At 38.7% G+C, this 144,179-nt stretch overlaps 1 protein-coding gene and 2 long non-coding RNA genes across 3 annotated transcripts; all 3 read right to left on the minus strand.

The window, feature by feature from the left end:
• Positions 1-9,651: 9,651 nt before the first annotated feature.
• Positions 9,652-31,186, minus strand: LOC144381727 (uncharacterized). The gene is made up of 3 exons (XR_013447501.1): positions 31,097-31,186; positions 13,649-13,766; positions 9,652-10,165 (listed from the first exon to the last, which is right to left on the minus strand). It is a non-coding gene; the product is annotated as an uncharacterized LOC144381727 (long non-coding RNA).
• An 8,991-nt stretch (positions 31,187-40,177) lies between these two features.
• Positions 40,178-44,385, minus strand: FABP5 (fatty acid binding protein 5). Its single transcript, XM_036100818.2, has 4 exons — positions 44,223-44,385; positions 41,465-41,637; positions 40,992-41,093; positions 40,178-40,428 (listed from the first exon to the last, which is right to left on the minus strand). Exons 1-4 carry the CDS (start codon positions 44,299-44,301, stop codon positions 40,375-40,377), a joined length of 408 nt encoding a protein of 135 aa, XP_035956711.1. The 5' UTR covers positions 44,302-44,385; the 3' UTR covers positions 40,178-40,374.
• A 566-nt stretch (positions 44,386-44,951) lies between these two features.
• Positions 44,952-60,616, minus strand: LOC118541226 (uncharacterized). Its single transcript, XR_013447819.1, has 3 exons — positions 60,261-60,616; positions 46,704-46,797; positions 44,952-45,344 (listed from the first exon to the last, which is right to left on the minus strand). It is a non-coding gene; the product is annotated as an uncharacterized LOC118541226 (long non-coding RNA).
• Positions 60,617-144,179: the final 83,563 nt, after the last annotated feature.

Consider the following 144,179-nt stretch of genomic DNA (forward strand, 5'->3'; position numbering starts at 1 on the left):
TTAAGGCTTCTATGAGTCAACATTACATTTATGAGATTTATCCAGAGTACAGCAATGTTTCCTTCATTACTGTGTATTATTCCATTGTATAAATCTACCACAATCGATTTATTCATTCAACTCTTTTTTTTTTAAGATTTTATCTATTTGCTAGAGAGAGAGAGAGTATAGGCAAGAGAGAGTGAGCGAGAGAACAAGCAGGGGGAGCGGCAGGCAGAGGGAGAAGCAGGCTCCCTGCTGAGCAAGGAGCCCGATGCAGGACTCGATCCCAGGACCCTGGGATCATGACCTCAGCTAAAGGCAGCCGCTTAACTGACTGAGCCACCCAGGTGTCCATATTCATTCAACTCTTTACAGAAGTTTGAAATGTTTCTAGTATGAGGCAGTCACAAGTGACATTATTTTGAACATTTTTTATATCTTTTGGTGTACATATGCATTTCTGTTGGATATTTGCTTGGGAAAGTAATTGCTGGGTCATAGAGTATGAATATGTTCAAATTTTGTAGATACAAAACAATTTTCCCAAAGAGGTGGGGATCACCAGCAATGGTCTGCATCTTTGTCAACACTTGGCATTATAAGTTATTTTAAATTCTAGATATTCTGGTGGGGTTTACTGTTATTTCCTTGTAGTTTTAATTTGCATTTCCTTGATTTTAACACAAAAAAGAAAAATTACAACATTTTTCATGATTTACACTCAGGGATATGTAGAGAGAGAAACTGTATCCCAAAATAGCTCAAAACATTACGACCTTGTCCTCAAGATTCAAGGTTGAATCTGTATGTGTGTAGGAGACCAAGTATATGACTGAGGAGTTCTTCAAACAGGGGCCACCCAGAATTCAATGTTTATGAAGGGATAAGTAATAACAATGAGCTAATTTGAAACTTACATATATTATTAAAATTCCCCAATAATCACAACTGTTTAAACCTAGACCAACAAATGTGTTTTTCAGGGAGGGGTATTTTGTCATGAAGTCTCTTCAAATTGCCTGTACATGGTGATTTTCAAAAGCAGGTCACTTAGCTGATTTCATTATCATTTTAAAATTCTCTGCAGACAAACACACCCACTTATTGCCTGCACTCAGAATGGACCACTCTCACCAGCCTGCATTTGGTTGCCACTAAGGGGATTTTATGCCTATTTAGGGATGCTCATATGTTAAAAGCTGAAGATTTGCCAGTACTTTATCTCTGTATTAATACAGACTAGTAATATTAATTTTTTCTACCTATGCCAGTTAGAATATTTATTTCATTAGCAAAATCATCTGAAGTATCAAATTCTAGACATCTTCTGTTTATACTATTACTGTAAAAGAAACCTTGTCTAAAATAGAGTTGTGGCTCATTTAGATGATCATTTATTAGATGTTATATTCGATGAGTTCAGTTATAGAAAACAGACATCACTCCAGGTACTTAATGATAAGGATTTAATATAGTGAGTTAGGGGCATATGAACTCCCTTGAAAGGGAGGAGCAAGATCTGGGATGCTGAAGATCAACACGGCAGAACTGGCCCACCAGAGCACTGCTAACTATCATAACTAGGAAGTTGGCAAGTCAGGGAGCTGCAGTCTCAACTGGACCACCATCTGGGTCATGCTACAGGCAAAGGGTATTTCCTATAATTGTTGACTAGGATCAGAGGATGGGGAAGCTACCACCTGAACTGCTGACTTTAAGACCATGCATGCATGATGAATTGTAGAAGGGCAAATGCAAATTAAAAATAAGAAAAAAACAAGTTTAATTCTTCTTACTGAAAAAAGTGAAGCACTTCTCCCTCTCCTTTTTCTTAGAGTACTTGTTTTAGAAAACATGTAACTTCTTTGCTTCTTTAAAATGTATGTGACTAGGGGGGTAGGAGCAAGATGGCGGAGGAGTAGGAGACCTGGATTTCGTCTGGTCCCAGGAATTCAGCTGGATAGGGATCAAACCATTCTGAACACCTACGAACTCAACAGGAGATCGAAGAAAAGAATAGCAGCAACTCTCTGAACAGAAAAGCCACCACTTTCTGGAAGGTAGGATGTGTGGAGAAGTGAATCCGAGGCGATACTCAGGATGATAGATGCAAGGGTGGGGGCCTCCATCAGCCGTGACCGGCAAGTGATAGAGCCGCGGAGCACAAAATTGGAACTTTTAGAAGTCTGCTCCACTGAGGGAAGTCACTCCGGTGGCTAAGCGGGGGGTGGAACCCTCGCGGGACAGTGTGGTCTCAGGACCCTCGGGGTCACAGAAAGACCGGGGGTGCCTGAGTGCAGCAGAGCTCCCAGGTATCGGAGCGGGGAAGCCAGCTGCAGAGATGGAGCCGAGGAGTGGGCTCTCAGCTTGGGGTTGCCATAAACTGTGATCCGCGCCACAGGCGGGCCACTGCTCCTCCAGCAGGGACCCAACAAGCAGCAGATCCGGGGAGACTCCCCTTCCTCCCCCGGGAGGAGTGGCAGGGGAGCGCACCGCAGGACTCTGCTGGGTTTGGAGACTCCACACGGGGTTGTGAGCCAGAGATAGAAACACTCGGTCACAGGCCGGGTGAGCACGGAGTGCAGCCAGAGACCGGGGAGACGGGAGTGATTGACTGCTTTTCTCTGGGGGCTCACTGAGGAGCGGGGCCCGAGTTCTCGGCTCCTCCAGGGCGGAGATTGGGAGGCCGCCATTTTCACTGTCAGCCTCCAAAGCTGTACGGAAAGCTTGCAGGGAACAAAAGCTCCGGAGAGCAAACCCGAGCAGATTACTTAGCCCAGACCGGGCAAGGGCAGAGCAATTCCGCCTCCAGCAAAGACATTTGGGAACCATGGCAACAGGCCCCTCCCCCAGAAGATCAGCAAGAATTGCCGGCCAAGACCAAGGTTACCGATCGATGAGAATGGCAGAACTCCAGTGCGAGGGGAATACTGCACATAGAATCCATGACTTTTTAACCATGATTCTTTAGTCTTTCAAAGTTATTTATTTTTTTTTTTTGAATTTTTCTTTTTCCATTTTTCAACCAACATCTTATCAATCCCTTTTTTAAAAATCTTTTTTATTTTTCATTTTTAGAGTCATATTCTATCCCTTCATTGCAGTTAACTTTATTTTTGGTATATATATAAGTTGTTCTCTCTTCAAAATTTTGGGATACAGTTGCTTCTAACAGACCAAAATATACCCTAAATCTCTAGTGTATGGCTTTGTTCTACTCTCCTGCCTGATCACATTCTCTCCCCCCCTTTTTTTTTAACTTCTCTTCTTTCTGTTTTCAACCAACTTATCAATTCCTTTTATAAAATCTTTTATAATTTTCATCTTTACAGTCATATTCCATCCCTTCATCATATTTACCCTTATTTTTGTACATATATAAGTTTTTCTTTCTTTAAAATTTTGGGAGGCACTTTCTTCTAACAGACCAAAATACGCCCAAATCTAGTGTGTGGCACTGATCTATTCACCAGTCTGATCATATGTGATCATATTCCTTTTTCTTTTTCTTTTTTCTTTCTTTCCCTTTCTTTTCCCCTGGTTTCCAGTCTCTTCTGATTTGTTTAGTGTATATTTTTCTGGGGTCGTTGTTACCCTTCTAGCATTTTGTTCTCTTATTCATCTATTCTCCTCTGGACAAAATGACAAGACAGAAAAACTCACCTCAAAAAAAAGAACAAGAAGCAGTACCGACTGCCAGGGACCTACTCAATACGGACATTAGTAAGATGTTGGAACTAGAGTTCAGAATGACGATTAAAAGATATTAGCTGTGAATTGTGCAAGACTGTTGAATCACAGATCTGTATCTCTGAAACAAATAATACATTATATGTTAAAAAAAAAAACAAAGAAGAAGATAGCAGGAGGGGAAGAATGAAGGGGGGGAAATCGGAGGGGGAGATGAACTATGAGAGATGATGGACTCTGAAAAACAAACTGAGGGTTCTAGAGGGGAGGGGGTTGGGAGGATGGGTTGGCCTGGTGATGGGTATTAAGGAGGGCACGTTCTGCATGGAGCACTGGGTGCATATACGCAAATAGTGAATCATGGAACACTACATCAAAAACTAATGATGTAATGTATGGTGATTAACATAACATAATAATAATAAAAAAAGATACTAGCTGGGCTTGAAAAAAGCATGGAAGATATTTCTTCTTTCTGAAGAAATAAAAGAATTAAAATCTAACCAAGTCAAAATAAAAAAGGCTATTAATGAGGTGCAATCAAAAATGGAGGCTCTAACTGCTAGGATAAATGAGGCAGAAGAAAGAATTAGTGGTATAGAAGACCAAATGATGGAGAATAAAGCAGCTAAGAAAAAGATAAACAACTAGTGGATCACGAGGGCAGAATTCGAGAGATAAGTGATACCATAAGACAAAACAACATTAGAATAATTGGGATCCCAGAAGAAGAAGAAAGAGAGAGAGGGGCAGAAGGTATATTGGAGCAAATTATAGCAGAGAACTTCCCTAATTTGGGGAAGGAAACAGGCATCAAAATCCAGGAGACACAGAGAACCCCTCTCAAAATCAATAAAAATAGGTCAACACCCTGACATCTAATAGTAAAACTTATGAGTCTCAGAGACAAAGAGAAAATCCTGAAAGCGGCTTGGGACAAGAGGTCTGTAACCTACAATGGTAGAAACGTTAGATTGGCAGCAGACCTATCCACAGAGACCTGGCAGGCCAGAAAGGACTGGCATGGTCTATTCAGAGCACTGAACGAGAAAAATATGCAGCCAAGAATACTATATCCAGCTAGGCTGTCATGGAAAATAGAAGGAGAGATTAAAAAGCTTCCAGGATAAAATGTATGTGACTCTTTATAAAAGTAACATATCCCACTAGCCGATTTTATCACCCAGGAATGTTTCTTCTAGGACCTGGAAACCAATTCTTTGAAGTACAATCATCAGAGAAGATAGTGCCCCTATCTTCCAGTTTCTGGGGGAAAGAGACACGAGGCTCCACGTTGCAAACTTACCTCGTGTCATAACAATATGAGAGATTACTTTCCCTTTGGATAAAGGCAATGAGCAAACCCAGGTGGCTGCCCCAATTACGAGGTGAATTTAGGATCAGCTATGTGTGATGGATGGTGCTATGCAGTCCTCTCACTTAAGGACTAGTTACTGTTTACCATGAGAACATGTATGGTATGGGTTGTGTCTGCTTGGCTATATAAGGGCAAGATTAAGATTGCTTTCTGTCTGCAATCTCTTAGTGATTGTCTGTAATTCACATCACATCCGGGCTTATGCTTACTCAATAATAAAACTGTTTTCTTTCTTTTAGAACTTCGTGAAGAGGGTATCTGAGTTGGCAGGAGATTGTGTTTTTGTATTTCCCCAACACTGACATGCCTTTGCTCTGTGTCTCTGCCCCCACTTATTTTTTCACTAATTCAAGTCTTACATGAGGACATCTAATAGACAAAACCTAAATCACAAACAGAACCCTAACTTTTGGGTGAGCCTGGAAATGTAGTTTCATCCCAAAGAATAAAGTTCTAAAGTTCTAGACAAGTAGTGATGAAGCCATTATAAAAATTATGTAGTCTACAGGAGCTTAAACATCTCCTTGAAATCCTGGAGGAACTCCAGTACCTGATTTTTTCTAACCACAAGCTGCAGCTAATACTGGCATCAGTACATGCCCGGTGGCAGTGATAATGAAGGACCAGTTTTGAGCATCTGCCCTGCAATAGGTCCTGAGTGAATCACTTTATTTTTTAGCTATCACAACCCTGCAAATTGCATGTAATTATTTTAATTTTACTCATGAAGAAACTAAGGTTCAGATTACATGTCTTGTCCTAAACTATACAATTAGACAGTAGAAGAGTCAGGATTTAAATGTATATGTTTTGATCCATTCCCCTACTTGTTTCATGTTTTCCCGTTTTCACCTACAGGGTCTGAGACAAAGCCAGTAGGGTTTTCTCCTGCAGAACCACATGGAGTCTCATTACTACTACTAAAGTTAAGAAAATGCTTTCAAGATAAAGAGATGGAGACTTTCCCAGATGTGGCTTAACTCAGGAATTTTATAGTACTGCCAGTGCATGCTCCCCTTCCTCCAGCCCACGCCTGCCTGACCACGTCCATGAATGGATGAGAGAGGGAGGCAAGGCAACATCAGAGCCCGGCTCTGCCTTTCACCAGCCAGATGATATTGGGTAGTTTACTTGACTTTTCTAAACTTCAACTTCCAAATTTTTTAAAACAGAGATAAAAATAGCATCTGCCTCCCAGGTTTGTGAGGACTAAATGAAGTAACACATACAAAGGGCTTGCCTCATAGAATGCACTAAATAAAGATTAGCGCTCATGATTCTAGAATTATCACACTTAACACCTCACCAAGCAGTGCATTCTCATTCAAGACAGCCTTAGTTATTGAGAAATTATATAGAACGGAATTTTCCCTCTAGTACCTTTCATTCATTGGTCATAAGCATGCCTTCTGGGAAAAAAAGCAAATAAACAATCATACTCTGTCCTCCGTGTGACAACTCTTTGAATATTTGAAGCTACATTTCCCCTGCATTTCCCTACACCTGCTCCTCTCCGGGCTAATTCTTCACAGTCTCTTCCATTGACTGTGATAGGATTGTCAGACCCTATGCTATCCTGTTTGTCCTTGAGGCCCTCTCTAGTTTATCACTGTGAACAATATGGGGCTCAGAAGTGAGCACGATACCCCAGGAGTGTTACAGCCAACACAGAAAACTGAAAAGTATTAACCTCCCTTGGTCTGTATAATTTAACTTAGCCTAACATAGAATTAGCTTTAAAAGCCTCATTACACTGTTCACTTATATCAACTTTGTGTCTGCCAGCTTCCCTCCCCTAACACACACTCATGTCTTTTGTATATGAATTACTCTTCAGCCAATTCTTCTCAATTTTATATTTGGAAATATTTAAGTGTTGGCATTTCCATTTTATTCCACTTTATTTTTTTTTTTTTAAGATTTTATTTATTTATTTGAGAGAGAGAGAATGAGAGAGAGCACATGAGAGCGGGGAGGGTCAGAGGGAGAAGCAGACTCCCTGCTGAGCAGGGAGCCTGATGCGGGACTTGATCCCAGGACTCCAGGATCATGACCTGAGCTGAAGGCAGTCGCTTAACCAACTGAGCCACCCAGGTGCCCCATTTTATTCCACTTTATTTCACAACAGTTTTGACTATCATTTCAGTCTGTCAAGAGCCTTTTAATCTTGATTTCACTGTTCACTATATAAGCAAGCTCCCTGAATTAGCTGGAATTAGATTTGGCTACGAATAACATGACACTGAGATACCATAATGTAAACAACATAGAAATGCAGTCCTATCTTATGTGAACAAAAACCATAGATAAACACTTCAGCACTGAAGTGATAACTCTATGATCGTCAGGGACTCTGGTCCCTTCAACTTGGTTTTATCATCTTAAACACCTCCTTCACTTCATAGTTCAAGATGAAGGCTAGAGATTCAGCTGTCCTACCCACTCTCCAGCCAACAGGAAGTAGGAAAGAGCCAAGAAGTTTATCTCCAGCCTATTTAAGATGACCACCCCAAAATGCCATTCCATATAATATACACTTTGGTTTATAGACCCTTGAGAAATGATTTTTTTATAGAGAGCAGAATTTTGCCTCTCGTACCTTTTATTCATTAGTTAGAATATAGCCACATGACCACAACTACCTATGAGACAGGCTGAAAAAAATGCTCTCTCTATCCTGGGCAGTGTCTCAGGTTAAAAAGAACCATCCTATTATTAAGTAAGAGGGTGAGGAACAGGTACTCGGGGACAACTAACAGTGTCTGTCACACCCTCCCAGATTTGTGTTCTTAGTAAATGTGAGAGCTTTCTTTCTATGACTTCATTCACGTCATTGATAAAAATCTTTTAAGAGGACCCAGGCAGGGGCACATTCAGCGAGTGAGAGCTCCACCCATGTCCAGCAGTGAAAAGTGCCTTAACCACACCATTCATTCACCAAGTCCCCTAAATACGGCAAGGCTGGGAGTGGGGACTGTAGGACAGGATGGGGTTGGCAATGTCAAAGCTTGCACCATATCCTGCACAAATGAGGAAATGAGGGTGAGACAAAGAATTCAAGTATATGCATGCCCTTGCTTTTATTGCTTTTCTCGTCATCATTTTCTCTTTGATACTTTGGCCTGTGTGTCTTACGTGATTTCTTTCTGCTAAGTTAAGGAAGTTAAAACCAAACTCTTTGTAGCTGGTTTTCTCTACATTTTCAGTTCTGTATCTCAGATTTACCATCTTCTTCAATGCAAGAACATTCCCCGGACACCTTTCGGTACCAAATGGGGTAGAATGTCATAGACGCCACTTAAGGTTCGGTAGAGCAGTGCTGCTCATATATTAACGTGCACACGAACCGTGTGGCAGACATTGTTCAAAGGCACATTCTGATTCAGCAGGTCTGGGGTGGAGCCTGAGCTTCTGTCTTTCTAGTGATCTCCTTGGTGACGTCAATGAGCGCCACACTTGGAGCAGTGAGGAAATGAGGCTCCACACTCATACCTGAGGCCACAGACCTGTCTGCTCTAGTCGCATCTTCCCAGCACCTGGCAGTGTCTATAGCACACAGAGGCGGCATCATAAATATTTTCTTTTTTTTTTTTTTTTTTTAAAGATTTATTTATTTGAGAGAGAATGAGAGAGCACATGAGAGGGGGGAGGGTCAGAGGGAGAAGCAGACTCCCCGCTGAGCAGGGAGCCCGATGCGGGACTCGATCCAGGGACTCCAGGATCGTGACCTGAGCCGAAGGCAGTCGCTTAACCAACTGAGCCACCCAGGCGCCCGATAAATATTTTCTGAATAAATGAACCCATAAATAATACCACCTATGGCTCCATGAGGCAGCATAAGCTATCCATGGAAAGTAAAATTCAACTTAATTTAATTCCACTCAGAATTACCATGTTATAAGCAATTACCAGCTAATGCCATGAACTGCACTTGTTACTTTCATGCCGTTCATTATTTAGTGCTCACAAAAATCCTGAGAAGTATGTATTATTTCTGAAAATGAGGAAGCTGAGGATCAGAGAGATCGATTTTCCCAGAGTCCCAAAACTAGAATTTTTTTAAAAAAAATGATAGAGCAGAGAGCACACAGACCTGTGCAGTTCTAAGACTCCACCATACTCCGCTGCCTCCTTCCTCTATGAAGGAAAAAATCCTGACCCCCATAGTACCAAGCTCATTTGACAGGGTATTTCCCATGCTCCTACTCAACCCCATCTCTTTACCAGCTCTGGAAACAAAGAGGAGTTAAGGGGACTGTTCCAAAGTGATAGGCCCCATGACAGGCTCACCCAGCAGTGTCCTGTCCACACAGCCTCAGCTCAGGGGCAAGCAAGGCTCCAGAGCACCAAGCGTTGCCTAAACCTCCATGCGGCTCTGGGTCCAGCCTTATTCACTGCCCCCGACAGAATAATCCATTCCACAAGCAACATTTGGGGGAAGTTTCTATACCTCAAATATGTTTGTTGGACTTACCTCTAAAACTCAGAGCTCATGGAGATTTCAGCAGTATGAATGTTTTTCTTCTGTTTGGGTCACTGCATGCATAATATTGTTATAAGTTTTTATTTCTTTTTTTAAAGATATTTATTTATTTGAGAGAGAGAGAGAATGAGAGAGAGAGAGAGAGAGCACATGAGAGGGGGGAGGGTCAGAGGGAGAAGAAGACTCCCCACCGAGCAGGGAGCCTGATGCAGGACTCATCCGGGAACTCCAGGATCATGACCTGAGCCAAAGGCAGTCGCTCAACCAACTGAGCCACCCAGGTGCCCCATAAGTTTTGATTTCTTTCCCCTACCTCTTTGTTGTGCTCAGTTGAAGATAGTGAAAATAAAAAATTAATAAATGAGTAAGAGTTTACTGAGAGATTTCTCAAAATAAATAACAAATGGCTCATGTGTAGGATTGTGTGTGATAGATAAAAAAAATGGCCAAAAATTCTTGTCAGCCCCTTCTACCACGAGATGGAATCCACATCGCTGAATTTGGGCTAGTCTTGCCACTTGCTGCGACCAGTAAATGCAATAGAAGTGATGCTGTTGGGTTCTGAATCTGGGTCTCAGGAAGCCGTGCAGTTTCCATTCTTGCCTTCTTGGGACACTACAGCCCAGGCTGATCTGTTGGAGAAAGAGAGACCACGTGGAGCCAAGACAAAGCATCCTAGCTGAGCCTCCCTAGACCAAATAGCTCCCAGCCAAGCTGCTCAAAAACTGCGTCCACGTGAGTGACCCTAAGCAAGCACAACCTAGGTGACACACAGAATTGGGAGTCAATAAAATGACCATTGCTACAGTAGTTAACTGCTACAGTATGTATTATTAATCCTTCATGTTGCTATGGGGATCAGAAACCATGATTGTAACATACCTAGTCCAGGGCCTGGTATACATCATGAGCTCAATAAATGTTATACATCTTATTGGGTTGTTTATTTTTTTTTTTCAAAGATTTGTTTATTTATTTGAGAGAGAGAGAGAGCAAGCAAGCGAGAGTGAGTGCAGGTGGGGAGGGGCAGATAGAGAGGGAGAGAGAATCTCAAGCTGACTCTGCACTCAGCATGGAGCTGGAGGCCAGGCTCGATCTCACCACCCTGAGATCAGGGCCTGAGCCAAACCCACAAGTTGATTGCTCAACCAACTGCACCACCTAGGCACCCCCACATCTTATTATTTTTCAACAAACTGTATATTTCAGAAGTTGTGGAGAGTTAAAAGTTAAATAAACTTTATAAGACCAGCTTAATTAACTCATTTTAGACCAATTCAGCTTATTTTATAAGAACAGATGTTATACTTAATAAACTATGGTTAGAAATAAAAATTTACATTGATATTTTAGGTTGCCTAAAGATAATTACATTCGTTATAGAAAAGCAATGAATTAAATATTAGAAGGAATGATTTGCAATCATCTAATCCAGTCCTTGATTGCAAATAATTCACTGAAGTCAAGCAATGTTTGATACTATTTTCAAAGTTCTTAAATAAAAAATATTCCAAGATTTCCCTTTGTGACTTTTTACTCCATTAGGCATGAGTACTCCTTTATTCTCAACAAGTTCCACATAAGACCCTTATCATCTGGTTGCATGCTCAACTGAAATGCAGACCTTATTGCCACATTCCCATCACTACTGTGCAAACATCTGAGGTTCTTTCTATGTTAATTATATCAAGACTCTGGTTTTGTGAAGAAAATGCGGATAGGCAATCTTCTGGTGAGTCCCATCTTGATAAATAAACTTATCTCGGGAAACGTTGCTCTCACAACAACCCTGTGATGTTAGGCAAATAAGATATTTTCCATCTTGTTTCTTTGTTTGCTTATTATTTTACCTTACCCTATTTTATACATGAAGCATTGACATTCAAGGAAATTGAATACTTTTGCTAAAATAAGAGTGATAGTACAAGGTAGAGTTGGTATTCCAATCCTCCATAATCTGCAACTAACTATAAATTGAATGTTCTTTTTACTATTCCACTAATTATGATGACATTGAAAGCAGAGCTTCACCAAGAGGGCAGTACACCCCACTAGCAAAAACTGGTTCTCGGGGGTGTAAAACATTTTGTTAGATATTACAATGGCTTATGGCCCTCTGAAGAGCCACGGAACATAAACAAATATAAAGAATATCTCTGGTATTAAAATTCATAAGGGTATGGGTAATAAGGGAAAAACATGTCCAAAATGTTTCATTAGGGAGTGATAATGAAAAGAAAGTTGAGAAACACTGGCATAACTTTTTTTTTCCCTTTTCTTTTCTCAGCTTTACTAAGGTATCACTGGAAGATATTTAAAGTGTACAACATGATGATTTGCTATACATATACATTGTGAAAAGATTTTCCTTATTAGGTTAATTCACACATCTATCATCTCACATATTTACCTTTTTTTCCCCTTTTTTTTGGGTGAGAACATTCATGTTCTACTCTTAGCAAATTTCAGTAATACAAATACAATTATACAATACTATCAATGATGGTCACCATGTTATACATTAAATTCTCAGAACTTACTCATCTTTTTTTAAAAAAATTTATTTATTTATTTATTTGATAGAATGAGAGAGCACAAACAGTAGAGGGAGAAGCAGGCACCGCACTGAGCAGGGAGCCCGATGCAAGGCTCCATCCCAGGACCCTGGGATCATGACCCAAGCTGAAGGCCTACACTTAACCATCTGAGCCACCCAGGCGCCCCAGACCTTATTCATCTTATAACTGAAAGTTTGTACACTTTTACCTCTCTCTATTTCCCCCACTCTGACCCTTGGCAACTGCTTTTTCACTCTTGTTTCTATGAATTAAGTTTCTCTTTTCTCTTTTCTTTTCTTTTCTTCCTTCCTCCCCCCTCCCTCCCTTCCTCCCTCCTTCTTTCCTCCCTCCCTTCCTTCCTTCTTTCCTTCCTTCCTTCCTTTCTCCCTTCCTTCCAGTTCCACATATAAATGATATCATTCAGCATTTGTGTTTCTCTGTCTGGCTTATTTTGCTAAGTATAATGCCCTCCAGTTTCATCCATGTTGTCAAAAATGAAAGGATTTCCTTCTTTTTAAGGCTAAGTTATATATAACATTCTTCTCTATATAATATTCTCTTTCTGATATAAGTAATTGCATTTATATATTAATGTTATATATATCAATATATATATTATATATTACATTTACTTTATCCATTCATCTAATGACAGACAATTAGGTTGTTTCCATACTTTGGTTATTGTGAATAATGTGGCAACAAATGTGGGAGTAGAGATAGCTCTCGAGATAATGGTTTTATTTCCTTTGTACATCAGGAGTGGGATTGCTGGATCACATGGTAGTTTTATTATTATTTTTTGAGGAAACTCCATAGTGTTTTTCATAGGGGCTACACCAATTTACATTTCCACTAACAGTTCCCAAGTGTTTCCTTTTCTCCATATCCTTGCCAAAATATGTTATCTCTTGTCTTTTTGATAATAGCCATGCTAACAGGTGTTTGGTGATATCTCATTAAGATTTTGATTTGCATTTCTCTGATAATTAGTGATGTTGATCACCTTTTCATGTGTTTGTTGGCTATTTGTATGTCTTCTTTGGAAAAATGTCTATTCAGTTCTTTGCCCATTTTTCAATTGATTTATCTGGTTTTTTGCCATTGAGTTATAGGAGTTCTTTGTATATTATAGATATTAACCCCTTATTGAATATGTGGTTTGCAAATATTTTCTCCCATTCTATAGGTTTCCTTTTAATTTTCTTGATGGTTTCTTCTGCTGTACAGAAGCTTTTTAGTTTTATGTAGTCCCACTTGTTTATTTTTGCTTTAATCCATTTTTAATCCATTTAATTCAAATCTTTAATCCATTTAGAGTTAATTTTTGTGTATGGTGTAAGATAGGGGCCCAGTTTCATTTTTTTGCATGTGGCTGTCCAGTTTTCCCAACACCATTTATTGAAAAGACTGCCCTTTCATCATTGTATATTCCTGGATACTTTGTCATAAATCAATTGACCATATATACATGGATTTATTTCTGGGCTCTCTATTCTGTTCCATTGATCTACATATCTGTTTTTATGAAAATACCATATGTTTTAATTATCATACCTTTGGAATATGAGAAATGAGAAGGTGTGATGCTTCTGGGTTGTTCTTTCTCAAACTTGCTTTGATAATTTAGGGTCTTTTGTGGTCCCATACAATCTTAGGATTCTTTTTTCTATTTCTGTGAAAAAAGCCATTAGAATTTTTATAGCAATTGCATTGAATCTGTAGATTGCCCTGGATAGTGTGTACATTTTATTAATTCTTCCAACCCATGAACATGAAATATCTTTTCATTTATTTGTGTCTTCTTCAATTTCTTTCACCAACATCTTATACTTTTCAGCATATAGAACTTTCACCTCCTTGGCTAAATTTATTCCTAAGTATTTATAATTTTTGATATAATTATAAATGGGATTGTTTTCTTCTCTTTCTGATCCTTATTTGTTAGTGTACAGTAATACATCAGGTTTTTGTATATTGATTTTATATTCTACAACTTTACTGAATTTGTTTATTAATTCTAACAGTTATTTACTGGAGTCTTTCAGGTTTTCTGTATATAATATGTCATCTGCAAACAGATAATATTACTTCTTCCTTTTCAATTTGGATGTCTTTTATTTCTTTATCTTGTCTGATGACTCTGGCTAGGACTTCTCCTACTATGCTGAACAAAATGGTGAGAGAGGGCATCCTTGCCTTATTCCAAATCTTGGAGAAAAAGCTTTCATCTTTTCATCATTGAGTATGATATTAGCATTGGGCTTGTGATATGTAGCCTTTACTATGTTGATGGACATTCCCTTTGTTTCCAGTTTGTTGAGACTTTTTATCATGAAAAAATGTTGAATTTTGTTAAGTGCTTTTCCTTCATCTATGGAGAAGATCATATGATCTTTTTTAAAAGATTTATTTATTTATTTGAGAGAGAGAGAGCAGGGGGAGGGACACAGGGAGAGGGAGAGAATTTCAAGCAGACTCCCTACTGAGTGTGGAGCCTGATGAGGGGCTCAATCCCACAACCCTGAGATCATGACCTGAGCTGAAACCAAGAGTTAGACACTCAACCAACTGAGCTACCCAGGCACCCCTGTCCACTGTTTTATGACTATTCCCAGTACCTAGAAAATGGTACCTAGTATATAATAAATGTTCTTTATAAAACTGAAGAATAACTAAATTTTATCTCACATTATTCAAAGGTGGGAGTATAGCTAGCCTACAAGAAAGACTAGAATCTAATCAAGAATATACACAAGAATAGGGGCGCCTAGGTGGCTCAGTCATTAAGCATCAGCCTTGGGCTCGGGTCATGATCTCAGGGTCCTGGGATCGAGCCCTGCATCAGGCTCCCTGCTCAGCAGGAAGCCTGCTTCTCCCTCTCCCACTCCCCCTGCTTGCGTTCCCTCTCTTGCTGTCTCTCTCTGTCAAATAAATAAATAAAATCTTAAAAAAAAAATATACACAAGAATATATATACATATATAGTTTAGTTAATGAAAAATATTTACTAAAACAACACAATTTTAATTTCCAGAAATTTATTCTTTCCAATTACCTTGTCAATGGTCCATTTCACTTTTGCTTTTGCTAAAGTTCCAGGAACGGGAATCTAAAGTACTGTACAGGGGCACCTGGGTGGCTCAGTCGGTTAAGCGGCTGCCTTCAGCTCAGGTCATGATCCCAGGGTCCTGGGATCGAGTCCCACATCGGGCTCCCTGCTCAGTGGAGAGTCTGCTTCTCCCTCTCCGTCTGCCTGCCTCTCTGCTTACTTGTGCTCTCTCTATCTCTCTGTCAAATAAATAAATAAAATCTTTAAAAAAAAAAAAATAAATAAAGTACTGTACAGATCCCACTAGACATGGCTAAATAAAATAAAGGAACCTAAGGAAGCACTGTTTTCTCTCAGCACAGAAGCTTGCCAAGTCCTTGGATTCATATTTTAACAAAGGCAACTCAGAGAAGACAGTGTTAAATAGTGGCAATTTAGTGAAATAATGAAATTATTTCCTAATACACTTTTTGTAAAACTTTTCACATTCTAAGACAAGAGAAATAAACACGACTGTCACCAGCAAAAACCAAAATATATGGTTATACTAATTCTGACCCATGTGCAGTTGGAAGAATAGATTTTTTATCTCATTCCCATATTATGGCCCCTTATGAAAATTTCATGGTATGGTAAAGTGAAACATCAAATAAAATGAAATTTGACATCTGGCAACTAACATAAATATGGAGAAGATTGAAGTTTTCTTCAGGTTACTATCAAATTTAAGTATTTTACTCTTATAGAAGTTAGGAAAACATATAGAAAACTGATTTTTAGGGGGCACCTGGGTGGCTCAGTTGGTTAAGCGACTGCCTTTGGCTCAGGTCATGATCCTGCAGTCTCAGGATCGAGTCCCGCATCGGGCTCCCTGCTCAGCAGGGAGTCTGCTTCTCCCTCTGACCCTCCCCCCTCTCATGTGCTCTCTCTCTCTCATTCTCTCTCTCAAAATAAATAAATAAAATCTTAAAAAAAAAAAAACTGATCTTTAGAATAAAATCTCAGAGTCTCAATTCATTATTCTTAATTTTTTTTTTTTTCAAAAAGCATTTCTATAATAGATTTTTTTTTTTTTTTTCTGTCCTACCCAGAAAATCTTTGTTCATTCTTTGGTAATATCAGCTCCTACCTTTCTTTGGACAGTTTGATTTTAGGCTTCTCATGTATAGAACTGCCATCATAGTGCCTGCCTCCGCTAAAATGGGGGTGGGGGGAGTGACACATGACTCTAGCCTAGCCAATCAGAGCACTTCTTAGCACTAACCACAGTAATTGGTCCAGAGGGGGAACATATGAGCCAAATTGGCCAGAGTCTGTCCCCGGGATTTTTACACAGCAAAATAGGTAAACACACATTCTCACTTTTTCCTGGAGTCACCAAACTTGGAGACTCTAAGCCTGGAGCTGGCTAATTTCCCACCCCACCATATGTAAGAAGTGATTGCTCTGCAATACAAAAGGCCAAAGTTAGCAAGCAGTTAAAACAAAGACAAAAGATCACTGTGGTGGTGATGTTGTCTCCAGGTTCCTTATCTGAAGTTCCCCAGGGTTGCCTGATCCCTGCAGCTTTTCCTAGGCATCTCAGAATGACCCCCTGAATGGCTTCATTAAAATACCCTAATTGCTTAAGCTTTATTAAATTGAGGTTTATGTCATTTGCAAACATAAAAATATTAACTGTAGTCGAGATAGCTGTCATCCCCAACACATATGCTTCCCTCCCACAGTAGGTTTTGTCACCAGGAAACTGCCACCCAGTCAGGAACCACACTTCCCAAGCTCAAGACATTTAGGTTGGGCCATCTGAGCTGTGCTTACAAACAGAAATGAGTGGAAGTAATGCGTATTACTTCCAGATCAAGGTTGTCAAGAAGCGGTCACACCTTTTTCACCCTCTTTTTTTTTCTTCCACTAGTAGATGCAGATAGCTCAGTGTTAGGGATGGTGAATCTCAAAGATATAATGAGCCTAACGCCCTGGATCACTAGTTGGAGGAGAATTGCCTCCGATCTCTTTGGGAGTTTATATGATTGAGAGAGAAACTTCTATCATACATTTTTGAACAATTATATATTTTGAGTCATGTGCGCTATAGCAGCTACTCCTATCATAAGTAATACACTAACTATTCTAATCTCTAATCTTAATTTTTTTCATGGCAATTGAAGTTTTCTCTGAGCCTCAGAATGAACATGAAAGATAGTGCAGAAAAGGCACTGCTTTAACCAAGCCTAGAAATATGGGACGAATTTATTCGGTGATAAAGGAAGGGAATGGCATTCTGATAGAAGTACATGCACAAAACATGGCAGCAAGTAGAAGCATAGAATATTTAGAGAAAAGAAATTCATCTATTTTTCATGAGGAAAGGAGAAGGGCAATGGGAGATCAGTTGAAGTAGCAGATGGGAACTTCTGGGTTCCCATGACCACACTCATTATATCCCCTTCGAGGAAGAAAGGGCAAGTAATTCTTTAGGGAACTTATTGCTAGGATTCATGGCATGTGTATCAGAAGAAAATGCTGATACTCTGCACAAAATTAACAAGAGTTGGGGATTAGTCTAGTTCCAGAGGCACTGAGTTTCAAATTGAACTTGAACTTGAGGGTAGTCAATGGCTTTTGCAATAGCTTGGTATAAAACTGCCTAGTAAGAATTCTTTGTATGGGATGATGACAAACTAATGTAAATGAATCCTCTCTCTTGGGATGGAGGAATAGAAAACACAGGGAAAGCCTATCACAGAAGCTATGGCTACAAACAAAACAGTGCAAAATATTGTTACAGTTTTCCATCAGGCTTACAGAACAACCCAGTTACGGAAGTATCAGGACCCAAAGCTAATTTATAACAAGAAAGTAAGACATTAGCCCAGGTTACCTGGTTTTATCTTGATTTCTTGTGCTAAAGCTCTGTTATCAGTGGTGATCTGGGCATACCACTTCCACGCCACCTTAGAAACAAATGCACTCAACATTTTATGCCACACTAAAAAGTTAGTATTTTATCTTGAATAGGCAAGCTACTTCTACAACCACTCAACAACCATAATATCAGCTCCCAGGAAATAAAACAATTGCATTTTTAGTCCAGGCTTATTTGACCTCTTTTTACATTAAGTGAAAGAAATAAATGGGTTAGAGGAAATCAATTGAAACAACTGTTTTATACCCTGTGAAAATAATATTTTAAAATAGTCCATCTGTCAACAGGACATTGATACTTAGGAAATTCTGTGGATAAATTTGGCAGGGCCTGAGTCTTCGATGTTGCAATTACGAATCTTGCTGGCCAGAAAGTGGCCATGGAGGCAAAGGGGATACTGTCAAGATACTGCCAATAAATGAGATAAAAATCAAATTGAAGAATTGCACATCACAAGACACAGACTACTTGATTTATCAGTCAAGTATTTTATGTTATTTTGGCAATCAAAGTTTCTCAACCTGTTTTTCACAAGATGTTATTTGTCCTTTTACAACAAGTTTCCTAATTGCAGGATTTTTCAGTCTATAATATGCTAAGCAAAATTGTAAATGTCTGAGAAAGGGTTTTAAGCAGACAAACTTATTTCACCAACTTATTTTGTGTTGTAACTTTTTTGGGTAGAATATTTCAAACACTGGTTGAAATTACCAGTGTAACTAGTTTCCATGCATTGTTGTCACCAGAAAATTTTTAATTCAGTGTTTAAATTTTTTATAAGAAAATTTAGCCAAAGCGATTGTTTAGTATTATAATTAGATGAAAAGTTTTACTCAAAGAATTTCTGCACCTGGGTTTACCATGGAAATCTGGGTCAGAATGAAAAGAGCCATATTTACCAGAGGGGTCTATAGGATCCTCTCCCTGGAAAGTGAGTAAACATCCTGGACATGGATTGTCCCAACCTTTTGATCATACAAGGATGGCCCTGTTTATCCTAAGAAATAACGTGCATTACACAAACAAAATTATTTTATGATACAGCTACTTGGAAAAATAGAATATTTTTCACTCCATTTATATCCAAGTGACTAAGCTAATTTCCTTTTCACCTTGGTGACAACAACAAGAATATTCTTTTAGACTTAGAATTCCAATATATAGACTACATCTTTCCATTAAATATGGCCGTCTTCCTTTGGGGGAAAAAAAAAACTTCATTGAAAGATGGGTATGGATCTGGCAGCAATGCAAAAAGCTAAGTGAAGCAGCCATTCCATCTCTCTGAATTAAGATATGATCTGTAAATTCTATAGAATGAGAGCAGTAAGATTTGTTTCTTATCATCGTGATGATAACTAATAGACTGATTTTGGTTATGTTTTTGTTTTGTTTTTGAGATTTTATTTATTTATTTGACAGAGAGAGAGACACAGCAAGAGAGGGAACACAAGCAGGGGGAGTGGGAGAGGGAGAAGCATGCTTCCCGCCAAGCAGGGATCCCGATGCAGGGCTCGATCCCAGGACGCTGGGATCATGACCTGAGCCGAAGGCAGACGCTTAACCGACTGAGCCACCCAGGCGCCCCTTGGTTTTGTTTTTTAACATCAAATCTCCACCAAGGAAGCTTACTTAGCTAAGATTTTCTTATAATATTGAACATAAGCTAAGGAATATTTTGATTTATATTTTCTTCAAAATTCCATGGTAGATATGTGAATCCACCCTAAGAACAGTAATCACTACAAAGAGGATGAATTCTGAGTAGGAATCAGAAGATGTGCGTCCAAGGTCTAGTTCTGCTACCATCTTTGGACAATGAGCAAAACACTCCAGGTATCATTTCCCCAACCTAAAATCAGAAAGTTAGAATTGATCATTCTAAGGATCCTTCTAGCTCACAAAAGGCATGATATGAAAATAATTTTTTAATCTATCAGACACTTCAGCTGAAATACAAATAAGAATGATAGTGGGTCCTGGTGTCTCATTTACAAATGCAATTACAAAATAATGCAAAAATTTCTAAAGGGTATTTCAATCAATGTGCTCTTGTCTTGTGCAGCACGTCTCTAAAAGGAAGTGCCTGTGAAGCTCCTGTGGTGGGGCTAGGGCACCTCTGGAGGCCTGTGGGGAAGGGAGTCTGGAAGGAATGAGTTCTGCAAAGTTCAAAGCTACACATATTTGCCCCTTTGACAAACCATTCATATACCACAAAGATTTCCATTTTGTTCTCCTTGGGTTTGGCAGTTTTTCTGAACTTTCTAGTATGAGTTTTAATCACATACAAATAGGAGCTACTATGTGGGCCCAAGTGATATAAAATCTTATATGGAAAGTCAAGATACTCAGAGGCTTATTTTAAGAAAGTTTATTTTTACACTTTTGAGGCATTTGTGTGAATACTCATGACACCTAGTGGTCAAAAACTGGGAAATGGGATATTTAAGGAAGAGGAAGTAGAAAGGGCCTGAAGGAGAAAGGCTGTAGATTAAAGGAAACACTGTTTTAGCAAAACATTTATTCCTAACAGGGTCTAATTCTGAGGTCCCTTATTTAAGAAGAAAAACAATGCGAAGAAAACAGAAAACACAAGGCGTGAAATGATTCTTAAAAAGAGAAAGTCTAAGGAATCTGGAAATACATCCACTGAGAATGAAGAACTTCATTCATTTGTGTTCTGCCTCCCCAACGTTATGAAAAATAATCATTGGAACAGCTGTGGTCTGCCATGGCAGGGTCCAAACACACATGGATCCAACATTAGTCTTTAGGACTGGTGAGCCGGCGGGTCAACATCTTTTTAACTTTGTGTCAGCATCTTTTTATTTTCTGTATATTGATGTAGTCATAAAAAAATGTTTCCAACAAAAGTAAACTCTCAATTATTCATGATAAATCGAGTTTGCAAAATCTCCAAGGAGAAGAGACGTAAAGCTGGAGTTCCTTTTTAAGAAAAATAGATTATGTCCTCTATTAAAAACAAACAAACAAACAAACAGAAACCTGAGAATCAGAAATTTGATAATAAAAGAGAAGATACACAGAGATAGAATGGATTTCAAAAATTAATTTACCGCAGGAGTGCAGGCGGGAATGAGCATGACTGTTTACACAGACAGCCACGTTAATAATAGTCCTAGAAGTGGTTACAAGTGACCCTTCCTTTTGGTTCTTCCCTCAACATTACAGCATTTCTCAATGAGGTCCATCCTAGGAATTTTATCATAGAAAGCTGATTAGCTCTATCCACCTCTCTACATAAATTAAATATATTCCATCCTTTAAAATGAGCCATAACCTATTGCTTAGACCTCTTCTATCTGAAATATATTCCAGAATATCACTGCTTTTATCAAAGTTTCTCTTACAACTTGTAGGGATGGTGGTGGATGGAGTTACATAAGTCCTCCCCTTTTGAAAGTAAAGCCCTAAATATTCTGCATATATATGCTTTGCCTAAAAAGGATGTTTCCCATTAATATGTTAGCCTACTTGTTAATTTTCATATTTAAATTAAGATTTCTTAAAAATTATTTATTATTTTAGATCACGTATATTATTGTTCCCCTTTATCATTATAAATAGCCCAAACTGGGAGCCTCTGGAATCTTTTCCAGACCCAGAATTTTCTGAGAATTTAATAGGCTCAGTGGATGCTATTTCTCATTACTCTGAGGCTGAAAGTTTAAATTGGAGTTAGCTGATGTGCAAAAAAAATAAAAAGAGAGTGAGAGAAAGAGAAAAAGAAATCAAGTTCTCAGAATCCAAAGGTCTAGTAAACAAGTTTTCAGAAAGGAGAAGCTGGAATACCTTTCATGCATTGAAGTTTCTCTTGAGATCTGCCTTACAGCCCTTCTGGAATTCAAGAGAATGGGACCTAGCAGAGGATCCACCATAACCACCTGTGTATCACTAGACAAGTCACACAAACATTCTTGGTCTTCCTTTCTTCATCTTCTAAAATGAAGATATTTTACTAAATGATAGCTAACTAAAGTGCCCTTTGGCTTCAGAATTTGATTTTTTAAATAGTTTATTGTATCTACTTTTTCTTGTTTTATTATCTCTGCTAATTACGCTCAAGTTCCCAGTTCAATACTCTTTGAGATTTGAACCAAGAAGAGAATAGGAAAACAGTGATAATATCTGTATTCTCACTGCTATGAGAAAATAGAAAATAGAAAAATGTACCAGAAGATTATCTTGAAGAAGAAAGAAAAATAAATACAAACTTACTATAGGCAACGACATATGATATTAGTTTTATGTGAGATGTACAATAATTTATGACAGTTTTAAACATTACTGGCCAGAAACTTAGAAATTGGTAATTTAATGTTCAAAAGTGGGAAGGAAGTAGGCTTCAGGACGCAAGGGTTCGCAAACTAGAAATTGTGTTTTAAACAATTCTGCACATTTCCGGAGAGATTCAAATATCTGATATTGGGTTGAATTCTCTTTAAGGTTCCTTCCAGCCCTGGAAATCTAAAATTCTATATTTATTTCTCTTGGATTTTTCTACCAGATGTCCCTTCCAAGTGCCCCTGGGCTTGGAGTCATTTGATTCCATGACTCCTATTTGCTGAAGAAAACCAGAATATGTCACCCTAAAATATGCCTCTTTGCCATACAAATTATTTTGGGCTGAAAACAATGAAGCAGTAATGGCAGACAAAGCCGCCCCTTTTCTGCTTAAACACAGGACGTTGAGTCTCCTTTTACTGGAGATAAACTCTTATCAGCCCAGAGAAGGCACCAGAAGAATCTGCAAACAAACCTTACTAAACTAAACCTTTATCTTCCTAGTAACTTCTTCACCATTTACTACCTTAAGCCCGAACCCCTTTGTTTTGTCAGTTCTCCACACGTTTATTGTTTCTTCACATAAAAGATAAAAAAGCTTCCTGCTCCAGTCACTTCTGGTCCTCATTCTCTTGTGTGGGTTCCATGTACATGTAAAAATTCGATAAAACGCGCATGCTTTTCTCCTGTTCATCTGTCTTTGTCAGTTTAATGTTCAGACCCAGCCAGAGACCCTAAGAGGAGCAAGGAAAACTCTTCCTCTCTTCCACTGCCAACCCACAAGGACAGGAAAGCCAGGTAGTGGACTAATAAAGACAGGAAGGGAAGATGCTTTAGAATAAAGATCATATTCACTGTTTTTACCATTTTCGAATTTACACGAAACAATGAAGTATAGGTAGCTTAGAAAGAGTAAGAAATAAGAAACAGGAGAGTAGGCAGACTAGTATCACCAGGCAATGCCTGGAAGAAAAAAAAATCAGTGTTTTATGTTTGTTTTCGGAAGGCTGTTTTTTGCAATCTAGCCCCTTCATGTTCGTTCAAGAGACGCATTCACGTGGTGCTCAAGTGCAATTTGCAAGTGGGTGGCATGGCTTGTATATTTACAATAGCACTTCTCAGGAAGTGCTAAAGTAAATCCTGTGGCTGAGAGGATCCTTATACTTGAGAAGCATCGATTGTTTCAGTTCCTGTGATGTTTATTTAATGTATAAAGTGTGAGCGAACAAATACCATGCACACCACTCAGAGTGTACCTGCTACCCAGTACCAGTGGACATAAGAGTGTTAAAAAAAAAAAAGGCAAAGCGATGGGGTCAAATCTGCTAATGTTCCTTTCTCAAATAATAAGTTTACCATAGAACCAGGTTGAAAACTCCACACACTTATCTAATATTTCAAAGCTGTTTCTTCCTTAAGTAATAAACATGTTTTTAAAGGTAGTGAAAAGATTAATTGTGGAGGGAGGGAAACACAGGATAGATAGTGATTGCAGAACCTTTATCTTCCCTTTTAAACCAAATTCCTACTGTGTTAGCCTGCCTTTATGGAAGCTTATCAGGGAGTAGTTGTATATGCTTGACTAGCAAAGAATTATGGAATTTAAGGAAATCTAAACCATGCATATTACTTTTATATTATACTTTAACATATGAATTCTGTTCAGAACAACTCTTGTTTTTAGATAGCATCTTTGTTTCCATGTCAGGCTACTGTAATGTACACCTACTGAGGACAGGAGAATTTCTTCTTGTTCTTTTTTTCTTTTTTTTTTTAGAGTGGGGAGGGGCAGAGGGAGAGGGAGAGAGAGAATCTCAAGCAGGCTCCACACCCAGCATGGAGCCCTACATGGGGCTCGATCTCACGACTCTGAGATCATGACGTGAACCAAAATCAAGAGTGCAAAACGCTTAACCGACTGAGCCGCCCAGGCACCCCTGGAGTATTTCTAACCTAATGAGAGTTGCCCCAAATAAATATTAGTCTATAATAATAATTTCTCGCATACTACACCATCACCCCATTTTCCCCACTATCTTCTCAGCCAGCAAGAACTTCCGTTTGACAATATACCAGACTATGTGCCCTTGTCAGTCTCCCATAACCTCTAAACTCATCATTTGGCTCTACCCTGAGCAAATTGGACCTGTGTCTTCTTGCCCTGAAACGTGTCTTCCCTTCTGTTACATATTAGCAAAACAACCTTCTGGGAACCTACCTTCCACTTTCTCTGAGGGTGTTTTTCTAGAAAGGAGTGCAACTGATTTATAGGACCTTCTGCTTATCCCAGAAACAACGCTTTTAAAACACACTCTTGTCTTACTGGATTTTAGCAGTAGGCATTCCACTCACTGTCCATTAATCTTAGAAAATGCACTGACGCCCAGATGAAATTAAATACAATGCCATGTATTCCCTCTCCTATTGTGAGTGATAACGATATTTGTATTGGTAAATAGCTATTAGTTTTCTTGGGGAGTTATTGTAAAGAATCGGGTCAAACATGTATTCATATCCACTAAAAAATTCTAGCACAGTAATTGGGGGCAGAATAATTTTAAATGTCAGAGAGCATAGATCGCATCCACTGAAATCTGTTCTACCTAATTATCAAGTAAACCACATCGCTCCTCAATCCTATTAGGAGTATTCAGCAGTTCAATCTGTTGATCTGCACTTTAATACTTAAACCCTGGAGTCTCTTTAAATTGAATAAAACAACATAGCTTGGACTTTGGTTATCTATAAGAGCAAAAAACTGAACATAATCCACATGACTATCAACTGAGTCTTTTTAAAGTAAGTATGTAATTATTAAAAAGAACAAGGTAGCTCTATATGTGCTGATAAGGACCTACCTCCAAGATAGGTTGTTAAACTAATAAAGCAAATTACAGAGATACATACACAATTATGCCTGCATTTACAAAGAATATTTCTAGAAAGATAAACAAGAAACAGTTTACCATGATTGCTTCTAAAAAAGGAGACCTGAGTAGCTGGGCACCGGGGTGGTAGGCAGACTTACTGTTTACTATATAATTCTATAATATTATATTCTGAATTCTATAATATATGCACTGAATTAATCTACAGATTCAGAGATTCAAAATGATTTTTTAATTTAAAAAAAAACTGCAGAGGTACTGGAATAAGACAGACTTGGGCTAGTGTCCTGATACGGTTACCAGATAAAATACAGGACACCCTGTTAAATTTGAAATTCAGATAAAGAATGAATACAATAAACTCTAGGTCCTGATTCCACAATTTGTTTTGTTTGTGACCCTAGGAAGTGAGTTAGGGGAGGGTCCTCTGAAGCAGAAGGAAGGAGAGGAAGGCAAGCAAGGATGAGACCTCACATGGAGCCCGTCCTGCGAGGGAAGTCCAGAGGGCAAGCTCAGCCTCAGGTTGTCCCAGTCTGTGGCAAGGGAGCCACGCTTTTGTGCCCCACACTCAAGCCGGCAGCACTGGTGGGGAAAGGAGGGCAACATAAATTCTCAGGCACCTCCAGCCCTTTGTAAGTAGAAAGCCTCCAGCAGTGTGCGGACCAGTCTGGCCAAGAGGAACCACACGCTATGGCTCTGGAAGTATCCCCAAGCTGGGAGAGCGAAAGGAAGGTATAAAAACATATCCAGAGGCACAAGAAGTAGGTCACGCGGAGTAATGGTGAGCAGGGCCACTGCTATTCCTGCCTCTGGTTCCTGAACCTCCGTATTCCTCCTGTTGGGTACCCAGCGGTATGTAATGCCTGTTGTTCTATGGTTCAAGCCACATCCTGAAGGATCGCATACACCACTCTTTGCTGTGCCTTCAAGAGACCGTCCTGTGCTCTATCAGGCTAAAATCTTCCGAGTGAGGGGGTTCGTGGTAGGTTCAGTGGATCCCATGGTGGTTTATACTTTGTCACACTTCATCTACCAGGAAGTGGGTGCGCTGACCCAAGGTGACGTTGTTTCACAGCCCAGACACTCTGTAGCCGAGGCCCTACAGCAAGAAGGGAAACCTTCTATCTGGAATATATGTATGCCTGATCATGATGAATTTAGCCACAGATCCCTCTGAGAAAGAGCTGGAAAAACCCCTGCTGGTACACGCTTACCGCAGCATAGCAGGGAGTCCTAACCACTTATTGCTGCATATATCAAATCACGGTTTAAACAACAATCTTTTTTTTTTTTTAATCTCTCATGGTTTCCACGGGTCAGGAATTCCCCAGGGCTCAGCACAGCTGCTCTGAGTTCTCCAGAAGCCAACCCGGAGGCAATAATTTTTGTGCAAGGGGCGCCTGGGTGGCTCAGTCGGTTAAGCAGCTGCCTTCGGCTCAGGTCATGATCCCAGGGTCCTGGGATTGAGTCCCGCATCAGGCTCCCTGCTCAGCCGGGAGCCTGCTTCTCCCTCTTCCTCTGCCTCTCCCCCTGCTTGTGAACTCTCTCTTTCTCTGTCAAATAAATAAATAAAATCTTTAAAAAAAAAAAAAAGGAATTTTTGTGCAAGCAATTTGTTAAAGGAAGTGCTTGGGAGAGACCTGTCAGAGTGAGGGAAAGAGTGGAGGGGAAGCCTGAGCAGGAAGAGGAAACCAAGATGGTGTGATCTCAGGCAAAGTGCTGCACAGGGTTGGCTCAACTTCAACAGCGCCGCTCTGGAGTGTCACCCACATCTCAGGAGCTGTCCTAACCTGATGCAAGGGACCTGAGCTTTCACACTCCCACACCTGTCAGTCATTGTTTCTTTGCCACCTCCAGAGCAGGGCGGTACTGGGTGGGGGGTAAACTCCCAGGCGTGTCTGGATCTCTGTAGGTGCAACGCCAATATCCACTTCATATTGCTTTTAAACCTCTGTTCCTTGATTCTTTTCTTTTTTTTTTTTTAAGATTTTATTTATTTATTTGACAGAGAGAGACACAGCAAGAGGGAACACAAGTAGGGGGAGTGGGAGAGGGAGAAACAGGCTTCCCACGGAGCAGGGAGCCCGATGCGGGACTCAATCCCAGGACCCTGGGATCATGACCTGAGCTGAAGGCAGACGCTTAACTGACTGAGCCACCCAGGCACCCCTGTTCCTTGATTCTTAAAAAGGAAATAAATATTTGTATCTACCTCATTTTTTAGGATAAATGAAACCATGCAAAGTTCTTACCTCAGTATCTGGCGCTATTGCAAGAACAGTATTGAAATTCATTATTTGGAACAAGAATTATCCAAAATATACTCTTGGTTCTACATGTTTCCTCTAAATCCTGTATCACAAATATTTCATCACAGGCAGATACACTCCGTTAATTATCAAAGGCAAATGTGAGCATGAGGAACTTCTGATAGGCTCTGGACATTGTCACATTAAAGGAGGTTCAGGGAAGCCAACTGTAGATTCCAGCACCTCACCCCCCTCTGACCAAGAACTTGCCACTAGGTTCTTCTAAGTCAGCCTACATACCAAGAGGCTTTGTGCTAGCTGATTCAGGTTTGTTGCCTCTGTGGTTGTTAGTAATATTTTACTATAGAAAATTAACATTTTAAACTTACATAGATATATATATTTTTTTACATGGCTAATTTTTAAAAGAAGTTTCCTATTTAAAAATATATGAATTTTTCATGTTTAATACATTTCTGGTCAAAACACTACCTGGCACCTAGAAAAGCCTTCAAAAAATAATTTGTCAAATTAACGAATTATGGACTATTAGTCGAATGATTGGGGAAGGGGAGGATAATTACAGATCTGTCATCTGTCATCCACCAGTCCAAATCCAAAAGCTCTGAAAACTGATTTTGTTTTTAATAATTTAGTTGGTAGCAAAATCTAATTGGAGCCGAACTCATTTGGCAGCAAAGCCTAAGGAAACTGATGCAGGGCCATGTATAGTCTTTATTGGTCTCACTTTGTGTGAATATCCATGGGTCACTGCAGGTATATTAATGCGTTTGATTACAGGGTACCGCCCCCAGGTGCCTCTGGCAGAGTTACATAGTAGATGGGTTACTATATGGTTTCATGTGTGCATTATATTGACTTTCTAAAATGCAAAACAAGTTCTGAATTCAAAAATATATCTGGCCCTAGGGACTGAGCTATGTGTGTCCATCTTTTACTATGATTCTACTTCATTGTAAATCCTCCAAGGAACCCAGTCCATGTCCACCCTCCCCAGTGCCCAGCACAGCTCTTCATCCTCACGTGCACCTGCCTCCACACCAAGTTCCATCCTCTGGCCATTGACTCCTTCTGCTGAAAAGTCTCTCTCCTGTTCATCTCCAGCCTGGCTCCTTTTCTTCCTTCAGGTTTTAACTTAAATTTCTCCTCCTCAGAGAGGCTATCCCCAGCCTGACCACTATGGTTCCCACTGTTATTCTCCATCAAGCATCCTGTTTAGTCCTGCACAGCAATCATGTTAATCTATAATTATTTGTTTTGGTTTTTTTGTCCATCTCTCCCTCCAGACTCTAAGTTCCATAAAGTCAAGAACTTTTCACCTTTATTCAGTTTTATATGCCCAGCCTAGCATGATGCCTGGTACATTGTGGGGGCTCAACACACATTGGCTGAATTGAATGAAACATGAATCAATCAATCCATCTCAAACATGCTGACATTGGGGTAGCACTCGAAGACCTCATCAGCTAACTAATTAAAGCTAATACAATAAGGAAGACATGACTTATATAAGAGATATATATAAGTCATATATAAGTTTGTTCTTGGTATAAAGTATTTCTCCTAGATCAAAAAGAACGACTGTGGGTATATAGAATTTAGGTATAATGAAATAAGAGACAGGATCGAGATAATGTGATTCTCTACTTGGCAAATACGCTGATGACATTTTTATGAAATCACCTCTTGGATTTATTGCCTTCGTTAACATTGTATTAACTCATTCTGGTGTGGTGTCTCATTTCTTATTTTAATGTGTCTTTGTGCCCCTGATTTGTGGAATTGAAATAGCACGATCTCCCCATCAACTGCCCAAACATACAGAATCAACACTGATTTAAATTTTCTGGGATCCTAAAATTATTGCCTATTTCCAGAATAAAGAATTTAAGTTCCTTCTAAAGAATTTAAGAACCTTCTACTGACATGTTAGTCATTTCAACATGAAATCAGAAAGCTTTGAGATTATCTCATCTATGTTATGACGGTTTCTCCAAGGTTTCTGGGTGTGGTATGCATTCTGTAAAATGATGCACTATGCAGGTCAGCCTCCAGAATTGGCAGTTTTCCAGAGTCTGCCTGTTCCAGAAAGGTTGGCATATTTCTATCCCTTGTTTCTGCCCTGCATGGTTAAGGAAGTAAGCTGAATTTAGTGGTTAGTGCAATAGACTGAGTCAGCAAGCTTAGTTTCTATATTTGGTGGTGTGATTTACTGAAAACCTCTGTCAAACCAACTCTGTCTTAATTATGAAAGAAGTCTTTGTTCTCTTATATGTAACTTCTCTAAACTTCTGTGTGGAACACTATTGTCATTACTACTATTCTGAAATTCTGAAACATATCACCGGGATTTTTCTCCCTTGTATTTCTTTTAGGAAAGTAGTACACCAACAAACAAACCAAGCAAGAAACAAACTACACCAAACACCAGGACATCAGCGGCATAACCACACAGATTTCACATGACCTAGCTGGGCCATCCGCACAGATGTGAATGAGAAGACAGGCCCTCCAAGTTGTGCCCAAGTAAACGCCACAGCCTTGCATAAAGCCCAGCAAATGAGAAAGAGCAAAATTGTCCCATCATAAATAAAACATTGGTCCTTCAACTTGTCCATGAGAGTTGACTTTAGAATAAAAATTTCTCTACCTTTAGATATTTAATTGTATAAGGGAAAAACGTGTTCCTCGTTAAAGTAGTTTAAGTGCCTCTTGGAGGCAAAATATTTTGTAGGGTAGAAGTTTCCTTAATCAGGTACTACTACATTCTGCAACTTTTTGAGGTCAGCTGTGTCTACTTGGCCTGTGTTATGAAAAAGGCTAAGTGCTCTGGGGACCTAGCTGAGGGGTAAATCCTTCTTAAATATTTTTAAAAGATTTTATTACATCAATGTAGAAAAACGTTCATTGAACTATAGTTAATAACTGAAAATTTTTCAAAAGCTTGAACAGTTATCAATAGGCAATTGATCAAATAAATAATAGAATTGAAGTAAAGTTAAATGTTATGAAGTTAAAAAAAACAATGTGGGATAGGGTGGTACAAGATAGCGGTCTAGGAAGACCCTGAACTCCCCTCCACCCATGGACACAACAAATCTATAGAACCACATATGCAGCCATTCTCTCTCAAAAACCAACCAACCAACCAACCCTGAAAACCAGCTGAACAGATTCTCCACAGCAAAAGATAAAATGGCCACATTAAAACTAGAAGGGAAGCAGAGACAGGTCTCTCCAAAAGCCCCACCCCCAGTGCAGCAACCTACAGTCAGGAGGAGCTAGAGGGAACCTCACAAATACTGAGCTTCTCCCTGAGGAATTAGGGTATGTGCCCACATCAGGCACCCAACCCTTTGGCCTTGCACCAGAGAGATGAGCCCTCAAAATACCTGGCATTAAAAACCAATGGGGCTTACATTCCAGGAGAAACATAGGTCGGTAGGGAACAGAGATTCCACTCTTAGAAGGCTCACACACAGACTCATTTGTTCCGGGACCCAGCGCAAAAGCAGCAGATTGAAAAGCGCCTGGACCATAGATAAGGGAAATTCATTTGCTAACCTTAAGTCATCTGCGGGAGGTGCAGAAGTTTGTTGGGACTCTCTCCGGATTGGAGGCACAAGCAGGCACCATCTTTGCACTCTCCCTCTGCCTGGCGCGTGCAGGTGTGGGTGGGCGCCATTTTTGTATTCTCCCTCTAGCGTCAGCAGGTGAGCACTCCACCCTCCACACCCGCTCCGGCATTTTTATATACTAACAATGAACTCTCAGAAAGAGAATTTAAGAAAACAATTCCATTTACAATTGCATCAAACAACTTAAAATATCTAGGAATAAAGTTAAGCAAGGAGGTAAAAGACCTGTACTCTGAAAACTCTTTATGAAAGAAATTGCAAAGATATTTTATGCTCGTGGACTGGAAGAATTAATATTGTTAAGATGCCCATATTACCTGATGCAATCTGTAGATTTAATACAATCCCTATCAAAATTCCAAAGGTATTTTTCACAGAAATAGAACAAACAACTCTAAAATTTGTATGGAACCACAAAAGATCCTGAGTAGTCGAAGCAATCTTGAGAGAGAAGAACTAAGCTGGAGACATCACACTCCCAGATTGCAAACTATATTACGAAACTATAGTAATCAAAACAATATAGTATTTGCATAAAAACACACTCATAGATCAATAGAACAGAATAGAGTCCACAAATAAACCCCTACATATATGATCAATTGATTTACAACAAAGGAGGCAAGAATATACAATGGAGAAAGGATAGTCTTTTTTTTTTTTTTTTTAAGATTTTATTTATTTATTTGACAGAGAGAGACACAGCGAGAGAGGGAACACGAGCAGGGGGAGTGGGAGAGGGAGAATCAGGCTTCCCGCGGAGCAGGGAGCCTGACGCAGGGCTCGATCCCAGGACCCTGGGATCATGACCTGAGCCGAAGGCAGACGCTTAACAACTGAGCCACCCAGGCGCCCAGGACAGTGTTTTCAATAAATGGTGGTGGGAAAACTGAAGAGCCCCATGCAAAAGAACGAAACTGTACCACTATCTTATACCATACACAAAAATCAACTCAAAATGAATTAGACCTACCTGTAAGAACAGAAACCATAAAACTCCTAGAGGAAATCATAGAGGGTAAGCTCCTTGATATTGCTCTTGGTTATATTTTTTCAACTCTGACTCCAAAGGCAATGGTGACAAAAGCAAAAATATACAAATGGGACTACATCAAACTAAAAAGCTTCTGCACAGCGAAGGAAACAATTGACAAAATGAAAATGCTACCTACTGAATGGGAGAACATATTTGCAAGTCATATATCTGAGAAGTGGTTAATATCCAAAATATATAAAGAATTCAACTCAATAACAAAAAAAATACATAATCCAATTAAAAATGGACAAAGGATCTGAATACAGATTTTTCTAAGGAAGACATGCACATGGCCAAATAGGCACATGAAAAGATGCTCAACAATCACTCATCATCAGGGGGATGCAAATCAAAAGCACAATGAAATATGATCTCACACCTGTCAGAATGGCTATTATCAAAAATATAAGAAATAATAAATGCTGGCATGGATGTAATTATAGGGAACCCTTGTGCCCTGTTGGTAGAAATGTAAATTGGTGCAACCACTATGGAAACTATGGTGAAACCACTATGGAGATTATTCCTCAAAAATGAAAAACAGAACTACCATATGATCCAGCAATTCCACATCTGGGAAGTTCTCTGAAGAAAACAAAAACATTAATTCGAAAAGACATATGTATCTCTATGTTCACTGCAGCATTATTTACAATAGCCAAGATAGGGAAACAACCTAAATGCTTATCAATGGATGAATGGATAAAGAAGATGTGATATACATATAAAGTGGAATACTATCCAACCATAAAAAGAATTAAATCTTGACATTTGCAACAACATGGATGGACCTAGAGGGCATTATGCTAAATGAAATAAATAAAACAAGAAAGACAGATACCATATGATTTCACTTATATGCGGAATCTAAAAAACAAAACAGGGGCGCCTGGGTGGCTCAGCCGTTAAGCGTCTGCCTTCGGCTCAGGTCATGATCCCAGGGTCCTGGGATCGAGCCCCACATCGGGCTCCCTGCTCGGCGGGAAGCCTGCTTCTCCCTCTCCCACTCCCCCTTCTTCTGTTCCTGCTCTCGCTAACTCTCTCTCTGTCAAATAAATAAATAAAATCTTTAAAAAAATAAAAATAAAAATAAAAAAATAAAATAAAAAACAAAACAAAACTCAAAGATACAGAGAATAGAATGGTGGTTGCTAGTGGGGAGGGATGTTGGGGGGGGGATGAAGTGGGTGAAGGGGATCAAGAGGTACAAACTTCCAGTTATAAAACAAATAAGTCATGGGGAGGTAATGTACAGCACGATGACTATAGTCAATATTATTGTATTATATATTTAAAAGTTGTTAAGAGAGGGGATCTTGAAGGTTCTCATCATAAGGGGAAAAAAACTTAATTTTTTTTGTGACTTTGTATGAGGACAGATGGTAACTACACTTATTGTGATGATCACTTCATGATGTATACAAATATCAAATCATTATGTTGTACACCTGAAACTAATATAATGTCATATGTCAAGTGTAATTACTTTAAAAAGTAAATATTTGAGTTAAAAAACAAACATTGCCAATAGAATATTGGTTTGTATGATCCCATGTATAAAATGTGTTGGGTCTATATGCATATAAATGTCTAAAGGATTATTTGAATATTTATAAGCAAATATTAATATTGATATTCTATGGAAGTGAGACTTCCAGGGCTCTTTATTTTCTTCTTTGTACTTTTCTGTAGTATTTTTTCTGTAATATTTTCTAATATACTATTTATCATTAAAAATATAAAGCTATTTATATTAAAATGCTTTCACATTTTTCTTATAACAGATAGATAAGCAAGTAAATAAGAAATTAAACATCACCCCAATCCCAAGAGATTACCACTGTTAAAATTTTTCTATACTTTTCTACATATATGCATGTATTGTTACACAAATGGGACAACATGTACATAATATAGTCAGAATTTTTTTCATTTTATAGTTATATTATATATGAGACTTTTTTCCAAGATTTTAGTAGTCTTTTTTTATTCCTGTTAGTATTTTATCATATGCTCATACCATTATTATTTAAGCAATCCCCCATTTCTAGAAAGTTCTGTGCGTTTCAATCCTCTGCTAGAGTAAATAGCACTGTGATGAACCTCCTCATACCTAAACTTTCAACTATTAGGAACTCTTTTTCTAATTCAGTAGAAGATGAAGTTAGCTCATCTACCATCAGACAAAGGCCAATTATTTCCTTTGTTGCCAAAAGTACAGCTGAGCCTCTCAGCCACTGCTGGATCCACAAATAAATGATCCATGGCGAAATCAGCCCCGTCAGTTGAACTTGTGGCTCTTGATTCTCAAATCTATGCCAAATAATTCCTCACTATTTTATTATGTCTTTGTCACTTTAAAGAAATTTAAAAAAATATTTTGTCCAGTATTTTCAGTTGTTTTTCATAGGAGAATTATTTCTAAATATCAAGTTTTCCATTACTGAAAGTGAAACTAGGTTTGTGTGTTTGGTTTTTTGTCTTCTGTCATTTCCTACTTGAGACCCTCCAGTGGTTTTTCGTGACCCTCAGATAATCCCAGATCCCTCACTAGCAGCTACCAGATCCCACATGCTCTGTCTCCTACCCAAATATTAGACTACATTTTGTCCATCATTGCTTCTGTTTCAATAAACTTCTGCCACTCTCCCACTTGGTTTGTCCCCACTCAGGGGACAATTGTCATTGCTAACCTCTCTGCCTAGAATGCGATGTCCCCAGACATTTACTTGCTTACTTTCTGCTCCTTATTCAGGTTTCATTTCAAACATTACCTTTCTGAGAGGACTTCCCTGCCCACCCCAAATAAAGCAGCTTCAACCCTACTCAGTGTTTATCACACTACTGTTTTCCTATTTTTTTCTTGCTGCATTTCTCACTCTATGCCATTTGTTATAATTGTCTGTGTTCTGTCTTCTCACACTAGAATGTCAGTTCCATGAAAAAGGAGCCTGACCCTGCTTCTATCTTGTTCACCATATCATGTGTCACCAGCACCATTGTAAGTACTCTTTTCAAAGTATTATTATTCTCTTCTCAGACATTTTCAAAGTGTGCAGAGGGGAAGAAGGAGGTATGGGAAGGAGATGGGCTTGATCCCAAGTAAATATTCACATATGAGCTTGTGACTGGTCCTGACAGACCAGATGTCATAAGACTCAAGTTATTTTCCAGTTGCTGTGGGACCAGTGAGGAGTCATACTACTCTGCCTTTCACAATACTTCAAAACATGTGTCACTCAGCTTTTTAAACCGTCTATCAGTTTCATCATTTCTTCCTACTAACCCACAGCACATGTGATCCACCAAGCGGCAGTGAATTCTGAGGGCAATAGTAAGAAAGGAGAACAGTGGGGGATTACATGAAACCCAGGGAGAAGCCACCATTATTCCCATAAACTTAAAGGTGAATTTAAAATACCACAAACATTAATAATCATTGATCAATACGCATCAGGATTTGAGTAATAACGTAAGTTGTGTAGGCAGCATTAGAATCTAGTCACTAAACACATGGTTCCCAACATTTCAGTGACTATAGCACAAAGACCAGATTTTGAGAAAACAGTTGAGATTAAGACTCAGGAAACCACTGAATAAAATAATAATAAATGCGACATAATTAGGCTTGCAAACAACAAAGCCTCACATTGCCTGCAAAGATCACAGGGTCATGATTCACCATAACCATTCATCCTTGGGCACTCAGATTCTGTTTGAAGGAAACGTATGAACTTGTAGGCCTCGTAGCACTCAAGGACGTGATCCAAAAGTTAAGTCATCTCTTGCCTGTACATTTTTCTTTGGTGAGGGTTTGATTTATGTGAAACCATTTTAATTGTAGTAAATTGTACCTAATTTGTACTGTATTCCATAAACAGCTCAGGTGAAGTTCTGTGACAGACATTGCCTGTTGGCAGTACTCAGCTGTAGTACAATAAATTTTAAATGTTCCCCCAAAATCAGGCAGTCTTTCTCCTGGTAGAGCAGAATGTCATGACATATCAGTTCAGGAAAATGAGGCATGAATTCCTTGCTCCCTATTTCACTCATATTCTATAGTCATCAAGCACATTACTTCTAGGGTAAGTAGAAGACCTGATGAAATTTGAATGATGTGTATGAAGGGTAAGAAATATAGTTTTCAAAAATAAATTGAAGCAAAATCTTAAAGGGTCTTAAGTAACATTAAAATATGTTAAACAGGCACAAAGAAGCCATTAAGTAAAGAATTTAGGGACACCTGGGTGGCTTAGTGAGTTAAGCTTCTGCCTTCAGCTCAGGTCATGATCCCAGGGTCCTGAGGATTGTGCTCCCTGCTCAGCGGGGAGGTTGCTTCTCCCTCTGTCTGCTGCTCCCCCTGCTAGTGCTCTCTCTCTCTGACAAATAAATAAATAAAGCCTTTAAAAAAAAGAATTTAATCATTCAACAAATATTTATTGAGTTACTTCTGTGTACCAAGTTGCTTCTTAATTGAGTACTGAAGAGAGGACACTGTAAAAACAAAGCCCCTTCTTCATGGAGCTTACTTTCCAGTGGGAGAGATGGCTAATGATTCTCCCCCCATTTTTTAAAGTAAATATGTTGTTAGTCAGGACTGGTGGTAAGGGCAAGGACAGCGTGAGGGAATAGAGAGTACGGGGGAGGGGTGATAGCTATTATATATAGTGTGATCTGAGAATGACTCATTGCGAGGGTGACATTTGAGAAGAGACCTGAAGGAAGTGAGAAAGCTGAGAAGCCTGGGCTGCAGATTCCTCATGAAAGATTGTTACAGGCAGAGGCAACAAGTGCAAACATCCTGAGGCAGCAAACAGCATCCTGTGTCAACAACGGTCGGTGGCTAAAGGAAATGTTTGAGAGGAGAGTGGTAGGAGAAGAAACCAGGAGGGGATGTTGGGCAGTTGGGAGACACAGACAAGATTGGATAGGACCTCTGTAAAGACTTTAGCTTCTTAACAGAGGAGTATATATTTTAACGCTGTTTTTTAAAATGATAGCTCTAGGAGAATAAAAATGCCGACAGGAGAGCAGAGGAGAGATGGTGGTGGTTGAACCGGGGTGGTATTTGCAGAAGAGGTGAGAAGTAACTGAGTTCTAAATATATTCTGAAGGTAAAGCTGAAATAATTTGCTAATGGATTAGATATGGTATAAAAAAGAAAGGAATTAAAGACCACTCTCAGGCTTTTAGGTTGGGAACTGGAAAAACGCCATTCCTGTGTATTGAAATGGAGAATACTGCAAGAGGAAAAAGTTTGGGATCAAAAATAAGAAATTCGATTTTGGAAAACATGAGGTCAGAATCAAGGGTATTTAAATTCATTTTAATTGATTAAATTTTAACAAAAAATTCAATTCCTCAACTGCACTTGCTACATTTCAAGTGCTCAATACCCACAAACATGTGGCTAGTGGCCAGTGTATTGGATTGTGTGGATGTTATAGCCTGTTTCATTGCAGAAAGTTCTATTGAGCAGTACCGGAGAGACATTGGGCCTTTACTATTTGCTGGGCCCTGGGCTAAGTGCTTTACACACATTATCTCATTTAATATTTAAAACAATTCTAAGAGTCAGGTAAGGTAGTATCTTCTTACAAAGAAGGTAACTAGGGATCAGAAGTCAAGTAACTTGCCCTGAGTTACAGAGTTCTTAAAGGGTAGAGAGCCAGAACTGGATTACAGGACTGTCTGCTTCCAAAGCCCAAGCACTTACGTCAGCACATTATATTTTAGGAGGATTTAACTAGTTTGAAATTAAACATGGCATCCATAGGGAAATGTCCAGTGGGTTATTGGCAACAAAGTGTTGATGCATAGAAAAGAAAACAGGAGAGCTGATAGATCTGGGGTAAAAGCAAATGTCCCAAGAGATCCTGTGTGTTGTAGAACTAAACAGGATACATTCCAGCATACCACCAGTTAAGAGAAAACAAAAATATTCAATGAAGGCACTACTTTATGTCTTTTGCTAAGAGGTCAATTGACATTATATGATCGCTTAGCAGAAAGAAGGGCTTAATTGACACCAGGTAACAGAGTTGACATACATTTGCTCTACCCAGGGTTCTCAAATGGGTAGGATACCATACCCGTATAGGACATATGGAAATGTAGGGGGTGTTTGGCGTAGACTGATGGGAACCGTGAGCATTCTGTGATCATGATCTTAGGATGCAGAAGGTCTTATGATGTTGCCATACTCCAGCACAGTGAAAAATTCTCTCACCCAAAATGTCAACAGTCCCCATGTAAGAAATGTGAGCCTACTATTCCTCAAGCAACACTCCACCGTCCATGAACTGAGGCAGTATCGGCATTAGAACAGGGTGGCAGAATTCCTGAATAATAGTTATCAGTAGAACAGGCTTGACCATCAGATGAACTTGTGCTCCAATCTGTTCTCTGCCTTGTACTCACTGTATGGGTTGCAACCCCATTACCTAGACTCTGAGCCTTAGTTTCCTCTTCTAAACAAGGCAGAAAACAATAGTTAATGCATATAATCTAGGGTGGTTCTGAGAATTACAAATCTCTTCAAATACTTGGCCCAGTGTTTGATTCAGGGAGAGTTGTATTCAGTGTACACTATTGTTAGAAGTGAAAAAAAGATGAAAGAGGAACTCTAGCATGAAGACTAAAATAAGATGGAAATTCAAATGGAAGTTTAGAGCAGCACCGTCCAATAAAAAGACATGGACACAAAAATGCCGGCACATATAATTTTAAAATTTTCCCTAGCCACAGTAAAAAAACGAAGGAACAGGTAAAATTATTTTTAATATATATTTAGGTAACCAACTGTATCCAGAAATGTTATTTCAACATGTAATCAGTATTTTTAAAAGGAGGCATTTCACCCTTTTCTTGTATCAAGTTTTTGAAATCCCATGTGTATCTTACTTTCAACACATCTCAATTGAGATGAGCCCCATTTCGAGTGCTCAATAGCCACCTGCGGCTCATGGCTATGTATTGGACAGCATAGGCCTAGAGCGTCAGTGAGCTGAGCTCTTTCCCTGACTGCTAGCTTTCAGTAATTCTTAAGATTCTTACCAGCTAGCATTTCAGAGTAGTTTTGCAAAAGCCTCAATTATTATATTGAGGGACATTATAGACTCAGGATCTTAATACAAGCTGATGAGAAGCGGTGTCGTAGAATGACTGAAGAGTCATTGAGTGGACTCCGTGAGATGTACGTTCCCAATCCAGCTCTGCTAATTCCTATGTCCTTGAACCGGTCAGTTAGTCAAAACCTGTTTTATTTGCTGAATAGAGATAATGGTACTAGTTCCCCTAAGTATTGCTCTGCTGATCATGCACATAAGGCTTTAGCCCAATGTCTACAAGCTGTTTCTCCAAAGGTGAACTGCAGATGTTTGTATTTGAGTTTGAGAAGCAGAACAGGTATTCACTAGAATTGTTATTCTTTATATATGCACACAGGAAGTATTTTAGAGCTGTATTACTTCGACAGCTTTTGTTAAGGAACCCACTGTGTCCTTCCAAAGCTGTGAGGGCAATGATTTGACCTTGTGTCCAGATATGCCTCAACCTCTACAACACTGCCTGGCACATGGTAGGCCCTCATAAAGTTAATTAAAGGAATTTGGGGTTGCAGAACTCCTGAATAATAGTTATAAGTACACTATTAAAAGTACGATCACTGGTCAATGATGGTAATCTAACTTTTATTCTAATATTTAAATTATAAAGTTTATGTAGCTCTTTTTTTAATGAGAATAGACTTTTGCCAGAAATTTAAGATTCTTGAGTTGATATAGAGTTCAAATAGTGTAGGGCAAGCTTAAATGATTGGTAGTGTATTTGCCATAGAAGTAGCTCTACATATAAATTACTAAAATATGATCTCAATATAGTACCCTCAAGACTACCCCAGAATTTATTCAATTCATACTTATTAAAATTTACGACTAATTTCCTAAGAAGTTAAAAAAAAGCATACAACACTGGCATAGCACAAATTTATTTACTAACCAAAGGGATGATCCTAATTAAATCAACACTTTGAAATAGATGCATGTAAAATGTTTGTGATAAAGATAATTGAACACAGTAATGAAAAAAAAGCAGTATGGAGATTTGCTCATTGAACTGAGCTTGTTCATCCTCACAGCTAATTCCTGTCCACAATGATGATGGAATTTTTACTCTACTTTTTCATAGACCCGAGTACAGGTGACATTATTCATGATGCATTCCTAGAAGAAAGAACAATATTAAAGAATTAGGTTAGTCTTGCATCGTAGAGCAATGGTAGTAGTTAAATGCTAGGATCGGCATCCTACAAAACTTTCTAATCTACTTCATAGATGGAGAAAATGAATTTTAGAATTCCTGGGTTTGAAAAGCTAGAACCTGTTATTTTGCTTATGACATGTGTATGCTTTACTGCAAACTAAAGTATTGATTTGCAAAATCTAAAGTATTCATTTGATCACTGCAAATGTTGTTCCTTATTTTAAAGAAATGGAAAGATGTATGTCCAAGAAGGGAGTTCAGTGGCTTGCCCGTGATTTTACTGTATTGCAGTAGTGAGCATAAACTAAACCCAGCTCCAGGTACATCCTCTGCTACATCATCTCATGTCTCTACCCCCACAAAGGGCTTTCTTAGTTATTAGTGTTCTAGTGTTTACCTTGTTATTTTATAATTTTTTTTACCCAAACCTAGTTCTCATGTTCATGATCAGTGATATTGAGCAGTTACGTGAACTCTGAATGCAAACAAAAGCCTAATAAGACATAAGAAGTTTGGCACTTACCACCACTAATTTCCCATTTTCCAATTTTCTTGTGATTGTGCTTTCCTTCCCATCCCATTCCTGATGTTGAACCAACGTGCCATCCGTGAAGTTGCAGACAGTCTGCAAAAATACACTTTTTAATCTTCCAAAGTATGTTCAGAGAGATGCCATGGCTCATAACTTCCTTAATCAACATTTTTTCATCTTTTCCTTTCTGGGTCCACTTCATTAACCCATACCGATTTTAATAATATAGTTTATGCTTTTCAATCTAGACCCCCACATAAGAGACACTTATTCTCTCTCATGTTCCTTAAACTATTTTTCCAAAATAGACTAAGTTATGAAGCTGGTACTTTCACTAATTGGTCAAACTCAATTCATCAGATAATTTTACTTTTTCATTAAGTTTTGCCTATAAACAGTAAGAATATTATTAATACAATCTATCATCCTATAAGCCTCTGTGATTTTGTTAAATTATGACTGACCTCAGTTTTTCTGCCATCAGCTGTAGTTTCTTCAAACTTCTCTCCCAGGTTACATGAAAACTGTGTTGTTTTCAAAGTGCTCTCAGTTTTTATGGTGAGGTTTTTGCCGTCAGAAGAGATGATACAATCTGGTTTGGCCATTGCACCCACTTTTCGCAGAGCCATTCCCACTCCTGTAGAATGGTTTATCATGTTAAATAACAGGAAGACCAAAGCTATAGTTTACATAATAAATGCAGTAATTTGATTGCAGTTACTGTGTGGTACATATTTCCACTTACTCACTTCTCAATAACAAGTGTAAACACATATCCAGCGCTTACCATGTGCCAGCACTTAACATATATGAATTAATGGAAGCCTTGCAACAACTGTGTGAGAAGTAGATAGCATCCATTTTACAAGATGAGAAAATGAGGCACTGAAGTAACTTACCCCAGCTCATTCAGCTAGGAAGTGATAGAGCTGCAACCAACAGAGCGGGCAGTCTGGCTACAAACTTTAAGCTCTTGGCCACCATGCTATGCTGGCCTTCAGAAAGTTAGCGAAGAAATCTGGACTTCTAAAATGGATGTACTCAATTCTGCCAAACACTGTATTATAGGACTCCAGCACACAGTCTGACACATACAAAGCTCTTGATAAGTATCTGATATTAATAACTACACAAAATCCAAATCGATTCTGTTCAAAGAGCATGGTGTTTTAAGAGTCAACCGCACAATCGTGATGCTAATAAACTGGGAAAATTTTATCCTCAAAATCAGTAAGCATTTCAGAGCTGTGGAACTCAATTACTATATTGGCATCATATTTAATTTATGATCTATGTATTTCTCCCTAATGGTAACATTTACAAGGAAACTTAGATCTAGGCCAAATCCTGGTTTCACAGACGAGACTACAACCTAAGCAGAATAACTGGCTTGATGATAGAAACTCAGCTAGGCTTGCAATGTCCTCTTGGTGCCTTCTCTTTTGCCAGTGTGGGGGCTGGTGCCTCGTGTTGTTAGATGAGTCCTTATTAATTCTCACTTTGAACAAATATAGGGCTCTGCTCTTCTCACACCTCGATTGCTCTCTAATGTATTGACCTTGACAACTTTCATGACTCTAGAACCCTGGAAACAAACCACATTCACTTTCAAAGGGCAGAGAAACAGCATTCTTTATTTGGTCTTCACACAAGTGAACACACACAGACATTTCTTGGCTATGAGTGCAGTAATTGGCTTTTTCCAGAGTTTTCTTGATCTAGATTTATAGTGCAAAAAAAAGAAAAAGACTGCATTCTACTTTGACTCACAGTATCATAACTACACTCAAGATTCACCACAGAACCAGCCTTCATCTGTCATTGTCTTGGATAAAGGCTAACGAAGGAGGGCTTCTGAAGTGCCACAGGGACTAGGTTTCAGCAGAGGGTCTTTGTAGTAACTTCTGCACCAGAAAGCTGTCATGTTAACATCTGTGGGATGGGCAGCTTCTAAAGCAGCCTCAGGGTCCCGGAAGTTGTCTTAGGGCTGGAAGCCCCTTTTCAGAGAAGATCCATGCTCTAGTATTCCATCCCACTTCCTAGTGGCCTGTGACAAAGGTCCACTTTTGTTTGCTAATCTACCCAGTGTGTCAACCAGCATACAATCGTTGTCACTGGCTTAGAAAAGGACAATAACAGAGAATCAAGTACTGTTTTGAGAGCAGAGAACTGGAATCTTCCTACAGAGACTCCTATTGCTTTGAAAGGCTTTAAGCAGTGGGGGGCCTTCTGCAGGGCCACCCCCATCTTGCGTGCAGTTGGAAAGCAGCCGCCACAGGAGGGCTCTGCGGTTTTCCAAGAAAACCCACTCCCTGCCTCTAGGCCCCTCAGCCTCGAGACGCAGAGGGCAGGGCAGCAGCGCGTGGCCATCCGTGGGCACAGCAGGCCCCGCCGTTGCCCTCGGAGAGGCCACCTGCCCACCGCGGCGCTTAGGCCGGGCAGAGGCGGCGGAAAGAAGGTCGGCGTCGCCAGCACCACGCCTCTAAGCGCCGCTCTGTGGCCGGGAGGCGAGGATAACCCGACGCTCCACCGGGAGCTGCTTCAAACCAAAGGACCCGGCTCACCCGGGGAGGGCGGGCAGAGGGCCTGCGGGTTGGGGGGAGAGGGGGCCGAGGGCAGAAGAAAAGCCGAAGCTGTCGCCCCATTCAGACCTTCTAAAGGGTTTCTGCTGGAAACCGCGCCCAGTGGAGAAGAGGGGACCCGCACGCCATCTAGGAACAAAAGATGAGGCAATGCGGGAGCAAGGTGGGAAAAAAGGAGTGGGTGCGGCCACGATGGGGCGAGTGGGAGAGGCAGGATGGCGGCAGGAGGAGGGAAGATGAGCGGTGGGAAAAGAAAAATCGGGAAAGTTACGGGGGCTGTCTGATGGGGTTGAAAGAAGTGAAGCCTGGGGTGGGAGGAAGACGAGTGCGCTGAAGGACAGGAAGCAGTGCGGGTGGCTGCCGCGTGGGCTAGGGGAAAGTAAAGAGAGCTGGGTGGCCCACGAGACGGAACATCTCAGAATCCGCAGGCGGGCGGCGAGCGCACGCTGCTCTCGCGGCTGCTTGCCCACGTGCTGGTGGGGGGTGGGGAGGGAGATGGATGGGGGTACAGGGGTTTGGGGTAGACAGCCGGGCATGCCCCGCCGCTGAGCTCAGCACGCTGAAGGGGACCTAGGAACAGACAGACAGACACACACACACACTCGCCACGTTACAGGCGCCGCCTGGCCGGGAGCCTCACCTACTTCCTTCATGTATTCGTCAAAGCCTTTGCTTTCCACCAAGCGCCATCTTCCTACCAGCTGCTGAATGGTGGACATGGTGGGCGCGGGCCGGCGGGCCTAGAGAGCAGAGCAGAGTGGGGCGTCGGGAGCGTGGCTTCCGACCCGCAGGCGCCCGTGGCTGCTTTATAAACGCGGCGCGCGCCGGGCGGTTCCGAGAGGCCAATGAGAGACGCGCCTCGCCCGGCCCCCGCCCCGCCCCCCCCGCACGCCCCCAGGGCCTCTCTCCCTGGGTCGCGAGGCGCGAACCCGTTCCACCTGCCCCGGGACGGGGGGAGGTTGGGGGAGCTGCGCCCCCCCCCCGCGCTTCCTGCAAGCGGGGACTCGCCCGGCGCGCCCCACGCCGCCCCGGACGCCAGCGCCTGAAGCCGGAGGGGCCCCACCTCTCCAGCGCCCCACCGTTCTACCTCCCAAGCCGCCACTCTTTTTCCTTCGAAATACCCCCAACGGATCGACTAGCCCTTGTTGGGTTTGGGGGCAGGAATTGATTGATCGGTGGTCGTTGGGCTGATGGACTGATAAACTTCTTGGCCTCCTTCATCTCCGCTTCTAGTCAGTGAACTAACCAACATCCCATACCTTCCTGGGAGAACCTGATCTCCCCACCTTCAGGACACCCCCCACCTCTCTCCTCAACTCCCTCCTCCACCCCTGTCCAGTTAGGGCCTCAGGGCCAGTATGTACCTGATTTGAGTTAGATGATTTTATCAGAAGGCACGGGGTAGGGGAAGATTTCGGTTTCCAAACTAAAACTCCTCAAGAAGTTTCAGTTTAAGCGACTGTCATTGCTATTAAATGTACCCATCAAGAATGTGTTATTCGTTTACATTCCTAGTTGAGTGAGCCCTTCATAGTTTCTTCTCAGACTCCCAAGTATTTAGACTCCAGCACTTTCCTCTTTGCCTTTAATTATAATGATACCCTGTATTTGTTGTGTAGAGTATTGTACTTTTCAAAGTGTACTTGTCACAGTATCTTACCGGGTGATCCTAGGTCCCTGTGGGAGTGAGCTGGGATGAGGTGAGAAAGTTGCCACACAGAGAGGCCAGCTGCCTTGATGGAGTTAAGGTTCATTTACTGAGCTAGATGGTGAGATGAGATGAGGTAAGTTTCATTTGTGCTAGATGCTGTGCTTCCTACGCACTTTCTATCCATTAACTCTGAGCTCCACTAAATTTTTGCTAGTGTTGTCCCAATTTTTTGAAAGAGGACTTGAGGCAGGGAATGTTTGCAAAGTGCTAGAACCAGAATCCCTGTCCAGTCCTCCCATCAGACCTTGTGAAACAGGACCACACCTGGTTGCCTCTAGCTCATTGTACTCAAGGAGCTAAGAGCAGAGGCTACAATCTCCTGAACCATATATACCAAGACACTGGTTCACATTCCATCCTCAACAAACTGAAATCTGAGGTTCGTCATTTCCCATCATGCCTCAGGACATTTATTCCCCTGCACTATATCTTTTTTATTTCAAATTCCTGCCCTAATTTTAGGGTCAGCCCAGTTTTTCTTGTGGTACCATTTTAATAGCGAGGGACTCAGGCCGTAGAGTTGTGCCATTAAGAGCCCAGATGGCGGGGCGCCTGGGTGGCTCAGTTGGTTAAGCATCTGCCTTCAGCTCAGGTCATGATCTCAGGGTCTTGGGATCGAGCTCCGCATTGGGCTCCCTGCTCAGCAAGGAGTCTGCTTCTCCCTCTCCCTCTTCCTCTGTGCTCTCTCTCCCTCTCTCGCTCTCTCTCAAATAAATAAATAAAATCTTAAAAAAAAAAAAAAGAGCCCAATGTCCCACACTTGAGGCTCTACTGCTGAGAAAATGTTCAAGTTCTGAAGGCAGCTAAGTATGTCATTTGCTCAGTGATGCAAGGGCTGGCTTTTAGACACTTAGGACAGCCTGCTGCCCCAGCCTCCTAGACAGGCAGCTCCTGTGTGTTTGGACTTAATGTGCTGATTCAACATGTTTTATCCATGTTTGTATAGAACATGGTAATAATAGCCAGGACTCTGTACTGGAATACTAATCTTTAGATGATCATAATCAACCATGTCACAGAAATATCAAAAGGGAAATGGCACTGTGGTACTAAATACATAAGTACTTAAGAAATGGTTTTTAAACCAGAGGTGTTACTAGAAGTTAACTTTTATTTTTTTATTTTTTAAAAGATCTTATTTATTTGAGAGAGAGAGTGAGAGACAGAGCAAGAGAGGGGGGAGGGTCAGAGGGAGAAGCAGACCCCCCGCTGAGCAGGTAGCCCTGTGTGGGGCTCGATCCCAAGACCCTGAGATCATGACCTGAGCTGAAGGCAGATGCTTAACCAACTGAGCCACTAGATGCCCCTAAAAGTTAACTTTTAAACACCCTCTTTGATGTAATGAGTGGAAATAATCCTTTTGTGGTTAATACACACCAACAAACAACAGAAAGATATAAGCCAGATTACCTGCTAGGGTCTCTCCTGGAGCAAAGAAGGGCATAGACATGACTTTGCTACTGTGGGCAACACACTTCATCCCTTGTGCTCCGGTACTTCTCATCTGTGAGATATATAGGGAAAGACATTGGAGTAGGTTATTTCTAATGTCCCTCAAGCTCTGAATTCAGATTCCCTTCCTTTCTTGAAAATAATGGGAATGGATTTCAAGTTCTGAAAAACAAGAAGTATTTCCTTAACCTGCTAACTGAAGTTCTGTTCTAGGCCACTTAACTTGAACCCAATATGAAACGTAAAAACCAAAAATGTTGTAAAAACAAATCTGATAGAACTCTTTGTATGACTTTATGGGATGGTTGAGTAGCTCTTCATTGGAAAAAGGGAGAATTATTACTTGATTGAGATGAATTATGTTATAATACAGGGACAAGGAAAAATAGTTTTATTCTAAAGCAATCCTTACAAATTTAAGTGACTGTGCTGGTCATTAGTTTAGGTGTTATATCCTGTCTTCCCTTCATGCTGGAGGATAATGACACGTTATTCATATAGATGAAAATGGTTGAAGAATCAAAACTTCCCAGCAACTCTCCCCCTCTGTAGCTCTAGAAGACCACCATTTGTAAGACAGATGCAATTTTACTTAATATCTCCAGAAACTCAGTTTTCTCATCAATGAAATTAAGGAGCTAAGAGTTACAGCAAATGATTTCTTAGGTCCCTTTCAGCTTATCTCCTGTAGTAGTTCATGGCCCCGAAAAATATACTCAAAATTACTCTATTTCCACCTAGTGGTAAAGCGGAACATTTCTCTTCACTTTCCTTTGATGAATGTTAGTAGTTGGTCAGCTTCCTATTCCACAAACTCACACATGAGCTTGGTGTGTATTGTTTAATTTTATTTAAAGACCATTTCCTAGTTACAGTTTGTGTAGCTAATAAATCTGCCTTCCACAAAGTTGACTGTGGTACATAATCGTTTCCTAAGGACCATAAGCATTGGTGGCCGGGAAGTATGCAGCTGGTAGAGAAAGAACATCACATTAAATCAGTCACTGGAGAGAATATGCAAAGCAATCCATGTTCAGACAACTGAGTCTTTTCTTAGTACATGTGCAGATTAAGCAAAAAAGGAGGCGGGGGCAAAGTGAACACTATAAAGCAATACCTCTCAAAGTTTAGTGTGCAAACAAATTACCTGGGGATCTTGTTAAAATGCAGATTCTGTAGTTTCCATAGCAGGGCACAAGATCATGCATTTCTTGCAAACTCCCAGGTGAAGCTAGTGTTACTGGTTTGGGAACCAGGCTTTGAATAGCAAAGCTGTAAAGTATGTAAGAACTTGCGTATGGCTTTGATACATCAGGGTGACTTTCACTTCCCTGCATAAGGATGTCTGATTATATCTCCATAAAAATATAAAAAATATATAGAAAAGACAGGAAACTGAACAAACTCACTCCAAAAATTATCTTACTGAACATTTGGACTTTTTTCTAATTAACCTGAGGCAGCTATTTTTCTGTCTGTTCCCCAGAAAGTGTGACAGAAGACTTCAAAGGGGGCAGGGAGGGTGGATACTATGTTATTTTAAATCTAGTTTCTCTCTTAAATTTTATAGCCAGTTTTTTGTTGTTTTATTTTTTTTTTTTTGGCCCTGATTCTTCCATGTCTTGCTCACTCATGCTGTGTACACCCTGCTTAAAACCAGATCTTCCTTAAGAAAATCCCATTTGGAATCTGTTCCAAAAGAAAATCCTAATAAGTGGATAGAGCATGGATCTGCATCTTGTCAGTTGTCTGTAGCTGCAAAACTTCCCAGACGAGTATAAGGTCAAGTTTTAAATCCTTCAGTGTATCCAGCCACAACAAGCTACCATTTATCAATGGAAGGTTGTTTTCTTTTGTTTTTGGTAATAAGATTATTTCTCATTAAAGCATTTATAAAAATGCAGTTATTTTATGAATTTTGTCCTTCTACTTAAAGCAGTTTGATTCCTCCCCAACAGGTCTGCAAATGGATAGCCATTAGAACTTTCCAATTGCTGGGGCACCTGGATGGCTCAGTCGGTTAAGCAGCTGCCTTTGGCTCAGGTCATGATCCAAGGGTGTCCAGGGATCGAGCCCTGCGTTGGGCTCCCCGCTGAGCAGGGAGCCTGCTTCTCCCTCTCTTCTGTGCTCGCTATCTCTCTCTCTCTCTCTCAAATAAGTAAAATCTTTTTTTTTTTTAAGATTTTATTTATTTATTCATGAGAGACAGAGAGAGAGGCAGAGGGAGAAGCAGGCTCCCAAGGAGCAGGGACCCTGATGCGGGACTCGATCCCAGGACGCTGGGATCATGACCTGAGCCGAAGGCAGACACTTAACCATCTGAGCCACCCAGGCGCCCCTCAAATAAGTAAAATCTTAAAACAAAACAAAACAAAACCTTTCCAGTTGCCTAAATAATTCATCATAAGTATGCGCTTGATAAATTAACTGGATGTGAGAATAGAGAGAAAATGAGACATTGCAAAAGTTACAATAAAAGTTATAATTTTAAAAAAGTTACAATAAAGGTTTTTGGTTTTAAATAAGGCAGAGGGTATAATGGCTCATCTCAGTATAAGATCAATCCATTTCTCTTGCTTACACAGATCTTCCTACTGTCCAGACTTATATATTATTGGGTATTACATTTGTCATTAGCTCATGGCAACAGATTGCAGAAATATGTAGCCCTTTCATGCCTCATGTGGGTGGTATTCAAAGTGTTCCAGGACTAAAACAACATGTAAGGGGGCATCTTGAAATGGAGCAGGAAGAGACTTGTCAAGCCACCTGCAATAAGCACAAAATGTTAGTTAAAACACTGTGCTTGTCGGGGAACACGGTCTCAAAATAAATCCCCTAGCAACCTCAACCTCCTCAAGCTCACCTCCCACAAAATTGGCACTGCCAATATACATTATATTATGTACAAAGTCTGGGGCTGGCCCAGCTCCAAGCACACAGACAAATTCATAAAGGCTACTTCTGCCCTTCAAAAATTGCAAAAGCAAAAATCCTCCAAATTAGATTTTTTCCACTGGAAGAGGCCAAATTCTCTTTTGCAGATTATACTTTCCCATTTTTCAGTCTCACTTTCCACATAATATTCTGTGATTTAAGGTTTTTTCCCCCCAGACTCTTAACACTATTTGATCATTTCTCTTTATTAATATTTATCCATAAGACTAGATTTTTAAAGTCAAATCTACAAAACCACAGGGTTGCTTCCTTCTAAGCTATTTATCCTGATGGGTCAGGCCCGTTGCTTTCTTTTGTCTGAATTAGCTTTTAAGACAAATCATCAGAATTTAGTAACCTACCTAAATCTGACCGAAGACACTTTCTCAATCCTAACTCTCATGCTCTTTACTTGGTGGTGGGAAGAGCTACTCTAAATCCCTCAGAGACACGCACAGTATCACAAAAACAGCATCAAGCTGATTCTGTGCACTCCTCTAAAGGAGCCAAGAGGCAGAATGGATCCCTTTGTTTGTCCACCTGTAAACACCATAGGACGCTTTTTGTTCCCTGGCTCGCTTCTGCATTGACCACGCTTAAAGATACAAATCCAACAGCATATAGTGAAAGGTTTATTTTGCTCTCATTCATTTGCCTGTGCTGTCCTGACTCTTCTATTCCTGCATTCCTCCTTTTACAGCAAGAGTTTCTCAATTAAGTGACTCACGAATTAACAAATAATGAGAAACCAGTCTGAGTTTCCAATGAACCGCATTCTGTTTTCTGGGTTGGCTGAACACTGTGATTCCATACAGGACTGGAAGGCCAGGTGGGTGTTACCATTGAGGGCAACCATGATCTTGGTTTGGGTCTAATTTAGAAGATGGGATAAAGAATATTTGTGCTACAAATCTCAAATTTTGCGACCTATTTTGCAGATAGTTACATAGTTAATGTAACAGGACAAAGCCGGCGTTCCTAATGGCCTTTCTGCATTGGTAGGCTAGCAGAACTGAGCGCACTGTTTTTTGCATAGCCAAGATACGGTGTTGTCCTGGTGTGATTACAAATAGTGCTCTCTTTCACTCCAAGTAAATCAGATTGAATGATGTTGGGTGAAGAGTTGTGAGATTTAATTCTTATCTATCAGGCAGCTCCAAAGCCTCAGTTTCAAGTACAGCATTATCATGGCACTCTAGTATCATCTAATGAAAAAAACTGAAGTTTGCTTTACAGGAGCAAAAAAGTGCTATAGGGCCATAGTCGATCTTTCCCTGCTCACATGGCATTATGCAAATACGTCATATGTGGACTGGTCTGCTTACCCACAGATGAAGGCTAGCGGAGCTGTCGACACAAGACAGATTCCTTTGATTCAAGTCAGACTACAATTTCAGACCACCTAATAATTATGTAGAATGACTTTTAGCCCTTGTCTTCAAGGAGTTTGTTAACCTAAGCTTACACCAACTAAGGAACTGCTTTTTTTTTTTTCATTTAACCAACATTTATTAAAAATCCTTTGTTTTAGTTCAGCACATTCTGGAAATTCCCAGGTATTAAATGTCTTTGAAAATGTCAGATAAATTCATTTTATCTTTATAATATTAAGTGAATTTTCCAGGAAGATACCACACAGTCTTTTTGGTGGGGAGGGGATACATAGTCTTATTGCTTTCAATTGTATCCTGGAAACTCTAGAGTTTTGTCTCAACAGGTCATCTCTTCGGCAGGAACCAGGTGGGTGTACTAAATGGATACATCCTGTTTAAAACGAATGTGCCAAATGCCACAAAGTCACCATCTAATCAGCAGATTAGAAAGATCTTGTCTGAGAAATACTGGGTTAGAGCCTGTGATGCAACCCACATCGCTACCCAGCTCACCCTGTGTTTTAAAGTGAGTTCCTCACCATGAACTTGGGAATAAACTGACACTTGGCTGTCCCCAAGGTTGTGTAGCGCATGCAGACATACACAACTTGCAAACTAAAATCTGCCGGTGTACAAGTCAAAACAGGGATTCTGCACTACCCCAGCCTGATTGGTAAGGACCAGAAAATGCTGCTGTGCCCCCTTTCTCATGTCATTGATATGCCCTTTGGAGAGAAGAGACTCAGAAGCAAAGCTTAATGATTTTACCACACATGTTCTGACGCCCCTATCTTTCAGTAGAAACTATATGTGGTTCCTGGGGGAAGCATGTGGCTCTGTTATGACAAGTTTTACTGTATTTGTTGCATGGCATAAAATAGTATCACGTCTGCCGCTATGTTATCAGTACCTGATGCAAAGTAGTAAAAACTCTAGTCAGTCCAAACAACAACAACAACAACAACAAACCTGAAAGAGGTATCATAATGAATCCTCTTAGAAGCTGCAGACCCAAACCAGTCTTGCAAAGAACCCCTTAAACTGAAATATATCCTGAAACTCTCTTTTCTTCTACTACTCTAGAATAGTACCAAGCTTCTAGAAACAGGAAAGAGTGTCATTTACCAGCGTCTCTTTGAATGTTACTCACTATATGAAAGTTATTTATATCATTTACTATATGAAAAAAAGTGTTGTTTTAATTGACTGCCTTTCCATTGTATTATAGTTTTGCATTTTGGTTGGCATAACCATTCCTGATGTATATTTACCGAAACAAAAGTTTGGTTCCATTATGGAACAGAAAATCATAACTATCTAATATTTCACTTGAAAGCAAGTGGGGATATAAATCATAATTAAAATAAAAAATCACTTCAGAATTCAACAAACCCTTCATTTATCACTTTCCAATAAACATGAATAGTGAGTGACACTAAATCTTGTGAAAAATGTAACAGGTTTCCTTTTGCTTTAAGCTTTACTGAGCTAGTAGCCGGCCGCAGCCTCTCATTTGATAGGGCAAAGCTCTAGTTCTTTCTCACACACTGATCTTTCTCAACCCAAAGCCTTAAGTCCTCAGTGCTCCTAGGGAACTGAGCTAGTTCAAGTCACTAGCACTTACTTATTCAGAAGTAAAACTTGATCTCTGGTGTCCACACCCAAGTTGTATAATTTTTAATTGCACATTTTAGCAGTAATTCCTGGTCAGATCTGATCTTGGCCTAATTAGTTGTCCACTTGAGCATACATATTATTAGCAAATAATTTAAAGTTACAAAGTTTCATTTCTGAATATGCATTTGTGACTTGGATTCAGAACCAAAGAGAAATCTTAAAATCCTAGAGTTCGGAGGAATTATAGAGGTCTTCTACTTCAACTAAAGCCCATTAAGTTTCTCTCAATACAAATAAAACCAGTCTCTACTTAAATCCTTCTGGTGATAGAGGCCTCACTTCCTCCCCAAGAAGCCCTTTCTATGTTCTAATAGTTCTGATTGGGAGAAAGCCATAATCTCTATTGTGCTGAAATCTGCTTCCAGTAATTTCTAGCTATTGGTCATAGCTTGACGCTCTGAAATAACAGAATTTTTGCTCACTTATTCTTCCATAGGTTTATAAGGCCTATAAGTATTTGATGATGATATTTCATCTGTATACCCAAATGTATTATATATAAAAGACCTGAGAGAACTATAAATAAACCTCTTTAAGTATGTATGTATGTGTATGTATATGAGTGCATGTATATATATAGAGAGAGAGAGAGAGAAAGAGAGAAAGAGACATAGGGAGAGGGAGGGAGGGAGCGTGGTATGAGTTACAGCAAAAATAATAGTGAAAAAGAAGAATAACTCCATTTTCAATTTTGAATAAGCTTAGAGGCTAGGAAGGACCAAATAATGATTTGAAGCTGTTTAGCAGGACTATTACAAAACATTCTGAAAAGGAATCATTTCCACTCTACGTAATTAGAATATTTGCATAATCTAACTGCAGTTGGTACCTGAATAAAGTCTTTCCAGAGTAAGAAATAACATAATCCCAAATCATAGGATTACCAAGAATTCCAAATATATTCTGTAATTATTTAAGTATTAAAAAAATACTTTATAGGGAGAAATATTAAAATGAAAAATAAGGTAAGAGGATTGGCCTAAAAATTAAATTATTTCTATCAATCATATTTGGCCTATGAATTGATGATTACAGCAATGCTAGTGTACAGATTTTAGCTCCGGAGAATTTAACACTATAATTAATTATGCAATTGCTTGGCCTCCACCTTTGTTCCTCAGGAAAACCATATATCATGACAATATGTGTCATATAAACAGATGGACACAATTTGCTCACTATCCAAACTGTAACAGGAACTTTTAGGTTCTTTAGTTAAACTTCTTCAAAGAAATGTCGTGATCTCTGTGGCCTCAATTGTCCTGTGTCTTCACTTAAACTGGAAAAAGATTATCTTAAAAAGATTATTTAAGAATTGAGTTAGAGTAGCTTTTGTCTCTAACATAACCACCCTTTAATACTTTAAGATACACCAGGCAAAGAAACACTAGCATCTCTCATAAAACAATCATTTTATTAAGTATCCACCCTAAAGGCACAATGTTGAAAGAACAGTGGCCTAGGATGTAGGAGACCCTCTTCCTAGAACTTACTCTGCTATAAAATAACTGTATAAACTTAGATTTGTGTATTCTCACTGTAAAAGGAGAAGAGAATAAATCAAGTTTCAAGCACATATGTATTAATTTCATATCTTTAACAATCTAGAAAGAAAGCTGCTTTGACAATAACAACAAAAAACCCTAACTGTGTCTTTTGATCATTTGTCATCTAATTTAAGGGTATAATATAATGGTTGAAAATTAAATGCTATTGACTGTTTTCAGACTCAGACTCCTGAGCAAATTTCATAATACAACCTTTATTCTTACTGCTCAGCCCCCTTCTGCCCAGCAAGATCTTGCTGAAGGGGCATTATAAGTAGAGAGATGGAAGAGTTCCTGCAGTCAAGGAAACTGCCAGGGAGAAATTTTCAGTAATTGGGGGTGCGGAGAGGGGGTGGTTATTCACACATGAGATCCACACTAACAGCTCACACACATACACACACACACACACACACACACAAGTCAGCTTCAAATATCTACTAAGTGCAAAATAAATTTCAGATATATTTAACTTTATTATTCAGATGTAAATAAGTTTCAAATGGAACCATTCCAGTCAAATAAGACTTTTCCCACCCTTTCTTTTTCCTCTCTTCCCCAACTCTAGAGCAGTCAGAGTAGCCTCTTGGAGGCAGGAGGATAGTTGAGAAGTCTCCACCTTTCCCTGATGGAGGTTTTTCAGTCTGCACAGAAGCTGAAGGACAGGAGGAATCTGCTCTTTGCCTGAACAAGGAGGAGGCCCCTCTTAACACCCACCAGTCACAGCTGTATTGACTTACACTTGTGAAAATGTACAAGAGGCACTCTCTTTTGCCCCATATTTCCTCCTCCTTCCTTAACCCCACTCTTGTTTTCCTTTTTTTTTTTTTTTTCCCTCATCTGCAAAGGATTTCTGCTATTTCTTGAAAAAATTGCCAGGGTCTATGCTAAATCTATTATCTAAATCAATTAAGTCAACTGGATGCCGCTGAAAACAAATGGCACGAAGACAGTGTGAGTAGATTTGAACATGAAAACCTCACTTCTAGGTTACTGGGTGTGTTTATTTGTTTTTACTATCACCAGAGCCTTGATGATTGCATCATTCTGCACATGACTCCATGGGCTGAAGAAAAGGTAATGAAGAACATTGATGATGTATTGGAAATCAGTGACCATTCCTGTAATTAAAAAAAAAAAAAAAAGACAAGAGGGTGGGAATGGACTTTGTGGTTAAAGAAACTCTGGGTACTGGAAATACCACGGAGATTAAGCCTCTCTATCTTCCATTTATTATTCAGAGATGACATCTCCTTTTCTTCTTCACCTACTTAAGGTGTATGGGGCAAGAAGGGGAGGTTCTCTTTGAAGGCTACAAGTTTAACTTGCTCATTCAGTTTCTCCTTACCATCAGCAAGAAGAAAAATTATAGATGCATATACATTACTTACAAATAAATTCAAGAAGGTGATTCTCCTTTCTTCTCCACACCATCTCCAAAGTCTCACTCAGCTTTTCAAAGACAAGTTAAAGTAACGGACATTTCATTTTGCAAATTTATTTCTGGAATTGTTCCTGGCCCCAGGATCATTTAAGGTAAATGATCATCTCTCACAGGTTTTCTCTTAACTGAGTAAAAAGTAGGTATAGTTTATAAGAATTTCTGAAATAAGATTATTAGGATTTATAAGGAAATTTAATAAAAGGGTTTGACCTGCTCAAAAGGAATGGGTCAGAAGTTGTCAGTTTAATTAATGCTACCTTCTATAGTAATGTATTGCAAAAGTTCTGGTATCTTCAGAACTTTCATCCAAACACTATGATAAACAGAAGATACATTAGGGAGACCTCAGTGTTCATCTTAGCAAAATGTCCAGGCTTAATGCCTCATCCTCTGAATGGCTTACTTTGACATTGCTCTTTTCAGGCCAATGAATCAACAACAATTTACTAAGATAATTTTAAAATGGCTACTCATAAATGAGATCATCATACTGGTACCCTGCCATATGTTATTAAATTGTCTCAGTTCACAGCATACCCTTTCAGCTAGAGTGTGAACAGTTACAGCTAGGGAGTAGGTCATAATGACAAGAGACCAAGAAGACAGCTTAGTTACCTGCAAATGCAGTTATGCTGCATTTGGGCAAGGATGATGTTTCCTCTGAGTTCCCAACCTTACTAGCAAACATCAAAAATTAGGACTAATGTAAAATAGGAATCCCCATTCACAGCTGATAAGATTGTAAATTAGTACAACCACTTTGGAAATCTTTTTGTAATTATCTACTGAACCGAACATTTATACCAAGAGACATGTGCAAAACTGTTCATGGTAGTGATATTTGTAATAGCCTCCATATGGAAATAACTCAGATTTTCATGAACAGCAGACTGGATTTTTTAGTGTGGTACAGTCATACAATGGAACAGCATTCAGCAATGAAAATGAAATTACAGCTACTTGGAACCACTTGGATGACATTTCTTAAACATAATGTTGAGCGAAAGAATCCCCACAGATTAAGAACCTGAATATTCTACTTATAAAAACATCCAAAAATAGGGGCGCCTGGGTGGCTCAGTCGTTAAGCGTCTGCCTTCGGCTCAGGTCATGATCCCAGGGTCCTGGGATCGAGCCCCACATCAGGCTCCCTGCTCCATGGGAAGCCTGCTTCTCCCTCTCCCACTCCCCTGCTTGTGTTCCCTTTCTCGCTGTGTCTCTATCTGTCAAATAAATAAATAAAATCTTTTAAAAAAAATCCAAAAATAAATAAAACTAATCTATGGTGTTAGAAGCCAACAGAGTGGTTTCTTTTGGGGAGGAGAGAAGGAAGAGCCATTGGGAAGGGCATGAGGGGGCGTCAGCATGCCGGCAAAGTTTTCTCCCTGGAAGATGATTACATGGGTGAGTCCATGTCATATTTTATCAACCTGTTCACATAGGATTTGTGCACTTGTCTCTATCTAACGTTAGGCTTTAATTAGGGTTGTTTAGTTTTAAAAGGAAGATATAAGCATTAGTGAAAGAACTTAGAAATATCTTGTCTCAGGGAAAAAATAGTCAATGGTTCAATAAAATTCTACATATATTATTAATCATAGCTTATAAAAGAGTCTCTTAAATTATTTTTTTAATTAGTTAGGGGATATCTAACTTGAAAGTTTTTACTCTGTCAATTTTAACCAGTCAGCTGAGTACAGCTAGAGTTGGTTGAACTTGGCAATTAAGGAAGTCGATTTTGAGGGGGTCACACAATAACTTTTGATCTTCTATATGACAAGGTCACACTAACAACCACAAAGGTGAGATGTAACTAAGAAATATCTGCAGGCTCCTTTTGTAGACTAGTTGTATGATCTTGAACAAGTCACTTACTTTCTCTGTTCCCTCATCCTTGAAGGAGAATCATAATACCTGTTTAAAGGGGAACTAGAATACATATGTATGCATGTATGTATGTATTTTTAAGTAACACGCATTATTTAGTTAATGGTAACTATTATTATGAATAGAACAACCTAACTTATTTGCTAACAAATTAAATAAACTGAACTGATATAAAATGTAAGTTCTCAGGGTTTTTATTACATGTTAAAACGTTCCGGGGCGCCTGGGTGGCTCAGTTGGTTAGGCAACTGCCTTCAGCTCAGGTCATGATCTCAGGGTCCTGGGATGGAGTCCCTGTGTTGGGCTCCCTGCTCAGTGGCGAGTCTGCTTCTCCCTCTCCCTCTGTAATCTCCCTCTTCCCTCTGTGATCACTCTTGCTCTCTCTCTCAAATAAATAAATAAAATCTCAAATAAATAAATAAATAAATAAATAAATAAATAAATAAAACATTCCAAAAGTACAGTCCTGGCCCCAGCAAATAACTGGTTTAGCTCACAATATCTGGAGCGGGTATTCTCTGTGGTTCCAGATACTTTCTTCAGAATCTAAGCTAACGAATGTGCCCCTAAGACTTACTTGGTACTATGGTTTAGCTAGCGTCCCCCACATGAGGACTTCAGGCATCCGTCAATGACTTTCACTTGAACCTTTATCATGGAATGCCTCTAGGAAAAGGGTAGAGTGGAAAAGAAGACAGGACATGAGCACTGGAAGGGCAAAAAGAACATCATTATTAACATAAACAGGGGCAAGGGAAGAAAATATGTAATTCCTGCATATTCACAGAATCCCTTGAAAGGAACACGTAGATTAGGACTTTGGTCTGTGACATGTCGTAGGGAAACTTGTACATAGCTGCACAACCAGCCGGACACAACCTAAGCATTCATGTCTTCAAGTGTTAGCTTCTGGTCTGCAAAATGGATATAAATTAGAGCTTTTAAATTATTTTTTTAAAAAAGATTTTATTTATTTATTTGAGAGAGAGAGAGAGATAGTGAGAGAGACAGAGCACGAGCAGGGGGCAGAGGGAGAAGCAGACTCCCCACTGAGCTGGGAGCCCCATGCGGGACTCGATCCTAGGACCCTGCGATCATGACCTGAGCCGAAGGCAGACGCTTAACCGACTGAGCCACCGGGGAGCCCTGAGCTTTTAAATTCTTCTTTGAGGTAAAATTAATGATTTAATTCTTTAATTGTTAAAAAAAGCTTTTATTAGTCTTTCTGTTGTTTGTTCTTTACATCTGCAAAAAGTACATCAGTCTGAAGCTACTTACAAGAGGTGGAGAGTTAGTGAAATTAATACAGACCACGCTCCCTTCTGTGAGCCCAAAGTCTGCTTAAAATCATTTCAGTTGTCTTAGGGGCTTTGAATGCCATTCAAATCATTTACTATTACAACCACAAATCTTTATAGGTAAAAAAAAAAAGACTTTCCAGAGCTTATTCTGGCCCAGTAGTCAGAAAGGCAAAGAATGACCGTCCTCATCTTATCTGTCTTTGAAACTTCCTCCAAAAAAATTTTTTTGACCTAAAAGTATTGGTACTGACATAATTTAATTAAGCATGCATGAAACTGCAGTGTTCCAGAATCTGAAATTGATATAATTAAAGTGAAATGCAAAGTGTGCACCTCTGATACCATTTTTTTAATGTCACACTCCATCACTTCTGTTTAATATCAAATCACAAGAGAGATTTTTCATCTGTTAATTGCATTTTACATGCCCTTCATCATTGGCCTTGAAGCAATTAAATTTGAGAAAAATTATTGAAGCAAGGGCTAAGGTCCAAAATAATCAAGTTCACTAAAGTTGCTTTCATTTAATAATGTCTCTAGCAGATAAATTACCATTCATAGTTTCATGCTACTGTAGCTTTTTTACTCTCAAAAATACTGAGAGATCTAGAGAAAGATTTTTATTTTCAGAATATTTGTGAAAATCTAGCAAAAAGAAAGCTGCTCATTTCTAATACTGTGTTATAGAAATTATTATTCTTTATGTTAAGTATACATTATTTGCAAACAGTAACAATAAAATTATAATTTGTCAATTTTCATTATCCCCCATCCATGTGTCTCATGAGCTACAAAGTATTCTTGGCAGGTTATGGCTCAGGTATTCCCTGCAGACTTAGCACAGAGGACCTGAGAATTTGACTTCTAGTCAGTAAGAAACCTAACCCATGACATTTTTGATTATTGGGTTGAATCATATGAAGTTACCCTAGTTAAAAAATGTAGTTAAAAATTGTCAAATCCAGGCAATTTCATATAATAGAACCAAATAGCTGATGGGTTTTGAATACAGGCCCTTGGTGTCCCTGGAAATATCTTTCTCCATTAAACTGATATAAATATATATTTTGGAATTATTATTTGATCAAGGGCTCTTCTGTTTACTATTCTCTATCTTTTCCTTATCCATTTACTCCTTTATCCTTTGAGTGGACAGCTTCTATTCTATCATCCCAATTGAGACTCCTCTCTCCAAAATCACTGATAATTGCTCAGGAAATGGCAAAATCCAAAAACCTTTTCCTATCACCTCAGCTTGTCTACAGTCTTGGCCAATTTGATCATTCTCTCCTTTCAAAGTGTTTCTTCTTTCGTGTCCATGTCATTGTATTACCCGTTTCTTGACTTACCTTGCTAAATTTTTCTCTTTTCCATTCATCACCTAAATGAAGGCATTCTATTAGTCTCAACTTTCATCCTTTTTCTTGCTCTATAGATTTATACTTTGACCTTAATCTTCTTCACCCTGAAAGAATGAGCTTTTTCTGCTTTCCGGCCACCAGAACATACACACTCTGTACTCTCCTTTCCTCTTACTCAATAAAAATGTGCCCTTTTTCCTCTATTAGCAATCCCTCCTTATGCAATCACCTGCCTTCCAACTACCCCAGGGACACTGATGCCTTAGCTTATCCTTTGTCCTACACCCTCAACCCCTTCCTAGAGGCTCAGAATATAAACTTGCTTGATTTTATCCTGTGATATAAAGAAAAAAAATCTTTTGACTCTATGCCACCTTTTATTTATTTATTTTTTTTAAGATTTTATTTATTTATTTGACAGAGAGAGAGATAGCGAGAGCAGGAACACAAGCAGGGGGAGTGGGAGAGAGAGAAGCAGGCTTCCTGCCGAGCAGGGAGCCTGATGTGGGACTCGATCCCAGGACCCTGGGATCATGACCTGAGCCGAAGGCAGACGCTTAACAACTGAGCCACCCAGGCGCCCTCTATGCCACCTTTTAGCTACTGCCCTATATCTTTTTTTTTTCATTCACAATCCCACTTAAATATTCTAACTTGTTTTAATCTTTGTCTCTTTCTAACTTTTATTACCTAATGTCTTAGGTTGGACTACTCCAGAAGGTGGCTCTGGTGAGAATTTGATGGAAGTGGCTTATTTGGGAGACAATCCCAGCCAGGCGGATGGGGAGGGGACTTAGAGAAGGAAAAGAGTCCAGATAGGATGTGTCAATTCATAGGGCACTGCTGTAGGAAACTGAGATTTGAATCTCATCGAGGACATTTGAGAAACTATGCAGAACATGTCCGAGAAGTACTCCCTCTTTGGAGGTGGGAATCCTGGGGTACTTACCCATCAACTCTCATCCTGGATCACTGAGGGTTGCTCCTGGTGACATTGACTCTCTAGCCCTTCTGGCCAGCTCTAAGACAAAGCTGGGCGCCTGCTGGCCCCCAAGGTAGAAAGTGGCAGGTGTTTGCAGTAGGAGGCCATCAGCAGGTATAGGAATGGCGAATGCTGAACGAGGAGGAGCGCCAACTGTGCCTACCACACCCACTGTAATTAGCCTCCAGCTTTTACCACTTCATTTTATGGTGCGGAGCCAATGGTCTCATAATTGTCCAACCTAATGAAATTTCTTTTGTCTTCATCCTTGCCCTCTCCATAGGCAGCATTTGGGTCTTCAGTCATCATCCTCCTGGATATTTTCCTTTTCTTGGCTTTTAAGAAGCCACTCTTTCTTGCTTCTTTCACCTCTATGCCAATTTCACCTCCTTTTCAGCTGTCTCTTCTCCAAGTGTTGATGCTTCACGGGGCTCTGCTTTGGATTTCTCATTGTGCACACTATTCCTTAGACATCCCTTCTAATTCTATGACTCCCGCAACCACTTATGCGATGTTGACTTCTGAATCTGTGTGTCCAGCCTAGACTCTTCTCCTGAGGTCGCAGCCATGCATCAGATTGTATCCCATGCTTCTGCTGCCCAGAGGGTCTGATCATCTTAGCCTGAATATCAGAAGTACTCAATCCCAGCGCTCACAAAACAGAAGGATTATCTTCCCTTAAAGACACATGTTCTTCCTCTTACATTCCTTCTCAGCTAACCGGTAACACAATGGAGAACCTGCGAGTCATCCGAGTCCTTCCCTTTCGCCTTACTCTTCACATCCAAGTAGTGACCAAGCACTGCCGATTTTGCCTTCTTTTAATGCTCTCCAGTTCATTCTCTCTTACTCAAGTGTTGCCTCTAACCTTACCTCATCACTCAGGAACCTTCACCCTGATGCTAGAATGGTATTTCAAAAACATGAATCTGATCAGTTGCTTAGAGGAAAAGCCCAAATGCCTTACTACAATATGAAGAGCTCCATGAGTTCACCCCAGCTGGCCTCTCCAGCCTTATGACTCACTGTTTCTTCTCCCCACCCTCCCTGTACTCAAATCATTACAATTCCCAAGTTGTTCCATAGAACTGTAAATCTCCATGTGTTGATTTGTTTAACTAATACTTCTATATAGGACATATATGCTATATAATTGAAGAATTTTACAAATATTAAATTATTTAATCCTCATAACAACCCTATGATGTATGTATTATTATTATCCTCACTTTATAGATGAGGAAATTGAGGCCCACAGAGTTGAAGTGATTTGGCCAATGTCACACAGCTAGTAAGTGCATAGCCAGGATTTAAATCCAGGCGGTCTGGCTTCAAAGTCATTTTCATTGACCTCCCCACAACCCCCACCACCACAATGAGCTGGATTTGTGAACCTCGTCTCTCTGTGCCTGGAACATCCTCACCCACTTCCAGGTCCTTGTCTATCAAATCTTTCTTGATCCTTCACTAGTTTGATAGACTTGATCTCTTCGCCTTTGAACTCCCTCTGTAATAAATATAAACATACTTACACTTATTTCTGTATGTGTCTTTTTTTAGTATAAACTCCTTGACTGCCTCTCTTTGACTAGTTCCTGTAGTTTTCTCTGACTCTAAATGTTGAATGTTCCAAGATTTTCATTTTAATTTAGCCTTTGAGCTCTTTTTCTCTCTATCTGCTCTCATTCTCTTGGTGATTTCATCTGCTTCAGGCTGCAAACACCATCTGCACAGGACAACTGCCACATTTATATCTCCTGCTTACAGTTCTATCCTGAACTCTGGGGGCATATAGAAAACAGCCTCTTCCATGACTTCACCTGGTTATCTAAGGGGTATCTCACCATTCCGTGTTCAGACAAAATTCCCGATCTTTCCTTCCTCCCACAAACTTCATCTCAGTGTTCTCCCTCCTAGCCAATGACAATGCCATGCTTCCAATTGCTCAGGGCAAAACATGGTGGAGTGATCGTTTATTCCCCCTTTTCTCTCCCACCCCATAATCAATCAATCAAGTCCTATCGGTTCTCCTTTCAAAATATATCCAGAATGCAACCACTCTCTACCTCTGCTATTAACCTGGTCTAAGCCACCATCTCTTCTTACCCAAATTAGTCTTCTGATTCTGTTCTTATCTCTTTATTTTTCCCAGTGGAAGCCTGAGTGATACTACAGAATATAAGTCAGATCATGTCACTCCTCCACGAAAATCCCTCTGATAGGTTCTCTCCTTCTTAGCAAAAGCCAAATTCATGTCAGCAGCCTACAAGTCCTTCCTACATGAGCTGTTCCCTGTCACCTCTGTGACCTTATCTCCTATTACTCTACTCTGCTGCAGAAACCCTGAGCATTCTTGTCAGGGTTTGTCATTCTTCCAGTGTCATTCTTGTCATTCTCATTCTTCCAGTGTTGCAGGCCGTGTTCCTACCCCAGGGCATTTGTACTGTGTTCTTGTCGCTACATGCCGCTTTGCCTGGAGCATGTGTTTCCCCTACTTCCTTGCTCCTTTACCCACATCTGGTCTTTGTGCAAATGCTATTTTCTCAGCAAGACCTTCCCTGATCATCCTGTTCACAAGTAAAAGCCCCTAGGTCTAACATTCTCCATCTTGCTTTCAGGCCTTACTTTTCTCCATATCACTGTCTAACAGTATACATTTCACTTCTTCATTTTATTTTCTATCTCTTTCCATTAGGACGTAAATTTCATCTAAGTTTGCTGCCCCAGTCTTAGCACCAGGCAGTGTCTATCACATAATCAGTGCTCCAAAAAAGTTGGCCATTGTACCCATCAGTGTGTAGCCCAGAGCATAGAACATGTTAGGTCTTTGGTAAATGTTATCGAATGGATCAGTACATTTGTGACTGAATATATTTTCTTTTTATCATACACCTAAGCTATCCTAAAATCTCTATGAAGGTAACCCCAATCTCTATTTCTATTCCAAACCTTTCTTCTAAACCTCAAAGTTGTGATGCCAACAGGCTCTTGTTTATCACATCCTAGGTGGTGTAGCACCTCCAGCTCAAAGAGTCTAAAACTAAACTCATCCCCAGACACACATCCTCCAAGCTCAACTAGCTTTCTAATTTTTTGATTAATGCTCAAGACCTTATCATCACTTGGTCATCAGTCATTGTCATACCCACTGACTCCTATATCCCTGTATCCAAATAATTATCAAACCCTGAAAGTCTACCTAAACAGTATTTCTCCAGTTTTTCTTTCTCTTTCATTCTCACTAATAACACCCTCATCAGACTTTCACTATCTCTTTATTCTGTCAATCCAATCAGCCATTTTGTTCTCCCGCCACCTCTTCATATATCAGCAAATATTTATTTAGTCCCCAATCCCCTAAGTACTTCGAAGTATTATACAGAATGTTCCATAAAATGGTTTTCTTGATCAGAAAAAATGTCACTCGGTAGGACAAACTGACATAGTATCGTTCATTTCAATCCTTTAGCTGTATTAACATTAATTTGTTTGACTAGATAAGCAAAGCCAAGTCCTGAATCCATGCCAGTCAAAAGCCATTTAAATCTTTGTGGTGCTGATGGCAAGGATCTAATATAATCCATCTGTCTCCTGTGTGCTGGTCCCTCACCCCAGGGAATACGTTCCCTTGCGTTTTGTAAACATTGTCTCTCCTGTCGACAAACTGGACAATTATGATTACCAGTTTGTACTTCTAGTGCTATGGTTAGGGACATCATTCAGCTCAGTGCTACGTGGCTCAGTTCCTCCTGTGACTACTCATGTCATATACCCAAAAGACCACTTCTAGCCAAAGCATCTATCTGTCCCTCTCCGATCTTAGCAGGGGGTTGTATTATTAAATTTATTTACATGCTTCTGTTAATACTCCCTCTCTCCTCAGAAGCTTATGTTTAATGAGAAAAGGATTTGTGTTTTAGTAATCTCTTGTACCTTCGATACTGTTTGAACATATTAGAAGGTGTGTGAATGTTGAAAGTAATTGAATAGAATTGCTTACAGATTACACTCATTTAGAACATATCATATAAGTTTTTTGGCATTAGAATGAGCTGTATATCACATGCACTATACATCTAAACAATAACATTTCATTCAAGAATGAGTCAAGAGGCTGTGCTTTCTTTGATTCGGCCAATAAAGAGGAAAAATTCTGCTAATCCTCATGGATTAGGACTATAACACCAGCTCCCTCTGTTGTTCATTTTAGAAATGACATGGCATTTGAAGCTATTTTGAGCAGGCACAAAAATAGAAGACCCCTCCAAAGCCAATATTAATTAAACTAGAGTAAACCAAAGAAGACACATTTAAAATTTTAGTTATTCGAGGCTGCCATTCTGGATATACAAGGAAGAAATAAATCAGATGGTATTCGGTGGCAATTTCATACAGTGTGTCTCCTTCCCTGCTGATTATTATGATCAACAAACATATACTGTGTTTAGGAAAATCAATGGTAATGGAGTCTAACATAAACGTATAGTTTCAGGCTCTTTGAAGATAGTTTTAGTTTACATAAGGATAATCTGAACAAGTGGTCCTCAAGCTTTGGAATGCATCAGAAATCCCCTGGAAGGCTTGATAAAACATGGATTGCTGAGTCCAACCCGCAGCGTTTCTGACCTGGTAGGCTTGTGATGGAGCTAAGAATTTACATTTATCATATTCTGAGAACAGCTACTCTAGATCATGCTACTAAACGTGATCTACAAAACAGCAACATCAGTATCACACAGGAGATTTGAGAGAAAAAGAATCTCAGGCCCCCGATATACCTACTGAGTCAAACTCTTTCTCAAATGATTTCTGAGTGATTTATATGCACATTAAAGTTCGAGAGGCAGTAGCTTAGAGCAGGGGTGGCAAACTTTTTCAGCAAAGGGCTAGTTAGTAAACAGTTAAGCTTTACAGGCCCATAGAGCTTCTGCCACCACTGCTTATCTCTGCCATCTTAGTACAAAAGAAGAAACAGACGGAGTGTGGCTGTGTGTCAATAAAACTTTACTTATAAAAACAGGCAGTGGGCCGGATTTGGTCCACTGCTCATGCTTCATTGACCTCTGACTTAGATAGTGTTTTCATGTATTTTTTTAAAAATTATTTTATTCATTTATTTGAGAGAGAGAAAGAATGTGAAAGAGAAACCGCAAGAGCCTGAGGAGGGCTGGGCGGGGCGGAGGGAGAGGGAGAAGCAGACTCCCCGAGGAGCAGGGAGCCCGATGCGGGGCTCGATCCCAGGATACTGGGATCATGACCTGAGCCGAAGGCAGCCACTTAACGAACTGAGCCACCAGGTGCCCCTACATGTATTTTTTTTTTAATGTAGTTTCATCTCCTACAGTTTCTGTTTCAGTGGTTCCAGGATTAAACTTACTATTTGTATTTTTGACAATAATGAGGACATTTTGATTCAGGTGGTCCGAAAACAACACTTTGAGAAACACTCTTAGCCATCATTTTTCTTTGCATTTTAGATATCTATGGTTTTCTTGTAAGTAGCTCATAGAAAAATAAAAACCCTGGATCTATTATTCTTTTCAACAACACCTTCTATGTTCTTCCAGATGTTTCCCACAGTAGGGCTGGACTAGCACTGATCGTACGTATTTTCTCCCAACGGAGCAGGCTGCACACTCCGAGGAAAGTCAGCCCCTGAAAGAGCTGCTACTGCACGTATTTTCCCAGAAGGAAAGAGGACAAACTGCATGCACATTTAAGCAGGAAACTCATTACAGAAGAAAATTAGAGGCAGCGAGAAGTGCAGTTCCTTCTCCTTTATTGCTTCTCTAATTTTTCCAAACCAAAACTCAACTGCTCTAGCTCAAGTCTTTAGGGAATAGTTTTATGATTAAAACAAGCAAGCAAAAAAGTATCGTGCGTTTACTTTCTCTCGATCCTCTATCTGGCAAAGAAAGAGAGGGAAAACAAAGACAGCTGTGAAGCGAACTTGGTTCTCATCCTCCAAATGGCTAGTTGTTTTTTTCTTAAAAGTAGATTTGAATTAACCTTTTTGTCCCAATAATCCTAGCCCTCTCACCACCTCTCCTTTCCCCAAAAGGCACTCACTCTAAATTAAGTCTATGAACTTTTCTGCTGCCATTCTTCTTTGCTTAAAAGAGTTCTGGGAAGCAATACATGGAAAGAAATTTATTAATGAACAGAGATGAAAATGATAAATATTATGTTTTTCATATATTTTTTGAAGATGTATCTTTCTCAAAGTGTGTGGAAAGATGTTTAGGTTTTTCTTAGCCTTTTTTGTCAGCTGCCTTCAAGTGTAGTTTTAAATTGTAAGTCTCTTGGGGGGTAATTTTTTTTTTTTCACAATTCTTTCCTAATTATTAAAACAATAGGGTTCCTAATTGGCAATTTTTAAATGCAGATAAACGACAAGAGAAATCATGCATCGTGCCACTGCTCAAAGATAGTCCCTACTCACTTAAAAAAAGAATTTGAGGTGAAATTTAGATAACATAAAATTAACCCTTATTTTAAAGTGAACGATTCAGTGGCATTTAGTACATTCCCAATGTTGTACAACAACCACCTCTATCTCGTTCCAAAACATTTCCATCCCTCCGAAGTAAAACCTCTCACCCATTAAGCAGTTTCTCCCCATCCCCCATTCACCCTGGACGGAGTGAAGCCGGAATCCCCTGTAGTGTCCATGCTGACCCATTCCAGCTCAGGGAAGCTCCTTGCTCCAGCAGGTAAGAGGGACAAGGCAGCCTCTGCCTTTTTCTCGGTGACCATGGCCCTCAGCTGAAGGGGCCGTGCAGGACCAGGGCAGGCTCTGGTAGTTTTCAGGTCCTCCTGATAAAACCTCCTTAAATCTGTTCAGACCAAGCAACACCAGTGTCCCATCCTGTCCCATGTGGGCAGAAGCTCTGAAAGAGTGGCTGATGCTGGTGGCAGGATGCAACCTGGCACACCTCCCGCTGTTGGAGGAGAGAGGCTGGGGCTCCCGTCAGAGCCCTCATTCAGTAGGAAAGTCTGTGGACCTGGAGCTGCTGGCACCTTCAACTGGGGTCCTCCAGCTGGCGCCCGACGTAGGGTCAGCTTGATGCCAAGGTAAGGAGGTGAGAGGCACAAAACATGACAAGGGCTTGTCTCTTTGAATTATGAATGGAAAAGAAGTGGGCAACTTAGAATTGTCATAATTAATCAGAAATGCATGAAATCAGACTACGCTTATATTTAACTCTTGCTTCAGATGTACCGTCGGAAAAAGGTGTCATCGGTGCTAAGTTTAGCTGCTTTCATAAAGTTTTTTTTTATTAAAAAGAATTCCAAATATATTACCAAATTTTCCCTTAGAAAGTTTTGCCAAATCACACTTGCATTCAATCTTTATCAGTTTGGGGGATAGAAAATTGTATTTCTTTGCTTTAATTTTCACTTCCTTGATTCTCGGGGATATTGATACTTTTTCATGAGCTTATTGATCATTTATAATTTTCAGTCAGGAACATTTATTTGTAAATATGCTTCAATATGACTGATTTTCCAAATCAGATTTACAGATTGCCATAAATCAATATGAATACAAGTGAGAACATCATCATCATCATCATCATTATTATTTTATCAGTGGATTATCTCCCATAATATCCTTACTTATACACAATAAAGCTTATTAATATCAAAGCCTCTTCATTTTAATTTTGTGGATAACTGATAAATCAGAATATTTGAGAAGAGAGAATAGCTTGGTTTGTCTTTCACTATATGACTCCATATCTAAATAGTATGAGTTCAGCAACTAAAGATGAAAAAATAGGGGCACCTCAGTGGCTCAGTTAGTTAAGCGTCTGCCTTTGCCTCAGGTCATGATCCTGGGGTCCTGGGATGGAGCCCTGCATTAGACTCCCCTACTCAGCCAGGAGTCTGCTTCTCTCTCTCGCTCTGCCCTTCCCCTTGCTTGTGCGCGAGCGCTCTCTCTCTCTCTCTCTCAAATAAATAAATAAAATCTTTTTTAAAAAATAAAAAAAATAAAGATGAAAAAATAAATGTCTTTGGTACTAGGTACACCCCATGTACCTATTTAAACTGGCACTGTGTTTGAGCTTTATGGAATTTTAGAGCCGGAAAAGACGCAAGAGACCATTTAGTGTAGTTCTCGTAATTTTATAGAGAGGGAAGCTGTAGCCCAGTCTGGTGATAGAGTTTAACAGAGGTCACAGTCAGTCAGGGGAAGCATCCAAGTTTCCGCCATCCTTCCAATAGGCTAGTCTTGTATAGCTAGCAAAAATGTGTGAGAACTTAAAGCCTCCACGCTTCCTCTGCAAGTCTCAGGCTAAAAATGGTGGCCACAATCCAATAAATCATTAGAACAAGGAGTGGGAAAAATACGGACCCTTTTAGCTTTGCTAAACATGTGTTTCTTGCCATACATAGCCTGAAGCTAAGGCAATACCAATATTTCAGGTATCTCAGAGCAAACATTTCCTCCTTCCAAATCTTCTCACTTATGTATCAATATAGCAATCAAAGAAAGCAAGAAAGAAATCTGACAGTAAGTAGGTAAGAGCTTAAGCCCTAGATTCAGAGTTTCTGAGCATGACCTCTGGCTCAGTCATTTGCTAGCTACATGTTCAAGCCTCACAGTTTCACCTGTAAAATGGAGATAATAATAGTTATTATATTCACAACTAATAGGATAGCGGTGGAAATAAAAAGAAGTAATGCACGGAAAATACTTAATATAGAGATGAGCATATGACATCGGTAAAGACAAATGGCTGTAAGTGCTCTTTAAAAGATTAATTGCAGAATGTGTGCGGTATGCAGCTCTTTCACTTAATCTCATTGACAGAGGGGAAAAAAACTCCATCTGCAGTACCTGGGATTGTTGACTACTGCAAATTTTGCAACACATTTTTGTTTTGTAGATTAAGCATTGTAAAAACGCATGTGACTTGGATTTTTCTTTAACAGCGTGTGACTTTCTTTAACAACACTGGATGTGGGATAATGCGTTCATTAGAAAGCTATTCAAGACATAGAGCATGGGAACAATAATATTTCAAGAATCTACAGTATGGAGGCACCTGGGTGGCTCAGTTGGTTAACTGTCTGCCTTCGGCTGGGGTCATGGTCCCAGGGTCCTGGGATCGAGCCCCGCATCAGGGCTCCCTGCTCAGCGGGGAGTCTGCTTCTCCCTCTCCCTCTGCCTGCCGCTCTGCCTACTTGTGCTCTGTCTTTCTCTCTCTGTCAAAAAAAAAAAAGAATCTACAGTATGTGTTCAAAGACAGAAAAAAGTTTCAACACAGTTTATTAAAAAGTCGATAAAATTTCAGATCATATCAAAAGCCACAATTAACTAAAATACTTAAGAGATAAATTTTGAAAAGAAATAATGAGTAAGCTTTTTGATTATTTGATGAGCAAATCAGTAAAAAGTAGTAAATTATATCAATACACCGATAAAGATAAATTTCTTGCTGATTTGACAGGGAATGACTAACATTGATTAAGATGACATAAGATTGAAATATGCTACTATAAAGCAGTGACAGCTAACTGGGTAATAAGTATTGTCATTGCAAGAGTATTTGAAATTGGTCACTGCTTGAGTAAAATGGAAAAGCCCAGAAATCTCGCCATTTGTCATATAAAGAAGTAACCAGAGAGTAGGCAGCCCCAAAATAGTAGGAAAGTATTATTACAAAATTGCATCTGGCATTTAATTAATTTGAAAACTTATATTATTTTTGTAGGTTTTGTGATGTTTGGGGTATATGTCAGCTTTTTAGAGTGTGCCATTTGTTGTGGTTTTTTTCAATTGAAATAAATATTTATTTTGTAGCTAATTCCGTACTTGTAATTTTTATTGTTTTTCATAAAGAAGAACTCCCAAATTATCTAAGTTTCAAGCCCACAAAATCTGGATCTGCCCCTGAATAGGGGGGAATGTAAGGAAGCAAGACAAGGAAATTGAAGGGATTCCATTCTGAGGGGGGGTCTCAGATGCCAGCTGACTCCTCTTCACAGTAGCTGACCTGGCTTCTGTGGCCTGCTCAGTCAGTGGAGAACTGTGGACCTTTCACAGGTTCCCTACTTTTCTTGCATATTTGCTACAATTATTAATGTTGTTACAGCGATGGCTGTCCACCAGAACACTGCACTGAGTGTGTAATATGGGTAGACTAGGGGTACTTGGCAGTGGGTAAAAGGCAAGCAGGATCATCAGGGCCATGAAAGAATGTTTAGTGGAATGCGCGAGCATATTGCCTTTTGAATATATAGAAGAGCTTAGGGCAGGGCAGATAAGGCATTATTAAATAGGCGGTAGTGTACCTTAAATTAACCAGTGGCATTTACCCCAAAGATACAGACATAGTGAAAAGAAGGGGCATCTGCACCCCAATGTTCATAGCAGCAATGTCCGCAATAGCCAAACTGTGGAAGGAGCTGGGATGTCCTTCAACAGATGAACAGATAAAGAAGATGTGGTCCATATATACAGTGGAATATTACTCAGCCATCAGAAAGGATGAAATCTTAACGTTTACATCGACATGGATAGAACTGGAGGGGATTATGCTGAGTCAAATAAGTCAAGCAGAGAAAGACAATTGTCATACGGTTTCACTAATATGTGGAATATAAGGACTAGCATGGAGGACCACAGGGGAAGGGAGGGAAAACTGAATGGGAAGAAATCAGAGAAGGAGACAAACCATGAGAGACTCTGGACTCTGGGAAACAAACTGAGGGTTACAGAAGGGAAGTGGTTGGGAGGATGGGGTAACTGGGTGATGGGCATTAAGGAGGGCACGTGTTGTGATGAGCACTGGGTGTTATACGCAACTAATGAATTGTTGAACACTACATCAAAAACTAATGATGTACCATATGCTGGCTAATCGAACATAATAATAAAAAAAATTAAATTAAATTAACCAGTGGTGACTACTGAATTTCTTATGCAGGTTGGCTGCCTGCTTAGAAGGAAAAGATAGTAGACATGTAAACTGAGTTTTCATAGCTAGATCCATCTTTTATTTCAACTGTGTGTTGTTTGGGATGGCTTGCAGCAAGGGGGGAATGCTGATGAAGATTATGGGGCAAGGGCTGGGGTCAAGCACCCCCTTGCCTATGCCATCCCAGGGAGCTTGCCCTGAGCCCTTGACTGCAAAATAATAGCTAAGGTTGTATTCGTTGCTGAATTATTTAGCTTGATTTGTTTTGTTAATCTTTTAAAATGGGTCACCAAAAACTTAAAAATTTAAAGCACATATAAACATAAAAAAAAGGTTGAGAACCACAAAAATATAAGGAAACCCTTTTGTGTTCAAATGAAAGATCTGACTTTGACGCAGTTAACTCCAGGGATGCCTTTAGTCCACGCCAAGTTCTCTGTTCTGTAGTAAATGTTGGACTTTTCAAGATCATTCAGCACAGATTCATTTATCACACACCTAGTAGGTCCAGGCACTGGGTCTGCAATTGGGCATGCAAAGAAAAAGAGGCAATTAATTGAGCTTTTTATCTGAGCTCATTAAGCAGGACCCAGATAACTATATTATGAGGCAATATATGGTAAGTGCTTTGGGAAAGACAAAGCTAACAGGAATTTAAGTATGTTGACTCTGTTCTGGAAAGGACTAGAAGGAAAAGAGCTTTTGTTTTTTATGGAGGTAGAATCGCTGCTTAAGAGAAAATGAATAGAAGAGCAAAATCATTCCACCATGAGAATGAAGGTGAATTGCTTATTTCTTCCTCAGAAATGCTTTTGTAAACACGTCTTTTGTTTATCTTCAGGGGTCTAACATTTTTTAATTAATTTATACTCACATCCTAGTGTTTTAATATATTTTTTCTTATGGTAGGAAAAATATGATTTAGAAGTGTCTTGGGGCCATGGTGGGAACAAAAACTGAGAAGCATGGAAAAGATGTTATGGCAGCTGAAACCTGCTTGTCTCACTTCATGATTTTGCTGAAAATCAGCAAAAATTGCTTCCTCTTACCTCTGTTCCATTAAAAAAATTTTTTTCCTGTTCTATTAAAAAGTAGCTTTAAATAAGCAACCCGACACATTTATTTATTTAGACAAAATCCTCAAAAGTTATTTTTGAAAACTGATTAAGGCTTAATTTAAGCTCCTACTTTGAAGAGACAAGCATTTTTGCTATGAGTTTTAAGGAGAGCTTAGAAATCTCCTTGATATTTGTAAATCTCATTGAGATTATCACAGTAGGAGCCAAACCATATCTTGGTTTGCATATCATTTTCTGCGCAGCTAATAACCTGCAACAGTTAAGAACTAATCATCTCAGCATGGCTGTTCCTGCTGTTCCAAGCTTGGAGGAAGATAATTGCAGCTAAAAGCATCAGAGGAAAGAAGCAAAGAAAATGTAGTATTATTCCCTTTGTAGAGAACAGGGACAGTTGCAGGAAAGAATTATAGGACCGTGATTTCTGAATTATTTATCTTGTGTCACAAATGTCACAGGGCTTTTAGTGAAGTGTTTGGTCCTTACTTACCGTGAGTGTTGATGCACCATCTAAAGGTTCTCCTGATAAAATTTAAGTCATTGACTGTCCTTCCAAGGCTGGAAGATAAGAGAACTGTTATCACAACCATTGCATTCCATCGGCCTGGGAAGTATAGCTAAGCAAAGAACCCACAGAAGGAAAAAGCCAGGCGTTTCCAGAGAAGTGGGGGCGAGGTTCCATATGGCTCGCCGTGGTGCCTAGCAGATGGCCTGGGCAGCATGCTGGAAGAGCTGACAGGGTCCAGCAGGCAGCTAGTGAGGGTGCCCGCCGAAGCCTGTCATGTGAAAAGAGTTTCAATCAGTTAGGGCAAGGAAAAGTGATGATTTTTATGTTTATGATTCTTTGCCTTATGCATTTTGAAGAGTGAAATAAAATGTCAGGAGGACAGATGTGAGGATAAGGTAGAATAATCTCTTGATAGGTCTACTAGTGCCAGAAGCCTAAGAAAAGAACTCTGGTTGCTAAATTAGAATTCTAATAGCTCCTGAATAATAGCTAACTATAGTGCTTTGCATGCCAGGCTTTTAAAATGTCACAACCTTACTAGGTAGGTTCTAATTTTGTTCCCAATTTAAAATGAAGAAAGAGGGCTTGAAGCGAAAGACTTGATCATTTGTCCTCAGTGAGTCTTGGAGCCATTCCTGACTCCAGAGTTCACTTGTAGTCATTACTTTTGGCTATTTTTTTTTTTTTTTAGAAGATGTGCACTTGTTGGAAAGCAGGTCTCCTTCTCTATCGTAGATAGCAGGAAGAACAAAAGTCATTCATTCATTCAACAAAATTTACTGAACATCTGCAATGCGCCAGGTGCCATCAAGACTGTTGTGGATATTCGAGGTGTGAGGGCCCAGAAGGACTTATAACCCAGTGATTCTCAGGAAAAAACTATTCCTCCATCCAGAGAATTCACTTAGCACCAGCCATATTGCCCCACTCTACCATTTGTGACAGCTTGCTTTGGCATTCTGCTGGCCTCGCACCTCCCTGGCCTTCCCTCCCTCTCTTCACTGACATGCGCCTTCTGCAACCACCAAACTGGACTCGACTCTGCTCTCGCCCCAAACGCCCAACCCTTGCCTTCTCCTTCTGTGATGATTCTCTTTTTTTTCTACCTGGGATTCATACCAGGTAGATACATAACCCCCGCCCCCATCCCAAATCCTTCTTGCCCAACTTAAATGCAAACTCTCTCCACAGACTGTTGGGAGACTTTGCCCGTATGCCCCCACCAGAAATGCTGTCCCCTCCCTGGGGGCTCTCAGGACATTGGGTACCTTTTATCAGCTGTGTGATTATTTTGTCCTAATTGTACCTTTTTAAAGGAAGTTTTTAGTCCATTCATCTTTACATCTTTACATACCCCAGGATCTAGCAATGTATTGAAGAGGCAGCTGAATAAAGAATTTTCCTCGAACACAACTCTTCTGTGTATTAAAGGCAACCCTATGATTCAAAACTAAATTATGCCAGATTTTTGAGAAGAAATGTCATTTATCTCAGATCAGTCTCAGAGATGGACAACTGTTTTCTAGAACGTTATGATAGATAGTCCCCAAATGGCAGGTGTCACAATCGGAATTTTCAGTCTTTTTAATGAAATGTAACTATTTTTTTTCCAGAATTGCAGTGATTTTCTATTATTCAAGCCTTATACATATAGCTGTTGTTTTTCCAATCTCCTCAGCCTCCATTTTCCCCTCCAAGTTCTGGCCCTCATCCCCTCTGTCCTGTATTCTTGCAATAGCTTCACAAATGGGCTCCCTGACTTCTCTCTGTCTCCCATGCTCTCCCTCAGCTACTAATCACCTCCCTCCAGACTCCAAAGCCGTCTTTCTAAAATATTCCACTGAAGAGGCATTAGATCATAGTGATTAAGAGGCTCTGCAGTCGACCATACTCAGGTCTGCACCTCTGTACAAACCTAGTACCATTTACTAGCCGCGCGGCTTCAGACAAATTACTTAACTTCTTTAAGTCTTACTTTCCTCTTCCATATTACTCAAGAAAACAACTATACTGTCTTATAGTATTGTTGTACAAACTTCTTATGTAAAATGTTCAAGTAATATGCCTGGCACAAAGTGCCAATTCCTAAATACTATTATTTTAATGTCACTCCTTTGCTTTAGAAGAAGAAGGAGAAGAGGAAGAAAACTTTAAATGACTCCTAATGGGTTATAATATAAAACATACACTTCTTGGATGGCAATATAAAAACAGAAAACCCTTCATTATCTAGTCTCATTCTATCTTTACTGCATGATTTCCTGCTCTTTCCCTCCATATAAGCCCCCTCATTAGCCACAAAGAATTTTTCAATTTTTCCCTTTCATACCCATGAAGAGGTTGGTCTCTCTGGCTGGAATCCACCTGACGTCCAACAGTTAAACTCCTACATCATTCCAGACGCAAGTATAAGCTCCTTTGTAAAGTCTTCCTATTACCCCAGACAGAATAATTCCCCCATTTTGCTTCCAAAGCCATACTATTCTTACTTCTATTAAAGTAAGTTTCATACTACATTGTCACTGTTTGTCTTATTCTTGGTAAGCTATAAACTGCTTTTAAGAATGTGTCTTATTTAATGTCTGCTTATATAACACCTAGTAGAAGTGTCTGGCATGGACTAAATTTCCATAAATATTTGTAAAATGCATCAATAAATGTATAAGTGAATAAATCCAGAAACCGAAGAAATCATTGTTTGCAAAAGAAAGATATAAAATCAGCTAACACATATTGGGCCTGAGGATTTCACTTACAAAATGAAATGACAAAATATACACACAAATGCACACAAACAAATAAGCAATAAAAAATAAAGCAAACAATTTAATATCAGGGAATGGTTTCAGAAAATAGTACGTTTCCTGTGCTTGCTCGGCCTAATCTTCTAAAGGCTTTCTTCACATCTTCAGTAAGTTCAGGGCAGTTGAAGTTCATAAGCCAAAACCAGTTGGTTAAAGCCAATTCTTGGTCCCTCAGGGCTTGCTATAATAAGGTAGTCAGTGGGGGATTATACTTCTGGGACTCATAAAAGCAAATAATCCTGAGCAAAGGAAAACCTTTATGCCCAAAGATTTACTTTTTTTATTACATATAAGAGCAAAAAAATACGAACAAGCTAACTGCCTAAATGTAGTGATGTTAAGGACTCTATGGCACATGCATTCAGTGGGCTTCTGGTTTTCCAAATTGTTTTTAATGTGTATATAGCATGATGGGAAAATACTTCCAGTATTTTAAGCTTAATAATCAGGGTATATAACTGCAAATAGACAAGGATCACAACCATGTAATAAAAACAATGTATAGACAAAACACTGAAAAAAGATCAAATATTACTATTTGGGTAGTGGGGCCCTGATTTTTTTTTACATTTTTAGTAATTTCCAAATGCTCTTTAATGAACTCTATTATTACTATTATTATTATTAAGATATTACTTATTTTGGTGGCCGCCTGCGTGGCTCAGCCCATTAAGCGTCTGCCTTCGGCTCAGGTCATGATCCGGGGTCCTGGGATGGAGCCCCATGTCGGGCTCCCTGCTCAGCGGGGAGCCTGCTTCTCCCTCTCCCACTACTGCCTCCCCTGCTTGTGCTCTCTCTCTCTCTCTCTCGCTCTGTCAAATAAATAAATAAAATCTTTTTAAAAAATCACTTATTTTTTAATCCAAAAGCATATTTTGATGGGACTAACCCTGCCAACTCAAACCAGTAGGCCGATGTAGTCCAATCGTACATTAGAAGCCTCTATGAGTCATTCAGCCTTCTTAGAAAGGTGTTCTAAGATATTTGCTAAACTTTTATTTCAATTTAGCAAGCTTCTATGGGGCACTACTGTGTGAAGTCTTTGTGTGAGGCGCCGGCTGGAGGGGGGGGAGGATACGAAGACAACGCACGACATCCCGCAGCGGGCACGTCACCGTCTGGTTATGTGGCCACACACACCTGACTCTCGCTTCTCGCCCGCACAGCGTGTGTCAGATGCTCTCGTGAAGACGAGATGAAAGGCTCCGCGGCATTTAACTCCACCTGACAGCACTAAAGGAGCGTGTATGGGAAGCTGACATTTGAGTTGGGAGTTTAGGGCTGTGAAATGTAAAAATGTAAGGGAGACGATTTCAGAAAAAGGAAGAAAGGCATTAAAATGTATGCAGAGTAATGAGTTGTCTGCTGTGACGGGAACATTCAGTATGAGGTGGGGAAAGACTTGGAATGAGGCAAGAGCAATAATGCATTTGTTGGCAGCATACACGAAAAGCCTAAATAAACTTGATCTTCTTCCAAGCTTTAAATATTATATACTTAATTTATTCTGAAATACTCCACATATTTTCCATGCTTTGGCCTATTTTTTTAGTTCTGGACTTGCATAATTATAAATACAATACCATCAAATCTTTATTCAGGATTTACTTGTGCCAGGCACTCTGCTAAGCATTTTCCGTGTATTTTCATATGAGCCTCATGAAAACTGTTAAGAGGTACGTCCTTCTTCCCATTCTACAGATGAATAAACTGAGTCACAGAAATATTAAATAATTTTCCCAAGGTCACACAGACAGTAGGTAGGAATGAAAGGACGTGAAGGCCAAAACTAATCACATGACTCATTAAATTAAAAATAATTCTTGACACTTGAGCAGACCAGACTAGGTTAATGCCCTACCCATGTAGTTCAGAAGGATGGTCACTAGATGGCAGAAGCGGCCCGGTTTGGATAGAGTTTGGACTGGGTGCGGTCGAATCTTGGAAGCCTTGATGGGATTTAGCAATGGTGAGAAATAGCTGTTTCCCCTTAAATTAAGCAGATTGGGCCTAGGAATAATCTTATTCTCTACGAAGTTAATCCTGAAAAGGAAAAGTTTTCATTTTTCAAAATCGAGAATCGCAAACATAATGAAAATAATTTCCCACATCTTTGGAATTGTATAACCTGTAAAAGAAAATGGAAGAGGATATGAATCTCCTCACTTCTTCCTTCAGTGAGGAGGGGGATAATAAATAAGCCTGGCTTACTTAGTTGAAGATCTCTCTGGTTTCAAATGGCCATACCTTTCTCTACTATAGTAAATCTAGAGTGGCACCCCTTGTTTTGGGGAATGAACACTCACCAAGGGCTGAGAGAGGTACTTAATATCCCCAGAGAAGGTCTGACTTAAGTTACCACACGTCTACTGTGGGCTGACTTTTACTTATTCCTTGACCCCGTCAGATTTTCAACTATTTAATTTAAATTAGATAGGTACCAATATTTAACAGGGATGATTAAAGAGAAACAGAGTGCAAAGTATAAATTTAAGAGGCAGAACGTGATTTTGTCCTTTGTTATCTGTTATTAAGTTCTTTAGTCAGGTTGAGGTCAAAACTCAAGCAAAGATTGCTCAAAGACCTAAAATCATCGTATCTGTGAATAGCATGATCCTAATGAAATTCACTAATGGAAGTGCCCAACTTAGAGGTGTAAGTCAAAGGGGCTTCGATACATAGGTTTATTCACGCAGGCTCTACCCAGATTGCCATATATTTGGACTTTTGTCCAAACGAAGGGTTCCTGATGGGGACACTCTAAAAGTGTAAGAGACACATCAGGCCAAAGCATAGCAAGTTCAGATCACAACTTACCCACACATGAACAAACCATGAAAATCCTTGACTACCCATTTCCTATTTCATAGAAAGAGCGGAACGCTGCAGCAATTCACTCTGCCTCTCATGTCCCCTCCCCATCCCCCAGTCCTATTGAAAAAAAAATTCCTAGTCAGAAAACATGTCACTGAAGAACACAAAGAAGAATTTGTAATTACAAAATGTGAAATGAGAAGGACCATTCAGAACCATGTTGAGTGAAACAGAAAGTATGTCACCCATTGTAATTTTGCTAGAACATGCCCCAGAGGCTGTTCTTTTAAATGGGAACAAAAAGTCTACCTTCTTCCTCCTCCCCTCTTCTTCGAAAGGGATAAATACTAATATCTTTGTATCAGATTCCAGAGTATTTATAGGGATATATATATTCAGTGTTTACTTAACCAGCTTTGTTGAGGTATGACTAACATAAAATAAATTTCACCAGTTTTAAGTGCACATTTCGATGAGCTTTGACAAATGTATACTGTTGTGTACCCACGACCACTACTGTGAACATTTCTCATGACTCCAAAAATGACACATTCCCTTGTGCAAACATTCTCCTTCCTCCCAACCCTCTCCCAGCTCCTCAGCTCCTGACAACAAATCCTCTTTGTCACTATAGTTTCTTTTTCTAAAATATCATAAAATGAAATCATACAGCATGTCATCTTTTTTTTGGCCTGGCTTCTTCTACTCAATGTAATGTTTTTAAGATTCATCCGTGATATTACATATATCCAGTGGAGTTTTTTTTATTGCTTAGTAATATTTCATAACATAGATACACTACAATTTGTTTATCTATTCACCAGCACCAAATATATTCTTGATTTCAGTTTTTAGCCATTATGAATAAATCTGCCAGGAACACTCAAGTACAAATCTTTGTGTGAACACATGTTTTCATTTATCTGGGGTAAATTCCTCGGAGTGGAATTGCTAGGTCATCTGGTAAATGAGTGTGTAAGTGTTTAAGAATCTGCACCACAATTTAGACAGGGATATATCTACTGCATGCAGTTCTTTCTAAATCCGTGTGTCTAGAAGAGTAAAAGGGCAAAGGGCCTCTCTCATACAGAAGGAGCTGAGTCAATGTCCATCTCTGATGTTGTAGACATTTACTATCATTTGTATCTAGTTGTTGGCCAGAGTGCTAAGATTCTAAGATTTTCATCTGAGCCTAACGAGATAAAACTGTCAAATGGTGCTGCCTCCCCCTCACACATCTCTTGCTCTCGTGCATTTTATTAGCAGCTCGACACTGGGATCCGAGGTGCCAGAACCACTCCATAATAAAGCTGTCCCTGCCTTTCTTTGTCAGTGATTCTCTGCGTGTGCTTTCCCCAAAGAATGCCAATGTAGAAGAACTTCTGGTAATAAGATGATATTCCAATTACTGAATCTCCTAGCCCAGGGCTCTTCCGTCACACCCCTCATGGACCTTAGTGGCCGACATCAGTATGTATTGCTATTCAGTGCCTAATATTACATGTTAATGTTACATATCATTCTGTAGTTACGGAAGTCAGAATTTGTAATATCTCAGACTGAATTTAAAATTTGGAAATCAGAACTTGGAACATCCAAGACTGAGAAGAGAAACTAACAATAAAATTAATGTATGGGAAGCTCTCGCCTTGATTACATTTCATATGTATTTACTAGCATCCACTAGGTTATACTAAGAACTGTGCTAGGGACTGGGTCTACAGCCGCAAACAAAATAAACAGGGTCTTGTTTTCACAGAGCTTATTTTTTAATGGGATGGGAGATGACCGGTTCATCAGTGAATGGTCAAATACACCCCCCGCCCGCCCCCCCCACACACACACGCACACTCACACACCCAAGAAAAATATCCATGCTGGGCAAAGAATAAAGCCAGGATGATGCGCAAGCAGGGATTTAAGAAAGGCTCTCCAAAGAAACCAGCCATAAACAGATGAGGGAAAGTGCTTTCCTGGGCCAAAGAAGCAGCTATGCTCCTCAGCTTTACGTCTGAGGAACAGAAAGGAATCCGTGGTGGCAGAGCCTGGAGCGGGAAGGTAGAGTAAGCAAGATCTCCTCCATCAGCGTAAGCAGCTGAGATTTTTGTACAATATATAGTACATATTTTGTCTCCAAACCCCAAAACTGTTTTACCTCACAGTTGAGAAATATAATACCTTAGAAGAAAATTAAGGGGATTGAGGTTAAGAATGAATTTATGGAAGTCTAATAAATATTTTATGTTCAATGAACAAAATAAAACAGATCAAGAGCACTTGTCTTGCCTTCTAAAGACATACCTTTCTTGCCTCCTTCTTAGGCACTACTCCCCAGTTTATCTAAACATGTCCTCATATTCTTAAAGATCTTCCTTCACTTTTATTTTATTTTATTTTATTTGCAGTGGTGATGGAGTAGCTCAAGATCTTTCATCTGTCTTTCAATGTTATGCTAATTTATGCAAATGAATGATTATGTTTTTGAAATGTTGTATCCCTGAGTGACACACAATATCAATATGTGATATTTAGGCGCTGAATCACAACATAAAGCACAGAGAATTTCTTTTTGTGAGGTAGTAAAACTGACAGATGATGGCACAGTAAAGCCAAAGGGCTAAGAACCAAGAGGCCAGTTGCTTGTCCAGTCTCCGTGACACAGTGGGTGAGGTAGGCCAATCAGATGGGGCTGAATTTATTTTATTAACTTGGAACTCCCGGAACTTTGCACATAGTTAATACAGCATCTCATAGTTTATACATGGTACAGAGAGATCTGCAAATACCGTAGTAGGGAATTTTCTGGTTTCAAAGGGTTTCCTTGAATGAAATTCTTAGTAAAGAAATGTTATACTAGATGGATGTCATTTTAAAGCAACTTAAAATTAAAAGATACTTGAGTCTATAAAATTTCAGTTTATTCCCTATTAATTCCAACTAATTATTATTATAATAGTGATTTACTATATACTTACACGGTCAAGCACTAAGCTAGGAATTATATATACATATATAATTATATACATAATTAATCCGTCCAACAGTCTTATGCAGAAATTCCTTGAGGCTTAGGAATATTAATTTGTTCACTATGACACCTGCCAGTGATTCCATGGCCAGAGTTTTAATCCAAGTCCGTCAAAGTTCAGAGCCTCAGCTCTTAACCTCTACACACTACTGTCTCAGAATGAGGACAAACCAGAAAACAGTTCTGCGGTGCGGACAATTTCATAATGACTATGAAAGCTATTTAAAAAGGAAATTACACCTTCTGAATAAGCTGGAGCTACATTTCCTTTTTTCTTCTCATCCATCAACAAGTCTTTATTGAGTACTTGCTTCATGCCAGGCACGGGTCTATGCCTGGAAAAGTACAGCAATAAACAAAACACAATCTCTTCCTCTCCAGCCGTTTACGTTACAGGGGTGGAGATACATTAGTTCATATGGCTATCCTAACAAATTACCACACACCTGAGGACTCACACCAGCAGAAACGTATTTTCTCACAGTTCTAGAGACATCTGGCTTAAGACTCCTTGAAGAGCAATGATCAGGCAAAACAAGGTATGTATCCTCTCTTCTTTGGCATGCTCTCTGAGTGTGCTTTCATCGTCCCATACAAAAGACTTTTTCCTTTTAAATGTTGCCATCTCTTCTATGTTTGACACTTGTATGACTTTACTGTGTTTTGTTTATTTATTTATTATCTATTTATTTATTTGAGAGGAGGGAGGGGGAGAGGGAGAGGGAGAATCTCAAGCAGGCTCCACTTGCAGTATGGAGCCTGACGCAGGGCTCCATCGCAGGACCCTGAGATCATGACCTGAGCCATAATCAAGAGTCAGACGCTTAACTGACTGAACCACCCAGGCCCCACAACTGTTTTATTTTTAAGTCCACATTAGTGGTTTCTGTTTCTGTCTAAATAACAGGTCTACAAAAAGTAGGAACCATTTCTACTAAGCAGACAGCACTTAGGTATTTAATATAATTAGGAACTTAAATATTTAGGTACCTAATACAATTAATTATGAACTTAAATATTTTTTGAAAACTGGGCACATCACTATTTTGATGTATAAAAAATATCTTCAAAGTAAAAGGTCTCCTATAGATAGCCCACCACAGCCAGAGGATGGTCCTCCAAGAAACAGAAAGATTCAGCAGCCTATCATGACTTCTTTAGTATGAAGAGAAGATTCTAGGAATAATCATAGAAGATAATTTCCCCTCTCTTCCCAGAAAGCACAAATTCCTCAAAGATTAAAACTAAGCCCAGTATATATTTTATAATACAAGGAATCCTTTTCTCCTTCTTCCTAGCCAATAAACAGACATTTTTCCCAAATAAGTGATATTAGCCTTTTCTTACTGCTAAACTAAAAGTATCTTTTAGATTAAGATGAAAGGAAGTCATTCAAAAAAAGAAATATTGACAGGTGAATTCATTCATGCAAAAGTTCCTTTGCAACAGGTTTAGGCAAAGTACACCTGAGAAGAGTTTTAAAAGTGGAGTAGCCCCAACTGTTCCTGGACACGGATCTGCGTGGAATGTGGGTTCTTAGACTCTCACCTCTGGGTCTGGGTCACTGGCTCAGGAAAAGGAGCAGGATCTGGAGAGTAGGACCAAATTCACATCTTTTCAGCAAATGTTTGTGGAGCACCTGATAATACAAGGCAATCTGCCAAATATTCAAAGATGAAGACCCAGTCCCTCTCCCCAAGGTGGACATTAAAACAAGACTTGATTTCCTATTTTTCACCTGTGTTTCTTAGGGTAGCCTTATTGCAATACAAATAAATCCAAAATGTATAATGCCTTCAAATAATAGAAGTTTAGTTTTCTCTAAATTTACAGTCCAATGTTGAGTTTCTTTTTCAGATCACCTTCTAAACGGTCAATCATGGACGAAGACTCTCCATGTGTGGCTCCTCCCTTCTCTCAGTGCTCTTCCCTTTGCAGCCAATCAAAATAGGGGAAAGAGCACATGCAGACTTGTGGGGAAGTTATTGATGGCAGTCTTAGAAAAGGAACACATTTCTTCCCACCTTCGTTAGTTAGAACTCAGTCACATGGCCATTAGTAACAGTGGATGGTGAAAACAGTATCCAAGTCACTATGAGGAAATGGAAATTGGTTATGGAGAACACATCACAGATTGAACACTGATTCGTTCTATTTCAAAACATGGAAATCTCTTCAGTTGTTAGCAGAATCTTGATGATAAGCCTTTATATATCACTGTTCAGCTTTGTTGATTTATTTATAAGGAAACATCACCCAGACAAATAGAAAATAGAAAGAAGCAAAAAAAATCTTGAAGTATTCATAAGAACATCTGAAACAGAATCTTTGATTTTTTTTTGTCAGTCCTTCATCATTTATCATGTTAAAGAAAAACTAAACATTCCTTATATCTTACTTTTACATATTAATTTTCTGTACAGAGAACTGGCATGAATAAGTCACGAGAATAAAAGGCACAGCATAGGGAATATAGTCAATGATATTCTAATAGCATTGTATGGTGATAGATGGGAGCTACACTTGTGGTGAGCAGAGCATAACATATAGAGAAGTTGAATCACTACGTTGTACACCAGAAACGAATGTAATATTGTATGTCAACTACACTCAAAAAATTTTTTAAGAAAGGAAAAAATATATATAAATCTTTTGGGGCCCACAAGTTCTTCCAGATTTTGTGTAAGTTCATTATCTCCAGTTTTCCCAGACTCTCTATTCTTCATAGGAAATTAGTCATCCTGGAGAACAAAACAGAAGGAGATCTAAATGCGGTATAGGGAAGTGAGAGGTTCATCAGCCAAATCATCTTACTTGTCCCCCAAACCACGGCTGCAAAGAGAAACTATTGTCTAGGTTGAATGAATACTATGTCTCACATAGGTATACTGGTTTTATTTTGGTTTTGGGATGTTTCCCCCCAAAATTTATGTAGATAATCTTAAGATTAATTAAGGACAAATTTAATTCAAAGGTTTTGATCATGAATTTTCAGCTGGATAATAAAATTCTTTAATATCTTTTGTATTACAAAGGAGGTCTTGGTAGCTACACTTGTGGTAGGCATAGAGGATGAAATAGAGTTGTCCCATCACTATGTTGTAGACCTGAAACACCTGTGTCAGCTACACTTCAATCTAACATAAAAAGGAGGTCTTTGTGTTCAATAAGATTGGAAATGAAAGCATCAGTCCACATACTCAGGGGAAAATGGAAGTAAGAAGCCCGCTGCAGTATGATTCTACTCAACCACGAGTGGAAGTGCATACATGGGCACCCACAAGCAGGCACGCAAACACACACGGACTCTGCACAGCCCCCCACACTCTCCCAAGTGAATCACCCTTTTTGACTGTGTCCATAGGACCTTGAAGCCCACACATACCCATCACCATCACCCATCAACATATTTCAGTATAAAATCAGCATCGTTCTTCCTAAAGTCAATAGCTGTGGTTCAGTTCTAGCAGGGGAATAAAAGAGAGACAAGGCAAACTGGTATGTTTCAACCCAGAAGGCACACTCTGCATCCCAGTGCATTGCTCCAATTTCCTCAGGGACAACAAGAGGAGGCAGCTCAGCCCTGAGTGATGCCATAGAACTATGTGCCAACCCACACTGCTTAGATAAATGGTGAACTATCATTTTGTGATGGTCTATAAACTTGCTATTCAAAACATGGTCCCTCCCACCAAACAGCATGGGCATCTCCTGAGAGTTTGTTAGAAATAAAAAATCTCTGGCTCCAAGAGTGATGGAATCAGAATCCATGTTTTAACATGTTCACCACGTGATTTGTATGCACGTTGAATCTGAGAATCACTGTTCTGCACGGTTTTGTGTGTCTTCTTTGCCACCGTTTCATCTCCTATTAATTTCTTAACATGATCATCATGTGAAAACTCAATTGCGTTTTGTTGATGTCTCTTTATTAGCATCTCTAAAAGGAGCAAGTCACTAGTCATGCAATCCAACTTAATTAAATAGGCCTATTCATTAGGACACAAATGCTTCATCTAGGATTGTGCTAGTTGATTTCCTAGATGGAGAAAACTTAACTTGATTTTCAAAGGATAAAAGATTGTGATGCTGGAGCGGAGAAGCAGAGCCAGTAATCCTGATTTTCGTCAAAATCTACTTGCACTAAATATTTTAAATCTTTTACTATTCAATAATGGTAGTCAGCAAAATGAAATTTTATCTTGTTGCTAAAAGTTCACACTCAGTTATTCAAGTTATGAAAGCAAAATTATTTTAAGCAGAAATAAGCATGTGTATTTATTTACTCATTTGAATGGAAAATCCTACAGTGTGCACAGTACATACCATTTCCAAGAGGAATTAATAGAAACCCTACCAGGTACATAGGCATTGATGTAAGACAATTTCTTAATGTCAAAGGTTATCAAGTTGTAATTTAAATGTTTGTTTTTTATTTTTTGTTGTGACACTTTATGGATAGCATTATTCAAACATTATTGACATACTTTAGTTGGTAAAGGGTATAACCACAACTGTGATCCTTTTTTCTAATTTAAAAAAAAATTTTTTTTAAGATTTTATTTATTTATTTGACAGAGAGAGACACAGTGAGAGAGGGAACACAAGCAGGGGGAGTGGGAGAGGGAGAAGCAGGCTTCCCGCGGAGCAGGGAGCCCGATGTGGGGCTCGATCCCAGGACCCTGTGATCATGACCTGAGCCGAAGGCAGATGCTTAACAACTGAGCCACCCAGGTGCCTCCACAACTATGATCCTTGAGAGCTCTTCTATACCCCGAGAAGTACAAGCCTAAGGCAATACTACAATTAGTCTGAGTAGATTCTACTCCTTAGAAAATGTGAAATGAAAAATGAAAATGTCATTCTCATGACTGATAAAATCCCAAATGACCTTAAGTGTCATTTCCTCTGTGCAAAATGCCAAGAACTTGTACAAGAATGTCTTATGAAAAAGGGAATTTTCCCATAGTACAATGGAGGAAATATATGTTGAAAGGCAAGTACTAATATGCAATACGAGACATGGGACCTACTTAATTATGTACCCCTGAGACATGCGACGTGTGCGAAAAGCAATGAAGGCCTTAAAGGTCATATTTGAGGAGCACAAATCAGATGTAAGGAGGACGAAGGACTCCTGGCTGCATGGCATCTTAATGAGATGAAACATCCTATCACATCTTTACAGTTTATAGCTATTGACGACAACCACAAACCCCCAAGGGAAGAGGCAGAGATGCTTATTAAAACAGTGAGAAGCGCACTGCATTTACGAATGTAATATGTTGCAGTTGAAGGATATTAACAAAGAACTGGACTGGGCCTTTTTTTTCCCTTTAGATTGCAAAATTTATAAATAAAATAAAATTATGTTTTTCTAATCTAATGATTTTCCTATTACAATCTTCAGGCCCCTTTGTAGAAGGACCTCCTCAAAAGAACTGTTTACACAATAAAATTCTTAACAATCTCTCTCATGTAAGAAAGACAATTATCACATGATTTCACTCATATGTGGAATTTAAGAAACAAAACAGAGGATCATAGGGGAAGAGAGGAAAAAATAAAACAAGACGAAATCAGAGAGGGAGGCAAACCGTAAGAGACTCTTAATCATAGGAAACAAACAGGGTTGCTGGAGGGGAGGGAGGTGGGGGGATGGGGCAACTGGGTGATGGACATTAAGAGGGGCACGGGATGTAATGAGCACTGGGTGTTGTATGCAACTGATGAATCACTGACCTCTACCTCCAAAACCAATAATACATTATATGCTAATTAATTGAATTTAAATTAAACAAAAATAAAGCCCACACACACAGAGAATCTCTCTCATGTAAATAATCCATGGAGAGTTGCTGAGCCCCTGTGTGGCGCAGAAGGCACCACACCAGGAGTCCCTGTTGCTATTCATCCCTTCTAGGCCTCAGATGGCACTCAGGAATTTGGGCAAAATAGTTGCCTTCTCACAAGTTCAATGGCCATATCTCTAAAATGGCATTTCCCAAAATGAGCGCGTGCTTTTAATGAATTACAAATACATGTACAAAAGATGCACTTTACGGAGGCAATTCCAGCAATTATAAACAGAACAACTCTCATGACTGTCAAAGTAAGCCCAGTGCTCATGAAATAACACTACCCTGTACTTAGTATTCTTCTCTGAGGAGCTTAGTGCACTTTATAAGCACAGAAATGTTTCTTTTTAGTAAAACAGTTTTTTTTTAAAGTCTATTCCTGAATGTTGAGTGAGATAAATTAGACTCATTTCAGCAAACTATTGTGTAATTCTCAATGTTCTAGTCACCGTACATCAAACTGTTTATCCTAGTGCATTTTTTTAATGAAGATGATATGAGCACATTTTCTGTTTTTCTTTCTGGCTATCTTAATTCATCTCTGGAATCTTGTATTTAATTAAAATATCCCTTTTTAAGTTTTACATTGATTCAATAGACCAGACAAGGAAATATACATTACAGTTAAATTTTAATGCACAAGCAGTAATTGTAAAGCGTTGTACCTATATGGTTGTTCTGCCCTTATATATTTAAGAAGCCATCTTTTCTTGACAGAGCTTACATTTGTAAGGTTGGTCATCTCCTTATTTAAACCACGTGCTATGTGCTTATTTTCTTTTGGGAGGAGGGAGAATTTTATTTTATTTATTATTTATTTATTTATTGAAGTGGTGAGGGCAAAGAGAGAAAGAGATTCTTTTTTTTTTTAAGATTTATTTATTTATCTGAGAGAGCGAGAATGAGAGAGAGAGAGAGAGAGCACATGAGAAGGGGGAGGGTCAGAGGGAGAAGCAGGCTCCTCGCTGAGCAGGGAGCCCGATGCCGGACTCCATCCCGGGACTCCGGGATCATGACCTGAGCCGAGGGCAGTTGCTTAACCAACTGAGCCACCCAGGCACCCGGGAGAAAGAGATTCTTAAGCAGGCTCCACACCCAATACGAGCCTGAGGCTAGGGTCGATCTCACGACCCTGAGATCATGATCTGAGCCAAATTCAAGTGGGTGCTCAACCGACTGAGCCGCTCAGGCTCCCTGGGAGGGAGGGAGAATTTTAAATCAGGTTTGCTAAGGTATATTTTATATACAATAAAATTTTTCCTTTTACATGTAGAGATCAATGATTTTTTAAAATATTTTATTTACTTATTTGAGAGAGAGAGAGCGAGCACAAGTTGGGGGCAGAGGCAGAGGGAGAGGGAAAAGCCGACTCCCTGCTCAGCAGGGAGCCCGATGCAGGGCTCCATCCCAGGACCCTGAGATCATGACCTGAGCCAAAGGCAGACGCTTAACCGACTGAGCCACCTGGGCACCCCTAGATCCATGAATTTTTATAAATGTATATATAGTTATGTTACCACCACCATCCCTAAAAGTCCCTTCATGTCCCTTTGCAATTCCCTCCCCAACCCCCAGCCCTGGCAAGCACTGATCTGTTTTCCATTATTACAGTTTTGCCTTTTCTAGAATATCATATGGAATCATGCAATATGTGGTCATTTGAATCTAGCTTTCTTCACATAGCATAATGTTTTTGAGATTCACCCATACTGTTGCACACATCAGTTCATTCCTTTTCATTAGCAAGTGGTATTCTACTGTAGAGATGCACCACACTTTGTTTATCCGTGCACTGACTGATGGATTGTTTGGGGGTTATGAATAAAATTGCCATAAATATTTATATCCAGATCTTAGTTCAGACATCTATACATTTATTTTTCTTAGATAAATATTTAGAAGGGAATTGCTGGGTCAGGTGCTAAGTGCATCTTTAATGTATATGAAACTGACAAACCATCATCCAAAGTAGTTATATCATTTTGTATTTGCACCACCAATGTAGGAGACTGGAGGTTGCTCCACATCCTTGCTCACACTTAACATTGTCGATCTTTTTCATTTTAGTCATTCTAGGCAGATAGTAGTATCTCCTTGTGATTTTAATTTGCATTTCCCTGATGACTAATGATATTAAACATATTTTCATGTATTTATTAGTCATTTGTATATCTTCTCTGCTGGAATGTCCTTAAAATATTTTTCCTATTTTTAAAGTGTATTGTCTTTTTATTGTTGATTTGTAAGAGTTCTACATATTCTGGATACAAGCCCTTTATCCAATTTATGTTTGTAAATATTTGCTCCCAGTCTGAGCTTTTTTTAAAAAAAAAAAAAAAATGTCGGGGCGCCTGGGTGGCTCAGTCGTTAAGCGTCTGCCTTCGGCTCAGGTCATGATCCCAGGGTCCTGGGATCGAGCCCCGCATCGGGCTCCCTGCTCCGCGGGAAGCCTGCTTCTCCCTCTCCCACTCCCCCTGCTTGTATTCCCTCTCTCGCTGTGTCTCTCTCTGTCAAATAAATAAATAAAATCTTTAAAAAAAAATAAAATAAAAATAAAAAAATAAAAAATAAAAAAAAATGTTAATAGTTCTTATAACAGAATTTTTTAATTTGATGAAATTTAAGTTTTTCTCTTATTATTTAGCTTTTCACACTCATTTTCTTTTTTTCAAATGCTCTCTCAATGTTTAGAGACTATTAGCTAAAATAAAATAAACCTAATGCATTCTCCCTCTCTATTCCTATTTTAATTCATCTCATGTTAGGGAAATTCAGGCAATGTATTAGCTTCCTATTGTTGTTGTAACATAGTCCCATAAATTTGTTGGCTTATAATGACACAAATTTATTATTTTATAATTCTGGAGGTTATTAGTCCAAAAATGAGTCTTACTGGTCTAACATCTGAAGGGGTGTTTCTCTTTTGCAACTCTAAGGAAAAATCCATTTCATTGTCTTTTCCAGCTTCTAGAGGCTCCCCACATGCCTTGGGTTGTGGTCTCTTCCTACATCTTCAAAGCCAGCACTGACCTGTCTAGTCCTTTTCATATCAACTCACTTTGACCTACTTTTCTGCCTCTCCCTCCCACTTTTTTTTAAAAGATTGATTGATTTGAGAGAGAGAAAGAGAGAGTGGGGGGAAGGGGCAGAGGGAGAGAATATTCAAGCAGACTCCATCTTGAGCCCATGGGGTGGGGTGGGGGTGCTCAGTCGCACAACCCATGAGATCACGACCTGAGCCGAAACCAAGAATCAGACGCTTAAACTACAGCCATCCAGGCACCGCTGTCTTTTCCACTTTTAAGGGCCCTTGTGATTAACTGTTCCCACCTCAAGAATCCTGAATTAGCTCCCTCCATTAAGGTCAGCTGGTTAACAACCGTAATTCCACTTACAACCTCAATTTCCTCTTGCCCTGTAACCCAGTATATTCATAGGTTCTGGGGATTGGAACACGGATGTCGTTGGGGGCCCATTATCCTGCCTGCCACTGGCAACATGGTAAGAAATCAGACTAAAAGAATCTGTGCCGCCATAACCTCTAACCTATCTCTTTATAGTACTTAAGAGACATATTGTGCTGGGCCAACTCATTTGCCTGTCTACTCCGAACCCTTAAATTGTAAACTCTTTGAGGAAAGCGACTAGATTTTTTTTTTTAATCTCTGTAGCCTCTATAGAGCTAAGCCTGTTATATAAAAGGTAGTCCAAAAATATTTGGTAGTTGCTGAATGAACGAATGAACGAACGAACGAATGAATGAAATTTCTTCAAATCTACGCACTGGTCTTGCTCACTTCATTCTCATCACTATACTTTATGCTGAGTGGGTTAAATCTTAGCTCTCCTGGTTATTTACTCTGAATTTCTGTATTAGATTTCTATTGCAGCTGTAACAAATTACCACAAACCTAGCAACTTAAAAGGACACCTATTTATTACCTCCCAGTCTGCAGTTCGGAAGTCTGGCATGGCTCAGTCGGGTCCTCTGCTTCGGGGCTCACCAGGCCAAAATCCAGGTGTTGGCCAGCATGGGCTCTTAGCTAATGAGGCTAGAGGGAATTCATTTCCTTGCGGTTGTTGGATTGAAGGCCCTGTTCACTTGCTGGCTCTCAGCCAGGGTCCGCTCTGCACACACTCGCATGGTCCCTGGATCTCCAAAGCTCCAAGAGCAGGTCTGAATCCTTCTCAAACTTTAACTCTCTAGATGTCTGAATCTGCCTTTTAAAGGCTCATGTGATTAGATCAGGCCCATTTGGATAATCTCCATGTCTTAAGGTCAGCTGATTTGGGACTTTAATTACAACTGCAAAATCTCTTCACAGCACTACCTAGATTAGTGTCTGATTAAATAACCAGGGAATCCTGGGGGTGGGGCGGGGCGAACCTTTAGATTTCTGCCCAAAGCCTTCTAACTTCACCTAGCTACTGTACCTTATTTTCCCTTTATGAAAAATGAGGGTGGGAATTACCCCTACCTCATTTATTGCTATGGGAATCAAATGCCATTATTCATGTAATATGCCTAGCATGGATCCTAGACCATAGTTGGAATTTAAAATATATTCATTTTCTTACAGAAGTATATCCATTTTCACGAATATTTACATTCTTTTCCTGTTATTCTACGAACTTAGTGCAAGCTGGGTACAAGAATAAACTTGCCTCTTTTTAAAAATTAAAGTTAAGTTTACTCTCAGAAAAATCTACATTCTGCATGAAAAATAATTTTCCCCTATAAACTTACATGTGGTATTTTACCTAAAATTTTTGACATGTTTGCAAACTTAGAATAAGTTTGTCCTAGAATAAAAGGTCCTAGACCAGATTTTCTAGGAAGCTTTACTGCTCCAATTAATGTTTATTATTTCCTACCTTTGTTATAGGGAAATGAGTGTTGTAGTATGCACTTTCTTTATACCAGGAACTAATCCCATATCCTTAATACCTCCTAATTTACTAAAGAATCTCCCTGGGTCTTTGATGTGGAAAGACAAATGGCAAACAGCTGTTCTCACCAGAGAGTTCCTAACCTCTGACAGAGGTTGAGTGAATTAATCTATAAAATGGTTGACCTTCTGATGGTTAGGTTGAGGTATTTTAATAGGCAAAACACTTAAAAAGGAGTGAATTAGATATTTCTGTCTCCAAAAATTATCTCATTTTCTCATCAGGCCTTCAGTTCCCTAATTATTCTGTCTTTCACGTGGAATGAGAAGACAGATTTCTAACAAGATAACTATGGTTTCCAGTTATTCCCAGTGTTCTTTCTACATTCTATTTTATGAAATGAATTTTAAATCTTGAACAACTCATTTGTTTATACATTGACAGTGACAAACTTGTTAACTCTCTATTTATATAAAAATATTTGAGTTAATTAAAAACAAAAATACTAATAACTCACCTGGAATCCCTCTCTTTCTTTTTCTTGTTTTATTTTTGTTTCTGTTTTGTTTTTAGAAAGGACATTTGTTATACTTAGATTTGTACAGTTTTTAAAAAGAATTTTCCATTATTTCATTTGGTCTTCACCACAACTCCTTTGAGAGGTCAGATGACTATTATTATCCCCTTTTACCAATGAGGAAATGGGCTTAGACAGAATAATTAACTTGGTTATTTTCATGTTAGCTGGTAAGAAGCCGAACTACATCCTCTGATTTTCATCCTGTGTTCTTTCCTCTATACAATGGAGCAATTATATTTGAAACATCTCTAAGTTGGCGGACTCCTCTTTAAGTATAAATTATTAAGACACATGTTAAACTTTACTTATTTGTTTTAATGCACTCTATTCTAAAAAACAAAAAAATGTACGACCCATACTACAGAAAATTAAAATTGTGTGTATAAATGCAAAATTAAAAAATTCTAATTGTGACATGTTTTAATTAAAAATGCATTTATTATTATTATCTTCCCATGGCAAATTGCAATAACTATTCCTTAAATCCCCTACAATATTTTAATTCTAATTGTGAACATTTTAATTTTGAAAGCCTAACTTTTCTCCAAAAGTCCAGAAAACTATCTTAGCTACATTAAGTATTATCACGCTGTTTGGGGAAGTTAATAATAACTAGAGTGACTATAATTTATCATCCGAACAAAGACTTGAGAGTGAGAGAAATACTATTAATAATTACTCTGCAATAGCAGGCATAACTCAGAAAGGGGCCAAAAGACCAGGATATACGGTCATTCAAATAAAAACCCACATAGGTTCCTGATTTCAAAGATTTTCAGTTTCTTTAGTGATAACAACCTTTATCTTCATTACTCTCGCCTTAAGCAACCTAAATTTAAGACTGAACCTTGAACCTTCTCATCACCCCAAACTGCTTCATCTCCAAAATTTTGAGCTCCAAAATTTTCCTTTCCCTCTCCCCTTCGCATGGCCTCTCTAGTACCGATTCTGCCTTTTTCGTCCTCTAGCTTCGGGGACACTTAGGCACACAGCGCATCCGGCAGACTGCAGGCTCTTTTGTCTCCCACACAGACCACTCCCTATGCATCGCCATTGCTGTATAGGTCTCACTAGAGACCTTGATCTCTTCTATACTGTATCCTTCCAATGGACCCAACTTTTCAGGTCTTTACCCTGAGCACTTCGCATTATCTCCTCCCTCCCTGTTGTGAGGCTTTGGGGCATAATTGAAGAAAGTCACAAAACCAAGCTTGTTTGTTGGGTTTTTCATTTTTCAGATTCATCCTGTCAGTTAGCAATGGGCCCCTCCCCTCTACTTAACAATCCTTTCATTCGTCATTAATTAATGTGCTTTCTTCCATGCTCCTCGGGAACAAATCAGACATAATTTCTGCCTTCTAAGAGGATACAAAGAGTGGGACAGATAGTCACGGGTACAAAGAGGGCAATTACGAATTATAGATTTAAAGATAGCAGTTATGTTGGGACATAGTGGGGTCATAAATAAAGAATGGGATGATTCAAGGGGGATAAAACAAGCCAGGAAAGGTTTCACAGAGGGTTACTGCTTGAAATAAGACTTGAAAGATGAATAGGCATTCTCAAGTGGCAAGGGAGTGGGATGAAAGAATATTCCAGGCAGAAGGAACATCATGATCAAAGGCAGGGAGATATGACATAGTCTGATATACTTGCAGGACTGCAAGCATTTCTGAATGGCTGAATTGTGGGCTTCAGATGAGGCCGGAGAAATTTCATGCCATGATGAGAAATCTGATTATACAGAAGACAATAGGGAGCCACGGACTAAACAGAAGACTGATGTGGTCAGCTTTACGTTGGAGAAATATCATTTTGGAGGTGAAGAGGATGATATATAAGAAGGCTGCATGACATGAACCTATAGAGGCATTACTGCAGATGTTTAGGTGAGAGATGGTATGTCTGCATTAGGCCCCTAACAACAAGCTGGGAGACGAGGAAGAAGATAAGGGAAAAATTAAGGATGGAGGTTGGAAAGCCTTAGGTAACTTTCCAAGATTTGGATTTTGGAGTAGCTACTAGTGAGAACAAGTGAGGAGACTCAGTGATCCCCCAGGATCTGCTATGGGTTGTTAGATAGGAGATTAATTCAACAAACATAGAAATGCAAGAGAAGTAACACATTTATGGGAAAAATAATGGATACAGTTTTATAGAGTTATAGACACTCTAGGTGCCTGTAGTAAACATTGTGTGGGCTGTCAGATACCCCTTTGGGGTTGAAGGACTTACTCTGTGTGCTGCCGGGAGCACAAGGCTTCTCGCCAACATAAAGTGCCCTTTCTAGGGTCAGTGCAGGGGTACAAAGGCCCAGCCCCTTCGTTCCAACCAAGGACAAGATTGCAGGACCATCCCAGCTTCAGAGCTCCTCGTGGAGTTACCTGAGCCTTTCTGAATGCATTACAACTCAACTTCTCCTAAAGATGTTCTCAAGAGTACTCCTTAACAAACATCCTACACACAAATTCTTAGTGTACTTTTTCAGGGACTCCAGCCACAATGGGGCTTTAGGTCAACTGAAGTGGAAATGTCCTATAGCACTTTTGAGCCCAGAACATATGTCTGAGTTTAGGTGAAGATATTAACTGAGACCATCGGACTGAATGAGCTCATTCAGGGAGGTCATACAGAGTGAATGGTTCAGAGGGTCAGAGAAATTTGAGGTATATCAATACTTAAATAAGTTTTTAGAAGAAAAGCTAGAAAGAATCCTGAGGAACAATGCTTGGAGGGAGAATAGAATCAAGAGAGGGTGCTATTTAGGAAGTCAAAAGAAGAAAGAAGTAATCAAGAGTGTTAGAGGCAAGGGAGAGAAAGATCAAATGAAATCAGACTTGAAAAGAATCTAGTGGTAGTAACAATTAGGCGACCAGTTGGTACTTGGATGGCGCCGTTCATACAGTGGGAAGGGCAAACCAGTCTACAATGGATGCAGCAGTTTCATGATTTAAATGAGGTAGCTTGGTTATGGGAAAGAGAGTATTTAAGGTAGTAACTAAAAAGTAATGCAGCATTGTGATTTGTGTGTGAATCTATTTGCATGTGTAGTATGTTTCAGCTGAGGAGACAGTTGACCTTCACCTTCTCCAGGAAACCGTCCCTAATCCTTCTGCTGACAGCAGGTGCTCCCTCCTCTGACTCTTAAGATTTCACCCCTCCCTTTCGCATGTCCTTGTCATTTTATTGCTTGTATAATAGTCATAGACATGGCTTTTATATACTTTATTAGTCTTCAACTCTTCTTGAGAAAAAATCATGAAGAAATTACCTTTGCATCCTTAAAACTATCTTAAATCCCCTACACAGTGGTGCCCAATAGTGGGTGTCCAATTAATACTTGTAAGAAAAAAATGAATGATTCAAACAAGAAAAAAAGGTGTGTGTATTGAGTCGCTGAGGTGTCCTGAACTCTAAGACCTCATTTTGAGGAAAAGCTGGAGAAAGAGAAAAAGGAATTATTATCATCTGCAGACAAAATAAGCTTATGGAACCAAAAGCCAGTGATACTGAGAGGTAGCCAGTCTTGAGAAGATTGCTTCCAAACTAAACTGGCTCTGTGGGAGGAGTAAGACAGTCAATTAAAGATGCCAGTTAGTGCCCTTAAGATACCAAATGATGTAACCATGTGATATATACTGAAGTATTTCAGAGTTGAGTGCTAACCATTCCACCATGGAACCTCACTACTGAAGTATTTCATAGTTTCGTATCCAACAGTATTTAGAGGTTTGAAGATGTTTGATTCGCAAATATATTTCCTAATGAACTAACGTCTGAGAATTAATCCAAGTGGGTTCAATTTATTTGTTATATTTTCCTAAACCATACCAATTCTCTAGTATAGTTTTTTGGTTAAAAAAAATTATAAGGTGGAACTCAGAAAATAATTGTAACTTTAGTATTCAGCACAGTCTCTTAATATTTCCTTTCAAAACCTAAGTTCAAAAAAAAACAAAAAAAAACAAAAGAGTTCCAAATGAGGGCGTGGGAGAATGTAGAAGAAAGGGAAAACCTCTGTATTCAGTGTTTTGTTTTTTTTTTTAAGATTTTACTTATTTATTTGAGAGAGCGAGTGAGAAAGAGAGAAGGAGCAGGAGGAGGGGCGGAAGAGAAGCAGATTCCCTGCTGAGCAAGGAGCCTAATGTGGGACTCCTGGGAGTCCAGGATCATGACCTGAGCCGAAGGCAAAGGCTTAACCCACTGAGCCACCCAGGCGCCTGTATTCAGTTTGTCAAATCTCTGAGTGAATGAACCAGAGCAGGGTTATATCTGCAGTACCTCTGTTTTACTAAAGAGTTTTTCAGTTGCTTCATCACAGAACAAACAAAAAAACACCCTTAAGGAAATTAAAATTGTCTGTAGTTGGGTTTTCTTATTCATTTGCTTGCTAATGAGAATAAATTTAGGATGACTTACAAAATTTAGAGTATTTCACATGAAGTGAAGTGATTTTATTAGTGTTCAAGTTCCCTTCTAGATTCGGTCCTTCTGAGGAAAACCAAAATTTATGAACCTTATTAAGTGTACATATCTCCCGGCCAAAGTGGAAAAAAAGGAAAAAAAAAAAACATTTAAAAAAAATTTTGTGATTCTCTTGTTTGTACCTTTCTCTTCAGGGGATAGTTGGCTTCAGACTCTAGACAAGCATTTCTAATTGGTGGAACAAAAGAGTGATATTTAAAGTAATCAGTTGTGACAAGCCATAGATGATAAATTAGGCAGTTAGAATGTAGAAAAAAATATCAGGTAGATAAAACACAACAGAGATACACAATTGGAGAAGCAATTTTCAAAGAAAATGAACTATTTTTCCAAATATATTTTTTAAATTTCAAAAATGCCTCACATATAAACTAGAGCCATTTTAAGAATTAACAACCTAAACCAAGGTTTATAATATTAATTTTGTTTATGATATTTAGAGAACACTAATAAAGTCATAAATTATTAATAGTTATATTTTTGGTCTTGGAAAAAATAACACTGAAATTTACTTTATTTGAATTAAAATATTTATGAAGAGTATAAGGGTTGGAATGCATAAAATTTGCCTGTAAGACACAGCTGCATATCACAAAGCATGAAATATACAAAAGCATTTAGTAAATTCCAGAAAGAAGATAAATTTGAGACATATTGCTTTACTTATGAGAAGACTTTGCTATAATAAATTAGAGGAACAGGAGTTTTTTGAAGACATGTTATCAGCCTATCTATCAAGTCATTCATTTATGAGGGTCAGGTTCAAGTTCCTGAACATCTAATACTAGAACTATATGGTCATCGGTGACCAGCAACCCCTAATGATCCACAGAGCCCCTCTAAAGTTCAAGACCTAGCTGATTTGGGAGCCCATGTCTGTCACTGCATTGTCTGGGCAACAGATGAAAACAACCTATAAACAATGTGAGGGAATATGCCTTAAAACCAACTGCTAGGGGGCACCTGGGTGGCTCAGTCGGTTAAGCGTCTGCCTTCTGCTCAAGGTCATGATCCCAGAGTCCTGGGATCAAGCCCCACATCGGGCTCCCTGCTCAGCGGAAAGCCTGCTTCTCCCTCTCCCTCTGCTGCTCTCCCTGCTTGTGCTCTCTTGCTTTCTCTGTCAAATAAATAAATAAAATCTTAAAAAAAGAAACAAAACCAACTGCAAGGCACAACCCTATTTCTGTAGTATAAAGAATGGGCACTCTGAGGGGCATGAAGGTAGAAGAATAGGGACAGGGAAAGGGACGAGGGATTCTTCCAGGACAGGGGATTCTTCCAGGTGGTCTTCATCTGGGTGCAAGTACCTCTATGTTACCATATGAATTGGAATCAAGAACCAACTGCTATGAAAGCAATGGAGGCACTGCTGCTGGTCCCTGGCATCTCCCAGGGGGGTATATCCCTACTTCCACAAGAAGAATTTTCATCTTACTCTAGCTGGCTCCCACCCATACGCTAAGCTTGATGGAAACTACCACCTCTGAAAATGAGACCTCAGTTTTATTGCCCTGAAACAGAAAAAGGCGTAGAGATGTCACTGAGCATGGAGGACACTAGAATTCTGCGCTCTCAGTGGGCCAAAGCCACTTTTCCACCCCGAATGGCAATAAGCAGCAACATGTTAGATCTTCTTGAGGCCTTCAGAGATCATTTCCTTTTCTCCTTTCCTGGGCCTCAGCTTGATTTCCCTATCCGTGGAGCTAACATCTGAAGAAGCTCAACCAGCACAAGCTTATTTTAATTCACAGACTGTGACATTTTTCCCTTCTTTATTTTTATTTCCGTTTTCCTGGCTGTTTTCACTGAATTTCTTTTTTCTTTCTTTATTCAAAAATTCAGTATTTTGAAATAACAGTCCTGGGAAAATCAATGTTTTAATCCACTCATGTTATCTTCTAGTTCATGCATAGATTTAATTTTTACAATGTGAACCAATAATGTAGATTGAATTTTATGTTCTCTAATACAGAACTGTTTTCCAGTGTACCGTAGACTCTTTAAAAGCCTACTTCCCGTTCTCCTTCTCTTCCTCTCCTTACACCTTCAACTTGACCACCAGTAGCCTGTGAATGTCCTTCCTCCTCTTTATCTATTCTCCTTCAAGTTGCGAATATGTATGTACCCACACTCTCATATACTGGGCTTTTTATTAACTTCTGTCCCATACAAGTAGAGTCTGTAAGCATTTTTCTGCCTCTTGATTTTCTCACTGAATAATAGCAATTTAGTTCAATAGGTATAGATTTAAGTTATTCTTACTTGTGGTTGCATAAAATCCATGCATGGATGTTCCACAATATATTCAATTATTTTCCCATTGATGGACAATCACTGACCTTGACCTTTTTCTTCTACAAACAATCCTATAAGAAAAGTTTTTTTTAAGCATGTATCCTATGGTATCAAAGCTCTGTTTCTATGTGATAAGTTCATAGGGACAGAATTTCTATGTTTAAGGGTAACATCTGGAAATAAATATTACCAGATTGCTTCCTCCAAAAGAGGGTGTTACAATTCACATTTCTGCCAGAAGTCTGGGGAATACTGTTTTGTCCAAATCTTTGCAGGCACCAGGTATTATCATTTCTTTAATTTTACTAATATAATGGACAAGAATTAGTATTTTGTGGCTAAATACTAATACGATACAATTCTATGAATTGTCCACTTATAACTTGTTTGTTTTACCTATTTATATTATTTGGGGTTTTTTCCTTATAAATGCATAGAAGCCTTTTGTATATTATAATTAACCCTTTATCAATAATATGCATTGTAAATATTCTTTCTCTATGTTTCATTTTGTTTTTAATATATAATTTGCCATAAGACATTTAAAAATTTTTTGTGTAGTCAAACTGTTTTATACTTTCTTTATAGCTTTTCTCAATTTCCTACCTTATTTAAAAGACATCCTCTCATTTTCTCCCAATTTTAATTTTTTTATTATTTTAAATATTTAATCCAAACAGACTTTATTCTTCCAGATACATCTAAGAATTAGCCATACTTTAATTGGATTAGCATGAAATTTGTACCAGTGATTTGTTGTAATTGACAATATATAAAATTTTAAAGCTTCCCTCCAGGATTAAGGTATATGCCCTCATGTAGTCAATCTTCTTTTACATCTATGAGGAAAGAAATATATAATTTTATTTAGATAAGCCCTTCTTTTGATTAGACTTATGCCAAGATGATTTTATAATTTTGTTTGTTATTGTAATTGAGATTTATTCCCATTATGTTTTCAAACTAGTAAACAGAAAACTGAATGACTTGGTATATTTATTTTATAATCAATCGCCTTAATGAAGTCTTTCACTATATCTAACAATTTTTTATTATTGCTTTCTCGCATTGTCAAAGTAAACAGCCATATCGTTAGCATAAAATGATAATCTTGCCTCCTTGAATCTCGTAATTGTATCTCTTATTACTCCTGTCCTACTATGTTGGCAGACCTATTCAAATACAAATGATGATGGCTATCACTGTTTTGTTACTTACTTTAATAGGAATGCTAATTGTTTAAGCATTAAGCAACCTTTAAAGACATAGAGACACTTTAAGTATGAAAAGATTAGGATTCAATATGCAATTCAAAACAGAACCAATCTTGAGGTGCCTGGGTGGCTCAGTCAGTTAAGTGTCCGCCTTTGGCTCAGGTCATGATCTCAGGGGCCTGGGATCCAGCCCACATTGGGCTCCCTGCTCACTGGGGAGCCTGCTTCTCTCTCTCCCTTTGCCCCTCCCCTCTGCTCCCTCTCGCTATCTCTCTCCCTCTCAAATAAATAAATAAATAAATAAACAGAACCAGCATTAACTTGTAAAATACTGTCAAGAAATTCTATTTTCTAAGGGTGGCTACTTCATTGGGTGTTTTGCAAATACTATCAAATGCTTTGGTTCACTACATGCATATCTAGTTGGCCTATCAGAAAATTCTGCACTGAACTTGAGATAATATTCTTTGTCCTGTTAAGAAAGAATTCTTCTGTTTTAAAATAACTAAATGCTTTTTGGTCAGAAATTGATTTTGAACCCTTTCAAATGCCTTTTCAACATCTATCAAACTTATCACCTTTTTTGTCTTTGATATTGATGGATTATGTTAATAATCCCTTAGTTGTCAATAATGCTTGCATTCCTTAATAAACAGTATGTAAATATTTTTATAAAATAAATATTTAAATAAGTATATAAATAGAATATATCTTTATATATATTTCAAATGAGAGATTTAGTTATCAGTAATTTATTTAGAAATTTTTTTTTCTTTTTTTAGAGAGGTGGGGGTTGGGCAGAGGCAAAGGGAGAGAGAATCTCAAGTAGTCTCCACACCTGGAGCCAAGTCTGATCTCACAACCCTGAGATCATGACCTTAGCGGAAAGCAAGAGTCGGGCACTTAACGTACTGAGCCACCCAGGTGCGCCTATTTAGAAATTTTTGATCTATTTGCCCAAAAATTTACTTTTTTTTTTCTATTTTGTACAATCCTGTTTTCGTTTCAGAACAAATATTACTCTAGATATTTAAAATGAACTGATAGGTTTTCCATGATGTTCTATACTCTGGAAACATTTATATCTGTTGAGGCTCCAAAGTAACTAATCATGTAATTTGTGAGCTTTTATTAAAGGCACTTAAGTGATTTTCCCCCCAATTCTATCACAATATTTATTTTCTTGACTTTCTGTGTTCCTTTCAAGCTAATTTAAGCAATGTATAGTTTACTCAAAAATGCTTCATTGGTATTTCAATTTTATTATTATCAAGTGTGGTTTTGTTATTTTTCTACATTTAGGTTTGTCAAGTGTAGCCCATTTTATTTTATTTTTAGAGAACCAGATTACAAATTTATTAAGTTGAACAGTTTGTGGTTTTGATTTATTTCACTTTTATTATTCCTTCTTTCTTAATGCTTCTTAAATTGAATGCTCATCTCTATGTTTCCCAAACCACTCAGAATGTTGAAGGCATTTTCCGCCTTTAGTGCTCAAGGTTCTTGGTCACACCGCTTCAAAGAATGAAGAGGTAGACCAGACTAAGAGTGGTGGGCAGCAAAGCAAAGGTTATTGAGTGATAGTATAAAGCTCCAGGAGAGGGAGTGGGGCTGGAGTGGGTTGCCCCTGGAGCTCCTAAGTTTAGGGGTTTTTGTGATCTCTTTTGCAGAACTATCTTAAGGAATCAGGGTATGTTGAATCGTGCCAATCAGGGCTTTGGTCATTATCTGTCTACCTCTTAGGTTACTGTCAACATGCTGATGGTCTTTTTTTGCTGACATCTGGGGGCTTATGTCTTAACTGCCCCTTGCCCATGATAAAGACAAATGCTTTGTGGTTAATTACCTTGTTTTAGGACATTTTGCAGAAGTCATTTCTGTCAAGGCTGCAAAGCAGAATGTTAGCGTGGTCCTGTCTAAGCTGCAAAACAGGGTGTCAGTGATGTTTTATTTTAGCTGTCCATATTTTTTTGTTGGCGACCCTGACCCTGACTACCTAACTGTCCAATAACTCCTAAGAGAAGAGCTTTGCTCTGAGATGTTAATATGTACACTATGAAAAAAAATTTTCTCTGATCAAATAGTTTGGAAAGCAGTGAATATTACATTTCCTCTTAGTGCTTTACAATGCTCATTATCCCATTAAAGATACTGAGGAAGTCTCAAATTAAAAAATGTATAGCTTTTGGAACATAGCATTCTCCAAATTGTTTTTACCCTGGAACACTTTCTAGGGTATAGTATACTTCAGTAAGTTATGGAATAGTGAAGTATAATTTGTATACTTTGTATAGAATAGTATACTCTCTGCAGGATAGCATACTTCCTATAGTATACTACTAACATTTTGTGACATGGTGTTTCCCAGGACACCCGTTCTGGGAAATTCTGGCTTCAGGTCATTTGTATTCCTTTTGGTTTGCCTATAAATGAGAGCATTCAATGATATGAGTTTGTCTCTGGACTTCTTTGCCTCTCATGTGTTATAACATGTAGTACTTTCCATTGTCACTTTCTTAAGTTATTTTATTCAAGAATTATATAAGGGAGTTTTTAATGTTCACAGTCTTTGGGTTATACTTTTTTATTAAAGACTAATTTTATTACACACATAGCCTGTGTAATTTTTGCTTTGGAGAACTTACTGTGTTTTTTTGTGACATAGTAGGTAGTATATTTTTTAAAATACAGATCCTGAGGAAAATGATTTCTCTTTGTAAAGTACAGAGATTGTGTACATTATACATCAATAAGTCAATATCATTGATGGCACATTGTTAAAGTTCTCTATATCACCTTTTTATATCTACCTGTTGGTCTGTCAAAAAGTGAGTGAATGTATTAAAGAAGATGTAGTGGAACTGTATTTCTCTTTCTCTTTCTATTTCTATCAGTGGTTTTCTTTACATATTTTAGGCAAAATAATTCTTTACTATATCTTCATCCCCTCCACCCTAACCTCTATATCATTCTCTGTCCCCTTGCCCTTTTATTTTCCTTTATACTTTGATCTGTCTGGCTCACCACTCTATCCTCAGCATCTAGAAGAGTATACGGCACATAGTGTGCACTCAAAAAATGTTGGAATTAGTAAATCAAGCTATACTGTACATTAACTAAAAAGGACCCTCTGCCCATTTTAATGTTGATCTGGTTTCTTTGTGTTTGTATTTGTCTACTATGTTCTTACTCATCTTGTGCTTTTATTCTAAATGAATAGCTTTGTTTTCGACTATTCATTCACAAAATTCTACTTGTAAACAGAATAGTTTAATTGACTCAATCTGAAAATCTCTTTTAATAGGGTCATTTAATTTTTAAATTGATTATTACAACTAACAGGTTTCATGTTACCTTTTTATTCTAATTCTGTCTTACACCATTGGCTGCTTTAAAATTTTAAGAAGATATTTAACCAAATTCTCCACATTATCAATTCTAAGAATAAAATTTTGTTGATCAGCATGCATTACCTACTTTCCTCTATTCTTCTTCTCCCTCCCTATATTTGAAGTCATAATATGTGATCTAGGTCAGTCTCCTCGTACAATTAATTGTAACATTCTATAATATGTTATTCATCTTCTACTTCAATAACTTTCACTATTTTGTACTTGTACACATCTTTTTGCTTTGCTTGGATGGGAAATGGACATTTCATGGTAAATTGCTCCCAAGAAGAAAATCTACAGTCAATAACAAAGAAGCTAAACACACCTGTGAAGGTTTGGGGCATCAGAGAGATATCAGAGAATGGAGCTTAGACTTCTTGGAAATACATCTACTCAGTTGCCACATAGTGCTAGGAAATGGGGAGAGAAAGAGGCTGGAACAACTAGTTATTGTGGCTAAGGGAGTGTAGGGATTATCCGCCCAATTGTTACCCATCTTTACCTCTTAGAGCGAGGTGTGAGCAAGGAGCTATCTCCCCAACCACAGCACCCAGACATTTGTAGGTGGTGTTCACTCTGAACATGGAGGCTATGCTTAAAAATTGCGGTTAGGAATGCATACTTTGCCTACTACATTACATGTCAAAATTGAATCAACATGGTGCTGACATATCAAGGAAAGCTGCTCATCCCTTTCCCTTACACAAGATTCAACAAAAACTTACACCTATCCAGATAAAGTTCCACCAGTGATGGGCCCCATGGAAAGGAAGACAGAGCGATTCCAAAAGGAAGGGCCTAGTTGTCCTACTCACAGTCTCATATTTCCAGTTATTGGGGAAAAATTCTTTACTCTCTCCAGACAGTTTTCTACGTGGAGGGAAATTTATTTGTGTTGAGACCCACATACCTGAGTTTAAGAGAATGTGTCATCATGGACGGGGAAAGGGGGGAATAAGGCGTAAATCTTTGTTCCTGGGTTATGAAGACTTCCTGGAGGAAAAATGGGGCAGGATAATTTATGTGTTAATTTTAAAATTAATACATCTCATTTTTTCATATTAGAAATTTTCTGTTCATCTCATTGAATTTGCTTTATGACCTGACAATAATTTATGATTAAGTCTAAAGAGCTTACTCCTCCTGACCTGGCATGCAGAAAGCATACATCTTGTTTTACTGTTGACCAATTTTCTAAACTCTTTCAAAGGATACTTTCTGGAGAATTGTTAAAAGTTTGCTATCAAACTTACATCTTGTAAAACTGGTTATCTCTGGGATTTGTGATCTAGTGAGACACAAGTTTCACTCCATAGGGATATGGTTAACCACCAGGCCCTATTAGAAGCTTGCACCAAAGCAAGCTATTATATCCAAATGGAGGCATGATGAGTCATTTCCATACCCCATGCCACCCTTCTCTTGACATCATGTCAATACAAATCTTCCTGTATTCTTTCCTTAACTCAGTTAGACCCTGGGTTGACATTAGCATAATTGACCTAGAAATTATAGGTAATAGCAGCAAGAAAAGGTTTTAACAGGCTAGACAACATTATTTAGTCTTTTTCTATAATGCCCTTTTTATGACTGTTATTCCACTCTCTTTATTCTATTTACCACCCCTTGTGGAAGCACCAAGGCCTTTGAGACTGCTGTGAAGCACCCTTTCTCCCAAAGACAAGCCTTCTTAAAATGTCATCATTCCTCACAATAACCTTCAAGGTCAGTTACTTAATGATTTTATGTTCCAAGGAGAATTGGGAGACTCTAGGTTAAGTGCCTTTCCCCAGACAAATCAGGAGCACAGCTGGGGTCAGAAATGTACTTTTGGCTCCAGTTAATTCAATTGGAAAAGAATGCACTCTCCCACCCCACTAGGATTGCTGCCAAGACCATTCAGAAGATATAAATGTAGTATTCTGATTGTGGGCTTGTATTCTAACTTAAAGAAATGGGCATGCTTATCCTTCCTAGGTGACCCATCTTTGAGCCTTGGTCTTTCGACTTTGCTACACACTAAGGTTTACATCAGGATAGAATCCAGGGCACTGCGTGGGATTATGGTAATAAGAGCCTTTTTGTCTGGAAGCTTTCAATCAGCATTAATGTGGAAAACTCAGAAAGTACTTTTCTTGCCATATGTGGAGCAGAATAACCTGGCTAATGAATGTGGAGCCTGTCCTCCTGGCACGTAAACACCTTTGGCCATAGTCCCAACAAATCTCAGCAACTATCCAAGGTCAAGTTTTGTCAACACTTGGATGGAAGTCATCCAGAGAAAACCCCAGGTGTGGCAAGAGATATGTTGATGATTCAGTAGTTGACATTCTCCCTTCTGAGTCAATAATTAACCCCAGCATGCTATTATTGGCATTCTGAAGCCTCCTGTAATTTGCATGCCTTAAAAATTAGACTCAGTAGAAACGTCTGGTCATAAAGGTAGTCAAGAGAGAACAATGAACCTGGTTGTAACTACATTTCAGAATTAACTGGCTGCGTAAGTCCTGTCAAGTTCTTCATGATTTTCTTTAAAAAAAATTTTTTTTGCCTTAATTTCTCCATAAAAACATAATTTCCTTGGAAGAATTAGTTGTGGCCATTACAGCTGTGAAGTAGCATCTTGATAGTTGTGGGAATAGTTTTCTCATGCTGGAGTATTGCTTGAGTTTCTTCCAAAAAAGGCCACGTGTGAGTTGATTGCACTTGGGCAACAAGGATCAGACATTTCAGTCTCTCAGTGGCTACAGAAACTTTTCAGGAAAAGACACATTTCTGGAGAAATAGCAGCTGAAATATCTGTGCCTATTTACCTCAAACTTTTTAGCTTACTTTCAGAATGTTGATGCTCAAGTTTCTTAATTATACCTTCCTTTTATTGAGCCATAAATTCTTGATGTTTGGGATGGATATTCTCATTGCTCTTCTAAAAGAGCAGTGAACAGGACAGCCATATTGAGTAACAACAGTAAATATAGCTTAGATTTCTTCCTGGTTCATGGTCCAGATGATATATTCTATGTTAATATGTTCATGATGGTAACATTTTCAAGCAGCTGAAGAAAAATCACTTTCTATAAAGATTTGTGAGGAAAAAAAGACTAATCTAAAGGAAGGATGAGAGGGTGTAACTGATCCAGACATGTTGGCTCTATAAGTAATATCTTTTGATGAAAGGTCACTGTGATTTGACAGAGCTGGGAAACTGCTAAATTAAGAGACACTTAGAAGCAAAAATAGTAAATATATAAAAGTTCAAACTACTCTTATAAGCTTGATAATTTTTTTTAAATTTTAGCTTTATTGAGAAATAACTGACAGACAAAATTATAAGATATTTGAAGTATGCATTGTAGTGATTTGCTCTACATATACATTATGGAAGGACTCCCCCAATCAAATTAATTAACACACCCATCCCCTCACATATTACTCTTTTTTTTTCAGTAGGAACTTTAGGTTCTACTCTGTTAGCAAATTTCAATTATACTAGTACCTTGTTATCCACTATTGTCACCATGTTTTTACATTAAATCCTCAAACTTTATTCATCTTGTGGCTGAATGTTTATACACTTTCACCAACCTCTCCTTATTTCCACTCCACCCTGGAAATCAGTTTTCTATAATCTGTGTCTATGAGCTTGACTTCTTTTTTTTTTTTTTTTGCTTTTATTTATTTTTTTGGAGTCTACATATAAGTGATACCATATTTGTCTTTCTCTGTCTGGCTTATTCCACTTCCCATTATGCCCTAAAAGTTCATCCAAGTTGTTGACAACAGCAAGCTTTCCTTCTTTTTTAGATATATTTGTATATGTATGTGTTTATATACCATCTTCTTTGTTCATTCATCCATCAATGGGCACTTAGGTTGTTTCTATATCTTAGCTATTGTAAATACTGCTGCAACGAACATGGGAGTATAGATATTTCTTCAATAACCTATTTTCATTTCCTTTAGATATATATCCTGAGGTGGGGTTGTTGTATCATATGGTAGTTCTATTTTGTTAATTTTTTGAGGAACCTTCATAGTGTTTTCCATAGTGTCAGTGCCAACTTACATTCCTACCAACAGTATACAAGGGTTCCCTTTTCTCCACATCCTTCTAACCCTTGTCATCCCTTGACTTTTTATAATAGCCATTCTAATAGGAGTGAGGTAATATTGTTGTTTTGATTTGCATTTCCCTGATAATTAATGATATGGAGCATCTTTTCATGTACTTGCTCAGCATTTGTATGTCTTCCTTGGAAAAATGTCTATTCAGTTTCTCTGGCCATTTTTTAACTTTTTAGATTTTATTTATTTGTCAGAGAGAGAGAGAGAGAGAGAGAGAGTGGCAGGCAGAGGGAGAAACAGGTTCCCTGTTGAGCAAGGAGCCCAATGTGGGACTCGATCCCAGGACCCTGGGATCATGACCTGAGCTGAAGGCAGATGCTTAACCAACTGAGCCACCCAGGCACACCTATAACTTTATAAATATAGTTTGAAATCAGGAAGTATGATGCCTCCACCTTTGTTCTTCTTTCCAAGACTGGTTTGGCTATTCATGGTCTTTTGCAGTTCCACACAAATTTTAGGATTGTTTGTTCTATTTCTGTGAAAAATGTCATTGGAATTTTGACAGGAATTGCATTGAATCTGTAGATTGCTTTGGGTAATAAGTACATTTTCACATCAGTTCTTCTGGTCCGTGAGTATGGGGTATCTTTCCATTTATCTGTGTCTTCTTCAATTTCTTTCATCAATGTCTTATAGTTTTTAGTGTACAGATCTTTCACCTCCCTGGGTAAATTTATTCCTAGGTATTTATTTTTTGTGATACAATTGTAAATGGGATTGTTTTCTTAATTTCTCATTCTGATAGCTTATTTTTAGCATATAAAAATGCAACTGATTTTTTTTGTATATTGATTTTGTATCCTGCAACATACTGAATTTATTAGTATTAGTTTATTAGTTCTAAAAGTTCCTTGGTGGAGTCTTTGGAGTTTTTTATATACAATATCACATCATCTGCAAATAGAAATAGATCGGATGACTTTTATTTCTTTATCTTTTATTTCTTTGTTATCTTACCTAATTGTTCTCGTTAGGACTTCCTGTAGTATATTAAATAAAAGTTATGAGAGTGGTCATCCTTGTCTTGTTGCTGATCTTAGAGGAAAGGCTTTCAGCTTTTTAACATTGAATATGGTGTTAGCTGTGGGTTTGTCATGCATAGATTTTATTATGTTGAGGTATGTACCCTTTATAAGCAGTTTGTTGAGAGTTTTTATCATGAACAGATGTTGAATTTTGTCAAATGCTTTTTCTGCAACTATTCAGATGATCAGATTTTTATCTTTCATTTTGTTAAAAATTAGTCACATTAATTTGTGGATGTTAAACCATCTTTGCATTCCTGAAATAAATCCCACTTGATCACAGTGTATTATTTCTTTAGTGTACTGTTGAATTTAATTTGTTAATATTTTGTTGAAAAATTTTGCATCTATGTTCATCCTGTAATTCCATTTTCTTATAATGTCCTTGTCTGATTTTAGTGCCAGGGTAACGCTGGTCTTGGAAAATGAATTTGGAAGTGTTCTTTTTTCTTTTCTTTTTTTTTTTTTTTTTTTGAAGAGTTTGAGAAGAATGGGTATTAATTCTTTTTTAAGTGTTTGGTAAAATTAACAAACTATTCAGTTTTGGATCCTTGTTTGTTGGGATGTTTTTGATTACTGACTCAATCTCCTTACTAATAATTGGTCTGTTCAGATTTTCTATTTCTTCATGACTCAGTCTTGGTAGGTTTTGTGTTTCTAGAAATTTATCCATTTTTTCCTAGGTTGTCTAATTTGTTGGTTGTGATTATCTAGTTCATATTTAAGATTTAAATAGGAGAATCAGAGGTTTATATGATGGCCCTTTCTCACAGACATTCCCTGGGAAACCATGGACAATGTAATATTCCCAGCACCTCCAGGCAAGATGGGGCAGTGAAGGAGATTTATTCAGAGCCCATAGCCAGCCTCTTGGTAGTCAGGCCCTCTTTTGATTCTAAAGTTCCCTCTTAAGTTTTTCCATTGTAACATCCTTTCCCAATTGTTCTTGTCTGAATATTTTACAACACGCCTCCCCTGAAATGTGCCTGCTTTATTTCCCCTTTCCCTTGGTACTGGATAGTAGACTAGCTAATCTAGTAGACTCACTATGAGAAAATCTGGTAATTGTTAATAAAAACTTAGCATGCTAACTCCTTAATGTTACATTTTAACCATTGCTATCTATGCTTTCACCCAGTGGCTTTTTAATTACTTAAAAAATAAAAATAAGAAGTTGTTATCTGACTCATGTCCTGTTGGTGCCATGGGTGGGTAGGGACTAGAGAACAGCTAGTGATAATGGAAAAAACAATGGGATGTTTATTTAAAATAAGCATCCTTAAAAGACACCATCTATTAGATGGTCTTACAAACTTTTTTTTTTTTTTTTTTTTTTTTTTTAGCTAAGAGAATTAGGAGGTAGGGTAGTATGAGGGGGAAGGAACAGGAAAAGCATTAGAAAGGAAAGGAAGTATTGAATAAGAATGAGGAACACTGTCATTAAGAAAGTACAAAATGATTACACAGAGTGAAGCAGAATGCTGTTCATGTTAAACGAGAAGGAACATTTAAATGCTTGCCTGAAATTAAGAAACCTAGTAGTTAAAATTAGTGAATTATTCTTGAGAAAAAATAACCATCTTCAAAATTATGCTGGCAATTTAGTGTTATTTTATGTGTTATTCATGGTAGCCTAGAAAAAGAATTTTAGCCTAAGAAGGGAGTTTGTAAAAAGTGATTAATATAAGTCCCTTACTTTACAGATATAGAAACTGAAACACACTGAATTTAAGTAACTTGCTTAAGATTAATAAGTTACAGCATTGACATTGAATAAATTGCCCCTAATCTAATGCTCTTAGATAGGCTGAGTAACAGCCACTCAAAGATATCCACATTATAATCCCCAGAACCTGTGAATATGTTACCTTAAATGCAAAAAGAAACTTTGCAGATGTGATTAAGTTAAGGATTATAAAATGAGGAAATTATCCTGGTTTATTTGCGTGGGTCTAAAGCAATCACAAGGGTCCTTGTAAAAGAAAGACGGAAGCTCAGAAGCAGAAAAGAGATGTGATGAGGAAAGCAAAGCTCAGAGTGATGTGCTTTGAAGATGAAAGAAAGGACCACAGCCAAGGAATTTAAGTGGACTTGAGAAGCTAGAAAAGGTAAGCTATCCCTAGAGCCTCCAGAAGAAATGAGGCCTTGCCAACACCTTGATTTTAGTCCATAAAACCCATTTCAGATTTCTGACCTACAGAAATGTAAGATAATAAATTTGTGTTGTTTTCAGCCACCAGGGTCACATTCACTTGTTATGGCAGCAATAGGAAACTAATACATGCTCTTTCCATTTAAACACCTTACTTCTTTTCATTAAAATAATTATGAATGTTATTGAAAGGAGCAGAGAAATCCAGAAACTGTACTGAAAACTCAAGTTACTTTTACCAGATAAACTGTAGCACAGATAGATGAACTAATTGGCTAGTTTTCCCATAGCTAACATGTGAACCAAACAGTATCTAAAAATTTTGTTTAAGTTTAAAATAATGAAAAAAATGACTACATTGTTTTAAAATAAAATGAAAGAACTACTGTGTTAGGAATCGTTTTGTTGCAAGAAAATAAACTAATTGGCTAGCTTAAGTAAAATGGAAACAAAAGTCTGGAAGAGAAGCCAAACTATTGAAGGAACAGGAAATCTTACAAGAATAAAAGTGACCTCTTTCTCTATCTTTCTGTCTCACCTTGCATAGTCTCTCTGTTCTTCCTCTCTTTGTGCATAGGCTTACCTGCATCCTAGCTTTTTTTGTTCCAGCTGATCATGGGTTAAACATGGTCGTTCCAATTCTGACTTTTTCTTAAATCCCAGTTGGAGTCTAGCAGACACTGACTGGAGTCACTTTTCCAAATCTGATCTTCAGGTGAGAAAAATACGATTGGTCCAGTTGAATGAGATGTCCACCCTTGTCTAATCAGTTGGGACTGTAGGGTCCTAGGTTCATACTCATTAAAGGTTGTGTGGGCTCACTATTAGAAAAGAGGCATATGTAATAAAGACCAAGTGAACAATATGTCGATTACACCTCTAAACATATTCAGACATAAATTTATAACATTAACTGCTACTATTGCTTTAAAAAGATGAAATACAGAAATTAACATTTTCATTAAAGAAGCATAAAAGGATTCATAATCAAACAAAGTAATATAAAGTAAAACACATCAATAAGAGATGAAGTTCAAGGAAAGCAGCAAACAAGATGAATAAAGGTAAAGGCAAAAACTAATGAGTTAGAAAACCGACAACATTTAGAATCAATCACTTAATATAGGTGCTCAAAATATTTATAGAGTGAAGTGAATGAAAAGAGAAACTCTCAGTAAGTCAAATCAAGAAAAAGTGGACAGTCAACAGAAGTAAATATCATTATAAATGAAAGATAAAATGAAACCACAGATACCTAAAAGAATTAGAAAAGCAAGAGAGCACTATGTACAATATATTATTGGTGAATATTATTTAGTAAAATAACAAACTATTACTCCAGTTCAAATAGAAAACCAGAAACTCAGATTTTTTTTTAATGTAAGTAATAGCTCTCTGCTCAAACTTCTTCTTGTCTCCTATTTAGTAGACAAGAAATATAAGTAATATCTTTTGATGACAGGCCACTGTAATTCAACAGAGTGGATGTCATATTATCACTAGCCATTATGTTCCCTCCTCACCCACTTCCAGCTCACAAAATAATAAAGGCTCACTTAGCCAATGATTTATTTAAGACTTCTAATAACATGATGTTTTCATCAAATAACTACTGTGAGAAATGTTGGAATCTGCATCTACATTTTTCCTTTCCTTGAAGTTATTGCTCATCAGAAACTTTAATGCCTTAGCTAGATAAAGTCCTCTGCTACCTCCACAATATTAGAAATTGGACTGGAAAGAAATCCTTGATCTAATACAAGAAAATGGAGGAAATCCACCTGGTTATAAGATAAACCTTTGTAAGGTCAGTTAGGTAGCAGAACAAAAGGACTGGGATCTCCAGTGAGATATGGACGTCCACGATGACGAAATCCCTCCGGAGGACCTTGATGTTCAGGTGCCAGATAGTAGGCAGAACATGAGCTGAGGCACAAGGTAGGCATTTCCTTCGCCCCGATGTGTGTGGTGGGAGGTGTGGAGCTGAGGCATGCGATCCAGCAGGTCAGGCACAAGGCGGCTCTTGTTCTCTTGTAATGCCATTTGCTAGCGATAACCACACCTGTGTGGGGAGTAGAGGAAACAAAGTCCAACTTTTTTTTTTTTTTTCTCCCCTCAGAATAACCTGCTGAGGCCATTAATATGTTTCCTGCTGTTCAGGACTGATTCAGGAAATGAAATGAGGCAACAGAAAAGCAGACTGACTTTTACAACTAACCTTTCTTTTCAGAAACTGAGATCCTTCTTTCTGAGAAACTCCTTTTAATTCCAAACTGTGAACATTATAGCATATGGAGAAACCAATAGTACTTAAGACTTGTCACAGATTAAATAAAGGATATAGGTGGCAATCTCACACAGGAAAGAGAACAAGTTTATTTTAAGTGGGTATTTTTAAAAATCAGGTATTGTTTTAGCCCCTTTGTTGGTATATACCATTTCCATCAACAGGAGTTAACGCAGTCACACCAAAATTAGCAAGTGCCAAGACTGACAAATTTCTTTGGCTTCTCCAGCACCTATTTGCTATACTTTCATTATCCTAACTCTGAATTTGGTGTGAAAATACATTATAATTAATGTCTTAACATGATGCAGTTTATGATGTAGTTTTAGATTCCACAGGGAACAGAATTAAACCATTAGACCCATTTGCTAAGTCTAGGGTGAAAGGTTAATGGATTCACTAAAATGCTAAACAAGTTCAAAATAGTATCCTTTGGAGAGAGAGATGAGGAAAAGCATCAAATGCTTGTCTGGACAAATTTTTTTCTCCATTCTGAAAACATTCGAAATAACGTCAAAGGAAATGCAGAAAAATTATTGAGGCTAAACAATTAAATAATGATGAGTCCTTCATTACTGCCTTCCACTGAAGGTTTTCTAGCGAATTTGAGTTACCTTGCTTCTTGGAAGACATACAGTAGTAAGTCAACAGCAAATGTTATCTACACGTAGCAGATGGGAGAGATGAAACAGCAGAAAAACTGATATGCTCAGCTTCGTGATCAGTGGTAGAAAGGGGGAATAATATTAGACCTAGGAATCCAACGACATTACTCATTACCTATATCATCCTTTCTTTCTGAGGAATAAAAATAGGATATTGCAGTTGAATAAATAAAAGCTATATTGCTTCAAAAAAGCTGGGCTCAATTATAGATGAAGTAGAAAGCTACATTATTGTTGAAAAATATTCATTCCCCTTTCTACCTCCATAGGAGTATTCTTCCCTATCTTTAGAATTTGGGCTGGCCCACACGACTTGCTTTGACCAATGGGCTGCTGGCAGATGTGCCATTGGCAAGAGCTTGAAATGCGCTTGTGCAATTGTCTTCCTGTGTCTCTGCCGTTGCCATGAAAAGAGATTCTTCTGCATACCTGTTTGCCCCAGAATATAGACAAGTGGAGCCAACCACAGTCAAGCCTGAAGCTTAAAGCAGAGCCATCCAGTGAAGTCTAGATCAGCCAACTGCCACCAACAAGCTGACCCATGGAAAATAAGCACTTATTGTTGAATGGCACCAGGATTTTATGGTTGCATGGTAATAACTGACCAAACATGAGAATTCTGGGGTCAATAGTCTAAGGCCTGAAGATTGTTGATTTTTTTTTTTTTTAAGATTTTATTTATTTATTTGAGAGAGAGAATGAGAGACAGAGAGCATGAGAGGGAGGAGGGTCAGAGGGAGAAGCAGACTCCCTGCTGAGCAGGGAACCCGATGCGGGACTCGATCCCGGGACTCCAGGATCATGACCTGAGCCGAAGGCAGTCGCTTAACCAACTGAGCCACCCAGGCGCCCAAGATTGTTGATTTCCTTTCAGCTCTGTTTCTGGAGTTATTTTTCCTATTTTTAACTCGTGAGCCTTAATTCCCCCAGGCTAAGCTGATTTGCTCCAGCTCCCAGACATTTCTCCAATTTTGAGCTCAGTTTAGCTGTCTTTACTACTGTCCCGATATTTACAACTTATATTACCATTACTTCTGTGTCCCATGTTGATTGGGTTTTTCTGCTATTGCCCAGAGCAGTCATAGAATCTGCAGGGATATAAATGGGCTTAAGGTATTTCCAAATTTGGTGGCTGCATATTCTTGCTCTTCTGCTATATTTAGAGGAAGACAGTTCTGAGGTTACTATTTGTTGACGATAGGTTTTACCACCCTGAAAATCTTATTTTCATGTAAAATTCAGAAAGTAACTATATTTTAAATTATACAATCTGAGTAGAATCCCATAAGAATGATGCTGATAAAATATAAAAATTGCTTTATTACAAGTCCAACTTTTATAGATATATCTATTCATAAAATGTGTATAAGAGGATGTAATTCAGACTTTCAAATTGCAGGGTCCCCAGTTTTCACACTATTGACATTTTGGGTCAGATAATTCTTTGCTGTGAGAGGCTGTCCTGTGCATTGTAGGGTGTTTAGCAGCATCCCTGGCCTCTACTCACTACATGCCAGTAACACCTCTCTCTAGGCTGTGTCAACCAAAAATATCTCTAGAACTTTCCAAATGTCCCTGGGCAAAATTACCCCAGTTGACAGTCACTGAGAGAGAGGATATTTATTTTCATTTATCAACTAAAGATACCTCTCACTCAGATACTTCCCCATTTTCCCCTTTCTCCCCCATGATTTTACTAATCTACTTGATCTCCGTACTCTCTCTAAAACCAAGATAATCATTCTTTCCTCATATCTGTTAAAGTTTAAAGAAGTGTTCCACTGCATTGAATTCCAGTTACAATGCAATGATAAATGTCAAGGCAATATTAATAAAGATGAACTCTTAAAGAGAAAGGGCCTCGTAGACATAGCATCAGTTATACTAACTTTTTGGCTCAACAGTATATATTGAAACCAGATCAACAGGTGACACTAACAATGAATCATGTGTCTGAACTTGCACACAGTCTTGTTTCATAGATCTGGGCATCATTATGATATTCATTAAAGTGATATTTTACCTCTCTCTCATTTTTCTCAATTATATAGAGTTAAGAGTAGGAAATTTCCCTCAGATTTGAAGAAGCTTTGCACTCCAAAACAGTTACAACGAGTTTGATTCCTATAATTAAACAGTATAAAATTTCTTGCATGCAAACACCATCATCGTATTTTGTTTTCAACAAAGAACCATCTGTTTTATAAAGGATGCCCTCCCAGGCATGCAATATTTCATGTAGATATCATGGTGTTGCCATATTTTCCTTGCCATGAGAACCATAGTCATTGCAAGTGTAAAGTCCCCAGCCTTGTATTGCAAGAATGTGATCTCCTTTTCCAATGTGAGTGTAGAAGCAGCATGTCAATATTTTATTCATAAAATGACATAGCAAATGTGGTAGTAATTAAAACAGTTCAGCATAGAGCCAACTACACTGGCAGATGGTGAATACTTCTTTACCGACAGTCTTCAAGCAGAAGCTCTAAAGTCAAAGATGTTTACTTGGAGAAGGCATTGGCCAATCTAATCACCACTTTTCCCTCTGAGTCTAATTTTCAATAATTCTTATTTTTAAACACCCTAATTTCATTCAGTTAACCTTTGAACTATTCTTGGAAAGAGTTACGAGAGGTAATGCCTAACATTTATCACATATATTATCTCATTTTTATTTTCTTCAAGGTCTTATCAAATGGGCATCATCATCTTCATTTTACAGATGGAGAAACTGAGGCTGAGAAAGGTAAAGTACCTCTTCCAACTGAGTGTCAAAGTAAAGATTTAATCCCAGGTCCAATCTGACTACACCACTGCTATCCTGAAGTGGTAGACTAGAGGTCAGAGTCATAACCATATGATGAGTTTGTAGCCAAATCATAATATATGGGCCACAGATTTTTGTCACATACAACAAATTTTCTCCATCCTACTTAAAATTCTGGGCCCTGTTATCACTTATGACAAAGTTCTATATTAAACAAGGAACTGAGAGGCAAGGAGGAGAACCATATTAATATCTTGCTACAAATGAAGCTCTGTTCTCTAGTTCTTAAGTAATCATACTGTTCAAAAGCATAATTAAATTTTTGATGTAAAAAAACTCAGCTAAAAAGGAAGAATAAAACCTTATCATTTTAATTTTGTTATTTCTTTTAAAACTGTGTATGCCAATTAGTGAAATGGTTTGTGTGTATTTGTGTATGTATGCGTGTGTGTACGTAATTTGTAAGAAGTCAGTTTTGAGTCTTCGATTTCATATTTATGCCATTCCTTTCCATACTTTCAGAAACACAACTGAAAATAGCACACTTTTGAAGTCAGAAAACTATAAAATGAGATGGCTCATTGCAGTGTATATATTATTTCAGAGCAAGATGAGGAAACATAATGCCAAAAGCATGCACTAGAAATGCTATTTCTGTATAAAAATAATGAAATGTCAGAATCAAGAGGAATCCCATAAATCACTATTATTCACTTCTGTTTCTTAGTTTATTATATGAAGTGCATGCCACTATGGGTCTGTGACCTTTTCTCCTGTTAAACCTACAATCGACTAAATTGACAAAATTCTACTCTCTCATAAAAAAAAAATCTTATCTGAATTACATGATTTGGTTCTATCCATTATTTGACCTTTCCTTAGCTCATACTTCTTATTTATAGTTTCAAGCTTTTGAAAGGCTTGACTTATAAAAGTATTTTCCTTATGGCGAACAAAATAAAGCAAGACAATTCCTTCAGAGCATTTTATTGTACTTACATCTCATCTTGTTCCAAATGCTATTTGAAAGGACTCACAAAATGATGTATAATAATATGACAATATTAAAAGAGACAAAAAGTCAGAGCCAAGGAAAATAAGAATAATAAAAGGGAAGACTTAATAAAAGTGAAGATGATTGACCACTTTGTACCTATTATTTAAGATTATAAACAAAAGAACTGACTCCACGCAAATATGCCCTATTAGTTTTATTGTACTGGCCATTTTTCTGCTTATGGCCCATTCTTACTTATTTCATATGAAGTCTTTCTGGAAACACGCCAGGTTAGTAGCAGTGAGGTAGTAATGAGCATGATTTGCTGAGCAGCTCCTCTGTGCTACACCCAAAACATTATTCATTAAATTTGGTCACACTCTAAGCTGAATTCAATTTAGCTAGTGGACATTTCTGTACTGTTATTTCATTTATTTTACCCCCACACATTTATTCCTTGTGTGCCCTGTGAGTATAAGCCCTTCTAGGTAAGGACAAGATAATTTACTCCTTTATATTGCTCACATTGCCAATTTCACCCCTCCCACCCATGCAAAAAAAATGTGAGGCCATACCTTTCTGTTCTTTAAACCATCCTGTCTGTGATACTTTGTTACAGCAGCCCTAGGAAACTAATACAGAAGTTCTTCTGTTTGTTTTTCTTGTTTGTGTTTTTTAACCTGAAGCAGCTAGGTATTTTTTTGAAGATGTCTGAACTCATGGAGATAAGAACCGTATATGCTTCACTCTTTGTATCTATATATTGCAAACTATTAAGAATATATTCACAGTAGGGTCTGATACCAATATTTAGTTCCTACTCACTGATGAATGGGTGGTCATCTTTAACCACTGTTTCCAAGAGAATAATACATGTTCTGGTCCAGTCTGAATGATAAAATTTATAGTGCCATTATCGTCAAGAACATTTTATGGAAGTTTACTGCATGACGGTTAAAGTTCTAAGCACTTCACGTTAAATCATTTAATCCTTACAATTACCCTAGGTGAGAAACACTGGTATTCACTTCACACCTTGCTACTCTGCACAGTACCTCTTTCTTCAGGCTTTTGCTAGTAACTATAGAATGTTCTGTTCTTCCCTTTAGGTATTTGGTCAAAAGTACATTCTTTTAAGAACTAATGTTTGGTAGCTACTTTTCTCAGAAGCCTTTTATTCTCTCCAATTTATTCTGCCAAATGCTGGATATAGATGTTATGAGCTAATGAAAGTTTTTCATAAGAATATACATCTTTATCACATGAACAGACATTTCTCTAAAGAAGACATACAGATGGCCAACAGACACGTGAAAAAATGCTCAACATCACTTGGCATCAGGGAAATACAAATCAAAACTACAATGCAATACCACCTCACACCAGTCAGAATGGCTAAAATTAACAAGTCAGGAAATGACAGATGTTGGCGAGGATGTGGAGAAAGGGGAATCCTCCTACACCATTGGTGGGAATGCAAGCTGGTGCAGCCACTCTGGAAAACAGTATGGAGTTTCCTCAAAAAGTTGGAAATAGAGCTACCCTATGATCTAGCAATTGCACTAGTGGGTATTTACCCCAAAGATACAAATATAGTGATCCGAAGGGGTATGTGCACCCCAATGTTTATAGCAGCAATGTCCACAATAGCCAAACTATGGAAAGAGCCCAGATGTCCATCGACAGATGAATGGGTAAAGAAGATGTGTATATATATATATATATATATATATATATATATATATATATATATATAAACCATAGTTTCCTAGGGCTGCTGTAACAAAGTATCACAGACAGGATGGTTTAAAGAACAGAAAGGTATCACCTCACATTTTTTTCTGTGGGTGGGAGTGGTGAAATTGGCAATGTGAGCAATATAAAGGAATAAATTATCTTGTCCTTACCTAGAAGGGCTTATACTCACAGGGCACACAAGGAATAAATGTGGGGGGGGGAAAGAAATGAAATGACAGTACAGAAATGTCAACTAGCTAAATTGAATTCATGTTTTGGGTGTAGTGTGTATATATATATATATATATATATATATATATATATATATATAATGGAATATTACACAACCATCAAAAAATGAAATCTTGCCATTTACAATGATGTGGATGGAACTAGAGGGTATTATGCTAAGAGAAATAAGTCAATCAGAGAAAGACAATTATATGATCTCACTGATATGTGGAATTTACGAAACAAAACAGAGGATCATAGGGGAAGAGGGGAAAAAAATAAAACAAGATGAAACCAGAGAGGGAGACAAACCATGAGACTCTTAATCATAGGGAACAAACTGAGGGTTGCTGGAGGGGAGGGGGTTGAAGGGATGGGGGTAACTGGATGATTGACATTAAGGAGGGCATGTGATATAATGAGCACTGGGTGTTATATAGACTGATGAATCACAGGCCTATACCTCTGAAACCAATAATATATTATATGTTAATTAATTGAATTTAAATTTTAAAAATGTTTAAAAAGAAAGAATACAGGTCTTTATCATCCTGTGGATCCACCTATTTCAGAATCATCTTGGCTACTCATTTAAAATTCTCTTTGCAGGGCCCTATTCCAGACCTAATGAGTTAATTTTTGTTGGTAGGGCCCTGAAAATTGCATCTGTAAACAGGCTTATTGGGTGATTCTTCTACACATTCAAATTTGAAAAGAATGGCCTATTTTGAAAATGCCATCTGTGTTTTCACGAAATATTAATTTAATTGATTGTTAATTAATTGAGACCTTGCTTATTTATCATACTGGAAGAGCATTTAAAAATGATAAAAGGATAAACATAAAATTACAATAAAATGGAAAAAAATCAATGTGCCTTTAAAGCAGATTACATGCTTTAGGAAGACAAGGAAAACAAGCATTAATAATCAACAAATGAGCCAGGAAACATCACTAATCCATCTGCTTTACATTAAATGTCTCATTAAGGAGGATAATGTTCACGTATGGTTACTGACCCCATGGATTTCACCAATTATTTCATAATACTGCATTGCAAGTTACAAGTTCAGAGCATATATTGATAATGAAATTTAATGGACCAGAAAGAAGAAAAGAAATAATTATAGAAAGATATGGTATTCTCATTATTTTAGAAACTTTTCCAACAACTTGATTTGTTAGAAGTCAGTAGTTTTGTAGGAAAGACTAAATACTTCTAAGTTTCTGATTGGTGACAACATGAAGCATGTTCTGGTAGCCAACCTCTAAGGTGCCCTCAATGATCCTCACCTCTTGATATTCATACTTTTGCCTAGTCCTCTCTGATGTTGAATAGGGCTGACATGTCTAATTAGTAGGGTATTGCAAAAAATGATGGAGTGGGACTTCTGAGCCAAGGTCATAAGTATCATTGTGGTTTTCCTCCTGTTTTCTCTTTTGGATCACTTACTCTTGAGGAGGGCCACTGCCATGCTTCAGGGACAGTTAAGTACCCTGTGGAAAGATCCATGTGGAGAAGAACTAAGGTCTCTTGCCAGCAGCCAGGGCCAACTTCTTACTCATGTGAGTGAGCCATCTTGGAAGCAAAGCCTCCCAGGCCCGGTCAGGCTTTCAGATAACTATCACCTCGGCTGCCATCTTGATTGCAACCTCATGAGAGACCCCACACCAAAACATTGCATCTAAGCTACTCCTGAATTCCTAACCCACAGAACTTATTTGATAATAGCAAATGTTTGTTTTTGTTTTAAGAAATGTTGTTATACAGCAATAGATATAAATGTATAAATGTACAGGTATAAATGTGATAAACTCAAGGATGTTTGGGAAATGCTGGAAAACATTTGACACTATTAATGTAACCATCCTTGCTTAATCCTCCATATCCAGATCCCATTTTTACTTTTACATTGTTTTTTGTTTGTTTGTTTTCAGATAGCTCCTTCTCAGTCCTCTTTGCTTTCTTCTTTCTCCTCCTATCTCCACTGCATGACCATTTCCCAGAGATCTACTTTTCTCATTAGTTCATTCATCCCATACCAAACCATCTTCACTATGAGGATAGTTTATAGCCTTGAGTGCCTCTTTTAGTCTACAATATACAAATGGAACTTGAACATTTCCACTTAGATGTTCATAGTCAATGTATCTCCAACCAGATTTGTCTTTTTTCTTTTTTTTTTATTATGTTATGTTAATCACCATACATTACATCATTAGTTTTTGATGTAGTGTCCACGTCTTTTTTCTTTAAAATTATCCTCTTCTGACTTCACTTGCGTTAGTGGGGCCATGCTTCTCTACATTGAGAGACCATCAAACTACTAATTCTCTAACTCTTCATTCATGTCTTGACTTCCAAGTTCTATCTTTAAATTCTATAAATGTGTTCTTCATAACATCTTTAAAATTCGCTGCTTTTTTTCATTCCTATTACCTGACTCGCTGCCGGATCTTTGAGAGCTGATAATTACAATAACACCTGGGTGGCTCAGTCCGTTAAGCACCTGCCTTCAGCTCAGGTCATGATCCCAGCGTCCTGGGATGGAGCCCTGCATCTGGCTCCTTGCTCAGCGGGAGTCTGCTTCTCCCTCTGCATGCAGCTCTCCCTGCTTGTGCTCTCGCTCTCTCTCTTGCTCTCTCTCTGTCAAATAAATAAATAAAATCTTTTTTAAAAAAGGATATACATCTACTTTGATGCATTATGATCATTTTGCTCTTCAGATAGATCTCCCTAGCAGGAATATTGAGAGTAGGTTACAGAGGCAAAATTGGACTTTCAGTTTGAAGATGCATATACAATTTGAAGCTAAGGCGATAAGGAAGGAAACAATGGATTTGAGAGAAAGTGATGCGATAAACTTGGCAGAACCTGGAGACCAACTGGACTTGATAAACAAAAAAGGGTTGTCAATAATTGCTCTTAGATTTCTGGCCTGGGGGATGTGAATTAAAACAGAAAATTTAGGAGTATCAAAAATTTAAGGAAGATGATAAATATCAGTTAGGGGAATGTTAAATATAAGGTGTGTGTGATAGTTTAAATATGGTTATAAATTTTTTGTAGGTTTTCTTAGCAAGACATGGAGTCCATTTTCCCACTTCTTGAAATATAGCTGGTCATATGATTTGCTTTGACCAAGAGAACATGGCAGAAGTAACACGTGACTGGCAAGTCTCAGCCACAAGTGGTCTTACAGTTTCTGTTCTCGCCTTTTTGGAATGTTGTCATCATCTTGTGAAGAAACTAGCTTCTGAGGACTAAAGAGAACATGGTGCAAGAGAGTTCCAGCCATTCCAGCATTTTGAGCTGAGGCCCCAAATACATGAATGGGGCCATTTGGGACCAGCCAATCCCTAGCCAACCCATTAGCTGACTGCAGCCTACGTGACCCCAGGCCAGACCAGCAGAAGAACCACACATCTGAGCACCAAATTACAGAATCATGAGTGAAGAAGTTGTTGTTTTTTATTTTATTTTATTTTATTTTATTTTATCTTAAGATTTTATTTATTTATTTGACAGAGAGAGACACAGCGAGAGAGGGAACACAAGAAGGGGGGAGCGGGAGAGGGAGAAGCAGGCTTCCCGCCGAGCAGGGAGCCCGATGCGGGGCTCGATCCCAGGACTCTGGGATCATGACCTGAGCCAAAGGCAGACGCTTAACAATTGAGCCACCCAGGTGCCCCGAAATTATTGTTTTTTAAAGATACTATATTTTAGGTTGGTTTATTATACAGTAATGGAGAACTAATCTATTGCTAGTGGAATATCCAGGGGAAAATGTCCATTTGGGAGTCGGATATGAGTCTAAGAGCCCATGGGAGAGAGAATATAACCATTAAGATAATGGTCAACACCAAGGACTGCATGAGATCATCCAGCATGAGGTCATATTGTTTTAGTCATGGGCAAAGGGGTTAAAGGTGTTAATTTAAACCAACATTTAATACATGAGTAGAGAAAAGAAATTAGTGAAAAAAATTGTAAAGAAGCATCCAGTAATGATTCAAGCAAAGACATTAGATTGTGGAAGTCATGGGCAGCCTTAGTGGAAACAATTTATGTTTTTTGGCATGTTGGTGTAAAAGCTTATTGGTAATGGAAAGTACAGAAAAAGAGTAAGTGGAGATATCTCTTTGATAGAAAAAAGTAAAGAAAAAGAGATGGTAAGTGGAGATACCTCTGTGCAAATATATTCATGTGACTAAAAGCAAAAGATAAGGTAAAGTTGGAGTGTTTTTTTTCCCCAAAAGAGGGAAAAATATCTGCATATTTATAAAATGACATGAAACTTAAAACAGATATTTAAATTATTCAAAGATTTTAGTGATGATGGAAGTTTCTTAAGGAAAAAGTAGAAGAGGGAACAGGCCAAATGGTAAAGAGACCAGCCTTTTTCAGGAAGAAGACCTGTATATCTCTGACCCTGGAATTAAGAATAAAAAGATAAGTATCAGAACAACTAATTCCTGGGAATGGGGCCAAGGATAGGGGAGATGGGGGGATTGGGGGATAGGGGAGATAAGGAGTAGGGGAGGCACAATCTACAATGAATTAAGTGCCAGGTAGAAGCAGGAAACATAAGTAATTTCTGCCTAAGATTCTCCATTTTCTCTGTAAACTTAGAGATCATTTGCCTTCCAAAAGTGGGCATATACGAAGAGCTAGGAGACTCAAGGAGAGTGTAAGGATTTGAGTAGGGAATAGGAGAGAACATCTGTGGTGGTTTACTTAAGGCCACATAATCTTTGTAGTTCTTCTTAGCAAGAACTGGAGTCTGTTTCCCTAACCCTTGAAATCCAGTTGGTCTTATGACTTGCTTTGAGCAATAGGATGCAGCTGAAGTAAATGTGACTGGCAAGCCTAAGAGATCTGAGTTCAAATACTGACTCTGCCATTCATTAGCTGTGTGACCTATAGAAAGTATATTTGCTCATTCACTCATTCTTTCATTTAGCACCTATTTGTTGAATAACAGACTCTCATATGTGCCAAGTATTATGCAAAATATTAGATAGTCAGCCATGAAAGACAAAAGGTAACAATATAGCTACTGACTGCTATGGTTTGAATGTTTATGTCCCCCCTGCCCCAAATTCATATGTTGAAATCCTAATGCCCAGTGTGATAGTATTAGGGGAAAGGCTTTGGGAGGATGCTTAGGTCATGAAGATGGAACCCTCATGAGTGAAATTAGTGCTGTTATGAGAGAAACCCCACAGAGGTCCCCAATCCCTTCTGCCATGTGAGGCAAGGAGAAGTCAACAGTCTATATGCCAGAAGAAGTCCTTCATCAGCATTTGTCCCTGGTGGCACCCTTTTTTGGACTTCCAGCCTCCAGAACTGTGAGAAATAAATTTCTATTGTTTATGAGCCCCCCAGTCTCTGGTATTTTGTTATAGCAGCCTACACAGACAAAGACACTGCTTTTATGGAATTTATAGTCCTTGGAGTATATTCTGTGACTTAGTGTCTGTCTGAAAATGTGTCTTAAAACTATGTAGCAATTATTCTGACACTAGGTACCACTTAGTGAGTGTAAACTATGTGTGTGACACCAATCTTAGTCCTTAATCATATTATCTCATTCTACCCTCCCAATAGCACTGAGATGTAGATACTCTTATTTTCCCCATTTTACAGATGAGAAAACTGAGATCAAGAGGTTGAATAACTTATCTAAAGTCATATAGCTAGTAAGTTAGGGAGCTGGATATCAAATACAAGCGAAATGACTCCAAAGTCTCTCTCCTTCTCATAAGGAAGCTGTAAATAAACTAATGAATTAATGTTAGTGATTGTTATTATCACTATAACTACCGCTTGGCTGAGATTAGAAACCATTTATCTGTGCTGGTAACACATCTCACTGGTTGTGTGATATCGGTTTTCTATCAGTACTCAGTATTGGAGAAGAGAAGAGAGACAATTGATCCGGGATTGGGCTTTTCTTGGACAGATATAGTAGATGGTTATGGAAATCACGTACTACCAAGAAATTGTTTAAATGAACATCATGTGCGAGCCTAGGCTGGATATAGAAGGAAAGTGAGCCAAGAGCATGGTGATAAATTGGGAGAGAATTAAGTTTGAAGGGAAAAGAATATCAGCTAGATGCAAGAACACTTGTAGTTGGAATATGAAGTGAAAGAACAGGAGAGACCTTAGGTTGGGATGCGTGAATGGATCACCTGAGTTAACGTGCCGTGAGTGATCATATAGTCCATGCACATACTCATGTAATAAGCATGTGGGCATAAAAGAGTGTCATAATGGAATCTTGATAAGGAAACTCTTTTGATATTTGAACAAAACCTATTTTCGTTTAGGTAGAATCAAACATTTGTTGATGGCATTAATGAGGAAATTCACCATTTCTAGAGAAACGTAGGGTTTCCTTTTGGAACGTTGTGACATTAAGTCAGCATTTACCTCTTCTCTTTTTGAAAATTATCCAAAAAGCAGCAAGAAATACAGGAGAAGGGAAGCAAAGCACCTCAAATTCTATTTCTAGTGCCACTTTTAGTAAAACTAGGAGAGGAGCTAAAACTCCAGGCTCCATAAAAGTGGGAAGACTGCCCAAAGCAGTAGACTGTGGAGGAAACAGCAGATTGAGAATATTAGGCAGAAGGAGCACGGTAGCCGCAGATCTCACAAAGAGCCAGCAAAATAAATGTCCTGAAGGTGGGGAGATACTAAAGTAAAAGGTTTAAATATAAACCTTTTGCTATAATGAGAATAGGGACAACCAAATAGCAGCATAAGCTTCCTGGACCTGCCTTGAGGCAGAGAACATGAGATTAAATGGGGAATCATACACGCTAGCCACATTTGCAGGAAGCAGTCCATTTCTTTGGCAGTAGAATGAAAGAAAGATCTTTCATGGTAAAAGAAAATAATAACAAAAAAATTAAAAATTTTAAAAAAATTAAAAAGAAAAAATTTTTAAAAAGAAAGAGAAAATACCATAGTTGCTTATCTCCACAAGCTGGGGAGAAACAAGGCCTCATTGTATTAGATCACAAGAAAAATTCAAGCTAGCCCAATACATAAGCTTGACTCATCCATATCATGAGCCTCCTACAAACTTATCTGAGGAAAATTTGCATACTTTTTTGGTGAGGAATTAAAAAGGCACAAAAACAAGAACCATACCAAAAAGTCTTCTGAGGAGAAATAAATAAGAAGAGAAACAAGAAAACAGAGGAAAGATAAAAATCTCACCAGAAAGAAGTTGCCATAGAACAGAAAAAACTTATGACCAAATATTTTGCAATGAATTAAAGAGGAGGGAAGAAGTCCAATGAAGCCATCACCTCTGTGTAACAAGGGCATAAGACAGAAATGCAATAACTTAGGGGTGCCTGGGGGGGCTCAGTCGGTTGAGCGTCAGATTCTTGGTTTCAGCTCAGGTCATGATCTCAGGGTCATGGGATCAAGTCTGGTGGAGTCCGGCATGGGGCTCTGCTCTCAGCACGGAGTCTGCTTGAGTTTCTCCCTCTCCTTCTGCCTCTCCTCTCTCTGTCTCAAATGAATAGATAAATCTTTTTTAAAAATGCAATAACTTAGAAAAGAGATAGCAAGAAGGGATGAAATATGAGCCAGTGGAGTTTAGGAATGAAGTAGAAAAATACCATCACAACAGAAATAAAAATTTCGAGGGGATTTGAGGGAAGTAAACATGGCTGAAAGTCCCGTGGTAGACACAGGGATAAAAATTTTTTAAAATAAGGGACGCCTGGGTGGCTCAGTCGTTAAGTGTCTGCTTGGCTCAGGTCATGATCCCAGGGTCCTGGGATAGAGTCCCGCGTCCGGCTCCCTGCTCCGCGGGAAGCCTGCTTCTCCCTCTCACTCTGCCTGCCGCTCTGCCTACTCGTGCTCTCTCTCTCTCTCTCTCTGTGTCAAATAAATAAATAAAATCTTTAAAAAACTTTTTTTAAATTTTAAAATAAGTAAAATGAAAATAAAATACTTATTCAAAAATTTTTTCTGAAATAAATGACTTTACACATACTGACAATGTACAATTTCCCGGAGTAAACTGACCCAGAATGACCCAGATGTATTTTACTGAGAAATACGCTAATAAAGTTAATAGACTTTTAAAAGAAAGAAAACTCTTCAGGCACTCAGGATTGCTCTCAGATTTTTCTATACCTCCCAACATCAAAACACAATAAAGAAACACCTAAAATATCTTCAAAGAAAAATTGTGACTTCAACATTTTTATGCCCACTCTAACTGCTTTTCAGGTGTAAGGACAATAGACAAATTGTTTTAGAACATTCAAGAATTCAGGGCATATTGTTCCCAGAAACACTTCCTAAGGAATCAGCTTGAGGAAAAACTTCAGCCAACTACTGACAGTGGGCTTTGCATCTAAATAACTGTAAGACCAAGACTAAAATAATTATAGGCAACAGAGTGATGAATGGGAAATATTATAACCTCTGACAAGTTATAAAAGATATGAGAAAAGAGTATAGATGGGTAGAGGGAAGAAGAGGTTAGAGACGAAATAAGTGCCTTAGCCTATGTTCCTTAGAAAGCAGAATCTGCAACAAAGCCTTTCGTGCAAGTATGTTACTGCAGAGTGTGTCTAGAGGATGAGTCTAGAGGATGAGTGAGGGGTGGGAGAAGGGAAGCAGGATGGAGTGTTCATATAAAGATGTGCCATCAAGTTTTACATTGCTTAAGACCTCACCAATTGACCAAACATCATTCAATGAAAAAATCTACCTTCATCCTACTGATGCCACCTTTTTTATATGCTAAATTCTCCTTTTATTTTTTTCTATTCAGTTCCATTGATCTGTCATTCTATTCAGGTACCACACTGTTTTTATTATGGAATATTTTAAGTATTTTTGTTGGTGGTGGTGGTTCTTTTTTTTTTTTATGTTATGTTAGTCATCACCGTACAGTACATCATTAGTTTTTGATGTAGTGTTCCATGATTCATTGTTTTAATATAACACCCAGTGCTCCATGCAATACATGCCCTCCTTAATACCCATCCCCTCACCCCCCACCCTTCTAAAACCCTCAGTTTGTTTCTTGGAGTCCATAGTCTCTCATAGTCTCTCATAGTTCGTCTCCCCCTCCAATGTCCCCCCCTTCATTTTTCCCTTCCTTCTCCTAATGTCCTCCATGCTATTCCTTATGTTCCACAAAAAGTGAAACCATACGATAATTGACTTTCTCTGCTTGACTTATTTCACTTAGCATAATCTCCTCTAGTCCCATCCATGTTGATGCAAAAGTTGAGTATTCATCCTTTCTGATGGCTGAGTAATATTCCATTGTATATATGGACCACATCTTCTTTATCCATTCATCTGTTGAAGGGCATCTCAGCTCTTTCCACAGTCTGGCTCTTGTGGACATTGCTGCTATGAACATTGGGGTGCATATGGCCCTTCTTTTCACTACATCTGTGTCTTTGGGGTAAATACCCAGTAGTGCAATTGCTGGGTCATAGGGTAGCTCTATTTTTAACTTTTTGAGGAATCTCCACACTGTTTTCCAAAGTGGCTGTACCAACTTGCATTCCCACCAGCAGTGTAAGAGGGTTCCCCTTTCTCCACATCCTCTCCAACATTTGTTGTTTCTTGCCTTGTCAATTTTTGCCATTCTAACTGGTGTAAGGTGGTATCTCAATGTGGTTTTGATTTGAATTTCCCTGATGGTTAATGATGATGAACATTTTTTCATGTGTCTGTTAGCCATTTGTATGTCTTCTTTGGAGAAGTGTCTGTTCATGTCTTCTGCCCATTTTTTGACTTATTTGTTTTTTGGGTGTTGAGTTTGAGAAGTTCTTTATAGATCTTGGAAATCAGCTATTTGTCTGTAGTGTCATTTGCAAATGTCTTCTCCCATTCCGTGGGTTGCCTCTTTGTTTTGTTGACTGTTTCCTTTGCTGTGCAGAAGCTTTATATCTTTGTGTGTTTCAGTAGAATTTAAAAATGTTCTTTATGTAGATCCTTATATAGATCTCACACTTACTCCTAAACATTTCATCTTGCTTGTTGAATAGTTTTTTCCTCCTTTTTATCAAATATATAAAATTAACTTCTGTAGACTGTTTATTTACAGCCTTACAAAGTTATCTTACTTGGGTTGGTTTCTTTGAGTTTTCGTCATGGAATCTGACCTGTGTCTATATTGAATCTTAACTTCGATGGATTTAATGTGCCTTGAAGTAAAAAATAAATCCTTTGCATTTGATAAGTGTTACTTGAACCCAGATCACATCTTCTATAAAAGCATCACTCTGTCCTAATTTAGGCATATGATGTAATGTTATGAATGCTATGGATTTGTTTACTTTTCTTCAATATTGAAAACAATATTTAGCTGTTATATTTTATTATCATCAAATAATCCACGGGTACCCTGGGAGCATATTTACTATAATTTAGTAAATATGTAAATATTTAGTAAAGATACATTTTACAATATTGAAAGAAAAAAAGATGTGGTTTTATCTTTAAAAGGTTTCAATTATTCTGGGATATGTGTTCTCTCCTACCACGAAACATCCAAGTGATTTCTCACACATGCCTCAAGCTATAACAAATCCTTCCTGAGCCACAGGGATCTGAAGAACCAGCTATTGGGAGCCAGGGATATAAATATCGAAGAAAAGCTAGAAGGATCAAGCAACTCTCATTGATCAGAGCTAAAGCAGAGAGGTGAATTGATGCCAGCACACATACATAAGTCACAATAGTCAGAAACCAAGCAAATAGACAATGATCCATGGAGGAGGGGTTGTATCTAATGGAGGACAAGAAAAATCGATGGCAGAAGGACTAGGCAGAAACATCAGATATAACTCATTAAAGATGAGAAACAAATTATCCAACCCAAAAGGAAGGAACTAACAGTAAATGTGATGGGTTATAATGCAGCTGTTAAAATGATAGCTGTGATAATCAGGTAGAAACATTGAAATGTATTTACAAAATGATTGTCAGTGAATAACGCATGTTCAATATTATTATTGCTAATAAAAAATCAACTCCATGTGGACAAAATTTGTGAGAGAATACAAAGAAATAAATATTAAAGAGTTGAGGTTATGTTAAGATTAAGAAAATAAACTTCTTAAACTTGACAGTAATTTTTAAATCCTATTTTTAAGATACGAATTTAAGAGAATAGGCAAAGTGGTGGCAGCTAGAAGACCTTTTTTTTTTTTTAAAGATTTCATTTATTTATTTGACAGAGAGAGAGACAGGGAGAGAGGGAACACAAGCAGGGGGAGTGGGAGAGGGAGAAGCAGGCTTCCCGCTGAGCAGGAAGCCCGATTTGGGGCTCAATGCGGGGCTCAATCCCAGGACCCTGGGATCACGACCTGAGCCGAAGGCAGACGTTTAACTGCTTAACGACTGAGCCACCCAGGCACCCTGCTAGAAGACCTTTTAACTAAGGCATGTGTTTGCTTCAGTCAAGACATCTTAGATGCCTCCTGTTATTATTAATAAGAGCTAATATTGATTTGTTATCTCCTGTATGCTAACTCCTTAAAGCAAAAGTCAGTCCTTAACCATGGTTAGGATCAGCTTTGCACTCCAGAAAGAGATGGATAAAATGAGAGTATATACTGCATATGGGGAGAGAGAGAATGACAGAGACAGGGAGACAGAGGAAGAAGGGAAGAGACAAAGAGAGAGAGACATGAAAATAAAGGCGTTGTATTCCATTCTCTCTAGGAGGATGTGACAGAAATACATGAGATCACATCTGCCCTCAAGGCACTGAGAACCTCGCTGAGTTGGGGAGGGAAGGGAATGGACCTCAATAATTGGCAGTAAAATACTCTGTTTTCTGTTGCCTTGAAGTGCAATAAGAGATTTCAAAAAATAAATACACACATAAAAGAAACTGCAGCAGTGTTTCTTAACAGTAGTGTTGGAATTTGTGGCAAAATTGTTCTTCAGTTTTACAGGACTGCCCCATGCCTTGCAAGATGGTTTAAATCCCCAGCCCCTGTTTTCTAAATGCCAGTTTTACCCAACTATTGTGTCAAACAAAATTTAATTTAATTTAGTTTAGAATGTCCCCACACATTTACTTGTTTTCAAATTCCAGTGTTCCAAAAAGTCTTAGTTTTTGGTTTCTGTTATTCAACTTATCAATATTGAAAACTTCATGAAGAAATAGTACCATGAATTTCCAAAACCCTTAGGCATCTTTGACTCCTTTCTTTCTCTCACCTCCCACATGAGATCAATCAACACATTGCATCTGCTCTACCTTTAAAACTATATTCACTTCTATCCTTCACTACCACACTATGTCATATAAGCTCCCCACCATCTCTTACCTCAGTTACTGCAGTAACCTCCTGTTAGGGACTAAGTGATTATGTCCCCCCAAAATTCATATTTTGAATCCCTAACCCCATTGTGATGGTATTTGGTGATGGGGCCTTTTAGGGGGATGATTAGGATTAGATAAGGTCATGAGGGTGGAGCCCTGGGATGAATTGTGCCTTGTAGGAAGACGCAAGGAAGAGACTGCTCTCTCTCCGTGAGTGTGCACACACACTGAGGATAGGCCATGTGAGCACACAGCAAGATGGCGGTCGCCTACAAGCTAAGAGAAGAGTCCTCAGGATAAAAACCTTGCCAGCACTCTGATTTTGGAATTCCAGTCTCCAGAACTGTGAGAAATAAATTTCTGTTGTTGAAGCCACCCAGCCTGTACTATTTTGTTACGGCAGCCCTAGCAGGCTAATACACCTCCCAACTAATCTCTCTGGTGCCCTGTTTGCCTTGTTCGGTCCATTCTCAGCACAGCAATAACAGTGAGCCCAGTAAAAGTGTCAATAGTTATATCATTTCCTCCTCAGAGCACTCTAATGACTTCTTTTGTCATTAGAGTTAAAAACAAGGTCCTTACTTGACCGTTCATGACTTGGGCCCTGTGAACACTTTGAAACGGCTTTTTAATATCCTTTCCCGATTTCTCTCCCACAACACTGGTTTGCCCCTCCTCCGATATGCCAGGTTTGTTCAGGCCTCGGGGCCTTTGCTGTTCCATTTGTGGAGGGACATTCTCACTCACTCCTTTACTCAAGAAGCCCTTGACTCAAATGTTCTTAGCCACCTTAGCTCAAGTGTCAATGTCCTTTCCTTCCATACATCTACTTCCTATCTCCTTCTTTACTTTTTCCTTGTTACTTATTGCTTTTTTTTTTTTGCCATATTATGCATTTTACTTATTTATGTTGTTTCCTGTGGGTCCTCCTCCCATATAAAAGCTCCATAAAACAGGAGTTTCTTTTCCTTGTTGTTCACTGTTATTTACCCAGTATCCAGAACAGTGCTTCTCAACTTTTTTTCCCACTGTTGTTCCCCTAGAAAGACTTTTTCAGACATTTGTCCTTATAGCTTCACTACCTTATTGAGTACCTAGAACATAGAGTATGCACCTAATAAAGACTGTTTGAATAAATAGAGGCTATCCCTATTCAACAGGAGTTTATCGAGAATCTAGAACCTGAATAGAGACTGAAAGTACACATTGAATTTCATTAGGGAAACACTTCTCAGTTGGCAGAATATTAGGAAAAAAGATTGTCATTGAGTATTAGGGAACACAGAGAAACCATACTGAGTGTATAAAAAAGTTTGGTTATGAGAAATCTTAAAAACAAATCTTGGGAGTTTGGACTAAAAGCTGAAAGCAAAAAGAAATCATTACAGGAATTTACAGAATGGAAGTAACATATTAAAAATTGTTTTTTAGGAAAACTGGCCTGGCAGCAATATGAAAGATGAATCAAAAAGAGGAGAGAATGAAAGTATGTAGTTTCACTAGGACAATGCCAGTAATTTGATGTTCATTGAACAGATGACAATTATAATGGGGAAGAATGGACAGAGGTGAGGGTACTTTTAAAGAGAACATGGCAGAACATTTTCTCACTAAGAGTCTCTGGTTTCAAGTAACAGAAACTGACTTAAACAACCAGGAAAGATATTGACTCCCATTGCTGGATATCCAAAAGTAGTGCACCTATTGGGACAGACTTAATCTGGTTTTCCAAGCTCCATTTTCTTGAGATTTATTTGACTTAGCACTCCTCCATTTGTTGGCTTCATACCCAAGGTGGTATTAATATAATGACCTTCCTTCCCGATGTCATAGCCACATGGGAATATATCCTGAGAAAAAGCAAGGGGAAAAGAATTGCTTTTAAAAGCTCTCTCAGAAGATAAAAGAAGAATTTCCCCCAGAACCCCCATTAAGTCTTTCCTTGAATCTCAGGGAACTGAACTGGTTTGCATGACAATTGCTGAACCAACTGGACAAGAGGAGGAGATTCTTCTTAGACCATTCTGGGACATTCCTGGATTTGGGAGAGGATTTAACTTCTTCTGAGCCATATGGGCTACCTCGGAGAAGATGAGCTGACAGGTTAATCAAATGGACAGTGAGAAATGACCCTGGGACCTAGGGGAAATATCAGAGCTGGAAACAGATATTTAGATGTCACCCATATAGAAGTGAATGAGCTCACCCAGAGAGTGAGTGTAGAAAAAGGCAGATGATAAATCTTATGCTCAGGTTGGAGGAAGGAGTAAAAAGAGAACCTAGCGGATTAAAAAAAAAAGAGAGAGAGAGAGAGAGAGCTGTCAGATCAAAGGAGAGTAAACATAGTATAATAATGGCAGTTGAAAAAAATGCATGAAGAAGGTGTCAATGGTACAAGGAGATTATGGAGAAAAGAGCTCACAAAGTCAGGTTAGGGGCTAAAAAGGAATGAGAAGTTTGTAACAAAGTTATTACAAGATTCATGAAAGATTTCCATACAGTAGCAAAGGCCCATTTCAAGTGATCAGCATAAATCTGCAGTAGGTCAGGTCTGCCTTCCTCCCACAAGCTGATATGACTTCTGCACAGACAACGACAGCAACAACAAGGTTGATTCCATCACTGGGGATGTGTTATTGGGTTTGGAAAAGATAAAGTACAGACAGAATTTAGAGTCCTAGTTCAGCAATATTAAGTAGCCGACTATGAAATTTAAAGTGGAGAGGGACTTGTAAGCCAAAAGGTGCTAATGGACTGATTTCCCTTGCTTATAAGGGGACACAGCCAGCTTTTGGTTCTGTTTTAATTGGATCTGCAATATAACATAGCAGACTTGCAAGCTCTGTATCCTAGTTGGAGTTCCCTTGAAAGCAGAGCTTAAAATAAGGACTGGGGGTATAGGGAGTTTATTTGGGGGGCAAGTCTGGGAAGAAGAGTGTGGGAAGTGAGATAGGTAGGTGATAAAACCCATAACGTGTATGTTCCCGAGTTCCGCCAGCTACAGCAAACGGGTCAGCGTAGTTACCAGCATTCCCCCTCAAGCTCAGGAGCTCGTGTCTTTGCCCCCCGTGCCCCAAAGCTTTCTCTGAAGTTCAGCAACAGACACAGCCTGGAATCGGCAGAGGTGTTGACAACCCCGGGGCAACCGTCCACGGGTGGGAGATGGCACTGGGTCGGTAAGTGCCCGCTGTACCAGGGGTTACCACTGGAGGCAACTAAGCCTGAGTCTGTCTGGGGACATGCAGAATTGTCCCGGCCGTGAACAGGGAGGACGCACCCTGAGGGTTTCCGAGAAAGCCCCGAGGCGGAAAAGCAAAGAGCCACTACTTCACGCGGCGGCGAGACGCCGGCCGTTGAAGCCCAGTGTCCCCCGCAGCTGCCCCGCACCGCCGCTCGGAAGTCACCGCTCACGGCGCTGGGAAGTGGCCGTCGTGCACCATCCCGCAGCGGCTCGCCCGGCCCTTCTCAGCCCAGCGCCCTTGACGTCTGGACCGGACGGTTGTCGGGCTTGGCGGCTGCCGCGTGCCCTGGAGCGTGTTTCGTAGTATCCCTGGCCTTTTCTCATGAAAAAGTTGCCGCCCTGCCCAGTTGTGACAAAAAACCCCATCTATAGACATTGCCAAATGTCCTCAGGAAGGCAACACCGTCTTCAGCTGAGAACCACTACGCAACACTGCAAACTTGGGCAAGTTGCTTCACTTCTCTAAATCTCAGTCTCTTATCTGTAAGATGAGGATAATATGGTAGCGGCCTCATGCGCCTTCGGGGAAGATGAAATGAGATGGGGAACCAGAAGCACTGAGCAGAGTACCTGGTGCATAGTTTATGCTGAATAATAATAATAATAACAATAATAATAATAATAACGTAGAAAACCTCTATACTTCAGAGTGGTGTCTTTGACTAGAATTCCAAGTCTATTTTCCCTTCTTTGATGAAAAATAATGATAATAAGGTACTTATCCCTAATATCTGTTTCAGCAAATGAATCAGAGGCTGAATCTCAATGTGAATAAATCAAAGTGAAAAAGGTCAGCATCAATCACTTTTGATCTTCTTCCATTACGAAACACCAATTAATGCTCTTAAGTTAAACATGACCATGTGTCATTTTGTTGTAGCTAAGTGATCATGGGGTGTGAAGGAAATAAAAGAACTCAGCTTAGAAAGTGAACAGAAAATTAGAATATTGTATTCAAGAATAATCCCGCAGAGTTTACACCTCATTATTCCACCAAATGCAGATTTAAAATGTACGTTTACTAAAACAAATTTTTTTTTAACACAGTCTGCAATCTCAGACTTAAAGGCATGAATATTTTAGGTTTATTAGCATAAACTGAATAGCAGCATGCAAACACTGAAATGAATTTAAGGAAATTGTTAATGATTCATTACACAGAGTTATTAGATTTTTGTGTGATCGGAGCAAATGCATTAGTAAAAACAACTATGCACTGATACAACGAAAAACCACTCTCAGGGAAAAAGTCATTAGTGTAATAAAAAGGACGTTTTGCAGGGGTTCCTCCTGTATTTTCTTTGACTCAATCACAAACAGCTGTTGCCATCTGCCAGAGAGAGCCCTTGGCAGAGATATGTGACAAACCTCTGCCAAGCCCTCATGTGTTGAGAATGTCTACCCGCAGAACTCTCGGAGACTGAATATCGAGAAGTAGCAAATGAATCTCCAGTGAAACTGATTTATCTCATTCTTAAGGGATCATAGGAGAAAAATAAAACAACGTAAGCATGAAAAGTATATTCATGGGAAATTGCTTTTGTGGCTTCTGCTTCTGTCTCTGAAACTTTTAGAGGATGTGTGCTTTCACCCACAATAGACTCATTGTTCAAATTTATTATTGTATCATACCTACTTTTTAATGTGCCTTTGAACGGTTTCAAGTGCTTGTGGCAAGACATCATCATTTTTGTATCCTCGGGACCTGGCACAGAGTGTTCATAAATGATGAATGAGTGAATGAATGAATAAAAATGTCAGTTGGTCCAGTTCACCATGACTGGTGTCACAGACCCTAAGATCAGTTAAGAACTTAAAATACCAGTCTAAGTGTTCACAGGGATATCTTCATGAGAACTGTACCTCAGAACCACTGAACCTTTTTATCATGGCTTAGCCTTCCTAGAATAGATATAGTCCGAGGCAGCAGGAAATGAGGCAATCATGTGTAGACACTGAATGCTCAAGCCATGTGACATAGACCAGATCTACACCCGCCCCCTCCAAAAAAAGAAGTTAGGCAGTCTTCCAGATCAATGAAACAGAAAAAGACGTTTGCCAGGAATTTCCAGATTACTCAGGCAAAGTGTGTTCCTTTTTCTGCTTGAATTAATAGTATAATTGCCTCGGTTCTCCATTTGTCTATTCATGTTCAGACATAGCTTCAGATAAAATAATTTGAGGCAGAGTGTCCTAGGGGTATAAAAGAGATGGAGCCCAGAGACAAAGGAGGAACCTTCAAAATTAGCTCAGCTGTGTCACAGAACAACTTGAATGCATCCAGGTGGCAGTTTGAAAATTATGAATCGAAACTGGATCTACACAAATGATTAGGAAATGCTTATTTGAATTTTATGAATAAGAATGGTAGCTATTTTCACAACGTGAAGCATTTGACTTTACCTTCACATATCAATATTTCAAAAGCATCTCTCTCGATGTTGACTGCAAAGAGGTTTCCTGTAAGAATTCAATCTGGAAAGCTTAAAAGAGATGGTGGTGAAGATGAAATGTTTTTAAAAACTAAACATAAGTAAGAATACGGTCTCCCAGGAAATGATTTTGAAGAATAAAAAAATCAAATTAAGTACAGTAGAGTCTCACGATGATGTTATCTCTAAAGCCCTGGCTCTGAGATCATGTTAGAGATGGAATGGTATATGGAAGAGTGCCTTCTGGGGCTCCCATTATCTGTCTGTGTTATATTTTATCCAAGACAACTCAACCGCTAACGAACTCCAGATTATGACTGATCACAGCAGAGTTCTAAAATCTGATAGAAAAATAAACAGGCACCACATAAACTAAACTAAAATAATCTGTGAAAAAGCTTTGTAAACTGCAACACAGCATGCAAATCTGAGTTATTATGGTACAGAAGGCTCATTGGAGTTTGTTTTTTTTTAATAAAACAACATCACTAATTTCGAGAACAAAACCTCATTAAATCTTTTAACCTGATTTTCCTTTTTAATTATTGGAAGCTTATCGATTTTCTGCGACTAGATTTCTTTCCTGAAACTAGATCTCTCCCTGCTGGGATTGGATTTCACAGAGACTACTGAGATGCATCACCTCTGGAACTGTTTGAGTTAAGGAAGATGGGATTAGTCTACCTGCATTAAAGGAATTTACCATAGAAAACACAGAACAGGAAAAAAATTAGTGAAAGGAAAGCAAATCAAGATCACTATGGACTTTCGAGTACTGGTAGTTAAAACTGTAGCGAGGGTCCCCTTGCTTACTTGGAATTCTATTCTGGGACCTTGAAAAGAATGTGCACAGACCTCCTTTGAGTCAGACTTGGGACATAAAATGAAATGATTCTGTTGTAGTAAGCTAAATGACCTGCAAAATAATTTTTTTCCCTGTAGACTTAATCTTTTTTCCCCAGACCTAATAGTTTAAAAATGATATGTAAAGCTGATATAAATTTAAAAAAAAAGGTACATAAATGCTCATGCATTTTAAAAATAGTCTCCAGGAGTCATAAGACTGTAGTGAATGACATTATAAACCAAATTGTCAATGATATTTTTTGCTTTAACCTTCTTATTTGTTCTTTAGGAATTGCATTTTTTTTCTTTCAGAGTTTGCTGCTCTGAGAGGAAAAAGTGTGCTTTTAGATGTCTCATCAGATTAAATAATTTTAATATTAAATTCTTTTAGAAAATTTGTCTGCAAATATTTTGCGTCTCCCATCAGTTTAAAAAAAATGAGCATATCCTCAGTTGATGTATATTAAAACATTTATAAAAAAATAGGTAATTTAAAGATGTTTAAATGAAAGTATTTGATCTTAAGAAGAAATAATTAACTCCATATCTAGGATATTTTTTATAATTACCTTTGATGGACTTAAGAATAACACATCCCATTCAGCCATTGCTTCATTATTTGTTATTGTTTTCACTGTGTCCTTGGGCTTTCATCACTTTGTAAATTGCTTTTAGACGCCTATGTTGCTACCCTGAGTCCCATCTGGGAGATTCTATACTTTGAACACATTATGATGCAGTTTGCAGCAATTTTGTCTCAGTAGAGATCAGTCTTTCCTACTAGTATCTAGTCAAATTCAATTTGAATGAAATTTAGTGGGTTAATCAAATTCTCCTGACAAAAACTTTGTACAATTAAGTATTTTATAAAATGAGAGGTCTATTTTTATACACTTAAATTTCTTTATTCAGAAATTTGGGTCACAATATTACTTTAGTAAGGTATATTTGGGAATATCTGTTTTCATTCTTACCAGTTTCACTTTCTTATCAATTTTTTAAATAAACAAAAAGATCAAAGGACTCATCAGTGTATTGATACTGGGTGCTACAGTTCCCAAAATACGCTTTAAGATGGGGATTAAGAAAATGACCAGAATTGGCAACCTCTTACCTTTTTGTTGTTGATGTTGTCGTTTAAAATACTTTAAACCATATTTAATAAAAATAAATTCACTCAAAAATGTTTAAATACATAGGTGTTATATTGTTACCACAATAGGAAATGGTATGGAGAAAATTATATTTCAAAATGATTCTGCGTGATCTCATACACACACACACACACACACACACACACACACACACACCCCAACCATGACTTTTTTTTCCCGAGCCTAAGAACCTGTAGTAGTGTGGTGGTCCTACAATTAAGAATAATCTTGGGAAGTACAAAAGATTGAAATGCGATCTTCCAGTCACGTATGACTTAACCCCAAACATGGTCCAGCAATGTACTCTCAACTCCTGCAATGAAAATGTATATAAATATATTTAAAAATCAAATGAAAATTTTTAGAATCAGGTAGTCATTACAATGTGATTCACATATGAGTTTTGCTTTGCTTTCTGTGGATAACGCAAGTTGGAGGTGTATTCTATTTTTGACCATATTTCTGATTAAGTTTATTTTGTCATAGTAAAGGACAATTCAATGAATACTCTTCAATACTTAGCCCCTTTTATTTAATGGATTCTTTTTTCAAGTTTTAGCCACAGCTGAATGAGGTTGGGGTCTTAGTTGCTACTCTCATAATGAGAGGAAGAAAGTACATTCTATCAAATGTTCAAATGTGCCTATTCTTAGGTTTTATTCTAACTCATTTAATAACATTAAAAATTAATCTTCTCCACTCTTTAGGGAAGTGAAAATTTTAGATGAAGGATTGGAGATATGATTTATATGGGTACTTAATTATTTAATTATTGATGTCCACCGCTGCTCCTAGGGCTGTAAATCAGAGTAGATAGGGCCTGGTGCTTTGTGACAGTGACTGGGCATGTTGAAATCTGTGATGGGTCACTTTAAAGCATAGGTATTACCCAATCTCTTAGTGTAAGCAACATCCCAGGGGCAAGGGAAACCATCTTTCTAAGGGTGGATGGTATATTTCCTCAGACTTTTGCTACAGACAGTTTTCTAATTTATTACATCAACTTCGTTTCTAACGTACCAAGTATCTCCCTCCCTTGTTGCTCACCCATCTCTGCTGATTTAAGAAGAGACAACCAAGAAAGCTACCTCCGTTCTTCAGTTTCACCTGCTCCTTACCTTCCTGCTCCCCCGGCTCACTTCCTGTTTGAAGACAGCTTGTTGCTGGCACCTCACTGCTGCCTTCCGCAGCCGACCTCAGCAAACTGTCCCTGGCAAAGCCTAATGCACTGGGAGGTGCCGGTCAGAGGCCGCCTAGGGTTTGACCTTCGCCTACCGAGCTTCTAAAACACCTTCCTCTACACGGTGGTCGCAAGCTCAGACACAGAATGATCTGTGGTAGCATTTTCTCCCTCTGAAAGTCTTTTCAGGATTTGAGTAAATTTCAAGAGGCAAGTAAAGAAATTGGGAGCAACCAGCTGGAGATTAGAAACCAAAAGTAGGTCTGGATTAGGAAGATTTTAGCCACTGACAGCAGCCAAACTCTGAATTCTCAACTGTTCTTGAGTAAATGGTGAAAAGGAAGGTCATAAAGATTAATCATTTCTGACCATAAAGTAGGTGTTCATTTTATTGGCCACCAGATACTTATATAATTCTTTCTCCTTCTTTCTTCCTCCACACTCCTGTCCAAGAGCGAAGGCACCAGAGAAAAGGAGGAGGTGGAATGGGGAGGGGCAGAGGCCGGCGCACTGGGTGAAAATGCTGGTTTCACATTGTCTGCCCCTGGCAGCTTCCTGTGCTTCTGTTGTCTTCCCCCACAAACTTCCCTATTTTTACTGTCAGGCTGAATGAACTGGAACATTCTCTGGAGGATCTTTGCCTATTTCACAGGCTCTCTCTTAATAGACAACTACTTCATCATCATTTTAGAAAAATGGTGGTAAAATGATCAGGCTTTTTATATACTCTCCTTAATTTAAACTATATATACTTTCCTTAATTTAAACTTCGTCAGTATGAGGGACTTTGTAACACCTCTTCCAGTTTCCTCCCCAGATTTCATCTCTTTTTGTAGTTGCCATTGTTCATCAAAGCAGTGGAAGATCATCCTCCATGTTCATTATTTGGAGGAAAAAAATGGTAGCCTATTTATAGCCGAGAATTGTTGCGCTGTAGACAAATGGGGAGGGGCTATCATCTTGTGCCAAGGCTCCATGACCAGGCAGGAGATGATGGTGTGCCCAGTGATTCCAAGGACTACTTGATGGGGTACATCACTCTAATTATCCTGATTCATTAGCTGTTAATTCTGTCAGGAATTTTTGACAGAAAACCAACACATCAGAGATAAAACTGGATGCATTAATTCTGGTCCTTTAAGCCTAAAATATTAACATAGCAACCAATCTGATGGAGGGGACCGTGCTGAGGGGGAGGGGCTAGTATCACAGCTGCACAATTGCATGTTGTAATCACCGCTGTTATCTTGTGTGCTTTATATTCAGTAGTTCTCTGATAGTCTCTGTGCTGAGCACTGCATATTGATTTGGAGAAAAGTAAATTAGTTTCTGAATACATGAAGCCTTTCTGGTATACTTAGAACAATTCACTTCCCTTTTTTTCTCCTCTGATTTATTTTCTAACTGCAAATGTCATGTGACTTGCTTATTTTTAACTTTTTTATTACATAATTTATTAGGCAGGCTATTTGATGGGCTTAACATGCAAAAAAAATTAAGTTAAATTAGCAATGAATTTCTTCTTCATAAGAGCCTGATTCAAAACTCACATTCAAATGTTCTGACACGGTATATGGGATGTTTATGTAAATCATCCTACTCAGACATCTAAAAGGTACAGGGGAGCAGTGATTATGTTAGAAAAGCAGCACTTTGATTCAAACATGAGGCCTTTCAGTTGTTGGAAACCTCAATGTTTTCTGACAAGAGACTTCAGACTGTAGATATGCCCTGAGACCCTGAGTATTACTGCTGCCTGCCATTCATGTCCCCCTGACATCTCTATCCCCCTGAGGCTGGGTGGTGGGAAGTGCATGCTTTCATGAGGGCAACTGGGCTGCTCACTCTCCATGAAGAGGGCTGGAGAGCAAGGAGT

This window comes from Halichoerus grypus, chromosome 5 (assembly GCF_964656455.1).
Source record: "Halichoerus grypus chromosome 5, mHalGry1.hap1.1, whole genome shotgun sequence".
Lineage (NCBI taxonomy): Eukaryota > Metazoa > Chordata > Mammalia > Carnivora > Phocidae > Halichoerus > Halichoerus grypus.

Bases quoted from the DNA above. Each gene is read 5' to 3' on its own strand.
- FABP5 (XM_036100818.2), bottom strand. From the start codon at position 44,301: ATGTCCACCATTCAGCAGCTGGTAGGAAGATGGCGCTTGGTGGAAAGC. The intron at 41,638-44,222 runs GTGAGGCTCCCG...ACCATTCTACAG, and splicing joins CGAATACATGAAGGAAGTAG to GAGTGGGAATGGCTCTGCGA. The intron at 40,429-40,991 runs GTAAGTGCCAAA...TCTTTCTTCTAG, and splicing joins AAAATGGGAAATTAGTGGTG to GAATGCATCATGAATAATGT.